Source organism: Triturus cristatus, chromosome 9 (assembly GCF_964204655.1).
Source record: "Triturus cristatus chromosome 9, aTriCri1.1, whole genome shotgun sequence".
Taxonomy (NCBI): Eukaryota; Metazoa; Chordata; class Amphibia; order Caudata; family Salamandridae; genus Triturus; species Triturus cristatus.
Window position 1 is genome coordinate 693,616,874 of NC_140592.1, and position 144,179 is coordinate 693,761,052.

General features: G+C 46.8%; 1 protein-coding gene and 1 non-coding gene across 2 annotated transcripts; both read right to left on the minus strand.

The window, feature by feature from the left end:
* Positions 1-3,024: 3,024 nt before the first annotated feature.
* Positions 3,025-108,720, minus strand: LOC146798514 (NF-kappa-B inhibitor epsilon-like). Its single transcript, XM_085625807.1, has 6 exons — positions 108,199-108,720; positions 72,951-73,053; positions 51,584-51,830; positions 17,204-17,292; positions 10,665-10,913; positions 3,025-7,325 (listed from the first exon to the last, which is right to left on the minus strand). Exons 1-6 carry the CDS (start codon positions 108,453-108,455, stop codon positions 7,254-7,256), a joined length of 1,017 nt encoding a protein of 338 aa, XP_085481933.1. The 5' UTR covers positions 108,456-108,720; the 3' UTR covers positions 3,025-7,253.
* On the minus strand, positions 21,704-21,836 carry LOC146798515 (small nucleolar RNA SNORA84). The gene has a single exon (XR_014969326.1). It is a non-coding gene; the product is annotated as a small nucleolar RNA SNORA84 (small nucleolar RNA).
* Positions 108,721-144,179: the final 35,459 nt, after the last annotated feature.

A 144,179-nucleotide genomic window follows, 5' to 3' on the forward strand; every position in this document is an offset into this window, starting at 1 on the left:
AGATTGTATATAGATTGGTGTCATGGGAGAGACCTGCCGTTCCACATATTGTCTACTACTAGGTCGCTCAATTACAATACCTCATAGAGTGGGGGGGAGAAATGCTGAAACAAAGGGTTTATTAGAAACACTTATAGCAGGCACCTTACTACGGCAAGTCCTCAGGTTAAAAAAGATACACAGACGTTGGGCACTGTACTCTTCACCTATAACTAGAACCACAGAGGCAGTCTGGAATAAGGTACTCTCACGGCCGGGATTCGCCACTATTGTGGCACTCTTCACACCCATCTCATACAACCAAGCCATTGCTTCTGCACTTAGTTCTTCATAGTACAAAGTGGGTGAGAGAAGAAGCTCTTCACAGTACAAAGTGGGCAAGTGAAGAGAAGTCTCTTGGTGGACTCACTTCACGTTAACCAATGAACAATTCCCTTTGATGATCTCAAATGGTAATTTGTTCTTCCGGATTCTGAAAGGTTTGCATAGACTCCAGTTCACTACTCGGTGCTGCACCCAACAATAAAACAGGGAGCATCAAGGCTGTTTAGGGGGTAGAGAATTGGCTGAAAGATGGCACATATATAGATAATATGCTGATCTCTATTTTATATAGATTTCTCATAGATACTGCCCATGAACATAAAATGCCATGGCAAAGATGATGGGAATAAGAACTTGGGCGAGAAAAGAAGTCCAAGGAATGGGGAAGGTTGTTCGACAGAACCCACAATTTTGCTTCGTAAATAAGATATTGACCTGCTTGAATCGCACCTGGGGAAAAAAATGTCAAAAGGAGCCTCTCAACCAGTGACAAATGTTGGAGGGGGAGTGAATCTACAGGCTCTTATATCAATAGCCTGGTCCAAGGATGGAGAGATATTGGGATGAGTTCATAGGAGAATTAAACAGAGGATTCTAAACGAGGTTTCCAAGACACCCCAGTGTTCTATTATTGGATGCATGTATCCTTCAAAAAGATCACCAAAATCACTTAGAGGCAAGCACCTAGTAATCGTGATGGTGTGTGGAATACAATCCATCTCCACTCTTTCCACATGGTAAGCTGCATTATTGGACACTCTGGCAAAGGAGAAGATAGCCATAGCAACAGAGAACAAACTAAAGCAGAATGAGGGGGATTGAAATCTATTTGTACAAATCGTAACCCATGAATTCAAAGTGCTTTCCAGAACTGATACCTTATTCAACCCAGAAGAATTATCCCAGCTATTGCCAAGATAAGCACCATAGTGCCACCACTTCGACTTATAAACAAGCTTACCTCTCATAAACTATATGACAAAAACGCAACCCTCAGCAGCCAATGTATTATTGACAACACAATCATGGGAGAGGCAATGATTGGTAGGCTGGGGTTGGGCACAGTTGAAATGTGCTGTGTTAGATCTGTATCTCTATTACATGATCCTCGCTGACCAGAGGGTTGTAGGCGATAGTGTGTTTTATATACAAAATAAAAAACAGTTAAACATAGAATCAGATGTTGTGTTCTCTTTTCCTGGGCAGCAGGCTGGGACAACCTTATAACTCTGGACAGACTCTCTCCTTCAAAATGTCAGACCTTCTAGTAAGCTGGGCCTTGATCTTCCAGGCACATTCGATCACTTTTCTAAGAAGGTACAGTCGAGCTCCTCTCACAGGCAAGTAAGAGTTCAGCAGCAAGGCGGTTCTGCTCCTAGATTTTGTGTTATCTTTTCCACTGTGTGGGTGCACACATCCTTCTCTGTGACAAATCAAATACTGAGCAAAGTGCTTGCAGAGGAGGCCAGTACTTATTCTTCTCAGGTGGCAAATACTGAACAATCAGGAAGGCTGCACCTTTCAAATGTCTTGTTGGGCCTCCAATCTGAATGGGGCAGGTTCCTAGAGTGACATTCCTCTGGTGTGGGCATGCTGCCCTGAAGTGCTTCTTGGAATGGGTTTGGCTGACACAAGTCACTGTGGAATGGCATCTGCCTGCGAGCCAACTCAAAGATATGTGCTAACTACCTACTGAATGCCTTAGGGGTATCTAGTCCCAGGGCGGCGACATGATATTGTTCACAAAAACAAATGCCAGCCCTGTACAATAGCTATCACCATCTTCAGGAGAACACAAATGTGAAACCAATGGACTCCAGATACACAGAATAGGTAAAAAGAACCCAACTCCCCCTAAATAGTACCACCAATGGATCTGCCTGTTTATAAAGTTCGTTGTCAGGGGCGAATGCAAAGAGCTGTCCAGACATTATACTAGGGCAGGACATCATAGCTGTCCAAAGCCATGCAGAGAACTTCTGTCCGAAAAGCAAGTAGTTCTGCGGTTTATTACTGGACAGACAGAACCTTAATGCCTAAAAAGTTTATACATTTGTGCGGGTCAGTCTAGCCCTGGCAACTTGCAACCAGGACAATTGTTGTGCAGCTCAGGCTTCAATCATTTGAGCACTAGGCTGCAGAGCTATCCAACCTTCTATGCAGAGGGTGTTTTTCTACTCAGTTTAAGCGTTGCACTCTAAATGAAACCTGGTCAGAGATCTCAGAAGGCTGTAATTACTATTGCATCCGACGTTCCTGAACTTCCACTATCCTTATGGCTGGAAATCAGATTATGTAGTCCTCTTTTAAAACATAGCATATTGAACTGAAATTGCTAGGTTTTCTGAGGAACTACAGGACTTTGGCAGGGATCCTCCGCTTCATGTGGCCAGTCTCTTGCTAGGGATTCGAATGGCCTTATGTCATTCAGGGAAACCTTTGTGTTATGTGAGGAACATTGTCAGAATTCCAGCCTGGAAAACACCCCTGAGGGAACACACTCACGTTTTAAGGGTAGATATTAGTATAATTTGCTACCCTACCCACAAAATCCTACTTGAGAAAGTCAGACTCACTGTGAACACAATAGGTTAGACTATAAACACTTTTAACAGGGCTGGTTTTAGCTCAGGCCATCTTTACCAAGACTCATACAAAACCCACAAGTTGTGTATCTGGCAGAAAAGAGAACACAGTATATACCTGAAAAGAAATAGTCTTTATTCTTGGACAGACATGTTTTGCAGAGTTACTGCCAGCCTGTGCGGAGTTGGACTCTGTTGTCTGGAAATAGATAGATTTCCCAATAATCCAGTGTTTCCAGGTAGGTAGAGCTGGGATCGCGTCAAGCACACCTCAGGTGCAGCTGTAAATGTGAATGTCTCAGTTCCAAACTACCAAATGGGCACCCTGCATATAGGGCAGTCCGCCTCAGGCTCCATGGCTGCTGACCGCTCTCTGCTACAGTTTTTCGCAGAGTGTCTTTGTATATCCGTGTGCTACTATCATAAAGGGGTACAGTTGTGTTTCTCAAAGGAGTGTAAGGTGGGGTCAAGGTCAGTGTGTAACTCAACCTATGTATACATCTATAGTCTTATTAGTTTTGGTGGTTCTCCTCTGGTGTTGCTAAGTGGGTTTGTGCCGTTTATGTTTTTACTGTGTGCCAAAAGGGATCTCTGGCAGTTTATTTTGTCATGTTGCACTACACAAACACACTTACACCTAAGTGCACCAGTTGTGCGACTCACCAAGTAATGTCTCTCTCTGTGGAACTGTTTTCTTTTGAATCTGACAAGGTGTGTCTGTGTCCCAGAGTTTGTCATTCCATCAGTGAGTTTATCTGTCTGCATAGCTGCACGCTCTTCTAGGAACCCTATGACACGTCTGTGGTTGGACGACTGGCAAGAACACATGCAGTGCTTGTTTTTATAACTACAACTATGGTTCCATGGATGCCATGTAGCTACTTTTATTTTATTCTGTTCTGCTCTTATCATTATCCATGGACACAGTTTTAATGTGCAAATTGATACTTTATATAGCCATGATTCACTTCTTGCTTTCAGTTGTTGGTGCCTGTGAGAGAAGCCATAGGTGCTGACGGGACACGCGGCGTGAAGGGCTTAGTAGCAGCACATACGCTCACGGTGCAGGCTCAAGTCTTAAAAGTCCTGGCTGAATACAATTTGGTGCCAGTTTTGGGACACTAACTTCGAACCACCATTTTGTACTTTCTGTTATTCAGTCCGAAAACCGGATTGTTGTTAGTGTTTCAACGCTTATGCAAGCTCTGACACAAACATCACCTTAGTTTTCTGATAAATCAACAAACTGGTCTGCAAGGTATCAATGACAATTCATTTCAGTACCTTGCTATATGTTGCACCATATTGTTTGGTAAAAGCAGTTTTATTACCTGGTTTAGAGTGGACCGGTCAGCCGCTTGTGTGAAATTGTGGGTCAGAAAACATCCCATTGAGCTGCAACAAGTATGTCAGAAGATCAGATGCAGTTTAAGAAATGTACCCGATACAGGGTCAAATCAAGTGGTGTAACTCGCTGTGACTCTACATCATAATATCAAGGGTGGGGTCGGAGCAAAGAGTTCCTGAGTCAGGAATTTATTTGAGTGTGTCCCCTATGCTTAATCACTCTATAAAACAAGCTTAGACAAAGCCAGTAGGTCTGGCATTTGCTGCCAGCATTTTGACTTTGCCAATGTTTGTTTAGTCTTTTTTTTTGCAAAATGTTATTGTTGAGGAGTTGCAGGCCCTTGCCAGTATAAAAAAAAAATTAAAAAAAGGAAAACTATTTTTTGATTTCAAAAAGCAGAAAGTAGTTCCTGGCACCAAAGAGGATTTCTTTGTATGTGAATGCGCTACTTTTAAAAGAGCAGAGTGTCGTCACTCACAATGAAGTGAACCAGTGACTGAAGTGGATCGACCCATTACCTGTATAAAGTTGTGGTTGGTAGAAAAATGGAATGCCACAACAGCCGACCAAAGGATGAAGAGGGCTAGCTGAAAGCGCCTATATGTGAGTACATTGTACATATATCATTTTACTAAAATCAAAAAGATATGTTATTCTTTATACCCTGTATTTCAATTTCAATAAAGCATTTTAAACTTTAAAAAGGTATTGGGGATCGCAAGGCCCACAAATTTTTACAGATTCAAAAAACAGAAAAAGACGGCAGTGAGTTATCCCTCAAAGGAGACAGGTAAGGGATGCCCTCACACCCAAGGACCACAGGACGAAGACCAAAGGCTTGTCTCCAGTGCCAATAACGTTGCACAGACTGATCAGTGATCATACAGTTGTCAGGGAAGCCAGTACTCCACTGCTGTGGTTTTGTCTTCTCCAGACCCACAGGTGCTATGTTTTTCCTGCCGTCATATAGGGACTAACTCAGAGCGGGAGCTATGCAACCTATAGATATGTAGTTTAAATGTCATAAGTAATAACTACCTATGGTTCCAAATTGCAATTTTTCTGCTGTCTAGTTCCACGAAACAATTGTGAATAATGCGCTTGGATAGGGAAGTGCTCACACTGCGTTAGAGAAGAAATGAGTGAGTAAATAAAATGGTCGGGAGGCACAATTTCGTTATATATGCATTATCCAAGATTCCATCTAGGAATATTGTGTGGCCTTGTCACTAGGTAACACTGGTCACATTTGCCTGACTGGTTTTGTGTCAGTACACCTATCCACAGCAGTCTTTTCTTTAGAATAGTGTATTTGTGAATGGATAGGTCTATCAACATTTTTTCCAAATGTAATCGGAGTCGGTGTTTTTGAGTTAGTGTCTGCTAGAGGGTGTAACAATATCATTTGTTAAATCTCCTTTTATTTACTATCCGTGTGTGTTTGTGCAATATCTCAGTGAACCTTACTGACAGTTCTTGTGTTCCTATGTTTCGATGTGCTTGGATATGGTTGTGTCTGTGCAATTTCATCTGAAAGTTCCTTTGTGTGAGTATGTTTACCTCCATTGCAGCTATTTGTCTTTGATTATGTATCAGTGTTTCTGACTTCAATGTTGTGAGTGTTCATATGTTTCTGAGTCTTTGTATTAATGTACTTTATTGTAGTTGGGAGTTTGTAAGGCTGTGGTGTTTTTCTGGTGTCTTTGAGAGTGCTTATTATGGCATGTTCAGAGGAAGGAATATAGAGTGGTTTGGCAGAGAGGGCTATTGAGTGTGTGTTGTGAACTTCTGTTGCTTGCAGTGTGTTTTGTTTCTTTGGATGCATTAGTGACTTTGGTCCTGATTTATATCTTGACAGACGGGTTACTCCGTCACAAATGTACCATCCTCCGAAATATAAATCCCATTATATCCTATGGCCCTTTGTCTTAGTATTGAGAATGTCGTACTATTTGTTTCTTCGTATGAGTATTTTGTCTCTGTCAAAACAACTATCTGTGTTTTCCCGTGTATATGCACCGCTATGTCAATGCGCATATGCCCGTCACTCTGAGTTTTTTTAAGATCTGGCTTTACAGCAAAGTGTGTAAGAATATTTCTACCATTTTTTAAAATAAAGTATATAGACATAGACTGGATTTGGCTCTACCCAGATGACCATTAGTCTTACGCTTATGCTACTGGCTGTCTAGAGTGCTGCATTGAGATCAGTGAAGTTTCATTTTACATCTGAACAATACCCTCAACCATTCAATTATTTACCTCAATCCATTTTTTAACTGCAGCAGACTTATTTTAGTGTTTTTGTCAAGTGTGTGACATTACCACCACTACCTTTACTACCACGACCACTATTACCACCACCAGCTTTACCCCACCAACATTACAGTCATCACCATTATTATCACCACTATTATTATTATCGCCACCACTAACACATTATTTGTGTATGCCTGTTTGCATGCTTTACCGCCTTCTTTTGTCTTTGCCAATGCTTGTTGGTGTTTGTGCGCCTTTTATTGGAGAAGTGTTTCTCTGGTTTGCGTTTATGCGTGTGAATGTGTCTAATTTCATTGATGATACTCTATGGGTGTGTTTGTGGGTGCTGGGGAGTTTGAACAGCCAGTAAGTGTTTTTTCTTTTTCTTGGATGTTTGACACCCCACGGTCTTCAGTAGAGCGCACCCAGTCTCATGTCTGGGTTCCGCCACTCCCTTGGTGTTCTATAGACCCCTTTGAGTACAGAGTGCTTTATCAAGTTCCAGGGGGCCCAGCTACAAATCCGCTGGTAAAAAGTCCTGTCTGGAATCCCGCAGAGTCCTCAGCGTCCCATCACCTTTGTGCGACCACTGATTGATGATCCCAGCCCACAGCTTGCGGCTCTCCAACCAGCCACCGTCACTCCTGGGCTGATGCTATCCAGGAGGCCCCTCTGTCTCTCTCTTCCTGGTGGGGGTGATTTCTGGCACAGTACTCGTATGCTCCAGGTGTAGACCCTCAGATCAGCTTCCCGGGCATGTACGGCCGTCCCCAGAGTGTGAGGTCATCAAACTGACAGATGGCAAAGCTCTGCAAGAGAAATGCATACGGCAGGTGAGTGACAGCAATGCAGTAGCTCGGGTACAGATGAAGGGGCAGTGCTGCCCAGGACCTGATAGTAAGGGGCACAGAATGAAGGGGTGACAATCTGAAGGAGGGGCCCAGACAGACCAGACTCTACTCCTAGAGGGCACAGAATGAAGTGGGTGACAGTATGGAAGAGGGGCACTGCCCAGACTCTACTCCTAGAGGGCACAGAATGAAGTGAGTGACTGTCTGAAGGAGGGGGCACTGTCAAGACTCTATTCTATGCCCTCTTGGAGTAAAGTGGGGGACAGTACAAAGGAGGACAAGACTCTACTCCTAGAGGGCATAGAATGAAGTGAGTGACAGTATGAAGAAGGGGCACTGGCCAGACTCTACTCCTAGAGGGTAAAGAATGAAGGGGGCGACAGTCTGAAGTAAGGGGCACTGCCCACACTCTAATTCTACAGGGCACAACATGAAGTGAGTGACAGCATGAAGAAGGGGCACTGGCCAGACTCCATTCCTATAGGGCATAGAATGAAGTGAGTGACAGTATGAAGAAGGGGCACTGGCCAGACTCTACTCCTAGAGGGCAAAGAATGAAGGGGGCAACAGTCTGAAGTAAGGGGCACTGCCCACACTCTAATCCTACAGGGCACAACATGAAGTGAGTGACAGCATGAAGAAGGGGCACTGGCCATACTCCACTCCTATAGGGCATAGAATGAAGTGAGTGACAGTATGAAGAAGGGGCACTGGCCAGACTCTACTCCTAGAGGGCAAAGAATGAAGGGGGCGACAGTCTGAAGTAAGGGGCACTGCCCACACTCTAATCCTACAGGGCACAACATGAAGTGAGTGACAGCATGAAGAAGGGGCACTGGCCAGACTCCACTCCTATAGGGCATAGAATTAAGTGGGTGACAGCATGAAGAAGGGGCACTGGCCATACTCCACTCCTATAGGGCATAGAATGAAGTGAGTGACAGTATGAAGAAGGGGCACTGGCCAGACTCTACTCCTAGAGGGCAAAGAATGAAGGGGGCGACAGTCTGAAGTAAGGGGCACTGCCCACACTCTAATCCTACAGGGCACAACATGAAGTGAGTGACAGCATGAAGAAGGGGCACTGGCCAGACTCCACTCCTACAGGGCATAGAATGAAGTGGGTGACAGCATGAAGAAGGGGCACTGGCCAGACTCCACTCCTATAGGGCATAGAATGAAGTGGGTGACAGCATGAAGAAGGGGCACTGGCCAGACTCCACTCCTATAGGGCATAGAATGAAGTGAGTGACAGTATGAAGGAGGGGCACTGGCCAGACTCTACTCCTAGAGGGCAAAGAATGAAGGGGGCGACAGTATGAAGTAAGGGGCACTGCCCACACTCTAATCCTACAGGGCACAACATGAAGTGAGTGACAGCATGAAGAAGGGGCACTGGCCAGACTCCACTCCTATAGGGCATAGAATGAAGTGAGTGACAGTATGAAGAAGGGGCACTGGCCAGACTCTACTCCTAGAGGGCAAAGAATGAAGGGGGCGACAGTCTGAAGTAAGGGGCACTGCCCACACTCTAATCCTACAGGGCACAACATGAAGTGAGTGACAGCATGAAGAAGGGGCACTGGCCAGACTCCATTCCTATAGGACATAGAATGAAGTGAGTGACAGTATGAAGAAGGGGCACTGGCCAGACTCTACTCCTAGAGGGAAAAGAATGAAGGGGGCAACAGTCTGAAGTAAGGGGCACTGCCCACACTCTAATCCTACAGGGCACAACATGAAGTGAGTGACAGCATGAAGAAGGGGCACTGGCCAGACTCCACTCCTATAAGGCATAGAATGAAGTGAGTGACAGTATGAAGAAGGGGCACTGGCCAGACTCTACTCCTAGAGGGCAAAGAATGAAGGGGGCGACAGTCTGAAGTAAGGGGCACTGCCCACACTCTAATCCTACAGGGCACAACATGAAGTGAGTGACAGCATGAAGAAGGGGCACTGGCCAGACTCCACTCCTATAGGGCATAGAATGAAGTGAGTGACAGTATGAAGAAGGGGCACTGGCCAGACTCTACTCCTAGAGGGCAAAGAATGAAGGGGACGACAGTCTGAAGTAAGGGGCACTGCCCACACTCTAATCCTACAGGGCACAACATGAAGTGAGTGACAGCATGAAGAAGGGGCACTGGCCAGACTCCACTCCTATAGGACATAGAATGAAGTGGGTGACAGCATGAAGAAGGGGCACTGGCCAGACTCCACTCCTATAGGGCATAGAATGAAGTGGGTGACAGCATGAAGAAGGGTCCCTGGCCAGACTCTACTCCTAGAGGGCATAGAATGAAGTTGGTGACAGTATGGAGAACGGGCAGTGGCCAGGCTCCACTGCTAGGGGGATTGGACTGGAGCAGGAATCATGGGTTCGACCCTGATAGTAGGTGGCACCTGATGAAAAGGTTGGCTCTTTCGGTGTGCCTAGGTGCAAGGCCATACAATGAAGGGAAGCATACGACCTGATATCAGAGAACTGACAATTAAGGGCAGGCACTACCATTCTCTGATATAAGGCTAAGATTATTAGGATGTTACTAACAATACTCTGATAACAAGGTGCGGAGATTAAAAGGATTACCATTCCCATGCAAATACGCCTGGTAGCACTGAACAGAAGTGTTGGTATCGCCATGCTGCTCCCAGAAAGCACAGAATGCAGTGGCTGGCAAAGGATATTCTTTGTCAGAGGGCACAGAAAGAAGCCACCAGAAATTCACGTGCACTGAAGCCAGAACACATGGGCCGTAGGGGTGGGCACTTTTGAGACTCACACCACGGGGGATAAGAAATAAGGAACAGATACTGCCAATGAGCAGATCTCAAGGAGCAGAGGATGAAAGGAGTGCTAGTGCGTTGCATGCTGTAGCAGCTGATGACATGCTGCCCATGCCATAAAAGAGCAGCAGGGTTGGTCGTACCATTCTCTAACAGTATAGGGGCGAACGGGTATATAATTAAGGTCTGACCCTGCCCAAAGTCAGATGTGAGGGTGAATGAATGAAAAGGACAGCACTGGCCATCAATGAATAACTCGGGCAAACAATGTTGCTTGCACTGGCCTCACCACGTGGCACAGTAAAAAAGACCAGGCAGTGGCATAGAATTAAGGGTATGACATTATCTGTGGCCTGACGCTATTATTACAAAATTAGGCTCTACCACTCTCCATCTTCAGATAGTAGGGTCCACAGAAAGAAGGATTTGGTACAATTCATAACTCGATGCCAGTGGCTACAAATTGTCTCGTGACAATCTAGATTCTGAGTTTTGCAAAAAGCCTCTCACCAGGCGACTTGAATCAGCGAGGTCCTGTGGGGTCTCGCCCTCCATGTTGGGTAACAGACGGTCTGCCCCAGCCTGGCACAACATGTTCCAGATGCTTATATTAAGCCTGCCTGCTGCCAGATGCAGGGGGGTGCAGCCATTGTACATGATGGGGTCCACCTCGGCCCCGTGATCCAGGAGAACGGCGACCAGGTTGGCATCACCCATTTCTACAGCCAGGTGGAGCGCAGTCCGACCACAGGTTCGGTCCTGGGATGAAGAGAAGAGATGTTAAAGAGAAGACAGGTGGAAAATAGGGGCTCTGTTTCTTCTCATCACCCTAAGGGGCCCATTACATTACCATTAACTTCAAGATTATTTTCTCCTTCTCAATCTCCCGGGAGAGGCCCAGAGGGACTTTACCTCCCCATAACCCATGGACATTTCTCCTTCCCATCATCCTCTTTGAGTACTCCCCTTTCCATCACTCGCAAGATTCCTCTCTGCTTCGTACCCACCCTTGTAAAGTACATAATTTAAATCACTCCGGATATGACTCTTCCAATCGCAATTCGAAAAAATCTCCTTCATCCCCATCTTTTCTGGGTGCACCTTTCTCTTTCCCACCCTCTCCTGAGAAAACTCTCTTTTCCCTAACACACTGAGAGGCCTCATGCATATCCATCTGCTGTGTATGGCATCTATTCCAATCCTCGCATAAAAAGCCCCTCGTGTCTACCCTGCGCCCATATACATCTCCCCACTCTCCACCGATCTCTTAGAGATTTATTCTTAAGAGACTTTTACTGTTTCCATTTTTAGGTCTCGCTGCTGTCTCTTTGAGACATTTTGTAAGTGGGCTTTCAAAAGTGCTACCCTCATGGTTTTGCTGGCCTAGGGCTTGAGTGCACGATGGCGTGCACGTGCACAGCTGCTCCTCTGCTCCCTGCATTCCCCCCTCCCTTCTCACCCAGCCCTTTGATGCTCTGCTCGATTACTTTCACTTTAGCCGCTTTGACCCTTGCATTCCCACCTCCCTTCTCACCCAGCCCTTTGATGCTCTGCTCGATTACTTTCACTTTCGCCGCTTTGATGTTTGATCGCAAACGCGATCACTTCCGCTTGGCATAGCCTGTACTTGTTCTCTTTGTCCTCACATATGCTCTTCCCTCTATGTTTTTCTCTCTGGTCTCACATGTGCTATTCCCTCTGTATTTTCATTCTGCCCTCACATGTGCTTTTCCCTCTTCATTTTTCTCTTTTTTCTCACACATGCTATTCCCTCTGTATTTGTCTCTCTTCCCTCACATGTACTCTCCCTCTGCATTTTTTCTCTATGCTCTCACATGTGCTCTTCGCTCTGTATTTTTTTCGCTGCCCTCGCATGTGTTCTTCTCTCTATATTTTTCTCTCTGCTCTCACATGCTCTCTTCCCTCTATGTTTTTATCTCCGGTCTAACATACGCCCTACCCTCTGTATTTTTCGCTTTGCTCTCACATGAGCTCTTCCCTCTCTATTTTTCTCTCCTCCCTCACATGGACTCTTCCCTCTCTATTTTTCTCTCTGCCCTCACGTGCTTTTCCCTCTGTATTTTTCTCACATACTCTTCCCTGTATGTTTTCCTCTTTGCCCTCAAGTGCACTCTTCCCTCTGATCACATGCATACACAACTATGCACACATACAAACACACACATGCATTTACACACACATATGAACATATACAAACACACACAGACATGCATAAACATATGCATATACATGCACACCAACACACCAACCCCACATACACATATAAACAAGCACGCACACCAACATACTCAAACACATATACATACACACAAACATGCATACACAGACATAGGTATACACACAAACATATGTGTACACATCCATGAAGACAAATGAACACAATGACACACCCATACTTGCACACCAACACACACATTCATACAAAAACATATACACATACAAACACACACACACATGCATACACACACAGATATATACATATAGACACACACACTATGCACACACACGCATCTCCCGTACTGTCTCAGGGGAAGAGTCGGTGTCAGCTGTCTCCTAGAGGGAGATCTTGCATGAGACAGTAAGACTCAGAGACATGTGGCGGTGGGGAGAGACAGACATGCCTCCCTTTAATTGTGTTGTTGCAAGATGGTGACTATCTTCTGCCACTGGTGCATTCAGATAAGCGGCAGGAAGTTCGTCGGACACATGCACTGGTTTCAATTTCGAGAAAGTGGGGGTGAACGTTTCACAGATCGGGAGTGTGTGTCAACACGTGTTTCTCCTTCACGGCAAGGCCAATCAGTACGTTTTGTTTAACCGTGTGGCCATGAATCCTTTAATTGCATAAGTGAGCGGGTATGGATGTAAACAAAAATGTAACACTAATACCACATTTTCTGTCACTCTTGTAAACAGGTTTGCTGTGAATGTATGAATGAGAATGGCGTTTTAGAATACGTTGCATGGAAAAGGGTCAACATGGTGTATACGTGTTTTTGGGTGTTTTTTTTTTGTTAAATTTATTTTTTATTGCATGGTTAACGTCATGATATACCGGATTCGGATGCTTCATTGCAGGTCAGTTGTTTGGCCCGTGGTTATTTACGAGTTTGGAAAATACTTTTGTATTGTTTCGATTCTTTTTGTCTCTGCCCTATCTCTTGGCTGCGTCCTTACTCTCTCCCATCTTCTCTCTCCACCTCTTTGCTACATGTTCTCTCGTAATGTTTTCATTTTTCCCAACTCTCCTCTTTACTCTCTCTAATTATTTTTTTGCTCCTTTTCTGTCTCTGTCCCTTCTCTCCTCTTTCTCTCCCCACCTGTCCCTTCTCTAACCCCACTCCTCTTCCTCTGCCCGCCCCCCCATCCCTCTCTCTCGCAGTACTGCAGCATAGGCAGCACCAGGTCTCTGATGCCTTCTCAGTGTTGGCCCTGGGGGTGGAGGAGGTAAGTCAGCCCCCCAAGTGAATCCCATTATCAACAGATAGTGAACCTCTATTTACCAACAAGTACGGAGCGGTCTCGGGTGACGGCTGATGCGAACAGTGATCTGCTCTCGGCCCCGGCAGGGCCTGTGGGGTGGGGCCGTAACCTTACACTAGGAGAGGAAGTAAAAGTGATATCCTCCCCCCAACTCCACCACTGTCTCTCCTCACCCTCCACCTCTCTCTCTCCTCCACTTCTGATTCCCTTCCAACTCAGTCTCTCCTTACCCTCCACCTCGGTCTCTCCTTACCCTCCACCTCGGTCTCTCCTTACCCTCCACCTCGGTCTCTCCTCACCCTCCGTCTCTCCTCACTCTCCACCTCGGTCTCTCCTCACCCTCCACCTCCGTCTCTCCTCACCCTCCGTCTCTCCTCACCCTCCACCTCCATCTCTCCTCACCCTCCAACTCTGTTTCTCCTCACCCTCCACCTCACCCTCCACGTGTCTCTCCTCACCCTCCACCTCACCCTCCTCACCCTCCACGTGTCTCTCCTCACCCTCCACGTCTCTCCTCACCCTCCACGTGTCTCTCCTCACCCTCCACACGTGTCTCTCCTCACCCTCCACGTGTCTCTCCTCACCCTCCACACGTCTCTCCTCACCCTCCACACATCTCTCCTCACCCTCCACACGTGTCTCTCCTCACCCTCCACACGTGTCTCTCCTCACCCTCCACACGTCTCTCCTCACCCTCCACACGTGTCTCTCCTCACCCTCCACACGTGTTTCTGCTCACCCCCCACACATGTCTCTGCTCACCCTCCACACGTGTCTCTGCTCACCCTCCACGTGTCTCTCCTCACCCTCCACACGTCTCTCCTCACCCTCCACATGTCTCTCCTCGCCCTCCACACGTCTCTCCTCACCCTCCACACGTCTCTCTCCTCACCCTTCACTACACCCTCCACACGTGTCTCTCCTCACCCTCCGTGTCTCTCCTCACCCTCCACGTGTCTCTCCTCACCCTCCACGTGTCTCTCCTCACCCTCCACGTGTCTCTCCTCACCCTCCATGTCTCTCCTCACCCTCCACGTGTCTCTCCTCACCCTCCGTCTCTCCTCACCCTCCACCTCCATCTCTCCTCACCCTCCAACTCTGTTTCTCCTCACCCTCCACCTCACCCTCCACGTGTCTCTCCTCACCCTCCACCTCACCCTCCTCACCCTCCACGTGTCTCTCCTCACCCTCCACGTCTCTCCTCACCCTCCACGTGTCTCTCCTCACCCTCCACACGTGTCTCTCCTCACCCTCCACGTGTCTCTCCTCACCCTCCACACGTCTCTCCTCACCCTCCACACATCTCTCCTCACCCTCCACACGTGTCTCTCCTCACCCTCCACACGTGTCTCTCCTCACCCTCCACACGTCTCTCCTCACCCTCCACACGTGTCTCTCCTCACCCTCCACACGTGTTTCTGCTCACCCCCCACACATGTCTCTGCTCACCCTCCACACGTGTCTCTGCTCACCCTCCACGTGTCTCTCCTCACCCTCCACACGTCTCTCCTCACCCTCCACATGTCTCTCCTCGCCCTCCACACGTCTCTCCTCACCCTCCACACGTCTCTCTCCTCACCCTTCACTACACCCTCCACACGTGTCTCTCCTCACCCTCCGTGTCTCTCCTCACCCTCCACGTGTCTCTCCTCACCCTCCACGTGTCTCTCCTCACCCTCCACGTGTCTCTCCTCACCCTCCACGTGTCTCTCCTCACCCTCCATGTCTCTCCTCACCCTCCACGTGTCTCTCCTCACCCTCCACGTGTCTCTCCTCACCCTCCACACGTCTCTCCTCACCCTCCACACGTGTCTCTCCTCACCCTCCACATGTGTCTCTCCTCACCCTCCACACGTGTCTCTCCTCACCCTCCACGTCTCTCCTCATCCTCCACATGTCTCTCCTCACCCTTCACATGTGTCTCTCCTCACCCTCCACACGTGTCTCCTCACCCTCCGCCTCACCCTCCACTTGTGTCTCCTCCTCACCCGCCACATGTGTCTCCTCCTCACCCTCCACAGGTGTCTCCTCCTCACGCTCCACATGTGTCTCTCCTCACCCTCCACACGTGTCTCTCCTCACCCTCCACACGTGTCTCTACTCACCCTACACGTGTCTCTCCTCACCCTCCACGTGTCTCTCCTCATCCTCCACGTGTCTCTGCTGCACGCCTCACACTGCTGCACGCCACACACTGCTGCACGCCTCACACTGCTGCACGCCTCACACTGCTGCAAGCCTCACACTGCTGCACGCCTCACACTGCTGCACGCCACACACTGCTGCCTGCCGCTGCACGCCACACACTGCTGCACGCCTCACACTGCTGCACGCCACACACTGCCACACACTGCTGCACGCCGCACACTGCTGCACGCCGCACACTGCTGCACGCCACACACTGCTACACGAAACATTGCTGCACACCACACACTGCTGCACGGCACACACTGATGCAACCGACACACTGCTGCACGCCACACACTGCTGCACACTGCTGCATTACTCACTGCTGCATGCTGCATGACACTGCTGCACGCAGCACACTGCTGCACGCAGCACACTGCTGCACGCCGCTGCACGCCACAGTGCTGCATGCCTCACACTGCTGCCCGCCGCACACTGCTGCACGCAGCACACTGCTGCACGCCGCACACTGCTGCACGCCGCTGCACGTCACAGTGCTGCATGCCTCACACTGCTACACGAAACACTGCTGCACGCCACACACTGCTGCACGCCGCACACTGCTGCACGCCGCACACTGCTGCACGACGCACACTGCTGCACGTCGCACACTGCTGCACGCCTCACACTGCTGCACGCCGCACACTGCTGCACGCCGCACACTGCTGCACTCCACACACTGCTTTTATGCGAGTTTAAGCTACTGACATTGTAAATGACAATGCCTTTTATTTGTTTTAAAACCAAAACATAAATAAAAGGCATTGTAATTTTACAATGCCAATAGCTCAAACTCTTATAAATGCGAGACCTATTGCATTGCAAATGCTTGTTCACTTTTCCCACCCTCCTTTTCTCAAAATCACCACGATTTCAGTGGCACTCTTAACTCTTTCAGCCCGGCCAGCAGGTGTCACTGCAAAAGTGTTGACTGCAGCCCTGGTAGCAGGCATAACTGTAACAGCAGCATTACATGCTTTGACCAGCAGGTGTCACTTTACCACCAGTACCCCTAGCTACATCCAGCAAGTGTAATTGTTTAAAGAGTATTCCAGACCCCACAGCATATGTCACTGTGATAACAACATTACTCTACAATAACAGCTGAATTCCCAGTTTGGGCCACTAGTCGTCATTATAATAGCAGCACTCCTAGTTAGGTAATCCGATATCACTGTAACAGCATGTAACAGCAGCACGCCAATCACTGACCAACAGATGTCGCTGCCAGAGCAGCATGTGGCTTGCCATCGTCAGGGCCGTATTATTTCAGAGCCCCTTTCAGCCCTGGGTATCACCTCTGAATACACCATTAGTGTCTCTGCCGCTTTTGTTTAACTATCAAAGTCCTGTCTCACCTGAGCGTTGATGTCAGCCCCAAGGGCGAGCAAGTACTGCAGGATTCCCCAGTGCTGGTGCAGAACTGCCTGGTGCAAGCATGTCAGGCCTGAAAAACAAAATAAGTTCTTTAGTACCTCCTCAGTCACCAATGACCAAAACTTGGCGTAAGGGTTGAGGGGAGGAGTAGAAGAGAAATAGCTCAGTCTGTAACAGTTACCCTTCCGAGATTCACAACCTGGAGCAGCCCTTTCCATCCTGGATGTCACACCCACCACATTTGTAAATGTCTTCACACTGTGGCAAAGATTTGCCCTTTAATAATAATCCGCATTCTAAAGAGTTGGAAGAATACTATGAAGTTGGTCACCGACCAGAGAATCTGAGTCACTATTTAAATAAATATGTAATAGCCTCCGCTATCTGTGAATTGGGGATGTGGGTTGGGCAGCAATAGTGTCCGGGTAGAGAAAAATTGCTATAAGGATGTAATGTCCTCATCTACAGGACAGGATCTTTTTCCTAGCCATATGGTTAGAATTGAATACTAAGCAGTAACCAAACGGAAAGTAGGAAAAATCAGGATCTTAATAGCTAATAAAAAACATTAGATGGTTTCATTCCTTTCCGGAAGATTAGAATTTAAGGGGAAACTATTTTAGAAGGCATGTTTGGATGTCCATGTGGCTGTCGTGCAGATCTAAATGATGTAAATGTTTCCTAAAAACACTGCTACTATAGCCCTAATCCTTGTAGAATGAGGTCACTTGGTAAAGAACTATTTGACATTTTATTACAAAATCAACTCCGATCTTGTATGCTTACCTACTAATTGCCATATATTACGTGCTCTGCGAGGCACAATAAGTCACCTTGGGCCAGATGTATGACCCTTTCATTTAGCACCTCGCAATTTGCGACACATTGCAAGTCGCAAATTGCGAGGCGCTAAATGAAATGTACAACAGTGTGTTTACGCTGTCTTGCGATTCCCAATGGGGTCGCAAGTTGCGAGGCTCATTAATATTAATGAGCCTCTCGCAGTTTGCGAGCCCATTGTGAATGCCAGCCCTCCCAGGGATGGTGGCCTGCTGGGCTCAGCAGACCACAATGTCTGGGACTGCTTTTTAATATGGCAGCTTTTTTTTTTTCTAAATGCAGCCCCTTTTCTTTAAAGGAAAATGTGATGCATTTAAAAAAAAAAACTGCCTGCCCTTAAGAAAATATTTCGCATGCATTTCCAAAGGGGAAGAGGTCCCTTGGGGACCCCTTCTTATTTGCAAATGTATTACCACCTACTTGAAGTAGGTGGTAATTGCAAGTGTTTTGTGACCGCAATTGCGCTCGCAAAACATTAGTACATTGTTTTGAGACTCGCTACTTGGAAGGGAACACCCCTTCCAACTAACGAGTCGCAAAACCTATTTAGCGAGTTGCAAAAAAATTGTGACTCGCTAAATAGGCTATGTTCATGGCCCAATATGTTTTTGCATGCGCAAACGGGTTTGTAAAACCCGTTTGCACATGCAAAAACAACTCGTACATCTGGCCCCTTGAGTCTCTAAGGTTTTACATATTCACGTAAGTGTGGAGCACTAGCGTGACACATAGGGTCAGGAACATGCAAAAACATAACATCTCTCAGCATGCTATCAATTAGCCAAGAAAGTTAATAGTTCATGAACTCCGTTTAGTGAACTGTTGGGGTTAGACATGGTTACGTGAAGGAAACTCAATTCATAATATGTATCCTTTGGCCAAACCCAAGTAGACAGATGAAAGCCATGCATAATTGTATTATTTTGACTTAGACCTTCACCTACTCTATTAGTTGAATACTTTATCATCGGGTCTCATCCTGGTCCCTAGAAACAAGGACGGGCTCAACATCAGTTTAGATAGCCCTTCTTTGGGAGGTAGCTATAAGAAAAAAACAAGCATTGGCATAGCCAATAGGTCTCGCTTTTGGGACCTTATAAGTATTTAGTTATGCAGCAAAATATCCTTGGTGCAACAACATCACCTGTTGCATGGCTAAACACTTATAAGGTCCCAAAGGCGAGACCTATTGGCTATGCCACTGCTTGTTACTTATGTTTCACAATAACGATTATCAGAACGCCGAGGAGCGCTAAAAATCCAAATGCCCTTCGAGGCCTTATACATGAGAAGTAGGCGCTAGGCAACTGCACATAGCAGAACATGTGCACATATTTCAATAGCAATGCATGCCACGCTTGTTGTATCATTACTCTGTAATGTGCATAGGTCTGCATGCATTCATTACCATTAATATGTTTACCAGGCTGGGTGTGTGTGCAATCATTTCAGGAATGTGCACATATATTAAAGATGTATGTCGGCAGCGGGATCGTAGACAGCCGTGTGCAGAGTAATGCAGATTGAGTGAGATGTGTTGCCTTTTGTCTAGATGGATATATGATGTCACCTTAAAGGATGGCGCCCTAATAAACACAGACCGGTGAGTGGTGAGGTCACATGCAGCCAGAACAAAAATCCCTAACCCAGCCATAACAACAGCAACAAAAAAAAAAGTGATGGGGCAGTCACTGTGGTAACTTTTGTTCAATAATTAACTTCTTCTGAAAAAAAGGGCATGGTTTTACCTCGCTAGGCCAGTTGGTAGCACGCCCCAATATACTTGTTAGGTGGGGATGAAAGAAATGTACTGTACGTGTTTAAGCGACGCCCTTAATTACACAGGCCACGGTCCTTTTAGAGACCTAGTGCTGTAACCAAGTCATGTGAAATGTATTAAAGATGTACTTTAACAACTAATGGCGTGAATGTTTACAGCGTGTGCGCTTTATTTACTGATTGGTGATTTTACATTTTAAACAACGCATGTGGGCAAATCGCAAACATGAAGAAACGCCTGCTCTGCTGGACGTCAGATGGCTGAAATTAATAACAACTGCGTGTTAAATGTAAAGTAGTGGTCTATTGGCCCAGTTTAAAGCAAACTCGCTTCAGCCCAGAGTGAAAATAGAGGCCACTGGTGAGGAGACGGTTAAGAATCAGGACTAAATATGAAGTAATATTAACGTTTAGGTTCGAGTTAAAGATTTTAAACCAAACAAAATGCTAACAATACTTAACGGTGTTGGAATTGCACTATGGAATGCGAAATAATTCAGATTTTGTTGCCCACGGTGGTACAAAGAGCCGCAAACTCCGATTCTGCCATTTTATATTTACCATAAGGTGCGATCCTCGCCTCCGTGTCCTTAATAGAATTGAAAATTCTTGGCGCGAATGCTAGCTAATTTTTTAATCAGTTTCATGCGTCTCCCCAAGCTGAGCTTTTAACGGATGTCATTTGTTTATAATGTTAGGGCTTTCGGGTCGCGCATAACTCAATCCCGCAGGAAAACATATTGTCAGAATCTTCTAGGATTGTGTACCGCTGATAATATGTACGGCGCCCTAAGATTGGAGCGCTGGGCCACTCAGCCAGTCGTAGGGCGCCGATGATTGGTTGTGTAGTTCGCACGTGGACAGATCCGCCTTTTTACAAATCGGAGGGTGCAGTGAGTCTGCCCTAGATTAAAGCAGTGGGTTAGTTATACCATGTCTCTGGCTGGGTTATGATGCCGGCTGTTCTATATAAGGGGGGTGCGAAGAGAGTGGGGCTGCGCGCAGTAGGGCTCCAGGTAATGCAAGCAGATGTAATGTTTATTGGCCATGAAGCCTCTCAAGGGAGGCTGCACACTGTTTGGAACCCGCTGTTGGTGTTTATTGTTGAAATTCTTTTTACGCTCTTAATGGGAAATGAGCTGCCGAGAAGAGTCAGGCGCGCTAAAAGTAAAAAAAATAAAGCATTAGCCGCGCGGGACATATGGGGGCCACATGATCAACACTGCACGGAAAAATGTAAAGGGCAGAGAAGCACAGCGAGAGAGCAACATGGACACAGTGAGCAACATGGACACAGTGAGAGCAACATGGACACAGTAAGCACTGCAGACACATGAGAAGACAGGGCACCACGGAGATGGCCAGGAAGCAACACTGATAACCAGTAACACAGCAAGGCAGAGAAACAGATTGGGGGGCACAGACCAGAGGAGGGGTGCAAGAGCTGAGTAGACAGAAAAACAACAAACTCGGGTTAGCATGAAGTATCATTCGAGACCAATTCTAGTCTAATAATGGAGTGGCAGGGGAACCTGGGAGTGACGATCTCAAGAAAAGGGAAAGGATTCAACTTAAAACATGTTGAAATCTCGCCCAAGGAGAGTCATCACGGGAGGTCATTGCCCATGTCCAAGGCTCAACACTGAGGCAGCACTGAGGTAGGTAGCAACCAATGGATGAGGGTCAATTTCCTATAGCTCAGAAAGAATTACTAATGTGACATGGCTTAGTAGCTACAGGAGCTTCATTGAAGGACGAGCAAATGAAAAACTACCGGCGTGTCAGTTTGTGCCCCTACACCAGTGAGAATTCTCCAAGCTACGTCAGCCACAAGTACAATAGCAGTCATTAAGAAATCGGGTTCATGAGAAGAGTGTAACTATGGAGGCTGCAGAATAACGACAGACACCATGCATAAAATCATAGCATTACTGTTGGCCCATTTTTTAAACCTGAAGTGCTGCACAAATAAACAGTCTTCAGAAACCACTGGGCACGAAGTTACCAATAACATTGCTAATTGAAATGATGTGTATATATAATAAAAACAGAAGGTCTTTAAACAAGACAGTAAAAGCAGCACATACTGAAGCGGAGTGACCAGCACAAAGTGCCAGAGTGAAAGAGGGCACACCGTTGGGGGCAAGGTGTACGTACATATTACGAAGGGCAATAGCCAGATTAAAGCTAGAATCTTTGGGTGCACAGCATGAGCATCCGCGCCCTTTGTACATCACTTTTAGTAAGGACATTGGGAAGAGCAGGCGAATGGCAGCATGGAAATCCAAAAGGAGACAAAAAACACCCGATTTGAACCTTTCCATCAGTAAGACAATGGGACAAATTTCTAGACAGTAAGTTCAAAAGTTAAGCTGTGGCACAATACCATTTTTAAATGTCTGGAGGCCAAGACTAAAATGGTACAAAATAACCCATATGCTAAACCACAAATTCCGGCTATTAAATACACCTAACTAATGCGTTCTGAAAAAACAAGCCAGCGGAGGTCTGGTGTAAAAAAACATTGGCGGCGCGGCCGTGAAAGTGACACGGCCGCGAAAGTGAAAGTGATCGCGATGCACTTGATGACCCGTGATGGAGGAAAGACAGATGGCGGCTGCACGCTTGCACTCGCGCGTAACCGCAAGCTTGAGGCCAGCAAAAGCCTGTGGTAACCCTTTCAAAACCCACTTACTAAATGTCTCGCAGAGCAGCGCATGCGCTGGCTCAGGCGAGACCTAAAAACATAAGGGCTACCCTGAGATCCCTTTATTTTGGGTGTCCCTGCTATTGTTAACAAGCATTGAAAATGCAATAGGTCTCGCTTTTGATTAAGTTAAAGCCATTTGCTTTGCTAATGGTATTGTATTCTAGCTTTACATTATTTAGTGTATATTTGTGATATGTGCATATATTTGCTCTCCCCTCGCCCCTTTCGTCTGCCTCATGCTATTGTAATCCTCACTATACGAAATTAACACATACTATTCTTCTTTTCATTCACCTCCCAACTCTGAAACACTGCTCTTTTCCTAACGCTATGCTTTAAACTACTACACATCTAACAAAACAATTCTAACTACATACAGCTACAACATATAAATATACACTAAATATTGCAAAGCTAGAATACAATACCATTAGCAAAGCAAATGGCTTTAACTTAATCAAAGGCGAGACCTACAGCATTTTCAATGCTTGTTAAGTAAGGATACTGCTGAAAGGGCCCCGCCGGCTGAGAGCTTCGATTTCTGCTCCTGATTCCATCTGTCTGTTTCAGAAGGCCTGAAGCATAAGTGAGGCAAAGACGTTCATTAACTCTTGGTCAGGCATTCTCCAAGATGAGGGTACAGGCCAGTCTGCCAATAACTGCCAAGGTTTCAGATGGCTATATGTGACATTTTCACAATTTCATTGTAATTATGGGTCAGTCACCGCAGTTGTTTGCACCAGTTTTAAAATCTTACAGTTTTTCTCGGTCTGATTCATTTCTGACATTTGTATGTTTCCCTTTCTTCATTGTTTGATGTTTTTGCTTGCAAGAAAGTGTCACTCTTACTCGTCGAAATGTCACTCATAATTGCATTTAAATTTTGAAAATGTCACTCATAGCAATCTAAAACCTTGGCAGCTATGGGTGCACTCACACTTGCACAACATCAGACACTCATGGACAGACTACTGGCCACACAGAAATGATTATAAACACGTACACGGAATCTACGTGTGGGGCACAAACATGCAGACATGGCGATTTTAAGCCACCTCGTAACACACGGGGAGAATAAAGGAGTGTCTGACCCACTGTGGGCGAGAGAAGCGCATGTTCCAAGGAGATATGTGTGTTTTTAGACAGACGGTGACAGGCATATGCAGATTTAGAGATAAAGTGAGAGGCACTATACGTTGCCACACAGTGATTGCGAAATGCGCGCGGAGACATGCACCCACGCGCGAACAGGGTGACACACCGAGGGAAGGTGTATGTGGCGGGAAGGACTCTTATTCTGACACTACTTTACTCTTTCCAAATGAGGGTCTGGAAAAACTGAGCAGGCAAGCTTGGCTCCCAAATCACAGCATTCCCACTGACACAAAGCCGGCATAGGAGAGAGAGAGAAAGACAGAAGCAAGAGCGGGGCGAAGAGACCGCGAAGAATGAGGAAACAGAGGCACGGGAAGTGAGTGCGGAAAGAAGAGCAAAGAGAAATCAAAGTATGTGGAGAAAGAGAGAAGGGGAGAGCGAGAGGGGGAGATATGGGAAAGAAAGAGACAGCAGCAAGATGGACCGAGGAGAATGGAGAGAGAAGTGGGGATCGAGAGAAAAGGGAAGACGGGCAGCGAAACAGCAAAGAAAGAGAGGGGGAGGAGAGAGGGAATAGAACAGAGAGCAAAAGAAAGAGAGGGAGGCGGAGGAGCAACACAGACCAAAGGACACATAGGCACACAACGAAACAAATAAAGGAGAAAGAAAGTGCAAGGGAAGACAATGAGCGTTGGAAAGTACCGAGAGACTGCAAAAGAAATAGCGCAATATTCAATGGAGAGAAAAAAGAGGGAAGAGGATGGAGAGGAAAGATGACAAAGAGAGTGTCATAGAAGTGTGGGGCAGAAAGGGTGAAAAGGACACCCAAAAGAAGGAGAGACTGACAGAAAGAGTTAGAAAGAAGAGGACTAGCGAGAAATGAAGAGAACACGTGAGAAGAGAGAAAGAGACGAGGAAGGAGAGTGGAGGGAGACAGCATGATGGGGGAGGGAAAGAAATAGGTGTGAGTAACAGAAAGATGAGAAGAGGAGAGGGACAGAAAGTGAGAGGAACAGAGAGAGAAAAGGAGAATGATAGCAAGCGATGAAAGTAACAGAGAGAGAAAGAATAGGAGACAGGGAGGGGGTTAAGTGTGCAGATGCCTCGCCTGACCCATGCAGGGTAAGCAGCTGCCGAGCTCCTGTTACGAGGCTGCGCTCCCATCTGTGAAGGCAGGCAACAGGTGGGGGAGGGACGGGTGACATTTCATCGGGAGGGGGTGCGCAGTTAGCAGGGGGATTGTGAAAGCAGGCAATGAGCCCCTGTTTGTGTTCACATTCCTGAGCAGTGTAGTCTGTACACAAAAACACAAGTAGAAGCATACTAGGGCACATTTAACACTACAAACACACGTGCGGCAGGCAGCTGCCGAGCGCCCTGTTACGAGGCTGCGCTCCCGGCTGTGAAGGCAGGCGAGAGGTGGGGGAGGGACGGGTGACATTTCCTCGGGAGGGGGTGCGCAGTTAGCAGGGGGATTGTGAAAGCAGGGAATGAGCCCCTGTTTGTGATCACATTCCTGAACAGTGTAGTCTGTATACAAAAACACAAGTAGAAGCATACTAGGGCACATTTAACACTACCAACACACGTGCAGAACATCTCACACGTCATCACTGCTCCTCCACACACAGGCTGGAGGACACTGAACTCTACCAACACGTACGACAGGCACCGACAGATAGAATCAGTCTCTCTTTGTCTCACACACACACGGACAAACACATGAACAGTTAATCACCACTGTGACACACACAGACTGAGGTACGGTCCTCAGACACGCCGAACCCCAAAAGTTCTCTCACACACACACACACACACACACACACACACGTCACGGCAAACCAAGGCCTGTTTTTAAAGTTGAAATGGAAGGCCAGATATTTTGTCGTCGAGCTCTGGACCTTCGCCGCTGACAACAATTTATACCCAGCTAAGGATTTTACAGTAGGAAAAGTCACAGAGACTGTAAACTTCAAGACGGATAGAATCCTATTGCAGCAACACACCCTATAAACAGCAGTGATTAGAGAGGAGCACTTGAAAAGCCTCGTTGTTCCGTCAATGCCTTTACTTGCTGCAGAAAAGCAGCTGTACTCTGCGTAATCAGGCACAAGCGATATTTGATTAAGTAGCGGTATTTAAGTGCTATGGAGAACAGAAACTTAGGCGCGAATATTTAACGGAGCGTGGGCATCCGGTATAAAATAAATAAATAAATGGAGCACGGTGTCCCTAAAGTGGGCGCCGAGTTCCGATATAATGTAAAAAATAATAAATAAAAAGCGTGCGTGCCGCGCTCTGATGTAAAGTAAAAATTAATAAATAACAAGCCGGATTGACACTAAATAAACAGCGTGCGCCGCGCTCCAGCCGGAATGAATAAAAAAAAGTCCTCACCCTCTAATTAAAGGAGATAGTAACACGCCGCAAGTAAAGCATCCAGTCCCGGTGGGCGGGGCTAAAAGTGGACAGGGTGGTAACCAGGAGGGACTAAAAAGCCCCACTTACAATGTGAAGCCAGCGTTTAGCATGGAGGATGATGCAAGCCAATAGAAACAGGGGGCGGAGCCTACACTGAACTTCTGAAACCATATTGATTTCAAGAAGCCCTTGCATGGCGAGAGCAGCGCATGCCAGGCGAGACCTAAAAAGTAAATATGAAGATGCTTTTGGGTATAAATGTCCATCCATCTTTATTGTTGTCAACATGTTTCAGCCGTTTCCCCGAGTCCTCTATGGGTACACAGCTTTAATTAGGACAAAGGTTTACCCCAAACATTTTCTTACTGTCCTATCCAAACTAGTCTAGTGTACTCATAGGAATTAGGAAGAATTTCTATATTTTAAGCATGAATGATTACTTAGCATGGAACACACAGGCACCTGACAGAGTCTGTAAATCACATAAAAACACGCTTAGTCTAAATAACACTCCAAAAATGACCTTCAACACCTTGTTGTGTGTCTTTCAAACAAGGAGGAGTCAGGTAATGCAGTCATTAAAAACAAACAAGAACACCACACAATACCTGTAAAATAACAAAGATGGTGGCACACACATACTTCAAAGAAAAGTTATAAAATAGCTTCATCCTTCGCTCTAAGTATGTCTCACTCTACGTTCATAGAGTCAAAATCGTTCAGGAATGGGCAGTTATATGCCTCAGTTGTCACACACTGTGAAGTAAATAAGATAATAAATACATTTGTCAGGTGTTTTATCAGATGGGAAAGGTGTCTCTGTCTCTCCATACACCACAAAACGCTTCAATTTACTTCATCAGGGGTGCTGTGTCATCTTACCGCCGACAACTCTCGTACCGATTCCCGACTGTATGTTAATCGCGTTTGGCTGGCTCCATCAAATATAGGAGGCACCCAACATTATAACGTGCGTGCATTTGTAGTTACACCTCGTGTTGCTTTGATGCTTGTGTTCTGCTCATGTATTCATAGGAAGTGTAGTCTAGTCATATTGCGCTTCCACTGGTACTATGTTTCTTTCTCACTAAGAGGAAATGCTCTCAAGTTACAACGCATGGAGCTTATTTTATTTCTTCAAAGAGTACATTGACATTACTATGTTAGACCTTATGAAGACCACAATGTCACTAAATGTTTCTATCAGTATATCATTCATTGCTTAGTTAATCAGTGTGACCTAATTTATTCACAGATTTATTGAAAATTTGTATTACAATTTGATGTTTCATTATGCTTGTTCTATTATGATTATACATTTATAAGTGAATAAAGAAATCAATCAATGTATTAACGGGTAAACTGCAGAGTGTACCCTGAATTATGTGCTGGGTCATTGCTGGCAGAGGATATGAACCTATCACATTGTCCCAATAAGCTATACATAGACTTGCTTTGTCAACTTCTCTAATTTTCAGAGCCAATCAATGATAGACTCCTCATCCCTAATTTTTTGAGAAGCGGATCTGCATGCAGAGGTGCATGTGGGAATGGATACATGCAGGCGGCCATCCTAAGCAAAGGTTTCTAATCCAGAGGCCTTGGTAGTAAACTAAATCCACTGATATAACCTCTGCCAAAGATCACCTCTAGAAAAGCTCCAGGAGTTCACGGTACGTTGCTAGAAACTCTGGCGCAAGGCATCAATCCATTCATATGTTAAAGCAACAAGTACATTGATTAGGCAGATGCAGCCCAGATGAGCCTACCATGAAAAAACATGAATGTCTTCATTCCTTACGTCACTCCTCCCACTGGCAGACATGCTGTAAATGATCACCTAATTGTGGTCCAATCGAAGCACTATGAAATTGTCTCGAAAAATGTGAATGATGAAAGTTCCACTGTAAGAGTGTAATGTTTGTGGGCTTCAATATGAACTGAAGACAGTGACTTGGTACCACAGGCTCCAGTTGTTTCTCTTGCCTCTGTACCAAGTGTCTTGGGATGGGCACTGGACTGAATCCTATGGCTGAACTGAGCCACTAACTAGCACTGGGTTCTCTGACGAGTTTGCTGCAGGTATGGTTTGCCATCTTTTACCATGACACTGTCGCTGCCATCTTTCCAGATACTGAAGCTAGTATGATGGTTTGTGGCGAGGCCTCTTGGTAAAGGAACTGTTGTAGTGTGTTGTTGGTTAATTTGTTTGCTTTAAGTTGGTAAAGCTCCAGGAGAGCTAGATTCAAGCTAGGTTTTCAGGATCCTCTCACAAGATACATTTAAATGCAACATATAACAGAAACCATTCACAAAGTGAGTGGTGAATCTGAAATGGAGACATGGATTCGGCCCTCAAGGACCTAAGATGGGCGTAACCCAACCTATTTACTCAACTATTATTTTCTTTTTTCATACAATGAATCAATTTATCTGTCTGTGCTTTGACTGAGAAGTGAAAAAATTACGAATTCAAACTACCTGTCGTACTATATGGGTAAAACAAACAGAGAGTGCGACCCAAGGCACTGGAGGTGCAAAGCTCGCATCTCCGCTAGTCAACTCTGCAGTTTCTGCGGGATATTTGCATTACAGTATTTGCATGAAGTGATAGCCTCTTCCAGTTAAGCTCCATCACCTTATTGGTGTCTTCCTTGACCATCTTTTTCTCGCACTCGAAACAACAGTACAGTTTGCTGCCCTTAATTCGAGGACGCTGAAGACACATATTTTTTGGGCAGCTAGCCAAGCAACCTGATCTCCCCAACAGTTTTAGGTTATGTGTATGTGTATGGGAGGGTAGCTGGTCACAGGAAATGGCCCAGCTTCTGACAGTAGATGCAAAAATTAGATTTTCGTAAGATAATATGAGATGTTCTCCTGGGGGCTTGTGTTCCTTCTCCTGGCATGACTGAGGCAGGAGTCGGAAAAAGAGCCATGAAAGGTCCAGGACAGTTGAAGCCATAGGATAAGTGCCACAGTGTGCGAAGATAAAGACACCAAAGTCTTGAATAGGAATAAAGTGAGGAAAATAAGCAGCCTTAACTAACAACATGTTTGATAAACAGTGGCTCGTTAACACAAAGCCTTTGCTGTTAGTGTAAGCACTCCAAGAAAATAGAGAGTGAGATGCAAGCTCAGCTCACAATAATAACAGCGGTTCTAATATTTAAAATGTAGCAATTTGTGGGTATTTATAATGCACCCAGAATAGTCCTTTATCCTATGCAAATAAATGCAGAACAATGAAAGCAAGATTGGTGATCTTATTTTAGAAGCAAAAATATTTGCAACCTGGATAGAAACGAACAAAGGTTGCAGACAGTTTTGCTACACATATTGTGTAATTTGTTTGCTTCTAAAATGAACTTCACACCACAAGTATTTGCAAATCAAACAAGCATTGGCAAACTCAATAGGTTTCGCTTATGCAAGATCTACTGGCTTCGTAAATGGGTTTTTAAAATTTTAGTTTTACATGTTGCACGGCAGTGCACGTTTTTCTCTACTTAACCCCTTCAGTGCCCATGACGAGCTGGACTCGTCATGGGCTGCGGTGGCGCTGTGCCCATGACGAGTCCAGCTCGTCATGAACTCCGCCCGCTAATGCAAGGCGCGGCACTGGGCGGGGAAAGGGGCGGGCATGCAAGGGGTTAAAGCATATTGTACAGCAGCCCGTTGTGCTGTGCAACACGCACAAAAAACAGACTAGGCAAAGAGGTGTGGGGAGCAGAGGGATAAGAGCAGGAGGCAAGATGTAGGGTAAGGAACAAGAGAGAGAGAGGGTAGGGAGAAGGGACAGATGGTTAGGGAGAAGGGAAGAGACAAAGGGGTAGGGTAGGGAGTAAGAGGTAGAGGAGCAATAAACTAGGGAACAGGAAATAAAGGGGGGTGGAAGAGGCAGAATGATAGAACACAGAAAAAAGAGGGGTATGAAGCGAGACAGTGGGATAAAGGGTAGAGAGAGGGGCAGAGTAATAAGAGACAGAGTGGTAGGTAGCCCGAGAGAGAGAGATGCTGGGAGCAAGAGACAGAGGAGAAGGGAGCTAGGGAACAGTAAATAAAGGTGTAAGAGCATAGAGGAAATGGCAAAGGGGTAAGAGACAGATGGGTGGACAGTAAGAGACAGAGGTCAGGATCAAGACACAGATGGGAATCACAAAAAGTTGATGCATGGGATCAAGAGGCAGAGGTTTAGGGACCAGGGGAGGGGGGCACGGAGTAGGAGGTTGAGGATTACAGATAGAGGGGAAGAGTAGAGAGCAACAGACAGGAGTAGCGAGAGACAGTAGTACGAGCAAATGTCCAATGGGAAGATGCAGAGGGGCAAGGTGGAGTGCAAGAGACAGAGGGGTATGGAGCAGGAGAGGGACATGAGTCAACAGACCGCAGAGTATGGAGTAAGAGATGGTGGGGTAGGGATCAGGAGACTTCAGTCCATCAACAAGATTGGAATTTTGATGGCTCAATACATCCACAGCAGCAGTCTGTGTTTGACCTCATGTTGGAACCCCAACGGGTCCACTCAATCCTTCCAAGGGCGACAAAATGACTACCACCAAATTGAGTAACAATGAATATCTATTATTTCAGCACCAAGATGATAAAAAAATATTTCGCATAAAAATGAATGGATGTCCAAGCACAAGAAAACAGTTTTGTAATCACTAAAATAAGTCAATTTAAATATGTGAATAGTTCACACCCTAGGCAACACCTGCGGCACATGGGTGTGAATAAAAGGCAACTCTCTACACTTTATAACACCATTAAAACACATTTAGCAGACTGTTCTTGCACCGTTCATGTTTTGCTAACAGTAATGAAAAAAGTGATGGAATATTAAACTTGGCCAATATATACATAGCATGTAGGGCATTAGGGGAGAGGAGTTGGCCTAACGGCTAGGGCGGTCGACCTCCAATCTGGGGAACTGGGTTCGAGTTTTGGCAATGACGCTGACCATTCTGTGATTCTGGGCAAATCACTTAATCTCCCTGTGCCTAACGAAAAAAAAATGAATGTGTCCTCATGTAATGCAACTGGTGCTATGTAAAGCGCTCTGAAACCCGATTTGGGTCAAGTTCGAGCTATATAAAAACAAACGAACCACCGTGAACCACCAATGCTCCCTCTGATGGAGCAGATCATCCAAACGCTGTCCCCAACCCAGGCTAAGCATAGACCCAAAATACACTTCTTGCACACTAACTCTTTTCTTCTCTACTTTCTTTCTACACTTCTCTATCCTTATTCTAACCTCGTCGGCAACACAGAGGGCTCCAGATGGATAAGATTAAAGAGGGCAATTTGACCTGTTGTTACCAGCAATTAAGCTACTATGTAATTATTGCTCCTCTATGCTTTTTGGATGTGAAGACATGTAACGACCAACTGGAACTCTCAACTGCAATACGAATGTACCTGTATTTGTTGAAAAATTATAAAAAATAAAAAGAAATAATAATAAAAAAAAAAAAAATTACAAGGTCTCAAATGGCCTACATAACATTTATAAACTAATATGTTAGCTTGGCGCTGGCTGTCAGTGGTGTAGTGCAATAAATATCTAGTTTGAATAATAAAAATCACAGCGGCACTCATCAATAGGCAGCACTAAGTGTAGACATCCTGATTAAGTACTACAGAAAACAGTACCAAAAGTTATTAGGTTGACACAACCTCCAAAGCTGTGCACATCATTATGCAAGCATAATGAACCTCACATACATATTTTGTGCATCCGAGAAATCCACATGTAAGTGGCTAAGATTGGAACTTTCTACAGTGTGGGCCGAGACGTTGCTTTGGAGGTACCAACAGCTATAAAACACATACAATCTGCAAGCACAGCTCATAGCTCTTGCAAAGCTGCATTTCATCGCTGAAGTATAACACTGGTAGATATCAAATGTATCTGAATTATCAATTGTATCTGAATTATCAATTGTTTTGCCCAATAAAACGAGTGTCGTCAAGGAACGTGACCTGCTGTCAAATCCCACTGGATGGCCTCGAGACATCTGGCGTCTGAATAGATGCCCCTCTGTTATACATGTACCAGGGGGCATGCACACAGTATACTCTGTAACTGGGTTCAAATAAAACAAGCATTGGCATAGCCAATAGGTCTCGCCTTTGGGACCTTATAAGTGTTTAGCCATGCAACAGTTGCATAACTAAATACTTATAAGGTCCCAAAAGCGAGACCTATTGGCTATGCCAAGCGGCCGTGCGGCCGCGAAAGTGATCACGATTGATCGCGATGAAACATCAAAGCGGCCGTGCGGCTGCGAAAGTGAAAGTAATCGCGGCAAAGCACGGCGCGCACATGCACTGTAGCTCTAGGCTGGCCTGGTAGCACTTTTTGGAGCCCTCTCAATAAGTCTCGCCAGACCAGCGCATGCGCTGGGTCAGGCGAGACCTAAAAAAGAAAGGTTAAGGCTTCGAAATAACATTTGACTTTTAATAAGAATAGGCAGACAGCGGATGTCCTGAGACAGTGATTGCCGACGAAAGTTTGCCTTACTGTAACGACTTAAATTTTCTATTGGAGGAGCTGACGTTGAGGGAGGGGACTAGGTCGACCTTAAAACGTCATGGGATTAAATCCATCCCTTGATGACGTGAGCCTTGCGGGATAGGTTTCAAGAACCAGAGCGTGTCAGGCGCTCTCAAGTGCACGCAGTGAGAAATAGTGTGGGGGGGGGGTTTAAGCAGGCAGGAGGGGTGGGTGATGAGCAAGCAATAAGGAGGGAGGGAGGAACGAAGCAATAAGGAGGAAACAAGCAAATGGGCGAGGGTGCTAGTAACGGTGTGGGAAGAATGATGGGGAGGAGAGAAGACACCTGTAGATGCAGTCGTATGGAGTGCTAGATGCTATATAAAACAATCATTTTCAATACAATAGGTCTCACATTTATTTACGAGAGTTTCGGAAATGCGATACCTATCGCATTACAAATGCTAGTTTGTAAAAACACCCATGCAGCACTTTAACTTTAATGTCAGACGTGCACCTTTCTTTAGACGAGCCCTGTCTGAAGAAAGGGGCGTGACTGCCATTAAAGTGAAAGCGTGGTATGGAGCGCTTTTACAAAAAAAAAGCATTTGTTTGCCAAGGTGACAAACAAATGTTTTTGTGTTGTAAAAGCACCCCATACCGCGTTTTCACTTTACTGGTGGCCACGCCACTTTCTTTAGACACAACTCATCTTAGGAAAGACCCATGGCCGACATTAAAGTGTAAGTGCGGCATGGGGGAATCCCATCCGCCAAACTCGTAATCAGGCCCATAGTCTTCCTTCACAGTGGTGGACATTTTGGTCAGCTAGTGCTTTCATACAGAGCTCCAAGGTTCAGGCCTATGGGGCCTACTTCTATCACACAGCAGGGTTTCATTGCACAACATGAGCACTGAGGCAAGCCTGTTTTCATCTGTTCATGCCCAGACTGCGGCCAGGCCTTTCTGCTTGTTACCTGTTTAAACAGTGGTGACTCCTCCGCTATGGCGGAGGAGCATGACCCCACTGCTTTTAAGCAGTGCGAAGAAGAAACATAACCAGTCATGCACACTTTCCCCGTTCTCCATGCAGGCTGCATTACAGCCTGCTTGGAGAACAAGCCCAGGCTCCCATTCTCTGGTTGAGTGTCGAACCAGGATGCTCAAAACCAATCACAACGCAGCACTGCTCCATTGTGATTGGTCAGGTGAGCCTGAGTGCTTTCCAATTACAACGCTGCATTGCAGCGTTGTGATTGGTCAGTGGGGCCTGCTTCCTGTTCCTCGAGTTCCACGAGGAGAGCAGGAGCAGAGATGCAGGACCTGGCCCAAAGGGAAGTTTATTTATTTTTTTATGTTTTTTTGAAACATGCGCCACTCTCTCACGTGACCGGGTCGCCCCGCCACCCGCGAACTATGCCAGCGACCACTGTGTTTAACATAGGGTAAAACCATTTCCTTATTATAGCTGTGAGCATGTTTATATTCTATTCTCACCACATATGCTTTGGGGCAAGATACTATGCAACATGTAACCAAGCTAGGACTTTATCTGAAGGAAGACCCTTCCTTATTTCCGAATCCACTCTATTTTAAATCTCATTTACATGTAGGTGTTATTAAAGCCTGCTTGAAGTTGTCTATGCAAAACCATGTCGCCATTCATGATTTAATAGTGGAGTTGGATTTGGACATTTTATGCATCATGGAGACATGGCTTCACAATGGGTTACCTCATATTTTAAATGAAATGGCGCCTTTAAATTGCTCACAGACCACAGAAATTGGGCAGCGATCTGGCATTTATTTACAAAAGCACATTAAATATACTAAATTGTTTCCTAACATCCGCCACTTCAACATACATTGAGGTCTGGAAGCATTAGACCTACTAACACCCGTACTCTTAGACACCGACGTTAAGTCATCAAATGTAATCGTGCTATGAGATTTGAATTCACTTTGAAAATCAATTGCATCCACTCAGGAATATATTCAATGAGCTTTGGGACTCTTTTAACCAGAGTAGGAGTAGCCCCATCTCACGTTCACTGGGGCATGCACTAGATATAATTTGTTTAAGTTCTTGTTTATTTATTTATCTCTCCTGTCCTTCTTCCCATTCTCCAGACGGATCATTTTCTTATCCCTTTTATGCGTAGCCTTAAAGAGAAGCACAAGTGGATTGTTTGTCAGACTCGACAACCAAAGCCACGTACCTGGAGAGTGACTTCAGCAGAAGCTCCAGACCTTCACCTGCCTGCTGAATTTGAGGACACGTCAGCGGATCCTCTGATCAAGCTGGATGTGTATTACCAATAGCTTTGCTTTGTATTCAAGGACTCCTATTAAAGGAGAGCTAAAACGTCTTGTGTATCCCAATCTGGTACTCTAGGGACTTGGTGATCATCATGACCTACGCCCAATGGAACAGGGTTAGCAACATATTTATAATCTCATCATTAAATCAGCACAGCAGAAACTGAACTATATTTACGAGCGGACAATACCCAAAACTAAAACGCATTTGTATTCTTGGTGTATTATTTCTATTCCAAACGTAAAAATCAAGAGACTCGCCGCTGTATCTATTTTACTGAGGCCTAAGATGCTAAATGTCACTTAATAGTTGGTCACTTAATATTGTGTAAATTTATATAATGTGTTCCTCAACCAATTTTTGGGAAGTGGCAGTATATTATGTCACGATGATTTCATGCTTTAGCTGATATGTATCACAGTATTTTTATTATGTGAATTTAATGACTTTTTGTAATGATGTTTATTAATCATATAAATAAAGTGGATTGATTTGAACACTTCATTAACAATAGTTGTGCTATTACAGACTGTATGCCCCTATATGCACCTTCCTATCGGAACCCCTATTCGCTTGGGACAAATTCTGATAATAGTAGCTAAGCACAATTGTTCGTTTATCTGGCAAGCACTTACTTTTTGAAACTTGTGAGTGAGAGTAAACCTACTGACTCAGAGTATTTAAAGATCTGCTATAGGTTGGACTCCGTTACTAATGCTTCTCTAGTTTTTGGAAAGGTACCTGAGCACCTTGTTGTGATGTGCTTTTGTAACACTGCTACTGTAAAAAAAACATCGTTGTATCCTGACAGCCTATCAAATTACTGCCTGATTTCACAGTTGGCTTATATTACAATTTTTTTTGTAAAAACACTTTTCATCAACTATTGTTTTTTTTTTTTAAACCAACAACCTACTACTGCATCCTTTGCTAGAAGGCTTTGTTCCATGTGGTGACACAGAAACAGTGGCCGTCTCCGTCCTTGATAACGTATGCCGGTGTGCCCACAATTACTTTTCTGCAGCACTGATGTTGCTGGCTCTAACAGCAGCCTACAATAATGTAAACTACTTGATCCTTTTAGATCGTTTCAAGGATTTTTTTTGTTTTTGTTGCATATTATATAGCGCGAACTCGATCGTTTCAAGGATTTTTTTTATTTTTGTTGCATATTTATATAGCGCGAACTCGACCTGAAGGTATTGGAGCACTTTACATGAGCACCGTATTTACATTACACATTCAGGCACGGGGAGATTATGTGATTTTCCCAGATTCACAGGATGTGGACTGGACCCGAGGCTCGAACCCTGGTTTCCAGCACCAAAGTCAGCAGTCTAGCCGACGGACCACATCCCCTCCCCAAAGAATCTTGTTGTTGAAGATCATGCATGTGAATGGCTCTGTAACTTTCTTCACAGGTTGTTTCTATAACCCCTCTCAGGCATGCGTGTTCCCCCGTCCTACTTGGACATACAATGCATCGCCCCCTTCCTGTCAATCATTTAGGGGACAAAAGTTTGTGGTGCATAAATGCCGCAGTTTATTACAAAAACTGGATAATACATCTTGCAACTTATTGGTTGGTCATTCGCAACCCATGTTTGCTCATTACATATCACACTTTCCTTGCTACTGACCTTATGGGTGGCCATCAGACCCAGCCCGGGCTGCAAGTGCTGTTCCGCTTCTCTAGACCCTTGCTGGCCTCTCGCCTGCTCCCCATGTCGCTGCCATGTGGCATCCCAAGGACAATGTCTGAGCAGCTCTTCTATTCTGACTGACATTGTATGCTGTCACCTGCTCCCCCGTGTCCCTGCCATGAGGCATCCCAAGGATACTGTCTGAGGAGCTCTTCTACCTAAGTTACTCTTTTCTCTGGGTCCCCTTTCTTTCTGGCTCTGGCATGCTGCCAGTGGTTTACCGATGGGTGGCAGCTCCCCCTTCCGCCTGTTCAGGAGAAACTCAGCTGTTCCAGGACCCCAAATCTGTTAAGTAGGAATATGTACCTGCCCACCACGGTTAAGTGTACCCTCCCTTCTAAGTGGTAACCTAAGGTTGATCAGCCCGTGCCGCACGAAATCCTAGCTGTTTGCCCTACATATCTTTGCTATGGCGATATTCAATTTTACGCCTTAACCTGTCGACTATCACCTGGTCGACTGCCACTCTCCATACCCTGCAGGCTATTAACTCAGACTATATGATTTCTGCTGGCGGATCCGCCTTGCCAGGGCCGCTAGCCCAGCTGTCATTGCCCCTAGCAGCTCTCTCCTACCCAAGCTTGCCCAATCCTTTCTCCCTAAGTGACTAACCTTTGTGTCCAGCACCACTCCAAGTCACAGTGCCTTCTGCACAGCGGGGAGTGGCTGCTTCCCTCTCCAACCCGATTGCCCCAACCACGTCACCACCGTGTTCTGTAGCCAGATCCCCCATAAATCTTTCTGCGCCACCGCCCAATGTCTCGGCTGTGTGCTGTAGGAATGTACCAAGAACAACACCTTGTGACGGCCCCCCGTTGGACATGCTGGGAGAGAGACATAGTTCAGATTCTGGTGAGCAGATGTATCCTTTGAAAGTGCCTGATGCCCACAGGCCAAGTTTTTTAATCTGCTCGGCGTTGAGCCCTAAATGGGCTGCGGTGGTTGTCACCCCTATGCGACATGAGTGTGACCCAAACTCTCCGGGAGGGAGCCCAGCCTTCTGCAAGACCCTCCTCTTTACCACTGTGGATTGAAAGCGGATGAGGTATGACCCATCCCTGTGTGCGAACACTGTCCCAAAGGCTTCTTTATCTCATGTACTCCTACATGATGCTTACCGGGTAGCATGCCCTGTCCTCTATGCAGTCAATCCTTGTGTGCTTCTCTCTGCCCTCCAGGTCTTTGACTGTCTTAGGTGCACTATCATGTACCTGTCCCCCCTGTATATGTCCTCTGTGTACACACATGCTGAACACGGTGTCCTTATTGGCTGGAGCACCCAGCTCGCAGCTCCTCTGAGCCCCGAAGAAAGCTGGGGCAAAAGCTGCTCTGCGCAACACCGCCTTGTGGTGCCCTGCACATATCCCTGGTAGTGTGCCCAGTACTCCTAACTAAGGTCCTGGGTTGCAGCCTACCCCAGCCTTTCATTGCTGTCCAACAGTAAAATGACTGGGTCGGGTCCTTCCCATTTCCCCACGATAATCGATCATATGCGTTTATCAGTGTATAAGTAACGTTACATAGGACTGATGACTACAAGGTAGTAGTCACAAGCCATCCGTGCTGATAAGCAGAATAGTTTCAGAAGACATTAACTTAGAAGTTAAACATAACACCACGGTTAGCGGTTCTCCTACCCTTAAGAATTGATTTCTACCTAACTGAACCCTTTTGCAACATTAGGAGAACAAATGATCTTTTGTGTGGTGATTTCGCTGTTATACAGCTTGCAGTGTTGCTAAATACTTTACACAATGCTCTTCAATTAAGCCTGACTGCCCTGTGCCAAGCTACCAGAGGGTTAACCAAGTTTCATTTCTTACCGAGGAGTCATATCCCCTAGCAAGATCCATGGGCCTTACCAACATATTATGGTTATTGTTTTGGTTGTTACTGGACTGCAGCACAATATTCGCACACACAGCTGTGTTTTGTGCATCAATACAATATGTCATAACATAGCTTATACAAGATCCCTTTAGCATTCTCAGTGACAAGGAACTGGGAAGAAGGAAGCTGAGACAAAAGAAGTAACCAACCAAGGCTGCATAGTGATTTGAGCACTCCCTCAGCCTCTTTTCCGAAGACCATGGGCGTAAATTCTAGCACAGCTAACTGCGCAATCATCTCTGCGGGCATTGCAGTTTGTGAGCGGTACACCATAAGTGGTCAATAGTATTAATTGGATGCAAGGGTTCATGTAGGTGGGCCAATGCACTGTAGTCCGGTATATTTTGGCTGCTACCGGCGAGGCTCCAGTCTGTTTCAGCACCATTTTGCCAACACAGACGAGTGGATGTAGCCTGCAAAGGTACTCCTTAAAGAGTACTTTCCTCGGTTTGGTTTGCCCCTTGTTATCTGGAATAAAAACGGAAGTCATTTTAATGGGAAAGTGATTCAATTAATTTGTGAAGGTTTGCACGTTGAACAGAAATTTCATGTTGCCAATCATCCACAATCACGGGGCTTGGTTGAGAAGAACAATGGTACTCTCAAGCTGAAATTGGCAAAAATTCAGGAGACAGCAGCACTGAAATGGCCAGATGCTCTACCATTAGCTCTTTTGTCAACAAGAACAACAGCTCATTCTAGAAACGGATTGTCACCTTATGAGGTCATGTTTGGACGCCCGGCAAATGTCTGGGGCATCCCGCGTCCTCGTAAGTTTTCAGATATTAAATACCCTGTGTTGCTTGATTATCTTGGCCAGTTAACTAAACGTTTACATTCTATTCACCAAGAGGTGCGGGAGTCACTACCTCTTATACCAGGGGGACCTGGCCACGATAGTCAGCCCGAAGATTACATTCTTCTCCGGAATTTCCAGCAAATGAAAAGTTTGGAGCTGCACTGGAAAGGTCCTGAGCAGGTTCTGTTGGTGACACGGGTGGCTGTAAACATTGCTGGTCGGCGGGGCGTGGCCAGGCTGCTGACCAAGATGGCCGCGGGGTACTAAAGCTCTGCCGGAGCACCCGGACAAACTTCTGTGATCCGACCCAATGGCTCCTGGAGTGTGTATGTAGAAGTGTGCTCTGTACGGAACAACAGATCAGCGTTTCGGAGACCCGAGGATGTGCCATCAGAGACGTGACAAACGCCCCGTTTTAGACTGCGAAGACTAACTGGGCGGAGCCCGCTGCAGAGAAATAAGTAGGCCCCGGATAGAGGCCCAACAACAACCAAGCGAGCCGCGATCACCGAGCAGTGTACTCCGTTCCCCACAGCAGCCGCGGAGACGCACTGCCCTGTGCAAGCAATCGGCGAGGTGAGAGGGATATCATTCCACTCCCCCCCACCAATTGTTGCAACGCTCATCATTGTGGGGCACTCTGCTGTTGCCACAGAGGCCAGCCTGTATCCGAGTCCTGGACGCCCCGCTGCGACAGGGGCTACGGGTGAGCGTGGGATGTGGCCATCTGGCTATTCGGGCGGGCCATAAAGGGGGGGCAGTCACCCACTGAGAATCCTTGCCATAGCGCTGTGGCGGACTGCGAAATCTATCCTGCAGGATGCGCATGCGGAGGGGGCAGTGCCCGCACATCCAGGCCTCACAGCTGTACCGCCCTCCTCTGAATGCGCAGGGGGCATGGTGGTCAGAGTGACACTCTACCTCCAAGCAAGATGCAGCAGCATGCATATTATCGAGCTTGTTACAGCTGGAAAGCAGGCTGTATAAAAAATCTCAGGGCAAGTAGAGTCCTACCGTGATGTTTGGGGGATCTGTTGGACAAGCCTCGGGACGCTCCTGAGTGAATATTAATGTGCGGAGCATGGTGACTGGCGCTACCGACTGCCTCTGCCTTCACCTTCCCAGTCCCCTCATTGGTAACGTTCCAATTCACAGCAAAATAGTAACTTTACAGTTGATGTTGGCTAGACGGCATAGGTCGTAAAGAGCCCAAGCAGCGACTCCTACAGTTTGGCAAAACTAAGGAGAGAGGCCCAGAAACAAATGCAGATTGTGCCGAGGGTAATTCCGATGCAGGTCTTGCAGTGGACCCGCCAGCAAGCTTGAGTTCTCTCCTACAGGAATTGAGAGCGGGTTTCAAGGTCCTCGATAACCGATTCAACACCTTAGACAAGCGATTAGGTGCTAAACTGGATGTACATGACAGGCGCCTAGACACAGTTGAAAGGAGGGTGTTGGACTTGGAAGATGGATCTGCTCAATCAATCTGATGTCTGGATCAAGTTGAAAAACTCCTGAAAGAAGTGGCAATAAAAAATGAGGATTTGGAGGTGCGCAGTAGGCGCAACAACCTCCGCATACTGGGTGTGCCTGACTCATCCAACATCGGTCGCATGGACCAGTTTGTGGAATCTCTGCTAACCAACATATTTGGCAGAGACGCCTTTATCTCTGGTGTTATCATTGAGCGCTCATCGTTCTTTAGGTTCTCGTCCTAATCCAGGTTGTCCTCCCAGACCTATCATTGCGCGCCTCCTAAATTTTCGTGACAGTGACACGGCACTACAACTTGCAAGAGAGAAGGGTACTATAAATTGGCAGGGATCCACGTTGTCCCCTTACCCTGACTTTACTACCACGGTACAAGAGGCGAGACGCAAATACAATGGTGTTAAGGCCACGTTACATAATCTGGGACTGAGATATGGGATGCTATACCCAGCACGGCTTCGAGTAGATTTCCAGGGCACATCTCGGATCTTTGAATCCCCAGCGGCAGTCCAGGAACTCAGCAGGGGCTACAAGGGCAGTGGTAGCTGCCAGCGTGGAATTTGTTTCATCTGAGTGACGAATATGCAATGGTCTGGGTCTCAGTTAAAACTCTCATAATTATGACCTTGCCATGTACGCCTATGGGTGCACTTTGGGCTAGTTAGATATGCATAAAAGTGGGGTATCCGGCGTGGCGTTGCCACCCCCTGTGTGTTTAGCAGATTAAGTGTGTAAGAGGTTCATGGAGTGTCTCACTTTCCAAGTGTATTCAATGTTGAATGTTTTGCTAGGGGTATGTAATTGTATACTCATAGGGGTTGTTCCCTGCATGGGGTTGAGCAGGGATGGACGGGAGCAGGGGGGAGGGGTTTTGACTCAGTATATGGTTCCAATCATTGTGGATATGGTTTCCTCACCTTGCATCGTCCTATACCAACGACACTACACAAGTATTCACTGTCTTATAATTAGGGCTCCCGGTTTTATGGTATTTATTTTTTTGCCATTTCCGTCTGTATTTATCCATATTTATTTTTTGGGCATTTTTTCTGTATTTATCCACATTTATTTTTGCCACAAGCAGAAGGCAACGTTGCAGCTAGTATTTTTCCACATTTATTTAAATTGACAATGCACACATGCATTTGGTTGTTCTTGGTCAACACAATACATTCTGTATTCACAATACATTCACAATACATCTGAAAACTTTGCCATTCGCAGAATGTCCCAAATACGCTTAAAGTGCTATCACAAGCCATTTGTCTCAGAGCCCTGCAGTTTCTGTCATCTGCAGAGAGTGCTGTATCCTCTCCCCCACTGAACACAATACTGTCCCACTGAGATAAACTCACACTCCCTTCAGCTACAACCCAATTGTGCCCTGCTATAAACACCTAGAAGCAACTCTATTCAAACTATGCACTAGACCAGAGTAATTTGCTGCCTGAAAAAAGTAACAACATTCTGGAAAAATCAAACACTCATAGGGAATACAACTTAAAGCTTTTACACTCATTATTCAGAAAGCTAAGGACATGAAAAGAAAAGTAGCGCTAGACTGGCAAACTCTGTAAGGTGGTGCTAATGTGTTTGGGTGTGAATAACACCAATCTGGCCACTTTGCGACGACTCTGTCTTGTTTTATATAGTTATGTGTTTATTGTTCGTATTTTAAAACCTTTTTTCTCCTCCTGAGGCCGCGTTTTGGAATAGAAACATGTCAGGAAAAGACTTTTGTAAGACGTGTCCTCTTTTTTTGGATCCATTTCACTGGGGAACGAATGACGGAAAGGAGAGGAAAGAACAGTCACGGTTTTCTAAAAGTGAGGAGGAGCACGACAAAGAGAGGGAGGAAGAGGAATAAAGAGGGGGGGGCAGCAGAATTGGACACTGTCCTTGTCTTGTCCAGTCAAGAAGGAAGAGACAGCATGGCTATGGGCAATGCTGTCAGGTCACAAACGCTGCAAAGACTCTGTTTCTGAGTCTCACTTACACCCTCTTCCCTGTGTGTGTGTCTGACTGAACCCTGCCTTCCAGCACAGGATCCGGTTTCTTCTCTTCAGGCTGCCTACTACCCCCTGTCCACCCCAGGCATGTCTGCGAGAGTGAGAGCTCAGCCTGAGCCAAGGGAGGGGGCTGAATGCGCTGTGTGTGAGAGTGATTCACTTCGCACAGGTGGGGCGCTGAGAACAATGCAGGCCTCCTGGCGCTAGCAGCCACAGATCATCCAGGAGATCAGGGCGCTGATCTCCTGCCACAACCCCCCCATTGTGCAGGCACTTACTGAGCGTGGCGAGGCAACTCTGCTGGAGCACAGAAGCGCTGCAAAATGTGCTAGTATTTTCCCGTTTTTACATTTAAATACAGACAAAGGAAAACTTGTTTTCCGTCTGTATTTATATGTAAAAATCCGTTTAAACGGAAAACCGGGAGCCCTACTTATAATACAAATGCCTGTTTTGGATAACTTGTCCACTTTTTCCAACATTTCACTTGTCACCTGGAATTTCAGAGGGCTGAATAATGCAAAGAAAGGGAGGAGTGTTTTACACTATTTGCAAAGGCATGGGATTGACATCGCGTTTCTGCAAGAAACCCACTTCCCCAGGGCTGATAATATTTCCTTTGCAGGGCTCGAAAAATCTGAAAAATGGTACTAGTCCTGCAGGTCTAGTACCTTGAAAAATCTCCTCAACCTAACAGTAACCTACTTGACCTCAGTCTCTGAAAGCGGAGCAAATGTGACAAGATAACAAGATTTAAAGGCATCTTTATTGCTCATTTGCTTTGTGAGCAATAAAAAGGCCTTAAAATCTTGTTATCTTGTCACATTTGCTCCGTTTTCAAAGACAGAGGACAAAAGTTAGTATGTTTTCCTACTCGCCAGAAAGGGCGAGTAGGACCTAAAAATAGCTCGACCTCATTAAATTTACCTCGCAAATGCAAGCGGTCGAGTGGATTTGTCGAGCCCTGCTTTGCGACTAGTTGGGTTTCACACAGGTATTTTGATGGGTTCAGCACATACGCAAGAGGTACCGCAATTTTAATACACAAACGTATACCATTTCAGTTGCACGCAGTTCACAATGATAAAGAAGGGTGCTACACAATGGTAACAGGGCAGCTAATGGGACATCGCATTGCGTTGGTAAATGTATACGCTCCGAACACCGATTGCCCAGGGTATTTTCAGGATGTACACTCTCACATTTTACAGTTAGATGCTGAGCTTATTTGCATGGGGGGGGACTTTAACTTGTTAATGGATCCATCACTTGATTGCTCCTCAAAGTACCCTGACACTAAGCCGCGTGTGCTTCGGGCTCTGACAGACCTCTGCGACTCCACTGGGCTGCTGATGTTTGGCGACACCGCCACCCGAATACACCCACCTACTCTCATAATGCAGCCCCCTATGACACCTGGACCAGATTGGACTACTGGCTGGTCACCCCATATCTAGTAACTTGGCACAAAACTATTTACACTCCTTCCCAGAACGTATTCGGATCACTCTCCAGTAGTCTTGCAACTCTGCATTCCTCGACCCAAGGGCGTCGAGAGGCAATGAAGATTCCCTGGACACACCTTGTCAGATAATCTCTTTCATATGGAGCTTAGACAGGACATTGTAGATTACTTTGAAATCAACACGGGGTCCGTTGCCAGTTGGGCTACACTTTGGGAGGCCTTCGAGGCCTACATGCGTGGCGTCTGTATTTATAAACATGCGTGGATATTGAAAGATCACAGAGCCATGATAGCGGGCGTTGAACGGAGATTGGACGCATTAGACAGGGTACAGACTGTGCAACCCGAACCAACACGACTGGCCTTAATGACTGAATTTAGGGAGGCTGCAGAGCGGGAAACTCTTTTTTAACTAAATATAGTGTTGCTCGCCGCTATGGTGAGGGTGACAGGCCGGGGCGCACGTTGGCTCGTCTTTTAAAACCACGATCAGGCAGGGCTTACATAACTGAGATTTGCTCTTCGACAGGCCGACCTTAGGAGCACCGCGGACATACGTGACAAATTTCTGTCATACTACACCAATTCGTACACATCACGGGGAGACTGTAACAGCTCAGACCAAGAGGGATATTTATCAGAGATTGCCTTAGTCTGGCTCGAAATATACATGCAAGAATTCCTTGTGGAACCTTTCTCGTGGAGGAGATTTCTAGTGCAATAGACGCATTGAATGGCTCTACCACCCCTGGACTAGCCGGCTGCATGGGGGACTTCTTTAAGGCATACAAATATCTATTAGCCCCACGCTTGTTGGAGGTCTATAACAAGGCCTTGGAGTGTGGTGAGTTACCCCCTACATTGCCGGAGGCAGTAATCATACTACTTCCTAAACCTGGAAAGGATTCAATGTCTTGTGGGTCGTATAGACCCCTTTCACTGCTGAACCTTGATTATAAAATCTTGGCGAAAATGATAGCGATGCGTTTGGCCCTGCTGTTGGACCGGATAATCTCCCCTGGCCAATTGGGCTTTATCCCTAATAGATCGACGGCCCTCAATTTGAGGTCTATTCGCGGTCCTACACAGAATATCACCGGAGGTGCCGGCAGCTGCAATACTACTGGGCACTGAAAAGGCATTCGATTAGTCGGAGTGGCCTTTATTTTTGGCAGTGATGCGCAGGATGGGCATGCCAAATGGATTTATTGCCCTCACCGCATTACTATATCGTGGCCCCACAGCCCGAATCAGGCTGAATGGTACAATATCGTGGTTCTTTTGCCTTTTTCAAGGGAACCAGGCAAGGGTGTCCGCTCTCCCAGTTGCTTTTCATCTTAGCAATGGATTCACTGGTTAGACACTTTCAAGAGGGCCATTTACATAGGGGACTTCAGTTTAGACAAGCCCTCTACTCATCGGATGATATTATCCTTTATGTGCGCTCACCTGAAGAAAATCTGGAACCTCTTATAAGGGAGATTATTCGCTTTGGAGGGTATTCCGTCCTGGGGATCAATTGGGGCAAATTAGTTATATTTCCCATCACTCCATGCACCAGGAAATGGGATTGCGAGTTCCCTCTCGACAGGTGCATTGACTTGACACGATATTTGGGCATCCACATTCACATGGACACATCAAATTGTCTGATTGAACTATGGTCCCGCAATACATAACCTCGAGTTACAGGTAGACAGATGGCTGCGTCTCCCCCTCTCCTTCGCAGGTCTTGTGGCATTGATAAAAATGATAATTCTCCCGAGATTTTTGTATCTTTTTAACAATATTCCGATCCCACTTCCTAATAGTTTCTTTCTTACGCTGCGCTCTCACTTGATCCGACTAACATGGGGCGGTAAGAGGCCCAGGGTCAGTTGGACGGCATGACACTGCCTTATGAAAGAGGGGGATTTGGGGTGCCTAACCTTCAAATGTATTACTTAGTAGCACAGTGTAGCTTTGCACATGCTTAGCATCATCTGGATGCTCGACTTCCCTATTCTAGACCCGAGGCAGATCTAGTCTTACCTGAGACACAACTCACAATATTACGTAAGGGATTCCCCAGAGACCCCCGTGACATTCAAACCGTATCAAACACCAGTTGGGCATGGCGGAAGCTGGTTCCAGTTACTGCTACGACTGCACTTTACTCACCGGATATTCCGATGTTAAACAACCCATAGATCCCCATCATGCAAGAAAAGCTGGTGCAGCGCACGTTAACTAAATTCTCGATAAGTAAGATCGGACACCTTTTTACTGGTGGCCATGTTTTCTCAGGGTCGGAGGAGGATAGATTCAGCGAGGCCACTTTCATGGACCATTTCATTTTAAACCGGGTCAGGTCCGCACTCAGAGCTACTATTGCTGAATTTCCCCTTGAGCCAGCGGGCTTCGGCCCATTGACCACTTTGATCACCACCCCTAGAGGCGAACAGTTGGTCTCTAAACTGTACTGAGCGTGTATGGCTATAGTTCCCAGCAAAGATGCTAAGATTCCGGAGGCGTGGGAGCGGGATTTGGGACATCCAATATCTGACCCGCATTGGGAATTTTGTTGCGCACAAATCTTAGAGATCTCCTTAAACAGTCGACATAGGTTACTGCATTTTAAATTCCTATGTAGTTTACATGTCTCCAGAAAGAGTACACAACATTGACCCAGACAAACCACACTCCTGCCGCAAATGGGGGGCTTTGCATGCTGATTTTGCTCATCTTTTCTGGAACTGTGTTAAGAATGGGGCTTGCTGGCGTTCAGTTTGCAATGAACTGACTGAGATGATAGACATTGAGGTAACACCTACCCCTGACTCCGCTCTCCTGGAATGTGTGTTGGATTTCCCCAAGAGTGTTCATAAATTCGCCGCCATGGCTTTTTTGCTTGCAAAAAGAGAGATAGCTATTAAATGAGGCTGTAAAACTCTGCCTACATTAAAAGCATGGATCCAGAGTTTGGCCTATTGTAATACAAATAGTGACCTATATGCAGAAACCCAACCGCTGGCATCTCGCCCAAAAGATATATAGGGGCCTTTTAAGGCCTATTTGGCCAAATTGATCACCTCGCCGGCCTCGCAACAGTTAGATGGTATTGTCCCCACCACGGTGGGGTAGTGTGCACCATGGAGGGTGAAGTAATTTGATGTATTTACTGTTACTTACATTACATTGTATTGGAGGGTGGTGAACTTTCCTAACCTTAAGTGAGTACAGGAGGGGAAGACCCGAAGCTTGCAGAATTACAACATAAGGTACCTCATTGTCGGAGACAAACCGGATGGTAGGTGAACAAGGATTAAAATTTATGTATTTTACTGTTCTTTGTAGTGCACTAAAGAAGGCATATGTATGTTTATGTATGCAGTGAGCAACGCATATGGAATGTACTGTATTATGGAAATGGAAAAATAAAGTTTAAAAAAAAAAAAAGGTTGCTGTTCGGCCCCTGGCGCCTTTTGACCTTCTTGGTCGCCCTACGAATAACTCGGCAAGGTTATGGCGTACTATTAATGGCATTGGCGGGAAGGCCACAAAAGTGGCAGCTTCAAACATCTTGAAGTCGGAGTGGAGCTCTTTTCTGCATAGTCATTTTTGTGCCCAATCAGCAGTCCCCAATGATCAGCGACGAGGAAATATGGTGGGCGCATCTAGAAAGGAAGTACTCTTGTCCCTTGGGCTGGCCAACAACAACATTACAGTCGCTCCTCTTACCGATCCAGATCCCGCTCAACCAACAAACAGGACAACATCAAGACTCAGCCATCTAATCAGCACTGAAACACTAACAATCCAGGAGGAGGACATAGTAAAACTGATTAAAAAGGGCAGGCAAGACGGTGCCCCCGGCCCAGGAGGCATTCCCCCGGCTTTGTACAAAGAGGATCCAGTTTTTTGGGCATCAAAGCTAGCTCCCTTGTTCTCTTTCATTTTACAAAAGAACATTATTCCACCCCTTTGGAATGGATCGATCCTGGTGCCAATCTTTACAGGAGGAAATAAGCAAGCCCCTGAAAACTACAGACTGGTCGCACTCATTGACAATGAAGCAAAGTATTTCGCTGGGATATTGTTGAATTCACTACGGGCTTGGGCGGAGGAAAACCAAGTAATTCCGCCAAACCAAACTGGCTTTATGAAAGATACAGGAACATCAGTCAACCTCATGTCACTGTCCTGTCTGATAGATCAGGCAGAATCAAGCAAAGGATCTCTTTACATGGGATTTATTGATTATAAAGCCACATTCGACAATGTCAACAGGGCAAAGCTCTGGCAGAAACTCTACAGTCTGGGCATACCAAACGACCTATTAAGAGCCATACAGATGCTGCACCATGACACCTGGGTCAGGATTAAAATTGGGGACGGATCAAGACTATCACGTCGAACAACAACATCTAGAGGCCTAAAACAAGGATGTGTCTTGGCCCTCTTTTTCTATCAGACCTTCCGGAGGCACTAAATAAAATAAATTCCCATGCTCCCAAACTTGCCAGTTTTCGGTTGTCAAGCCTCTTATATGCAGACGACCTGGTCCTTTTAAGCAACACAAAAATAGGTCTGCAAAGATTAATGGATGCAACTGCTGAGTATTCTATACGGAACGAGCTTCAGATAAATAACAAAAAAACAAAAATCTTGGCGGTGCGTCCTGGTAAGCCCCGGAAGATGGCTTGGTTTTTAAATATGGAGAGAATTGAAGAAGCATCTTGTCAAAAATATTTAGGTGTCTTTTTTAACAACAACCTAAAAGTTTAAGGCCATAATTTTCAAGCCTTTTTCTCCTTCTTAGGGTCCTGTCTAGGAAATGATTGTTTTAAAATTGCTGTGCCTTGTACACAAAGTTGTTTATTCTAAAAACTGGTTTAAGTGATACCATCCTTCATGGTTATTGGTACCCAGCGATGACTCCCTGTTAGTGGTTCCATGGCTCAACGGTCCGAGGCAGAGCTTTCTATATCGCTGCAGCTCAAAAACGGAAAAAATTACCTAAATATCCATGAAGAAAATTAATTTGTTCCAATTTAGGAATGGCTTATAGATGTGGCTATTAACTCAGTCTTTCTAATGATGGACCATTGGTAGCTTGTGGAGCTATCTTACTGTTTGAGTCAAGTAGGTTTTTGAGTGTCAGCATACATCCCCTTTGGGTGACAGTCTGCACTTTATACATACCATAATCTACAAACAAAAGTACATGAGGATGTTCTCTTTTCTCTCTGCTGTGGTCACTCTCCAGCCAAAGGGATCCATCCCTACCCCTAGTGCAGGCCTGTGCCCACATGCTGCCAGAGGAGCTCAAAACGTGCAGCTGTAGAAGTGGTTGAAAACAACCACATTATTAGAACCCGGACTGTCTGCATACATGTGAATAATAGTACCCAGTGTTAGTGGGAAGGGTACTCCAAGTGCCTAAAGTCTCATGCTACAAGCAAGGGGCACCATTGGCTCCCTTTCACTGGCAGCTTGAACACAAAGATTACCAGTAAATGTTGCACAAGTATGTTGTCTGTATGGCACAAACTGCAAATTATGCATAGCAGAATTTTCGAGGTGAAGCAAAATCCCATCACAGCCTCTTTCTCTGTTCTCCCCCAATCCATCTCCTCACTAGAGCATGAAATGCTGACATCCCACTTATGTGCTTGATTCTCTGTTCAGTCAAATCACACTATGAATGCTGGTAGAGGATAATATAAGATGACTTCACTGGGCATAATATTGTGAGGGACATTAATCTGTGTTAAGCCATTTTAGGGACATGGGGGGGAAGCGCACTCCTATTTGATCCAATGAACAAGGTGTTCAAATTTTATAATAAGGTGCTACAGTGTTGTGCTTGCTGTCTGGTCAAGCGTCTAGGAATAAAGAAAGGAAATACTAGCCAGTGGGGTACTATACACTGTGCACTGTGCTGGAGGTTGCTAAAGAACCCAATTATTATGTGCTTAAAATGTTTTTAGAAAAAGTAATGAACTGATTGAACCAATAAAGTGTTTATAAGAACGTCTTCATTTTTTATCCAATTGTATATACACATAAAGTATGTTCAAACCAACTTAGAGAAACAAAATTGTATCGCCAGTGTACAACATATGGCTAAATAAACAAGTCAAACGCTAAGTTTCGATCACTGCAGCAACTTGTCCCGTATTATCGCTCAGCCTGAACACTTCTAAGATCGACCTCTATCACTGCTACGAGCTACTTACGAGCATACTTCTACCAAGTTACCTTGGTTCACTCTTCCATACGCCCTCAGGGCTTGTGTCGTATTTCCTAGTCCATCTTTGGGAAACTACTGTTTCCCTCATTTGAGGTTTCCCCTGAAGAAGGGACGTGCCAGTCCCGAAATGCATCGGGCTTTCTTTAAAAATGTTTATGTACATCATCTACATGTCACCGTTATGATGTAGCGTTTATTTGACATGTTTATTTAGCTATAAGTTGTACACTGGCGATACAATTTTGTTTCTCTAAGTTGGTTTGAACATACCTTATGTGTATATACAATTGGATAAAAAATGAAGACATTCTTATAAACACTTTATTGGTTCAATCAAGCCATTTTAGGAGCATATGGTGTGAGGACAAGTACTTTTGTGGCTGAGTTCACACTGTGAGTGAGAGTATCTTATACCATAGTCGAGTGTGTGAGCATCTATTTTTAAGACTGTTCCAACTTTTGGGTAGGCGGGATCAAGCCTGTTCTGCCGCCTTGACCTTTGCGAAAGAGGATCTACGTAAATTTGGCCTTGCATTACCGCTCTGATGGCTAGGTCATCTCCTGAGATATAGCTGCTCATAAACGATCTGTGGAATTTAAAGTGTGTGATTAGGATGCACTGTAAATCTCATTTCATTTGTAAACTGTAGATCAGTAATACTTTGTGTTTTTTTAAATTAAATAGTTATATCTTTGATAAATACCTTTTGAATTCTGCCTAGATACTTCATATTTCCCGAATGAGGGAAAGTTTTTCTCAGAGTTCAGATGCACATCGAAGTGTTTCAGAGCAGTTGTTCAAGGTAGTGCTACTTAGATATCAGAGGGTGTGGCATGTAATTCCACTGTGGCTGCCTAAGCTAGGCACATAAAGCATATAGTATCAAATACACTCTTTAAAATGTAAACTGTAATGGTAAAAACAGGATCACTCATTATGTGGCCATGCAGCCCAAAAGGCAGAAACCTATCTCAAACTGAAAAGGATGGCAAGCAACTTAACCCATCCTCTAGCTAAAAGCCAACCCTTACTATTAATTCTAAAACATCTTTGTGCAATGCCCTCTGTGTAATGCCTGGCAATAGGAGTGCGTTCCTATACCTTTCCAGTTCCAGAGACCCAGTGCAAGTAGAGTCGGAGGCACAGAGCTGGCCGATGGAAAGACGGAGGTCTCAGGCAGGGTGGGCGCCAGTGTTAATGCTTGTAAGCAGTCCAGGAAGCCATGCTGGCAGGCCAAGTGAAACGGAGTGTTGCCATGCCGGTCCTGCTGCGCCGTGTCGGCTCCCTTCAATACTAGCGCCCGGACAACAGTCACTTGGTGTAGATACACGGCAAGGTGCAATGGGGTCTGTAGGGGAGAAAGGGAGATATTCAAGTCAAATCGTAATTTATGTATGACAGAACTAGTCTCACTAAGGCTGTCTGAAAATGATGGATTTACACCGGCACACAAAAACATGGACCATATGGTTCAGATTAATCTTATTGGAGGTTATTGGATGCGGGTGGGGATGTACCACTGTCTTAAGTACATCCCAACACAGTTTGCAATTGTATGAAGTAATGTTAACTGCACAGAGGACCACATGGCAGAAATATTCATAGAGATATTGGTTCCAGCTTTGTGAGACTGCCAATGTGATGCACTGCCAGAGATTAAGGCTGGAGACTTGCCTTCAGCTAAGCCATGTAAGGTACTTTTACTCACTGCATCGGTCATCATCTATCTGTACAGGAACTGGCATCATTTCCTGCCTTCCCCCAACTTCACAGCATCCCATAGCCCTGGCATTCCCATTTAAGGGTGGACACAGACAAGCTTAACAGCTGTTTGGGCATGTTAGGGCCAGTAAGGGCCATTGGCAAGACCCCTGTTTCACCAAAACTTAAGAGTTAAGATAAAAACATGTGAAACGTTTTTGAAAAATAAAAATTATTGTTGTCAGTGTATAAGTTATTGTTTTAATTCGTCGTTTATAAATTAACTGATTGTTATATTATTTGCAGATTTTTTTTTTTTTTTTTTTTGAAACCGTTTATTGCAGTTCGTAAAAGTTACAAGTATGGGCCTACAACCATCCGGCCGGCCGCTAGAATGACAAAAAGCATATTGCACACATACAGTAAAAGTCTCTAGGCAGTGTAGAGCAGTGAAAACAGGAGTAATCAATGGTGCAGGCCACACAGCTCCAAGCCCACAGTACGGTTCCCTTTTCTTGAAACAAAACAACACCAAAAAACCACACCCGCAAGGCAACCCGCGATCCAAAATAACAGCACGTGCTCCATAAGTGGGGGATCCAAACCAGCAGCAGAACTCTGGAGAGGGGAATGGGAATAGATCAGGGACTGGGGGACCGCGCGCCCGCGGCTGAGGGAGGGGGGCCGTCTAGGGAGACGGAGCAGGCGAGGCAGCCGGTAGCAGTGGTGGCTCACAAATACCCCCGCGGTAGGCGTTCCAGGGGCCCCAGATTTTCACCCACGCCCCAGGCTTACCTCTCGCCACATACACCACCTTTTCACGAAACATACACCAATCCATATGCTCTTTCCAGTCCGACACCGCCGGGGGCCTCTGGGATCCCCACAATTGAGCAATGTCGCGCTTGGCTATCATGTATCCCAGAGTCACCCACCGCGTCTGCGGGACCGAATAGTCATTCGGTTCCCATACATTCAGCAAGCATCTCCTCGCTTCAGGCAGCAGCGCCACACGCGTCACCACACGCAGGACCTCATGCACACCACGCCAGAATCGCTCCACCTTCGGGCACTCCCACAGTATATGCATGAAAGTCGCCAACGCACCACAGCCACGCTTACACATTCCGTCACCAGCAAAGCCCATACGCAGAAGCCTTGGCCCCGTCACGTAAACCCGGTGAAGGATCTTGAGCTGGACGAAACGAAGGCGAGCCGGGATGGCCACCTCTTTCGGAGAGGCCACCGCGGAAATCCAATCCTCATCGTCCAGCTCCAGCCCGTCGGCAACCCAAGCCTCGCGGAGACTAGTCAGCAGGCACGATCTATCGTTGATCAGTTTTTTGTATATGAGGGAGATCGTGCTGTCCGGGACATGGCCATCTAGGACTCTGTCCTCCAGGGGGGAAGACTCCGGAATGGATGCGACATCCGGGAAGACGGAGCCCAGCGCATGGCGAACCTGTAGGTACCGAAAGTACTCACTGCCCTGCAGCTGGAACTCCGCCTGCAGCGTCTCAAAAGTTTTGAATCCCCCCCTCGTCCAGAGATCTCCCACCGTGCTGATTCCGATCGTGTCCCACTTCTCGAAGCCCTTCGACGTCCACAGGGAACCCAACCTCTCAGACGCATACAGCGGTGACGCCCGGGTCAAACGGTCCTTCCACCCCATAGCTGCATTAGCCGCGTGCCAGACACGCAACATGACACGCGTCGGTCCCGTCAAACGGGAGTCGGGCGCGCCAGCGTAGAGCGCTCGATTGTAATCGCCACCGGGCAGGAGCATCTTATCCATCTCGAATGCCGGGTTCAAGGCGGGCCCGTAAAGGCCATGATTAATTGCAGCTAGTTGGGAGGCCCAGTAATACCGTTTAATGTCAGGGAGGGCGACCCCCCCCATCGTACCACGGGAGCGTCAATTTAGCCAGAGCAATGCGCGGCCTCCCGTCCCAGAACAGGCGCCGCTGGAGGCCCTCCACCTCACGGAAATAGCGTGCCGGGACCAAGTCCATAGTATTCTGGAGGGCGTAGAGGAAGCGTGGCAGGGACATCATTTTAAACAAGGCCGCTCGGCCGAGCGGCGAGAGCGGCAGACGCCGCCAGCGCACCACGTCCTCCCTCAAACGCCGGAGGGGGGGTAACAAATTCCGCTCGTAGCGGGCCTCCGGGTCAAGAGTGATATAGATACCCAGGTACCGAAAACCTTGGGAGGCAATCTGGATCGGACAGTCCCGTGGTAGGGCCGGAGCCTCCCCGGAAAGCACATAGACACAGGATTTCGCCCAGTTGATGACCAGGCCTGAGTTGCGACCGAATGAACGCAAAACATCAACCAGGACGATCAGTGATTTACGCGGGGAGGCGAGATACAGAAGGATGTCGTCAGCATAGAGGGACACACGGTCCTCATGCTCGGGGGTCCAGCGGAGACCACGGATAGAAGGGTGCCACCGCAGCCACTCCGCCAGGGGCTCCAGGGCCAGGGCAAACAGGAGAGGCGACAGGGGGCAGCCCTGTCGCGTACCCCTCCCCAGCGCGAATGGGGCCGAGACTCGCCCATTCACTACCACCTGCGCCAATGGGCCCGAATATAGCAATTTGACCCAGCTAATGAAACCCGGGCCAAACCCGAATTTTGCCAGCATCGCCCAGATGTATGGCCATTCAAGCGTATCAAACGCCATGGTGGCGTCCAAGGACGCCAAGATGGCCGGCTCCCGCACAAATGGGACACGCGCGAGCACCCCGTGCAAGCGCCGCAGATTGAGCGCCGTGTTGCGGTGCGGTATAAAGCCAGATTGGTCTTGGTGGACCAAATCGCCCACCACGCCAACCAACCTGTTGGCCAACACCTTGGCGAGGATTTTGGGCTCCGCGTTCAAAAGCGAAATCGGCCTATAGGATGTGACCCGTTCACGGGGCCTCCCCTCCTTGTGGATCACCACAATTGTGGCTAGACGCTGGTCCGGCGGGAGGGAACCCCGCGAGTGGGCCGCCAGGAACATCGCGCGCAGGTGGGGCGCCAACACATCCGGGCGTAGCTTGTAGAGCTCGATGGGAATACCATTGGGGCCCATGGCCTTGCCGGATGCAACCGAGCGAATAGCCAAGGCAATTTCGTCCGAGGTGGGAGGGGCGTCCAGCGAATCCCTGTCCTCCACCGTTAGGGAGGGCAGTGCGATGTCCCGAAGCAGGGCATGGGAGTCTGCCTCCGAGCAGGGGGAAACCGGGGAGTAGACTTCGCGGAAATAATCCGCGAAGCAGGAGACAATGGCTTCCGGCTCAGTGACACACGCACCATCAACACTCTCAATCAAAGGCACCACACGGCTCGCTCTCTCCCTCTTATCCAACCACGCAATCAATTTGCCAGCCTTATCACCCACATCATACAATCGCCCCTGCTGCTCTCTACTGAGGCCCCTGGCCGCCTCCGTGACGAGGGCCCGATAGGCCGCCTGCTTTAGGTGTAGAACATGCAACTTGTCGTCTGTTACCCCGCTTCCCAGGTCACCCTCCAGGTCTGCAATCTCGGCCTCTACCCGGGTCACCTCCTCCCGCTCGCGCCGCCGGGCATGGGAGATAAAGGAGAGGGCCTCCCCTCTAAGGACTACCTTGAAAGCCTCCCACAGGGAGATGGCCGAAGAGACCGACCCCACATTCTCATCGAAATATCGCTGTAGGGATTTGATCAAATCAGCACGAATGGTGGGGTCGCGCAAATACCATGCATTGATTGGGGCCACCCTGCCATCCCCCCTCGGGAAGACATCGAGATGCAACAACAATGGGGAGTGGTCTGAGATACCCCGCGCTAGATGGCGCACCTCCCCCACCCTCCCTGCGTAGGCCGCCGGGACAAGGATGTAATCAAGCCGCGAGAGGCTACCATGGGCACCCGAGTGGAAGGTGTACTGTCGCAATGCAGGATGCTTTAATCGCCAGCAATCCACCAGGCCCAGCGTGTCCAGAAGGCCGGGCAGCCACGCCTGTGCCCGGGGGAGGTCCCTAGGGGGATGGCGATCCATAGACCCAGAGGCTACCGCATTAAAATCCCCTCCAACCACCAGCAGGCCACTCGGAAGGTCCAGAAGGAGGCGCCCCAGGTCCGCAAATGTGGTGGCTTGTAACCCAGGCGGGACGTACACTGATATAAAGATAAACACTCTACCCTCCATTCTTCCCACCAGAACAGTGAAACGTCCCCTCTCATCATGGCGCACCTCATCAATCTCCAACGGGAGCGAGTTCTTGATCATAATACCCACCCCCCGCGAGCCCGAGGTGAAGCCAGAATGGGCCGCCAAACGATATCCCCGCCGGTTCATTGCATGAAAGGAGTTACCTATAAGGTGCGTCTCCTGCAGGAAGACAACATCTGGTGAAATACGTTTTAAGTACTGCAGGACCACACCACGCTTAATCCTATCCCCCAGGCCGTTAACATTCCATGACAACACAGCCAAATCCCTACCCCCCATCATACGTCGAAACAATCGGTCGTCCCCCATCGAGCATCCTAAAAACAACAACATAGTAGCGGGTTTGCCCTGCGGTGCTAACAAACAACACACCCCCCCCACCCCCCGGTCCCAACAAAACTCCCCCCTCCCTGCACCCCTGCATGAGCCCAGACAGCCCCCCAAAGTGCAGTGTGCCTGTCGCCCCATAGCTAAAATACTAACTAGTCCCCCAGAGGAGGAGGGAAGCCCCCAACAGACCCCGCACGACCTCCATAGGAGGGGAAAATACGCAATCAATAAATGGTGAAGGAACAACGTCCAGAGCACGGCCTATGCAGTCACCCCTCAATTCTGCTCCGGCGGGCCCTCCTCGCCAGCCGCGTCCCCCCCGCCCCCCCGGCCCCGATCTCCAGGCAGAGTGTCCAGCCAGTCCCCAGCCGCCTCGGGCCGGTCGAAGAAGTGCGTGCGACCATCCACCTCTACCCTCAGCTTAGCTGGAAAGAGCATTGAGTACTTGAGGTTCAGGTCCCTAAGGCGACGTTTAACACCAAGAAAGCTCTGCCACTGCTTCTGGACCGCCGGGGTAAAGTCTGGGTAGAAATGTACCTCCATGTTGTCAAGCTTGACCGGTCCCTGTTGTCTGGAGGTCTGGAGGATAGCATCTCTGTCCCGGAAATTAAAAATCCGGGCAATGAGAGGCCGCGGCGGGGCACCAGTCTTAGGTCTGCCCCCGGGGACCCGGTGAGCACGCTCCACCGCAAATAGCTTACTCAGCCCCCGGGGCTGGAGATGGGTCAGGATCAACTCTTCCACGAAGAGATCCGCCGCCTCCGCCTCTCGTCCCTCCGGCACCCCCACAATACGGACATTATTCCTCCGGGCCCGACCCTCGGAGTCCTCCAGTCGCCGGTCCATCAGGGCGCTCGCCTGGCCAAGCCGGCGCACCTCCTTCTGGAGGGCCACCACGTCTGTCGTGAGGCTCGTTGTGGTGTGGGCCAGGGAGTCGACTCGGTCGTTTGTTTTGGACAAGTCTGCCCTCACAAGGCTCACATCCACCAGGACCGAGTCTATTTTTTGCGCTAAGGTGTCGAAACGCTGGTCCACCGAGGCCTTCATCTCTGCGATGGCGCCCATGACGTCCCGGAGGGTCAGATCCACCGGATGAGCGGATGCCTCCGTCGGGCCCACCGGGGATGTACGCGATGTCTCCGGAGAACCCTTCTGGAGCGTGTAGCGGTCCATACTGTTGGCCTGGTGCGCCGTGCCACGGCGGGTCGTCTTCACCTTCGCCCGGTCGCCATCTTGTTTGGTGGACATGCTGGCTCCTCCACCGTCGTGCCAAGCACCCCAAACGGGCCGCTATACCAAGTCACGGGTGCCAGGGGGGGGGCAGGGGCGACCACCGAACCGCGGGTCAACCCACCGCCGGCGGGTCAGCCGGGCTCCTGGACAAGGCCACACCACCACACCCCGCTCCGCAGTCCTACCCCGCTTGAGAGCTAGGAGGGCGCAAAAGCGAAAGCGAAAGTGTGGGGTACGCCAGTCGCCCAGCCCCGTTCGCCGCTGTTATTCACTTTGTCCCCGGATCGCCCCACTACTCCAATCCGGGGGGCCGGCGAGGAGAAGGCCACAACCCTCGATCGATGCTCCCACCGGCGTCCGGGGTCCGATTCGAGCCCAAAAAACGGGTGGCGCCTCAGCTCCGGTTCCCCAACACAGTCCCCTTAACAAGGACAGGATATCGCCAGGATTAATTCAGGAGGTCGCGGAGGTCCTCGGGAGCCTCGCACCTACGCGGCCATCTTGGTTGCGCGCTAGGCTCCTCCCTTTATTTGCTGATTTTTAATTGGTTAGTCCATTTATTTTATTACATTATGTTAATTCATTTTTTACTCAATTGTAATTTTGATTGTTTGATCTCTGTCTGCGCCCCGTTCTTGCTGACGTACCTGACTTTCCTATGCCTGCTGCCTGCTGTGGTCCCCTTTTGGCGTCGCAGCAACTGCTCGGGTGGGACGTGGTTCCAGGGCTCTGAAGGTCGCTTTTAATCTGCTGCCACCGGCGCTGACACCCTGGGAGAGGACTGAACCTCCCAGAGTGCACCCTGATAGACCCAGCTGACGCGAGTGAGGGGAAGGCGTGACCACCGCGCTTAAAGCGCTGCCTCTCCCACCGTGGCGCGGGACGCAGCCCGGACGAAGCCCGGACCAAGGGCGGGCCCGTCAGATGCCGAAGGAGGCTGGGCTGGGCCACCCCCTTTCGCTGTGTAAAGACTCTCTGAGCCCTGGACTCTGATCAAACTTTGAGGTTATTTTTGTTTTTATGTTATATTTTTTCCCACCTACCTGCCGGGGGTTGAGGGTGGTGTTATATATTGAGACACTGGCCATGGCCACTAAACGTAAGGTCACAGGTTTGAGGGTGGGGGGTGTAGCGGGAACGCTGGATCCGTTTTTATCATGGGCGGAATCAGTTTTAACGCACAAAATACAGATCACAGAAAAAAGGCTTTCTTTGGGGACATATGCAGGGCAAAAAAGATCATCCCTGGGGGCTATAACTTCGCCCAAATCTCCCTTGGGTGCCCCGCAAGCCATGGACTGCCCAAGTTTGGATGCACTAGTTGTCAGTTCGGCTGGGGTGCCAGGTGATGGCCTAACCTTTGAACCAGGGGCTTTGGAGGCAGACCACCTAGGTATCTCGGAACTCACCCAAAGTCCAAGGTCGAGTTTACCTAGGGATCCGGTGGTGACCGCTTCTGAGGAGAAATTAGACTTGCCCGCATCCCCTGTCTTAGCCCAAGCTCACACTCCAACCATGTCCTGTGTAGCCCAAGGTAACCCCGCCACCAGACCCAAAAGAACCGTCAGGGAAAGGGAAAGTGTGGCATGCTCCTCTAAATCTAGGCTGGGAGTTAATGGTGAGGGAGGGAACGGGGAACCGCCTGCAAAACGTACAAGGGGAGGTGTAGCAATGAGGAACAAGGCCAAAGCTAAGCTCAAACACCAAGCTTTAGGGACGTGCGAGAATCACTCCCCAAAACCCAAAGGTGGCACATCTTTTATTCTAAACTCTGACCCCCCCCTATGGTGGACCACGGAGGCGACCCCGATCACTGGAAACGCTTGGAGACTTTAATATCTGTCCTCCTAGCACCTTTCTTAAGCAAACTAGGGGCGATTGAAGAAGAATTGTCTTATCTTCTAAAATCAAGCAATGCCCCAGACAATCCGGAGGCATGTGTGTGTCACTGTGCAACGCGGGGGGGGGGGAGTCAAAGCTCCCGCTGTGTTGTCGCTGCCAGAGGCCATTGGCCTTGTGGGGGATCATAACAGGGATGTGGCCCATGGGGTAGGAAAAAAGCTTACTGGTAATGCGTGCCCTGTCATGTCTCGATCACTATTCTTGCCATCTGGTTCGGGGGGGGAACTCCGCACATCTGACCCCGGGAGGCAAAGGGGCAGGTGGCTTGGCGAATTTCTCTCGCCCAGATGAACAGATCCTTTCCCCTTTCTCCCCTGAGACCATTTTCTGTTGATCAGGCCAAGTCCACCACGAAACCTAGTAATCACCATAGAGATGCTCCCATTGTGTTGAATGTTGTGACCACAAAGCCCTCTGGGGATGTCTTAGATCTGCCCCCGGCCGCATGTCCTTATGTCTTGGTTCTGGCTGGTGTTCCCCCGCTTAGACCAGACCAAACTGAATCTTGGACCCAACTGCGTAATAAAACCGTAGATTGATTATCCAGACAATAACATCATTATGGTGCGTAGAATCGGGTGGGTGGGACAGTCTCTAAAGAATATCGGGGGGATTGTGTGGGTGTTAACTTCCGAAATCCCTCGATTGTCCAGATGATTTTAAGGGCGTAGGATCTGTGCCCTATGTCTGCCACCTCCATCTGGGCACTGCCATCTGGATATTTTTACAAGCCCTTATCGAGTACATTGATAGAGATAGGTCCCTCCATCTCTGTTTCAAATAGGTTCCAGGCACTCTCTGGACTAGACACCCAAGACTGACTACCCCTTAGTAACACAGCATCAGCGGTTCTAGACAATCTGGTTGAAACGATGCATGATGAAACACATGCCCCCTCGATCAGTCCACCGATTTCAATTACATCTCCCCCTTTGAACGGCCAGACCCCTCCTCCTGGTATAGCAAACACTAGCTCTACCCTGACATTAACTGATGGAGGCAGTATTAAAGTTTTATCGTGGAATATTGCTTGTCTAAGGGCTAAAAGGGGTGACGCCAGTTGGGAACTCTTCCTTGCTATTTACCATATTATAGCACTTCAGGAAACATGGGAGGCTAATGAAACCTATTACCTGGATGGGTTTATATCTTTTTGTAAATGCGCTATACCATCCAGTATGGGGAGAGCAAGGGGGGGGGGGGGTTACTGTTGCTGATTAACCTTAAATTGTTATACAAAGCAAAGTTGATAGATTCATGTTCCCCTAATATTTTGGCAGTAGAACTGATAGGGAAGAATCTGCCAACTCTTCTAGTGGTACATTTCTATAACTCGTTCACTAGAAGTGATGAGCTAGAACACCTAAAAGCCCTTACTGCCTTTCTGGACAATTATGCTGACAGCTCTGAAACTCGTTATAATATTTTAGTCCTGGGTGATTTTAATATTCATGTTTGCCCTACCAATTGTTTATTAAGACTGGAAGAGGAGTACGGCCCCCAGAGGTTAACTCATTTTGAACATACTCCCTCTGGGACCTTTTTAGAAAGTTTTTTATCAACCCATAATTTGATCTGCCCTGCACAGTCGGATAGGATACCTCATGTACCTACATATGTTGGTCTAGGACGGCAAAGCATAATTGATTATATTTTAGTCTCCTCTTCATTGCTGTCGTCACTAGGCACATTAAGTGCAACAAATAATTGTTTTAGCGATCACAACCCGTTGACACTGGTCCTTAATATTTGCGTTGTTAACTCCTTCAGTGCCCATGACGAGATGGTCTCGTCATGGAGCGCGGTTGCACTGTGCCCATGACGAGACTATCTCGTCATGAACCCCGCCCGCTAATGAAAGGCCCGGCACAGGGCGGGGAAAGGGCGGGGCACTGAAGGGGTTAATAAAGGAAGGTCTATGGTTCAACTTACCAATGCTAATATCGCACCCATAGAACAAGCGCGTAGAATAAGGTGGGAAATGATCACCCCTGACAGCTTTATTGACAATCTAATTACTGATTGTGCACAGGAGTTTGGGATCTGCTCAGATCAGGACTCACATCCACTATTAGTACTTGGTGCCTTTGCCCGAATCACAAAGCAGGTTGCCTCAAACTTAACTGTATCCCAGAGACTAAGGCCCCTGAAACATAAAAAATGGTTTGATGAAACCTGTATAAGTACCCCTAAGGAACTCATGCAGGAACTTAAGCCAAAACCTAGGGTAGCCTTAGGGGTTAAGAATTCAAGGAGGGCATACAAACTTGCAGTGGAAAGGCAGAAAAGGCAACTAATGGAGATGGCGTGGGAGGAGCTTAGTCAGGCCAGTGTTCTGGCAAAGAGTACTAGGTTGTGGTCCGTTGTAAATAGCCCAATGTTTGATGAATCACCAAACTCTAGTAAAGACTGTTTAGTTCCTGCTGAGAGGTGGGTTCGACACTTTGGGAAAGTGTATAGTGATGTGATTACCGGAACCCCCGTAGGGACAGTAGGTAGTGATCGTGTTTCACATCCCTTAGTTTTTACCATGGATGAAGTCATTAAGGCGATTACATCAACGTCAGGGAAAAAAGCCCCAGGTCCCGACGGAGTACTGGCTGATTTTTATAAAGCAGATTTTAAGCTATGGGCCAAGATTTTAACTCATGTTTTTAACGCAGCCACCCTGTTTGGTTTTACGCTGTCTTGGGCCAAGGCGGTTATTACACCAATCTTCAAGAAGGGAGCCAGAGGCGATCTGGCCTGTTATAGGCCTATTTCGCTTCTCAACTCCGCGGCCAAAATTATGGGGAAAGTTGATCTTGCACACCCAACAGAGTGGCTTGATCAAGCAAGCATAGTTTCTGACCTCCAATATGGTTTCAGGCAAGGGAAAGGTATGCTGGGCCAATGCCTTAATCTCTATTTGGTGATAGGGAAGTATACAGTTGTTAAGCACGGGGATCTCCATCTGGCCTTCATGGACCTAACCTCGGCTTTCGACCTTGTTAACAGATCAAAACTCTGGGCGACCCTCCAAGACATAGGGTTAGACGCTGACCTGATCTCTTTTTTGGCTGCCATCCATAAATATACAACAGCGGCAGTGCGCTTTAACGAAGATGGTAGCCTAACTGATTCTTGGGCAGTTAAAAGAGGAGTCTGGCAGGGGTGCATTTTGGCCCCCTTGCTGTTTACACTCTATATTAATAAGTTAGGGGACGCCCTGATTTCCTGCTGTAAAGATATCCCTAAAGCTGGCACTAAAATGATTCCCACACTACTGTATGCCGACGATGCGGTGTTGGTGGCAAGGACTGCAAGGGGGCTGCAAACACTTTTAAAGTGTTTTATAGATTTTATGGAGTCCCTGGACTTAATCACTAATTTTAAAAAGTCACATGCTATGTCCATAGGTTCAAGGAGGGCAATGAAGGTCAAATTCTATTGCAAGGATCTAGAATTAGTAAAAGTCCCCGCTTTTCCATACTTAGGGGTTCTTTTTGATGACCGGCGTTCATGGTCCACGCAGCATACACACAAAAAGAACGTATTAGCTAGAGCTTCGGGGGCTATCCTATACTTTGCAAAAAGAATCGGATCCAAACTACTCCCGGCGCTTATAAAGATCTATAACGCCAAGTCTCGCCCCATCGCGACTTATGGGAGCGACATCTGGGGATACATAGATGTCAGAGAAATCCAGGGGGCTGAAAATACTTTATTGCGTAGATTGCTGTCGGTCCCGACTTCCATGCCAGTCTTTAATATACATGAGGAGTTAGGAGTTGGTTTTATTTCCGACCAGATTGCGGTTGCCCCTTTATTGTGTTGGCTGAAAATTTGGGCACAACCCATACCAAATCTTAACCAACTGATCATCCAAGATTGCTTCTCCCTAGACAAGGTGTTAGATATCCCATGGATCCAATATATTAAGGTCCAGATGGAAACCCTTGGCTGCCCTGACTTATTTTCGAGCCCTATAGCATTGGGCAAATGAGCCATAAGGGACTTTAAGCAGCAGTTTTTGGACAGACTTATGTCATTAAGGGAGGAGAACGAATTGGAAAAACCCATGGTGAGAAGTTTTGTCACCCTGAGTCTCGGTAGACAGCAGTTTCCATACTTTTGCTTACATTGGAGTGGGAATAGTAAATCTTTTTATACTGTTTATTTTCATGTTTTCTATCAAAAAACAAATAAAAGAAATATGATGCATATATAGGACCAAATGTAGCATTCCTCACATTATATTTTATTAGGACTATCACAATAAAGATATAGAAAGGGTATCAAAATACATGGGGCATATCACAGCTCTGACGATTCAAATGGAGAGTCCATTATCACTAGCAGCTAGCAGATGAATTCAAGTTTTTACAACTCACGCTGAGATATATAGACTGTTCCACTACACTGATTTATTCACGTTGAGCTATGTTCAAACCGGGAAATAGCAAGTCAGAGCATGAAAGCAATTTTACAACATAACTGGACTGTTAATCAGATACCATCAATTAATAGGTGGAGCTTTACATTCTAGATATACCCACAGAGGGCCCCAAATGTCTCCAGGTTTACTTTGTATGGGTTGCAGCGGACGAAAGCAATCAGCTGCGTCCTTGCAGTATTCTATGTCGCGTACCCAGGCTTCTGTCTTAGGCAAGAGAACCTTTAGCCAAGTCATTGCTACCCAACACTCTGCTAATAGTATAGCAGTTAGCCCCCCAAAATGGGGAAATCTGCAACATACCCTCGAGCAGTCGTCCTAAACTGTGGGTTGCGAGTTACTTACTGGTGGGTCAAGAACTGATTTTTGGTGGGTTGCAAAAAGTCCAATCAATAAATAACATGCCTTTAAATTCTGTCTCTATACTCGAAAAGAAGCACTTTTTTTTGTAATTCTGAGGTGTGAGGGAAACAAAGATTCTAATAGGGTCAAAACAAATCAAGACACTTTACTTGATAATGCACAAATTATAAATATTCACTGAAACTGAATTTCTGCACATTGTGCACACAAATTATAAGAGTTATATCACAGTAAAACTGTACGTATGTGCAAATGTAGTGATCATTTCAATGGAAAATGTGCTGTATGTAAATGACAGTGTGCTACCACACAATGTTACATAAAAAAAATTGACGGCGTCATGTCCATTAAAACTAGGTAGGTCGTGAACGTTTGTCATTTAAAAAATGTGTTCCTAGTTCTAAAATGTTTGGGAAGCACTGCTCTAGAGTGCAGTCAATGGGGTCCAACCCTGGTGGAATTCTGTGATGCGTTCAATGGTTACTCTTACCTCACTCCAAAAGGAGGCTATGTGTGGGGAGGGGGTATTACCAGGCCAGATGCATACATCATGCCCCATCCGAGGTGCATTGCCAAAAGCTGGTACTGTATGCATAATAAAGAGACTGAGGTTTGATACATTACGTTTCCAAATTTAAAGTGCAAAAGATTAAGCCATTGATTCACTGAAGTCAATTGGATTTGTGAGCAGCAATATTTCCAGACCTTATCCTCTAAGGGTATGCCTAGATGCAATTCCCAGGGTCAAATTCATCAGAATCAGAACAGAGTTTGTATAGTTTAGAAACCCTTCTCTGCTGCTTTCAGGCAATCTCACATGTGTTAATGGGTTGTATTCTGGTGGCTCTGAAGGGAATGTGTGAATACCACCCGTGCTGCATGCCGGATCCTAAAGCATATAAAAACTAAGTAATGGGTTGAACATTGCATGTGATCTGAACTCGTCTAACATTAAAAACTCACCACTGGTTATTACTAAATGTTCCATTTGGCTAATGTCTCTTTTAGCGAGGGAGGTCCCCATGGAGGGCTCTAGCGAGGCGGAAGCTGTGTGTTATTTGCCTTTGAAGTGAAAGGGGAGTATAGCTTAGCATGACCTGATTTATGAGTAAATGACTACCATGTGTAATGGGTACAGAGGACTCTGGGGATTTCAGATGTGGGCCTTGGCTCTGCAACACTCAAAACAGTTTTAAAGGAATCTAGGGTTGTAGCTGATAATTCTCTATTTTTAAATGTGGCAAATGAGAATCCGTCATAAACCAGAATACAACAATAATGGGCTTGAGCAGCTAGGTGGTACAGTTTAAAATCATGTGCACACACTGGGTGGCCTAGTGAAACTGTTCCATTTGATTCTTGGTTGTTTCTTGGCCCATATTAGTCCATTCAGGAGGGACTGAAGACTACTAAAGAACTCCAATTTCACAGGGATTGGAATATTTATAAACAAACATACAAAAATTAGGAAGGGCAACCTTTTTTATAATCACTATCCTTCTAGCCATAGGCAATGGTAGTTTAATCCATTTTTCCACTTGGGATTGCAGTTTGGGAAGGCAACATGACACTGTAGGAAATCACTCCACAAACAACCAATACTGGGTCAGATATGATGGCTTCAGCAAGACAGATGTCATGTTCCTCTGGTGGGCTATACACATAAATATAATGAACAAGGTTTCTAATATTCCTAGTTTCTGGAACCCCTCACTGATTCCTTGCCAAGCATGGCATACAGAGTTCTGCATACATTGCAAACTAGAAATGAAATCCCTGCTTAAGAAAGCTTTAATCTGCATCCAATAAAACAAGTCTTAGACGACTTGCAGAAAGGATGTGAAATACTGTAAATGCAAAAGCAGTACAAAACCGTGCAATCTAAGGATTCAAAAAATGTCCTTTCCAGTGCAAAACATCAATGAATGTGTGCCTGGATGTCTTTTAGGGGTCACAGTAGGAACCCCTGGCTTGATCTCTGCAACCCCTGTCAGTGCCTCTGGTACCTCTGGCTTCACATAAGCAGCCAAAAAGATTTCAGTGAGCAATATTAGTTTTCCAAAAAGAACACGTGCAGTACAGCTTATCTTTAAATTACTTAATAACGACTTTGGGGTACATGCATCAAACCATTTTGCAATCGCAAATAGTGCGAATCGCAAAATTCGGCCGTTTGCAATCGCAAAATGGCCTTCTGAGATGCATGTACCTTTTTTGCAATTCGCAATTAAGGAAATCGTAATTTTTTGTGATTCCCTTAATTGCGAATGCAGTTCCCTAAATGCGATGCATTATGCAATTGCAAATTGCGTTTTCGCAATTTAGAATCGCAAATTCCCATCAACTTCAAGTTGATGGTAATTTGCAATTCCTTTGAAAAATGCAAATAAATACATTTTTCAAAGTGCATTGAGGTGCACACACATGCCCTTAGGGCATGTGTGTGCACCACCAGTGCATACCTACCTTTTTTAGGGGTTGCATCAGGGTGGCCTTTTGGCCCCCTTCAACCCTTCAAATTGCATTTGCAATTTGCCAGTACATATTTGGTACTCGCAAATTGCACATGCAATCCCATTCATTCCTATGGGCCTCTAGGCCCATAGGAATGAATGGGAAGCCATTCCTTAATTGTGAATCTCAATGTGCGAGTCGCAATTAAGGAATGTGTTTGAATTGCAGTTTTTTTTAGATTCCTACATGCATAGGGAATTGCAATTCCTAAATTACGATTCTTTAAAAATCGTACTTTAGGAATCGCAATTCCTTACTTCGATGCATATGGCCCTTAATGTTTTTTCCACTGCCCCTCAGTTATATGAAGGGATATATTTATGGCTTTCCTTTGCATGCATTTAGGACTGGCTTTGCTTACATGTTTGCCAGCTTTAGGGCAGTGCAGCATGTTGCCACCGACTGACTGGCAAGCTCAAGGGGTGGCCTTCATATGAAAGGCTTATAGAGATAAGAGAAGCCTGTAGTTTTCAGGGTATAATAACAATGGCCTGATAGCTCAGGTGCTCAATGCAATTGAGGGACAGATTTGTGATTTGTCTAGTCCCAGTGACACGAGATAAAGTAGCCGCAAGGGTTAATGTTCCCACTACAAAGCAGAAGTGTAACAGGCAGATTTCTAATCTGTATTTAACGTAGCTAGCTCAGTGGGCTATGAACTGCATCAAAGCACTTCATGCAAACTGCCTGCAAGGCATAGATTTAGAACCTTATTGATTGTTTCCTCAATCTTTCATTATTCCAAGGTTCTTAAAAAGGGCTTATTTAGGGGTAGTAATACAAATTTATAATTGTGATACCCCCAGTCATTGCATTGTGTTACGTTTCACATCCAAGGTTTATGGGGCAGAACTACTAACACTCTACGACTGGTATGCATCAAAAAAGTATAGCAAACTTGTGTTGTTTGGGCTTCACTTTCCAGCACAAATCCTGGATTGCGTTGGTGAGTAGCCCTGAAGTAACACTATGCACTGCTTTGTCTAAAAGAGGCATACCATGGGTGGTACATGGATTTTCCCATGTACCTATCCATGGATTTTGACACTAATTTCTACCTACTGACTATTGTTGAGAGGGATTTGCCTCCATAATGCTCCTCGAGGCAGGTGCAAAGCTGAGGAAAAGATTCATTTTCTCCAAACCCTTCCAACTTTGCATATGTTCTGCACCGTGCACCACACATGCAAAGTGGCAAAGTGTTAAATTTGATCAAAGCACAGAAGTTGGTGCTGGAAAGGTACCCTTCCAGTATAAAACCTATGTTTGCCATCACATATACATCCTTTAACTATGGTGCAAGAGTGTGTGCATTGGTGCAAGGTAGCCTAAGGTACACCAGCACTAGAGAACAGCACAACTGCACCATATGATCTAAGTAGATATGGTGCTGTTGTGCTCTCCCCCTTTTCACGCAACACTGCACACAACTTTGGTTACTGTGTGGCCTGAAAACCTGGGAAATATACCTCTTGATTTTTTAAGAACAGGCGCTCTTAACATATTATGTCTATCAGCATGGATGACATTTTTTAAGGGCCAGCTTGGGCATTTGGCAATATTCAAATAGATACAGTTGCACAGTTCTAAGTATATTTTTATTTTGTGTACACAACGCGGCTTGTCATTCTTGCATGTTTCTTTGTACACCTTTCGAATTCTCTATTCACAAGGTTTCAAGAGCATTAAATACCCACTTCTCATGATGTTTTAACCAACTGTCTTTGCAGGAATGTTCTTCACTCCACACCTGTCTGGTGAACATACTTGCTTATAGTAAACAGCCACAATCACCAACAGCATGAGATGCACAAAAGGCTTTGATGCGTCATTTTTCTAAAAGTGATCTATGTGCCATAATTTGTTAATCTAAAATTCATTGTTTGCACACTGGCTGCTCGTCATGCAATGCAATGCACTGCAACTACACTTTGCCCGTGCTTCATGGCTCTAAAGTGGCCGGTTACATGAGAAGCCCTGCAGTGCAGAACTTTAGGAAATCACTGCGATTACTCTATTTGTATCCTGACCCTTTCTGTCATATTTTGCCAACATTTCTGGAGCTTTGTTGGTGGAAGAATAGCTCAGCGGGCTGAATTCTGTCTGTGTAAAATGAATGTAGTCGCAATTGCAAACTCTCTACGTCTCACGCATCATACTACTATAATCAAATCCACAGACTGCAATTTGGTTTGTGGTGTGTGATGTGTACATGATGTACATGTTTAGAGCATATCAAACTACACAGGTGGTGTGTGTTACATACATTCCAATAGTATTTAGTGTATATCAAACCACTTTATCATAATTATCAGACCAATGTTTATGTCTATTCCACACAAATCAGTGATCATACCACCGATTTCCTGAGCACATACATAGTTGTTAGGGGCAGAACCCACTGGATTTAACATGCTGTGAGACCTGTGGGCCCTTTTAACCCATGAGAGGGAGGAGATCCTCCACACATGCGCCTATGTGGATGCAATTGGGCATGTGATGTTATGATAACTGTTCCTGGGCAAATGATGATTCTGTAAGGCCATTTGTGGTTGTTATTGAGAATGAGGCAGCAGTACTGCTGGACAAAGGTTGCCTTGCACTTCTTCTATCATATGTGGGCCTTTGCCGTACCATGGCAGCACTCTATTGGTAGTAGCGCATGGGTAGATCATTTTTCAGCCCTTTATGACTGTGTATGCTTTAAGCCCACGTCCCATTGTTTTCAATGGGATGATCGACTCTCAATCACATGGGAAAAAGTAAGAGATGCAATTTTATCCCTGTTCTCGGACGGACAGGGCCACTGGTACGAGTGGGGTTCCAGGTGACCTACTGAAATCTTTAGTTGAACTTTGGGCTCCTATTCTTACTATACACATTAATGCAGCTATCTAGGGACCTTTGCCAGAAGCCTGGCGACAGTCAGTAATATTCCTAGTATACAAAAAAAGGAGACAGAAGTGTTCCGGCCTGTTACAGGCCAATTTATCTTGTAGAAGTGGAGGTTAAAAGAAGAGGGAGCATAATCCTGGAGACACTGATGAGTTGGGACAGTGGGAATATTATTTTGTCCGACCTTCAATATGAGTTTAGACCCAGAAGGGGTACAGTGGAGCAAAACATGAATGTTTATTTATTGATCCCCAAATACAGAGTGGCTAGGAAGGGATCGGTACACCTGGCCTTCATGGACCTCAGCTCAGCCTTTGATAAGGTTAATCGTGATAGACTTTGGGCAGAGCTGGGGTCCTTGGGGTCGAACCGGTTCTTGTTAATTTTATGAGAGACATCCATGCAGACCTGACAGGGGTAGTCAAATATTGAATTAACAGAGAGTGCACCCAGCCTTTTAACTTAAAAAGAGGTGTGCGACAGGGATGTATCCTTGCTCCGTTTTCATTCACCATGTATATTAATTGTTTAGAGGAGGTGTTTTCCAATGGCAGTCTAGATGTCCCCTGAGTTAATGGCAGGCCAATCCCCATGCCTTTATATGTCGACAATGCAGTTTTAATTGCTCGTACAGCTAGAAGTCGTCAGCAGCTTTTAGATTTATTTATCTCTTTTGTGGCCATTTTGGACCTATCCACACATTTTTAAAAAATCTCATTTTATGATGATTGGTCCTAAGAATATGAAACATGCCAGACTTTTAGCCCAGGGTTGGACCCTGGGCGGCGTTGAAAACTTCTCCTATTTGGGGATTTTATTAAACTGAAGTCTTAGTTGGCAATCTGAGATAAAAAAAAAATGAAGGCTGCCTCAAAAGAGCTATTTCTGGCCTGAATACCTTTGCCAGTTGCCTTGAGAATAAGCCTATAAAAGTAATGTTGGATGTATATAAGGCCAAATGTATCCCCATGGCAACATTTGGAAGTGAGATTTGGGGGTTTGTCTCCATTGAAAATATTCAGGTTATGGAAAATAGGTTCTTGAGAGGTCTTTTAGCGGTTGGACATAGTACTCCGGCCGAAATTGTACATGATGAATTAGGCAATGAAATGTTTTTCTGATTTTATTCGTTCACGCCCGCGGTTACTCTGGCGTTCGGTTTGGTGCAAGGAGTGGGAACTAAATAGATCAATCCTTCGGGACTGTTTATCCCTGGACTGCGCACTTCAGATTCCATGGCTTCAGTATATTAAGTTGACTTTCAACAATTTAGGAAGACCAGGCCTTTTATCAGAGTCTGATGGAATTAGTAAAAATATATATTGCATGGGTTAAACAGGCTTTTTCCCTTAGACCGAATGCAGATCGGGAGGCTTTAAACAAACTATGAGATCATATGTTATGGTCAAATCTGTACAAGGAATGAGCCTTGCTTACTTTGGGGAAATGTCCCATCTTCAGAAGCGTCTTCTAACTTATTTTAGACTTAGCACTTTCCATCAGCTTCTGTTCCCAAGTGGGGGTTGGTATAAACCATCTCATTTGCCTTTATGTACATGTGATAATATATCTATTTGTGATACCATGCATGTCGTGCTTATCTGCCGCAGATTTGTTTCTCTCCGCCATGAGTATATTAGGCCCCTGCTGTTGCCAATGGATTTTAGACAGATTAGACCTGCGTTTTTATATTTATAGCTTTTATGCACACCCAAACTGTGTTTGTATGCATCCTGCTTTTTGATTGGAGTCTTTAGGGACAGTTCTTAGTATTTTATCCTAGGTATACTTGACTCACTGATTTTTCTTATTTTAAGCTATTTTAAAATGTGTTTTGTTTTTACTATGTGTATCTTTTAAAGTATTTTGGTTCACTCATTTATTGTATACTTATATGATTTTCGCAAAAAATCCGATAACGTTTTGATAATGATGGTATAATTGTCAAGGTATTCACATGAAATATTACAATGCCCAGTATTGGGCTTCTCGAAATAGCCTTGTCTGTCGAAACCCCACAAAACAAGCGCTAGAGGATTGGGACATGATGCACCCGTTGGCCTGAATGACATCATGGGTTGACACCCAGTTCCACCCTCAATATTTACCTTCTGCCTGTTGTGGGGCTAGAAGAAGGGTAAGGACCAGAAAATATAGAAAGTTAATTGGATTCTTAAAACCCTGTACATACTGTTTACACTATTGACTTCATGACCACAGAGACTACTGGTAGCCATGGCAGTGCCAGTGGTACCAAAGAGAAACCTAAAGGTAGCATTGCTAATCTAGCTGCCCCTAATTGTTTTGTCATCAGTGATGTTGTAACATTTCAGGTGCTTTCCATGTGTTTGACATGTCTGAACTTTCATGTGAATGTTGCTAAATTCCAAATGGCCCCTATTTACACTTGCCTTCTGATACATCAGACCTGGTCTGCATTCTGACATACTCCCAGTTAACAATCAGGCTTCCCATGGTTATGAAGATCATCACAGTGGTACATCAGTAATCCCCCCCCCCCATCCACTAAAACTAATTTGAAAAGCTCCTTTGAATGCCCACCATTACACAAGTACCTGGCCAACTGTGAGCACTCAATAGGGCTGCCGTGTCTGTATATGAAGGCCTGATTAAATCCCCAGGCTTCAGTTGTGCTGCACTTATACACAGAATGCTCTCCAGATAGAGGTGCTTAATAGCATAGAGTTACCCTACACAAATGCACGTTGATAAATGTATTTCCAATAATGGTTATCGCTCCCTACATCTTTATGTTATCATTCTCCTTTGGAGGTTTTGTTACTGTCCCCTCAGACCTATGCTTTTTTTTTAAAGTCCCACAAATGATTTTTCATTAGCTTTCAGGATTTTACAATGGCAGCAATACCTTTACCTGTAGGAGGGTGTTGTGGAAGTTCAGAAACTCCGGCGGGGATTGTAGGATGAGATCCAGGGCCACACGCTGCTGCTCGTGGATGATACAGAGGCTCAGATACCTGTGTGGAGAGAGACATGACAGGCTGAGAGAGCTGTGGTGGTGGAGCGCAATCTGGATAGTTGCGGGATGGGATTTGGAATGGGATGGGAGCTCTTAAACCATTGTGAATGGGGGTCGCAGGAGTAAGGAAACTACTAATGTCCCCACCTAAGCAATTTTGTGGTTCCAGCCAAAAACAAGTGGCCCCAGGGAGATTCTGAGCTGCTGCACTGCGCAGCATGGACCCTTCTGAATGTCTTGGTAGCCGAGCTAAAGAATAAGCAAAAATACAATAAGAAAATGGTAAACATAACCTTGCTGCTGCAGGCTCCATTAATATTGATAAGGGATGAGGGGAGGGTCCAAGTGATCTAAGGTAACCCTGGGCGTAGTTTGCGAAGTAGCGCTATGCGTAACTACGCGAGGTGCACTTCGCACTACGCGAGCTACGCGTAGCTTCGCAAACTGCGTAGTGCACTGTGCAAGATGCTGTTCGCACTGATTGCACAGTGCCGGATGCTTGTCCACACTGTGCAATCAGTGCAAACTGCATCTTGCACAGTGCAAGCGGTCATTTTCTGCCGCTCGAGTAGATTTCTACTCGAGTGGCAGCTTTCTCAACGCGGACTGGTAGTTTCTCATCGCGAGCATACACGACCACTTGCAATGAGAAACCTGACCTCCCCGCGTTGAGAAGCTCGCCGGGAGGTTTATTTTCCGCGATCGGCAACTTGATATTGCTGATCACGAACGAGGAAAAAGTCTCGCCGGGATGTCATTTTGCTTGCTCGCAGTCGCCAACTTGAAGACCGCGAGCAAGCAAAACATGACCGCTGCACTACGCTACGCGTGTTTGCACTGTGCTACGTGCAATTCACGTAGTTTAAAGTAGCGCAAACTACGCGAGCGTAGCGTAGTGCTTTGCCCAAGCTTAATCTAAGGTGATGAGATGAGAAAATTGAATTGTAGCTGCTTTGGAAGTAACAGTAGAGTACACGTTCATGTGGGAACAGGAAATAGAAAATGGTTAGGAAGGAGGACAAGCATACTGCTGGCAGACAATTTGTTAGCTGGTATGCAGCAAGCAGGAGCACAGCTGGACATGGCACAAGAGATTATGAACATCTTCCCTACAGGCAACAGTGCAGACATGATAGTGGGGGCAACCAGCACTAAGTTCAACAAACAAGTCTGAAGGGAGGGTGGAGGCCTGAGGCTGTAGACAAACCCTATTGAGACATACAGGCTAGGCCAGAAGACAAAAGAACATGAAAAACAAGCATTTGCAATGCAATAGGTCTCGCATTTACGCAAGTTTAAGCTATTGGCATTGTAAATGACAATGCTTTTATTTATGTTTTGTCATGGCCCAGCAGTCAAACATGTGTGATTGTACTGCTTATCTCCTTACTGTTATTCTTCCTACCCGAAAGACAACTCCAAACAGTTTTGAAAGATAAACCATTTTGTCAAACAGTTACATTTTGATTACTCAAAATGCTGTAATTTATCATTTCCTCACTCGCCCTGTGAACAAGTATTTCATGACAGCATTATCTTTGTATTATTCATACATGAATATATTCCTTGATGTTATCCCTCAAGCTTTTTCAAGGCTAAAAATAAATTGCCAGAACAAATTAGTTTTTATACAAAAAACAATGGTAAAAAGAAAAATGATAAACAGAAATCATTACTAATTGCAAAGCTAACAAAACGTAATTCTTGTACACTTGATTCCTGTGCACTTAAGGTTAGTTTATCACTAGTATTAAACTCCATCAAGTCAGAAAAACAATTTTATTAGTGATTATGGATAAACTTGAGTGGTGTCACTCATTGCTTCTTTTGATAAGTTGTTTGAGTTAGGTTATTCTGTTGAATACTTCTATCTGCAAATGTCTCACCTTTAGAATGTTTCCCAGACACCAGACTGAATTTAGCCTTTATGCAGCAGTGCTCCTGCTAAGTGAAGTCCTGCAGCTCCACGTTGACCTGGTTTCTCCCCAGAAATGATGGAGTGAAGTCACATAAAGAAAAGGGGTTTTAATTTTCATTTAATTTAATTATTAGTTTAAACGATTTGTAGAGCGCGTGGCTACCAGGGGGCTTTGTAGAAAGGTGTATGCATATTTTGTTACCGGTAATTACCTGATGAGGAGGACACTGCTAATTGTATTTTATGCCCAAACAGCTTTGGAAACTGCGTGGATGAGAATAAGGGAATACCGTAGGAAAAAGTGTGTATAAATATTGTGAGGAATGAACGAAGAAATAACTCCTTAAAAATCACCACAGGAGCCCTGGTAGGACCAACAAATGGTTGACAGCTGCATTTCCCTGCCAAAAACTAATAAAAGAAAGAGCGAGCCAAGCAATTGGATTCCTAGTCAAACCCCAAAGTAAACATTAACACTGTGTGTTTAGCAAGTAATTATTTCTTTCCCATGAGAGTTCGTTAAAGAAATTCGAAGAGGACACAATATTTGTTGTGCACCGAGGTAAATATGCATAGTACCCCCAGGGGCACCCCGCTTACCCCCCTCCCCCAAATTAGGTTACCCAAAGAAGACACAAGAAACAGTTGTAGATGGGTAACAAATGCTGCAGGATTTATTACATAATTTCCAGGATATGTAATAGGTGGGTTATCTTACGGGCGATCCAAGGGCAGGCGGCCATCTACTTCACCTGCCCCGCCTGATGAGCCGGGCAGCACGGGAACGACCCGCAGGTGCTGCCCCCCAAGTGATTCTTTTTTGATCACGTGCCGTTGAGATTCTACTCACACCCCCCCTCTCGGGGCGGAGCGTCGCATAGCAAACCCCCGGTTGTTCAGGCCCACAACCGCCCACAGGCCTAGCGGGGCGCCGACCGGCTTCCGGGACCTCTCTGGAGGCTCCTCGTTTTGGCTCAGGCACCACGTGGTGCCGCGCAGAGGTACCCTTTGTACCGGCCTGCTTCCAGATCGCCCTGTAACTCCGCCTGCAACGAAAAGAAAACATTAAAACGTTCAGCCAAAAACCCCACCCCACCACACCACGCCGGGTAAGCGGTAGGGAGGGTAAAAGGGCGAGGTGGGCGACAAAGAGGTCGCCAGTGAGGGTGGGGGAAGGCTAAATAGCCTTCCCCTCACACCTGGGCCCGGAAGTGACGCGCCTTTCGCGTCACTTCCGGCCCCCTACACGGAGGGGGGCACGATCAAGAACCCTGCCCCCGCCCCCCCCGAAGTATGGAGTGGGGAGGGGTGACCGGGGCCCCGGGGCCACTAAGGCGCCGACCGCCGAGTGGCCCCCTGCGGGGGCCGCGGTCAGCGGCATAGTACCCCCAGGGGCACCCCGCTTACCCCCCTCCCCCAAATTAGGTTACCCAAAGAAGACACAAGAAACAGTTGTAGATGGGTAACAAATGCTGCAGGATTTATTACATAATTTCCAGGATATGTAATAGGTGGGTTATCTTACGGGCGATCCAAGGGCAGGCGGCCATCTACTTCACCTGCCCCGCCTGATGAGCCGGGCAGCACGGGAACGACCCGCAGGTGCTGCCCCCCAAGTGATTCTTTTTTGATCACGTGCCGTTGAGATTCTACTCACACCCCCCCTCTCGGGGCGGAGCGTCGCATAGCAAACCCCCGGTTGTTCAGGCCCACAACCGCCCACAGGCCTAGCGGGGCGCCGACCGGCTTCCGGGACCTCTCTGGAGGCTCCTCGTTTTGGCTCAGGCACCACGTGGTGCCGCGCAGAGGTACCCTTTGTACCGGCCTGCTTCCAGATCGCCCTGTAACTCCGCCACAGCCCTGGAGGCGGCTAACCGTCGCAGCCAGGGCCCCCCACCAACCCGCTATAGTCTTACCTGCCACCTCTCCTATCTAGGGCTTCCTGCGACTAGCTGGAAGGGAACCGTCCTAGCAGAAGGGAGAGTTTGAAATTCTGCCACTTCATGACAGTGTGACAGCGCTAGCGGGGCTCAAACCTTGTGAGATCCCTTATATCCACAGGCCAAAAAGATGATTCTGAAGTTTTGCCACCTTATGACATTTTGACAGCGTTTCCTGGACTCGAACCCTTGTCCTGTGAGACCATTACAACCGTAGGCACAAGACCTACCATTGAGCTATGGCTCCAGGTTGTTGAAGAGTTTGAAATTTGCCAACTTCTGACACTTTGACAGCGTTTACGGGACTCGAACCCAAGACTTACCAGTGAGCTATAGCTCCTGGTGTTGTAGATGGCCCCATCAAGGCCCCCAAGGCCCGAGACGCTATCCTAATCGGAATAGGGTCTGCTGAAATAAAGGACCCATTGGGCCTGGGGAGATGTGCCAAGAACTATTCGCCCCCCATGCGGGCAGGTTACCCTCTTCACAATTATGGGCCTGCCCTCTTAGGCTATGAAGGCGAGAAGGGGTTTACTTAACCTTTGGCCAGCCCCTCTGATTGCTAAACCCGGGGCACAGGAGAGCTCCTCGCTGCCAGCGCCTGACCATGGGCACCATCCCCTAATCCTTATGGGAATTATGCCCCTACAGATCCCTCAGTGATGTAACCCCCTAGGCGTACCAGCTTCGGGAATCTATCCAGCTTAAACATTGCGCGCTGACAGTAAAGTTCACGCGTTGAGGATTGACTAAGTCCTGCTACGCCCTTCCCATCATGCTCCTCAGAAGGAGGGTGGCGGGGGGTGCCCCCCACCACAACCCAGAGCATCCCCAGCGGTGCCAAATTCCTGCTCCGTTGAAGTAGAGATTCAGTGCACCCTGGGCGTGACCAATGTTCTATTGCCATAATGTCCCCTTGTGTTTGCCCCGCTGACACCCCAGTTATTGGGACAGCAGCCCCCATATGCTGGCTGGCGGCGCCCCCTGAGAACGGTAAAAGTGTCCGTAACCAGGATCCCAGTCTCCGCAGCTGCAGTACGCGACCAGTGATTCCGGTGGAGAATGCCACCAGCCGCAATGGTCCTCTAGGCATTATGAAAAGCACTATTTAACCTGGGCCTATCTCCAAATGATGGTGATTTCACCCAGCTGACGGCCGGAGGCCCGCCTCTGGAGCCTATTCACCTGTTTTGCTACTCGGGCCCCCTTCTGGGTGGGCCTCCGAGTTAGGGCAACGCGCGTGCTCCCCGGGCACGGTGCTGCTGACCCAGTGCGCACGCTGGTACCTTATCTGTTGCTAAATGCCCTACCGCTGGAAGCTTCCCAGGAAAAGTAGACTTCGAGGTCCCACCTAAATTGATCCCATCGCCTGGGGGGAACCCAGTGGTGGCAGGACCTGTATGGTAACTCCATCCCGGTGTAGCTATCGCTTATTTGTGCCGCCGAAGCAGGCAATGCCCCCTTAGTCTCAAGTTCTACCCCTAGAGAATAACCTTGGGGGCAGACAAGTCTGTGGGAACCAACCGGAAACTTTGGTGCAAATACCGGCCCTTATTCTGAACGTTGCGAATGCTGCACGGTCAATAAAGCCCTGACGCCCTGGGGCTCTACGTGGTCTTTACCAAACTTTGAACGACCGCACACTTGCTATATAACAACTATACCACCCACAAACCGGGTGGAAGGTCTTCATCGAAGCAACCCGAAATCTGTCTTTGGTTGCATGGGAATGCCCCCCAAAGTACATCTGGACCTATTCCTATATGGTTCCTTCAGCTACTCCTCCTGCATGCCTAACTCTTGGTTATGGTGCCCCGCTCAGTGGTCTGCAGGCTAATCGGCTTAACCATGAACTATCGGTTGATTTGAGACAGAGGTAAACCCCGGGTTGCCATCCGCTCGCGAGCGGCGCACCCGCAACCACTTGGACAATCACGCTGGTAACCTTGTGCCGTGATTTAAGCCCTAGTGATGCGCTATGTGGTGACCACTTATTCTTTGCCGCTAAGTCAGTGCGTCCCCGTATTCAATGCGATTGGGGCACTGAGCTGCACCCATATCTAACCCATCTAGTGGCTCAAACCAGACTTCCTTTAGCATTAGATAATAGCTACCATTCTATCTTGGTTGCGTAGCCCTGCCCGACTAGGCACCCACCCGGGTGTCTAGGTTACAGTTAGATATGTGTGAGTTCCCCCATATCAGTGACCGTTGAAGGCTGCCCACATAAGCATGTTGGCGGGGCCGAGTTGTGGGCGACAAAGAGGTCGCCAGTGAGGGTGGGGGAAGGCTAAATAGCCTTCCCCTCACACCTGGGCCCGGAAGTGACGCGCCTTTCGCGTCACTTCCGGCCCCCTACACGGAGGGGGGCACGATCAAGAACCCTGCCCCCGCCCCCCCCGAAGTATGGAGTGGGGAGGGGTGACCGGGGCCCCGGGGCCACTAAGGCGCCGACCGCCGAGTGGCCCCCTGCGGGGGCCGCGGTCAGCGGCATTGTAATGAAATAGGAAGACCAGGGAGGCCTAGGAAAGAGAGCAAAACATATAGGGGCGGTTTAATCCGGGCAACTCGTACAGAGAGAAACAAAAGCCTGTTCACCTTGGAAGAGACGATAAAGTCCAAAGCTGGGGCATGTGTGTATAGGTTGCACGAAACAAGCGCCTTGAGAAGTTGGTAAATGTGTGTTCGGCAGTGGTTGGAGTTATTCACTGCAGTGGCGTAATGAAAGTTGAAGGGGACCCCCTGCAAGGTGCACAGAGGGGCCCCGCTCCGGATTTAATCCTGAGCTATCAGGCCTGAGTACTGTGCTGAGGGGGCCCCCTTCAGCTCGAGGCCCCCCGCGCCGCAGGGGCTGCGGGGGATCTGTGTTACGCCCCTGACTCTCGAGGGCCTGGGAGAGGGCTGCTGTCTGGCTGTGAGGGTAGAGGTCACATGAGGAGAGCCAGAGACACAAAGGGCCGTCCAAGAATCCAATGAGGGAGGGAGAGGGTCTGGCAAAGGTGCAGGTAGAGGGCACGCTTCTTTCTGCCGCTTGCTTCTGAGTTATGAATACCGCAGCACGTGACCAACTCGATATTTGAATTTATCTCCAGCACCAGACAGGTGTCTGTGAGAATTCACTTGCAGAAATCAAACGTGGGGGAACGCTCCTCCCGGGCGAGATGGCAGTGAAATGGCTGAGAACTTAGTGCGTTTGTTAATTGACTTCCGTTGCACTGAGGGGTATTTCGTGTTGCAGAAGCGAAAAGTTGTAAGTGTTCACCGAAGTGTGGACATTTCACGTTTAAGTAGGAAGACTGCATTTATAAACATGGAGGGGAGTTGTTAGCAAACTCAAAGATGCGTACTTACCTCCATCCGAAACAATAGACGAGGCAAAGAGAACTAGAGCAGTGACCACCCAATTCAGTGCAGTGTGAGTAAATAGAGGGTAAAGGGAGATATTTTATTAAGAGGCAGTCCCCACAATAATTTCAATCTAACACTGCACAAAGTCGGTCTCTCTTACGTAGGATGTGCAGTCCCTTCCTCCCCCTCACTGACAGAGTCCAGCACCGTGTCCCTCAAGCACCAATCCCAGTGATCACCCCCTTCCCAGCCCCGAACCTTCCTTACCTTTAGCCTTCATCGGATAACCTGCTTCCCATGTGCTGGCTAAACAAAACTCCAAGCTGGCGAATGAGTGTTTAAAGGTGTCTGCAATGACAATAGCTTGATCGCGCGTAAATGCGAGTCTGCGCATCATTGCAAATGTTATAACGTTTGCCCCTCGCCCCCCTTGCTCGGCCTTAACAAAAGCGGCCTGCACTTTTAATAAAATAAATAAGCATGTCCGCTCTAGTTAAAGCAGATGTGCTATAATTTTAATAAATACATTAGGAAAGTGGTCAGCGTTAAGTAAATAATAAATTTGGCGTGCCGCTGTAGTAAAGCGGACGCGATATAATTTAAATATATACATTAATAAAACCAGAGGGCCTGCTGAGATGTTGTGGGTGGAATAGGGAGATCATTAAAGAAAAAAGTGTTTACCGACTTATGAAGGAGACCATGTAATGCCACAAGTAGAAGATCCAGTCCTCATGGGCGGTACCAAATGGAGACAGGGCGGTAACAAGGATGGACTAACAAGCCTCATAATGAATCGGAAGCCAGCATTTACCAAGGACAATGACACCAGCCAATGAAAAGAATGGGCGGAGTGGACGAGGCTTACACATCATACTCAACTACTGCATGCCTCGCAGAGCGAGGAGCGCATGTGCGCTGCCGCTAGGCTTGACCTAAAAAAAATTAATGGATATGGGAATGAGGGCTGAGCAAGTGGTACAGGAGAGTGCAAAATACTGCAAGAAGGAAAACATGGGAATCGTCACATCCTTAAGGGCTCACTAAAGGGCCACAACTAAGGAAAATTTGGGAAATCAAACTCATTGTACATTTTAAATTGCTAGGCTACTGAAAGAAGGGTGGGGAGGGTTCAGAGGAGCAGGAAAAGGAAGCTAGTACGAAGCATGAGAACAGCAATGACAAGAGAGAACTGAACTGTGGTGTTTTGGTATATGACAGGGTGCACTGGAAACACTTCCCAGAAGGCTTTGCTCTGAATGTTTATATATTTGGATGTCGTCCGAAAAGGACAGGTTACCTTCCATCTGCCAGCACAATTACACTAAGATTACATGTTTTGGACTAGATAGAGTAATGACCGTGGTGCTATTAGAGAGCTCAGATTGAACCTTTTGCAGGAATGAATGGCATTCAAAGACCCACAGCCACCCTGTACAGCACCATTCCTTTCCCTGGTCCTCACCAAGATGGAAATAAGTCCTTCATCTGCTTGAGAGAGAAGAGTATGTCAATTCAAGTAAGAATGTAGTAAACGTGAAAGTAGCCATCCGGTCATCCAGTGCTTTAAGAAGGGGCCAAGAGCGGAGGCAGTGCTTCTAGATCTGCCAGGGCTGAATACAAAACCCACACAAAGCAAAAGATGCACTGTACTGGAGGCTTCACTCCTATTTCAAATACAAACATATTTGGGTAAAGCCAGGAATAGGTCTGAAGGGTACCACATCTATTGGTGCGCGTGATGCGGTCTGCCCTCCCACCTCAGTGAACTGCCCGCTTTTGAAAGTCTAGTTTTTTTGTAAAGCGTTCACTCCATAAATGAAGGCTGTTTCTAAGCAGTCCAAATGCTTGAAGATGAGAGACTAAAGGCAAAGGTCTCTTCCCAGGGTCCTGTGTCAGTACACTGTTAAAATACTCATTTCCGGTGGATCTTCTGTTTACTTTTGGAGTCACAGTGCTGAAGGTAATCAAGTTATTCCCTGTGTACACCCCACCAGCCAAGAGTATAGAAAGCAAACGTCCTGGTGCTGCTTGCTTTTAAATGTACATTTGTTGGGTGCTTTATTGCTCATGGCTCGGCATAATGGTGCAATATTATTATTTAGATTCACATTTTGGTTATTCTTTGTCCAATAGTACTATATTGCAAGTAAAGCATTCTATCACACTTGTATAAGGCCCACTTCTTCATTTGTAAAAAACATAAGTGCCAGGGTCCTCGTCAGGGCACCACCGTAGCCTGCACCACCCAGTGACCCTGCCAGCGCTGCCAATAATAGTACTTACAGGACTACTAGCCATCACACTTCTACAAGTGTGGCCATCCAGACTGTTCGAGGTCCCCAAAACTATACGAATGGCTTCGGCAGCAGGTTTTAGTTGTTTTTAATGTATATTGAATTAATAAACAACTGTAGTTCTGCGTATCTCTATATTACATAAACATCGCCACCATGTGGCAGCTGTCATAAGTGCCGGTGTTGACAATTAAGTGTGGGTGCCGAGCACTGGAAACCACCAGCTCAAATTAAGCACTGATTGGCCATATCTTTAAGTACGCCACAACTGTTCTAGAGGATTCTTTCTTATACCTCTTAGGATACGCAACTTATTATAACCCCATCCCACCTATTTCATCCCACTTAAGGCACTGAGGGCAGGGAGACTTATCTAGCAGAAATGCATGGGAACACAAGCCTGAAAAATTTATGAGGGCTGCTACGTTTATAGTGAGTAATTTCACAGTACGGTAAAAGAGCCAAAAAATTGGAGAAGTGCTTCAAGAGGGGTTTCCACATTAACTTTAAGGCTCACAGAAAAAGGCAATAAATGGAGAACTCGAAAGAGACGAATGAACAATCGGAAGGGGTAATAAAAAAGGATGGCCTATTTACAAATTGAAAATTTCATTACCAGGGCAGTGTCTGAAAAGGGAGACGATGAATTTTGACCATGATGTCCTTTCCTGGTTGGTGGACCAACCAATATGATGAACTTTGTAGTTTAAGATGGACTGTGCAGCAGTTTGTTTGATTATTAATGCAGACATTGATTTGGTGGGTGTTGAAGTGATTGGGCTAAGGGAGCCAAATGTGATATTAAGAAGGAAATCCAGCTGTTCTGTCTCCCATAATTAGCTATAGGTCCAGTAGACAGTTCGCCGTTCTTGGGGACATAACTACACTCAGTGGCGAAATAAAGTTACTAAAGAAAAGCCAAGCATCTTCTAGGACATTTTGGATGCCAGCAGTCACGCCTAGCTGCACCTGTCAATCACATAGGCAGGTCAATGCGATGGGCTAATAATCCCTACCTTATTGTCTTAGACAAGACAGCAGCTAATTGGAGTTTGGTAGGAGTTTCTGAATAGCGGTGCCAACCCCCCATTAGGGCAGAGGAGCGTCGCCCCCCTGTTGTCAGTGCAGTGCACCAAAAATGGAAATAAATTGGGTAATAACATGAATTACTGCTTTATTTTTCATAGCTTCAATCCTGAGCAGTATTTGGGGGAGGGGCTGCTACTGACTGACAGAAGGAGAGCAGTGCTCACTCCACCATGTTACACTGCGCAAGTCACCTTGACTTGCGCAGTGCAAACCTCTTCACCTAGCTGTCTCAGACAGCTGGTTGGAGAGCAGGCACAGGCCTCCTGTTTCTTCTGGAACGTCAAGGCAAACTGCTCCAGCCAATCCTGGTGCTGCTGTCATGCTGCTCCTCTGCAGTATGAGAGCAGTGTTGGGATTTGCAGAAGGGGGTTGCCTGAGGCTCCATGAGGTGTGCCTTCAAGCTGACTGCAGAAGAAAGAAGACAATTCGGAGCGAAACGTGGGTAAGTTAATTTTTAGGTCTCGCCTGACCCAGCGTATGCGCTGATCTGGTGAGACTTTTAGTAAGGGCTTCAAATAATGCTACCATGGCCGGCCTACAGCTTGTGTGCATGTGCGCGGGCGCACTTACGAGCAGAGGCGCCATATGGCTTTCCTCGTCATGCTCATTAAGCGCATCGCTCGCCGCGCTTGATCGGGACACCTCATTCCACAAATACACACTTCACTTCAGGATTGCACACTTCACTCCTGGCCTTGTACCCCATCCCAGGATTGACCACTTAAGCCAAGTATTGCGCACTTCACCCCAAAACTTGCACATCGAAGGCAAGGACTGCACACTCCACCGAAGGACGACGGCCCCGGCTGCGCGCTTCAACCAGGTCTGCACACTCCGTTGAAACACAGCGCACGTCGGACCCGGGCTGTGCGCTTTGATCTAGAACAGCGCACTCCATCGAAGGGCAACTCGCTTCTCCCCCGGACTGTGCACTTCAACCCAGGCCCGCTCACTCCATTTAAAGACATCTCACTTCGGCCCCGAAGTTTGAGCTTCATCCCAGAACTGTACACTCAACCCAAAGCCGTGCATTTCATCACAGGGCTGTGCATTTCACACAAGGGCAGCTCACTTTGCTGTAAAATGATGCATTTTCCCTCAGCACTGGACACTCTGCCCCAGGGCCACGCCTTTCAGCATAGGGCTGTGCACTTAACACAAGGACAGTTCACTATATTGTAAAACGACACATTTTTCCTCAGCACTGCAGACTCCACCCCAGGGCCACGCATTTCAGGATAGGACTGTGCAGGGCCGCGGAGTCTGTTCTACAAGTCCTGTTCATTCAGGACTGAACGCTTCCCCTCAGGGCTGACTGCTCATTGCACCCCAGCCTGCGTGCTCCACCCGTGTGAGAAGCACTGCGCCTGGACCGCTGGCCTCTTTGCCCAGCACTTGAAAGACAGAATACTGGACAGGTGAGTGTAACACACCTTTATATCATTATATGCCTGTGTCTATTTTTTCTGTTTTACTTTCTCATCGTATTTTAGTTTCGGGTTTGTGCGAACTTGGCACAAAAGCTTGGTAGGTTGGCAACCCACATTTCACAGGTTCAAATAAGGATAGGGCTGACTCAGCCTTTCATCCATCATAGGTTTATAAGACCAAGTAGGGTAATCATAATACCTGTGTTTACAGAGCTAGGAAGCCGCCCGACCGTTGAAGGAAGCGTGTAGAGCTATCCAGAAAGTACGTTATGATTGTAAAACTAGTGTGTGTGCGCGCGCGTGTGTAGTGGGGGGAGGGGTCGATCTCTGGTTATGTAACTCAGTCATCTGGTGTAGAAGAAGAAACATAGACTTGCATGTTTACATTGATCCCTAGGAGGTACTTCACAATTCCTAACACAGCCCCTACAGTGAGCCTCAGAGCGCGGGGTTTGTGGGCTGAGCCTCTGCCCAGGTGTAGCCTCACTCGCAGGGACTAGACCTCATTTGGGTCACAGACTACAGAGAAGGAGCGGCGGGTATCTGCTCATCCCTCTTACAATGCCTCAGGTCACCCCAAACCCAACCAATAACTGATGGGCGTGTCGATTCAATCACACACACAGGGGGTGACTAATTTGCCCCTTTAGACACATCTTCCATCACTCGGTAGTTCCCTGAGTATGATGTTATAGCTTAGCTTAGCGCTTTTAATCATTTTTATGGCAGCAGTGCGCTGTCTTCATGTTGGCATTTTTTGTGCTTAACAGCCAGAGCCAACCTTTTACAGTGATTGTTTATTGGCTCGTGGTTGTGTGATTTTGTTTGGGAGTGTGTTCAGGGTTTAGATGCGATTCTGGAGAGTTAGTGTGGTGGGTTGTGGAAGTACGCGTGGAAGTAAAATGAGTTTGACTTAAAATGACGCCTGTTCTATAAAAAGACAAAACAACACACTTCATACCTGAGCGCATAATAGCTTCACACCAGGCTCAAACACTGGATTTCTGGGACTCTGGAGTTTTTTAGATATATATATTTTTTCATATGTAATGATGGTTGCCCGCCACTTCATGCTGTCACGATCGCACACATCAAATAGATGACTACGGAGGCCATAATACTGCCCCAATCGTGCAACATTGACAACTGATTTCGTAGTGTGCGCAACACCCGAGCATCTCCGTCAAGCACTATATTTTATTAAAACTCCTTTGAGGCGGGCATAGTAAAGACCCTCGAATAGGGCCGGAGATTGTGGGTCCCAGCAGAGGCCTCTGAAATACAACACCACAACTGTTTACAGCAGGACACAGCTTGCTTCCAGTGCTTGCGGGATACATGCAAATGACTATGCAAATACGGGTGCCCGATCCCAAGCCTGGATGCCAAGAACTGCTGCCGTGAGAGAGGAACTCCCTGATCCGCCTGAGTGTCTAAGTGTGCAAGTGTGAGCAGTCTCCGTGTAGTGATGCCGGGGTCCTTGAAGAGGTGGGGGCCACATGCCAGGGCACTAGAGCCCAGACTGTTAACCTGATGTCTGTGACTGTGTCGCTTTCTCCAGCAGGTAGAGTTGGTGGCATTCTGTATTGGATTGTTCTGCTATAACCAGGGCCACGGAATTATGTGATCGAATGTGCCGCTACATAATTATAGATCTGCCACTTTTGCCACATAAACCATAATCTGCTGCATAATCTGCAGATTTTAACAAAAAGAAAAAAATGTCTCATCTCAAACTGTTTAAAAAGTTAATAACAATGCAGCAACAGGTGTTGCAGTGCAGTGGAGGGCGTTTTGCAAAGGTTGACTGGTCACCTTTCCTTTGCTTATTGCTATATGTGGGTATTAAACTGGTACTAATGAGGTGCACCCAATGCCCAGACAGTGTTAACATGTATAACAAGCATTGGCATAGCCAATGAGTCTCGCCGTTGGGACCTTATAAGTGTTTGGTTATCCAGCACAATATCCTTGGTGCAACAACTTCAACTGTTGCATGACTAAACACTTATAAGGTCCCAAAGGCGAGACCTATTGGCTATGCCAATGCTTGTTTTTAATTATCCCTCCCCCCCCCCTCTCCCCTGCCCCTCCCGGGTTTGTCTGTCCCCCCTCCAGTGTTGTGGGTCACGAACCACCATTGTTTCCGAAAAAGGCTGATGGACTATCCATGTACCTGCAAGGTGACGGCACACAATGGTCAATACAGGTATATCTGAATGCCTTAAGGTGCACATGCTTTGGTTTGCAGTGAGTGGGCTCCAGGTACTCTGAAGGGCCATCAGAAGAAAGAAAATGATTAAAACTATTGTCTTCATAAACATTTTCATAATTGTGGTGCCCTTCCGCCACCCCTTATCAACGGAAAGATAATCTTCCTAACCAGTCAAGCATATATTATGCTTAGTAAACAGGCAATATGCTGGGGATGAAAAGTGCTCTGAATATCAAGGGTGCTTTTATTATCGTACTTGTTGAATGATATAATTTTTGGAGCGAATCGCATTAACACAGTAACAGAGGCTGCGTTGTCCGTTGCCCGCAGCATAGTTTCCATGGACTGGAATGACGGAAAATGTTGTGACTAGAATGAAAGAAGCACTGTATACAAAAAGTAATGGATGAAATGCTTGAATCAATCTCAGTCACTGGTAATTACTCTGGCCATATCCCAGTCCATCATTATTTTGCACACCATGCCACCTCAGTTTGGACCCATCTTTGTGGAAATTCAGTCTTGTCCCTGCTCCAATGGGGACAGTCCAGGCCGAATTGCTAGGTTAGATTCTTCATAAACCAGAACACAAGCAACCTAGGACCTATTTCGCCCTGATTAGGGCTCATCAGCCAGGTACAGCTTGGTTGCAGTAATACAGTGTGCATTGGACCCATGCCTAGACATACCCATTCCACTTAGGGGCGACACAGTGAAGTGTACAAAAAGTGATAGAGAGAATTTCTGAATTAATATCAGCCACTGGTAATTACTATTATTTTGCACAGCATGCCACCTCAGTTTGGACCCAGCCAAATGCAGAAAGGCAAAGCACAGTGCTTAAAACATCAGTATTCTCAGGAATACATTTTATACTTACATTGTGTGAGTGATAAGTAAGTCTGAGATTGGCGTGAACCTCCCAGCTTGCATTATGAATTGAAGGATTCCTCCAAAGCATTCCTGATGACCTTTGAAATGAAGCAAACACAAGGAGATGATGGACGGGGCGCTGAAATATTTCAGACACTCACCCCCAGTCACAGATCTGGGTTGAATCCATCATCGTTCTTTAGCTCACTTCGCCACCCCAGTTTAGACACAGCTATAGGTAAATCAGTCTTTGCTCTGTGCCTCATAAGAACAGTCCAGCCTGAACTGCCAAGCCATGTCTTCCCTAGTCCGGAAACAAGCATCCTGGGACCAGTTTTGGGCTAACAGCCCTCATCAGCTAGGCTAATGTGAATCCAGTGGCAAAGTGAGCAAGGGACCCACGTCTGGGCATACCCTGCCAACTTAGGGTGAACAAAGCAAACACAAGGAGATGATGGACGGAGATCTGATGCTCATGCATGAACCTAGGATTCTTAAAAACTTCAGGAATGTCATCCTCATGACATAGGACAAGGGACAGCAATAAGATGCGAAGTGTCTTATGTTATGAGCCTTTATATTGTACCAAACCCTTCATACACTAACTGGGTTAGTCTGTTCTCAGCTATCACAGGTTCATGTCAAGCACCTGCATAGAGGAGACTCCTACCTTTCCTAACATCTTTAGAAATCAGGCAGTAATCTGGTGGAATAACTCTAAAAAAACAATGTTTCCACAGTTCATTACCACATGCCTTCTCTGGAACCAAAAAAGTTGCAAGAGACATAAACAATAATCAATGGGAGGTTTGCTTATTACTGGGGCACCTACCATAACTTGCAATTACCAGAGACTTAGTAACTGTTCGGAGCAGACAAAATCTCTAGTAAGCCAATAGACATTTTTTCCATTGCACACAATTACTGTTCAGGCTCTAATAGGGATTAGGACAGGTGAACCATTTCTTTGCCAGGGCCACAAATCATAGACGAGACCTGGACATACCATAATAAAAAACCCTAAAGTCTCATGAAAGGGGCTTGAGAGCAGCACTGAGTTAACAGCACTCTGCGGGGTGGGGTTTGCTCAGTACGGGTAAGGACACACAAGTGCCAACCTCAAAATTCGATGCTTTTAAGTGGGAAGAGAATAGTGGTGGGGCCCTAAACGGGTGTGGCTTGGGAGGTCTTTACACGAGGTGTGACCTATGTAATTAACAAGTGAAACAGCATATTGTGTTTGACAAATTCACAAAAGGGGTCTTATTGGACAGAGCATAATCACAATCAGCAGGGTATTTTATTTAAAAGTATATAAAATCTTTGTCCAGGGTCAGAGGCTATAAAACAAACTTGACACAGTACGTTTAAAAGTCAGTGGCAATACACTGTCACTTAGTCCCTGTACCACAAAAGGGATTTCCGGTGACATTGAGTTGCAACACTAGCATGTGACAGGCGGGAAAGTGTTTTTTTTTCTTCAGCCAATAAAGGACAGAAATAGAGGGACAATGCAACCCTGGTTAAATTTAATTTTTTAGGTCTCGCCTGACCCAGCGCATGTGCTGGTCTGGTGAGACTTATTAAGAGGGCTCCAAAAAGTGCTACCGGGCCAGCCTAGAGCTACAGTGCATGTGCGCGGGCGCGCGCGCAGCGCTTTACCGCGATTACTTTCACTTTCTTTGATGTTTGATCGCGATCACTTTCACTTTCGCGGCCACAGGTCTCGCTTTTGGGACCTTATAAGTATTTAGTTATGCAACTGTTGCATGGCTAAACTCTTATAAGGTCCCAAAGGCGAGACCTATCGGCTATGCCAATGCTTGTTTCATTTGCCCCAGCCCTGTCTTGGTAGGCCCAGGCCCACACAGAGAACTACTATAACATAAAATTTAGGCCTGTGCATTGTTTTAATGCTACGAAATGTGTGAATTTCGCAGTATGTGAATATTGCGAGATTTGGCAGGCATAACATTTCACATTCTGTTTGAGTGTAAGAGACTGGTTCACATAGAGATTCTTTCTCTGCAAACTAGTTTCCTACTGGTATGTCTTCTTGTGACTTTAGCAAGCGAGGTACAACCTTCCATACAATTATAGCGCTGGATACAGGCAACTGCATTTCACAAATATTTGCATACATTTGAAAGCTTTTAGCGAAAAAAATTACTATATTGCCCATTACTAGTAAAGTGATGGGACTGACTGAAGGTGTCACGCATGATGTGGTAGCACTGTTGCGGCTATTACACTATTGTGTGGAGATGGTGTGTGGTGTCAAGATGTGATCCTCATAGAAGTTGCAAGGTTTCTCGTTTCCCTGAGAGTTCAGGCTTATGGAAGACCAAAGATATCAGTTTCAGAAAGACTTATCTGCTGAGGTGTTAGGAGACACCACTGCACTCTATGATCCCAGGGTGGCATGTCTCCGACGCTATTAATAATGCTCACAAGCAGTAGATGCAAGAGAGTTTATTGTACCTGAGGAGTACATCATTACGACAGCCAGCACAGTCTGTGTCCTCCAGGCATCTCTCCACCCTTGGATGGAACCTAAAGTCAACGTACTCAGGATTCCATTCCAACTATTCTAACCCATGACATAGGCCCACAACAAATCTCCCTCTTTATAGACGAAAAAAATCATAATTACAATTTGAAAATTAAAAGGATCTGCAAATTACAAAGTATGACAAAGAATTCATCTTGAAAAACCATCGGTATTCTATTTATTATGAACAATATAATCACCTAACCCCGCGTGTGGTATCTTGCTAGTCATAGAACAACTAGTTCCAAGCCCATTATCCCCTTCCCAATTCAAGGAATCTGCAACAGCATTAGTTACATCCTCTGTAGCACCCTGCGTATGCCAATTGATATCAACCAGTTCACACCTGTCTCCTACTCCCCAGCATCAACCGTTTCATCATTTAACCATCTGAAATTATCTCAGTTGCCCTTCTTACTGCAGTTCATCCAAGTATCATTTGGTCCAACAGCTACCCTGTTGAGGTTTCAAACCATACTATCTCTCAATCTCACAGAATTTTCTAAAATGATCACTACTTCATCAGGGTCAGAAAATTGACGCTCATGCAAACCCAGCCATGATCCATGGTTTTCGTAGGCTTGACACTGTGTTTTGAATCGGATAAAACTTTACTCTCATCACAAGTACTTATCATTTTAGTGTGTACCTCTTCCAAGGACCACTGTTCCACACATTTGCAGAACAGATAACCAGGACTTTACTTTGAACTTGGTTTACTCCCTCTGATAGTCATAAGCAGAGTTAGACCCGTAGCCTCATTAATTGTGACACAACAAACTGATTTGCCTAGTTGGGTAATCCAGTCCTCATTGTACTATTGGCAGATTGAATGGTTTTTTACACAGTTGAACCTTTCCACCATGCCATTGCCACTGGGATTATATCATGAAATAGTTCTTTGCTATATTCATAGTTTTTTTAAATAATACTTTGCTTTATTAGACATGAATTGTACCCCATTATCACTCAAAATAGTCACGGAAATACATTTAGAAGCAAAGGTTTCATTTGAAAATTCCAAAATGTAATCCTTATCTTTAGTTATCGGCCATCTTGATAACAAATCAATCAGCACAATAATATATTTTTGTGGGAAATCTACTGGACCCGTGATATCAACGGTAACACACTCCCATGGATACTTTGCAATGGGAGGTCCTAAAGTGTGCTATGACTTGTTCGCCATAGAAGAATTCTTGCACTCTCTTACAAACCTTTCAACTGTCAGATCAACCCCAGACCAAAACATTTTTTACTGCAGCTTTTGTTCTAACTATGGCAACATGGCCCTCATGACATAATACTATGGCCATGGTACTTAATCCTTCTGGTGGAATAAGTCTGCCCCCTCTGAGAACCATACAATTATCTAGGGTTAGTTCCGATCTTACCTCCCAAAGGGTCCATCCAATAACCGCAGTAAATGCCTCCTTATCAGGTCAGTTATCAATAATATACAACATAACCTCCTGTTACACTGTATCTTTCTTGTATTCTACTTCCAACTCATCCTTCTTGATAGATGAAATACCACGGTTGTGTGCTAAGGCCACTGGAAACTCATTCTACATTTCATCTTCACATTACTCCACGATGACTGGCATCCTAGATCAAAAAAAAATCAACTACCAAATTATCCTTTGCTGGTGTGTAAATTATTTTGTAGACAAAACTGTATTTATGCATATAAATTATTTCAATTCTGGATAAGGTGTTAACTGTACCTACAGTTGATAAAATTTTGACCAGTGGTTTATGGATGGTAACTGGTTTAACCAATATAAATGACCTGAAATTATCCACAGCCCATGTATAAACTAAGGCCTCAGGCTCAATTACCGGGTATTTCTCCTCAGAAGAGGACGGTGGTCTTGATGCATAAGCTATACCGTTCTTTCCCATTTTTAACCATCTGAGTTGAAACTGCCCTTGGATCTTTGCTGCTTGCAAGACTGTTAATGATGCCATCAACACCAGGATCAAAACTTTTTAAAGCAGAAGCATAATGAATCACAGTTTTAAATAGTTTGAAAATCCTTCTAGCAATCAGCTGACCAATTTAAAATGCATTCTTATTTTTAAGTAACTGTCTGATAATGTATGTTCTCTCTGCTAAATTTGGAATATAATGTACACAACATCCTGCCAGTTCCAAAAATGACCAAATGTCAGCCTTGTTCATGGGTCTGGTTGCATCATCAATCACACTTACCAGGGTGGGTTTAGGTCTAGCCCCATGTTGATCAACAACATGAACAAGGTAAGCAACATTATTCTCTACAAATGTACATTTAGAAAATTCCCCTGTTAGTCCTATCTCCTTTAGTATATTTAAGCTTTCATCAATCTGTAATCACCCTCAGTTCTATCTCTCCCAAAGAGTCACCTTGTAAAAAAATGTTACACCGATTTCTTTGAAAACATAGGATGCTGGGAAACAGCAGCTGCCGAAACTATTCCGGATGGCATTTGTTTAAACTGAAAACAGCTGAAAGGGGTAATAAACAATGTAAGTTTCATAAACTCTGGGGACAGGGAGACCTAGTGGTATGCAGATGACAGTTTAATGGTTGAAAAACACCTTGCACCATTGAAACATGTTATCACCTTATTTATTTATATATTTTAAATGGAGTAAATCTACACACAATCTTTTTTTGCCTTTGCTGCATCGAGCTACAGCCAATGGATAAATCTAATTTATAGTCTCAGTTGATTCTATTACATCCAATGGTGCTAATTTCTCTAGTTCCTTTGAAACCTTATCTCTAATCATAATAGGAACTTTTCGGACTTTGTGTAGTTTTTTAAATTGCATTATCCATAAGAATTATTTTGTGTTCAAATGTTTTAAGGTTACCCAGTGTGCTGCTAAACACTGTGGGAAATCTTTTTAACATTTGGTTTCTAATTGCTACCCCATTCAACATTCAACACCTGCTCCTTACAACTGGTATCCAAAACAATATGTAACTACTTTTGATCGAACCACGCAATACAGGTGGTCCTTTTTTTGCAACACATAACTTCCCACACGAATGTCCGTTCTTTAACTTGAATGCGAACCATCTGAATCCCAACAGGTCTATTCTTTCACCACTGTATCCTCAGGATGTGTGTCTAATTTTATCAATGATTCCCCTAAACTTTTCCACAAAAGGAGACCTACACACAGATCTCTTCATTAATAATAGTATTTGGAGAACCAGTTTGCAAAAATCTTCAATTGTACACCATTGATAGCCATCCAAAACTCCGGTTTGTTTGTAGTTCAGAAAACACAATTTGCTCTCCACTTATCATAATATGGGCTCTGTACCAGATGGCCAAAATGCATGCAGTGGACTGATGCTTAAACAATGCGTATCCATAGTGTGTCTTGATGGAATTGTTCAGTGTCCACTCTTCACCACAAAGCCAGGCTAATTCACTACCTACATGCACTTCACTAGATGTTTATGATAAATTGTAATGACAATGTTAAAGAAGATTATTATGCCACTAGAAACAGTGATTCAAAACATGAGTCAACTCGCAATGAGTAATCAAAATAGCATTGCCAAACCAGTTTTAAAAAGCATTGGCATAGCCAATAGGTCTCGCCTTTGGGACCTTATAAGTGTTTAGCCATGCAACAGTTGCATAACTAAATACTTATAAGGTCCCAAAAGCGAGACCTATTGGCTATGCCAAGCGGCCGTGCGGCCGCGAAAGTGATCGTCATCGCGATCAAACATCAAAGCGGCCGCGAAAGTGAGGCGCGCACGCCCGCGCACATGCACTATAACTCTAGGCTGGCCTGGTAGCACTTTTTGGAGCCCTCTCAATAAGTCTCGCCAGACCAACGCATGCGCTGAGTCAGGCGAGACCTAAAAATGGGATATTCAGCTCCCCTCAACAGCAGAGAGCAGTTATGAGGAATACTCTTGTTGACTGGATCACTCTAGGCCACTAGCAGTTTATCAGCAAGCACTGTAAACTAGCAAGCATCCGTGGGCTTAGTCTTGGGAAGCACGACTCACTCCTGCGCCATGTCCTGTGTCTGCACGTGTGGCTCCACAGGTTGCTGCACTCTTCCACTACGTTTTATTGAAGTTATTCGGCAGAGAGTGTTTTCCATTGTCGGTTTGGTAGAATATACTGATTTGCTGGGTGTTCAGGCTTCACAGATCTGTTTTAAAATGGTAGGCTTGCATTTACATCAACTTTGAAAATAAATACATTTTGATACCACTATTTTCCTGCTGAAAGATGTGGTCACTATTAACTATAGGCCTTTTAGTCCATGTCAAGTTTCCATCGTCTTTACTTGTGCTTGTAGATCCAATAACAGATTTTTAACAACGACTCCAGGGGAAATAATTTACAACTTCAGTGAAGAATATATATTTCTTTTTTTATGATACAGCACATGTTCATGTAGTCTGCGTCACTTGTTCCAGTCTTTCAATCCTCAGATTCATGATGACAGAGCTGTAGCAGCAGGACAGTAGATAACGGGCATGGGTTGCTCTTTCTAGATAATTTCCTATTTAGATCATGTGACCAAAAATATTGGTCAATGTTTTGAGATAATTCTTTGCATAACCTGCACGGCCATTTCCGACATCTTTTTATCCGGCCAGCAGTCCGCTCCGTGTTCTGTTCTTCCGTACAGCGGCGTCGGGCAGGCGCAAAGCTCCCTGGGGTAAGTGGGGGGTGTGCACCTGGACACGCAGAGTCTGCATCAGGCTCTCACGCCTGCCCCAGGTGCCCCCTGCACTTCACTACTTTGAAATATGAGAGAATTATAAGGTAGACGAAAATATACAATATTTCTTTTGAGTAAAACTGTAGGCATTCAACAATTCAAACTGAGAGTGATACACCAAGGTAATGACAAGTATTAAATAGAATCCCACGTTATCCAAAAGGAACTCGCATCTTTTGACTACTGTAACTATAATCCAAAATTGCCACACCAATACAATCCTGTAATGGCCAAAGGCAAGAATTATGCTGATGCAGTTGCCAATGATCTTGCCCACAAAGTATGCCAATACTGTGATCTTTTCCTAGTCATCTGATCACTTTGCCCAAATCTAAGATGGTTGACATGCAAGGCCATGTTATGTGACCTCACGTGATGCTGTCAACAATGTTTCCTGTGCCAAGGGGCGAACGCGCACGCAGGTCTCGCAGAAGAAGGGTCCTGCATCCTGAATGCTATGCAGCGCATTGAGGTTTGCAAGGTAAGCTACATAGTTCCACCTGCAGCAAAGAGGGCGCGCTTTGATTGAAAGCTTACCAATCAGTTGACCATACAGTCATGGTCTGCATAGCAGTGATTGACAGGTATCTTCTACTGACCCCAGGAAATAACCCAATAATGCCCCGTATCCTCTTCCTCAGTGCGATTCAGCAGATTATAATCCAATGCCAGTTAATTGAATTTAGTGCTCCTTGCACCAAGCCCATTTAATAAAAAAATGCCTGGACAAATCTTCCCTGTGCAACCATAGGTTCCTCCTCAAGTGTGCTTGTCGCCACTTGTTATTTTATTAAGCATACTAACACTTAGAAGATTCAAGTGAGTGTATTGTATCTGAGGAGTACGTCTTTACTGCAATCAGCGCAGCCCGTGTCCTCCCGGCATCTGTCCACCCTTGGATGGAATCTACAGTCAACATACTAAGAATTCCATTCAAACTATTCCAACTCATGACATAAGCCCACAACAATGTCCCAGAATGAAGCTGCACTGCGCCTGACTCAGTGACTGAAACAGTAGTCTCAGTTTTCTGCTAGGCAATGGCTTTACTGTGAGACTTGGGTATTCTGGGGGAGCATAGAAGGTGGGTCCAAGGGCGTATGATGCGTAACTCTATCAATTGCACTTCAGGATTTCCATACGAATAGAACCCGGTGTCAGCAAGCGTTCAGTCTCAAGAGCTCAGGATACACGCAAACACAGGATCTCACTTTACCTTCCTAGAGTATTCAAGAATCGTATCTAGGGAACCCTTGTCTATGGGTTACATGACAAGGTAAGAGCAGAACCTGCCGAGATGGCCAGCATTCATAATGTGGTTGCTTAGGAAAGAATGCCAGCAGCATACATACAGGTACGAAGCAGTCAACAGCCCAATGTCATGAGGATGGATTTCACAGACGTTGTGTGTTTTTTCAGCCTGCGACAGTAAACATATTGGAACATGTAGACCAATTGGTGGTACAAATCAAATTATAATTCCCATCTGAGTGAAACATACCCTAGGGACGTAGTTAACATTTGACAGAGCTCTCAAGTTTCCTGGGGGCATATGTATCATCATCTCCATTTGCGATTCTCAAATAGCGATTTTTTGAGAATCACTATTTGAGAATTGCAAAACGGGATGTATTTAAAAAATCGCACAAATTTTGCGATTTCTTAAAATTCCTTAATTGCGATTAGCAAATTGCGAAATCGCAATTAAGGAATACCTTCCCATTCATTCCTGTGGGCCAGGAGGCCCATAGCAATGAATGGGAAGTCCTTCTCAATTTGTGAATCGCTATTTGCTAATCGCAAATTGAGAATATTTTCAAAGGTGCAAGGGTGTCATGATGACACCCTGATGCACCCCTGAAATCAGCATGTGTGCACATATAGCGCACATACATGCCCTAAGGGCATGTATGTGCACCACATGGCACTTTGAAATATGCATTAAAGTGCATATTTCAAAGAGATCGCAACTTACCACCAACTTGAAGTTGGTGGTAATTTGCGATTTCTTAAGGAGAAATCGCACAACTTGGGTGCGTGTTACATTGCAATTAAGAAATCGCAATTTGCGATTTCTTAAATGCTTACGCAAACTTAAGAAATCGCTAATTTAGCGATTCCTTAAGATTGCGAGGCTGAAATGCCTCATACATCTCCTTTTGCGATTTTGTATTCGCAAACGCTGTTTTTTTGCGATTCGCAGCGTTTGCGAATACAAAATCCTTTGATACATATGCCCCTAGGTTCCATATGTTAGTGGTACATACAGCCCAGGTGTTCTTTGTAGTAGTACTTGTACTCCTCTTTAATCAGTTATAAATTCAGGACTTCAAATACCAGAATGCAAAGAGAATCCCTTCAGTGAAGACGCTACTGACGCAGCAGGAAAACAACACCTCTGGGTGCATTGTGGGTGGCAGCAAATGCTGAAGTGACGAATACAACAGCGGAGTGGGAGCGCTGCAGGTTTCACAGGCTCACACTTTGCCAACCTCTATGGACCTACTCACTTTAAAAGAGAACACAGCTGCAGAGTGGTCCAATGTCATGTGCACCTGTCAGTCAACCTTGGCTTACTAGACGAAAACACTGTGCGTGCTTTGATTTTTAGGCCATTCTAAAGTAAAACTACAAAACTGGGAATGCACAGAGACGTTTTAAGGCATGGGCAAAGTGGGCTCTGGCCCAGGGCCCCCAGTCTTTCAGGGGGCCCCCAGACAGAGCCAGCTCTGTTGTGCAGAGAGTCTTGCCCTTTTGACGTGTACTAATTCTTAAAAAATTTATTTTAAGTACCATGTTTCCATTAATTTATTTTTATAGTGGGCGATATGTGAGAGACTAGTACAGATATTTTGCAGAGAAATGTTGTTCGTTTCATGCAACATCCATACAAAAAACTTTCTTTTAGGTCAAAACAAGACCTCACATATGAAAATGGAAGGGTGTCACAGAGATTATATGCAGCATAATTAGTGAGCTAATGCTGTGTTACCATGTGGAAAACACACATCACTATCCCTGAATATTTGATGTAAAGACATTTAGAATTTGGTAATATACCTGTTAGTGAGCTGGCCAAAGACTGCATGAACGAGCTGACGTTGAATGAGGAATTCAAAACTGTTCCTAACAGGGGCCCCAAAAATACGTTTGGCCCAGGGCCTCCAAAATCCTTAAGATGTCCCTGGGAATGCAATGTGTTTTTGGTTTTTAAAAGCAAAACTAACTGAAGGTGCCATATGATGTTAGGATTGCTGGCAGATCTTTATCACACCTTCATGGCGGGAACACCCGCATAGGCTGTAAGGTTGGACAAGGGGAAATGACGTGATTTGCCTAGAATCACTGGATGTTGAGCCGACGCTAGGACTGGGAAGACTACAGTTCTGACAGTCAGGCTACATCTCGTCCTGACATGTTGGCATGAGCGAAGGAGCTGTGGGGGGGAATACAACCCCCACCCACGCACATTTTGAGGTGGAGTGGATGGAGGGGACACTATCCGTCCTAGATTTTAAATGGAAAGTTATGGGACACTTCCTCTTTGAAGCCATGCTGCATTTCAGCTAGGTCTCCTTGAAGCACTGTAACCTGAGGAGGAATATCCGGGGAGGGGGAGGAGGGGGGGGGGGGGAGGAGCATGGATGGAGGGAGGATCCGAGACCTCTGTTTTGCTAATTATTTAATTGCAGTCATTAAGCTCTCCTTTATTTTTTTGGTCATGCCAGACAGCTAAAGGGTAGGCTGGAGCTGATATTTTATGTTACTGTTATTTCTGCATCGACTGACTGGATAAAAACGGATTTTAACGGAGGCTTAACACCACAATTACATTATTAGCAAATCAAAGAGGTCCGGGTGCCCCCACTGAGTCTGCTCTTGCAGAATGATTTCAGACAGGCATGTTCTGTCACTATGTTTGAGCTTTAGTGTCTGTGAAATGAGGCCACACAAAAAAGCACACCTTTAAAAAAAAAAAATCTTTATTGATAATATGCAGAACAATGCAACAGTGTTACATAAACATGAGATAGAGCTATGTTCTAGCAAATGAAAACAGCCCATGTATTTAACCCCTTGGCTGCGGCAGGAATTCCGCCGCAGCGCTGGGGGGGGTTTGGGGGCAGCGCGGTGGCGCTGTGCGTCACAGTTGAGCTGTGCTCATGACGGAGTGGTTCCGTCACGACTCCGCCCACTGCGCTAATCGCCCGCACAGGCGGGGAATTAGCGCCGCATGGGAGGAGCGGCCGCCAACGGCCGCGGCATGACGGAACCACTCCGTCATGAGCACACGGCACCCGTGGCTCATGACGGAGTGGTTCCGTCATGAGAAGGGAAGGGGTTAATATTGGACCAGGCACACAACACCACGACTCCTCTCTCCCCAAAGCAATCCCCAGACACCATACGTTCTCTCTCACACTGCTAGGCATCCAGGCCCAGAGCTCCTCCAGAGCAGCTGCTCAGTGGTCCCTGCATTGGGTCTACATCTGATTCGGTCTCCGTGACTGGGACCAACAGTTCCTGTAACATTGCTGCCCATTCAAAACAGTTTTCCTCCAATTTGTAGTCAGTTCTGACCTCTTGCATCCAGAGTTCTTCGGCCAGTGCCCATTACCCCATATCCCTGCTCCACTGCTGGTAAGTAGGTCCCCAAGAGGACATCCATCAGATTGTGATGCGTCTATTAGCTAATACTAGCCCCAACAGTGCAAACTTATAGTAAACCATGCTCCCCTTCAGGCTTGGTATCAGATGAAGCAAAAAATGCTGCACTAGCTTGTCTATCTGTATGTCGGTCATCTCCCTGAGTCGGCGGACAACCATGCTCCAGTAATCCAACAGGTCTGGATACCCCCACGCCATGTGCATGAAGTCTGCCCCAGCCCCTGCACACCGGGGGCAATCGCCTCATCTCGTTTTATATGTCCCACTCAAAATATTATGCAAAAGGTAAGCTCAGTGTAGGACGTACATATGCGTCAGCTTGAATTGCTTATTACTATAAATTCCCCTCACTGGGGCACGCACCTTCATCCAGTCGCTATCTGTGAGGACGAGTCCCCCTAGATCTTCCTGCCAACCACTCCTAGCCACCAGCTGGGCTACAGGTCGATCTAGCCACAGCACTCCATATAATCGTGTGATTAGCCCCCAGGTAACCTCCAGTGTGAGAATGGGCTGCGGGGTCTCCAGGTAAGCCAGGCTAGATTTCACTGGCTGTTTTTGTAAGTCAAACAAAATGTGGAAATTGGCCAGGTCCTTTCCCAAACACCTCTCTTGCCTCCCCAAACGCCATACACTGCTCCCCTGAGTAGAGGTCCCCCGCGTTTCATAACCACCATTGATCCACGCCGTTATGGACATGACCTGCTTAATTTAAAAAAGGGCCTCAACCACCACAGCGGTAGGCTCATAGAAAACGCCCCGGCTCCTGCCATGAGGCGGAGGGGCAGCTTAGCTTCTACCACTGTACCTGTCAGTAGTCTTTGCTCCCCATTAGGGCCTTCAGTGCACCAGTGTGTGGCATGTTGTAACTGACACACCATGTAGTATAATTCTATTTCCGGCAGTCCAAGCCCCCTTTTTTTCATATCTAATTTAAGGACCCGGAGAACTACCCTGCTGCTTTTGCCAGCCCAAACCAGAGCCCCCAGAGGGCTGTCCAATGTCTTAAATGTTGAGCGCTCAATAGGAAACTGCGTGTTCTGCAGCACAAAGAGACAGCAGGGCAGAAATACCATTTTGGCAAGCTCCACCCTACCAGCGACCGATAATGGTAATTTACTCCAGAAAGCTACTGAGGTCGCTAGGCCGGCCAGGACTCTGCCCATATTGTATCTATACTGCTACTTGGCAGTATGTGCCACCTGTATATCCAGGTAATGGAATCTTTCGGTTTCCCAGCGCAGGCCCAAATCAGGGAGGGGGCCCCTAGCATCCAGAGTCCACCTCACAAAAGGGAAAACCAGGGACTTACCCATGTTCACGCTAAGTCTGGCTTTGAAAGGTACATAAACGTGTCATCTGCGTATATGGACACTATATGCTCGGTATCTCCCACCAGTATCCCCTAACCCCTAAGCTCAGCCCGCAGATGTTGCGCCAATGGCTCAATAGCCAGAACGAACAGCAGAGGGGACAGGGGGCATCCTTGTCTAGTTCTCAGCTGTATCTCAATCTTTTCGGAGACCATTTGTCCAGATTGGACCCTTGCTGATGGCGCAGATTACAGCAGAGCTATCCACATGAGCATTTGCACCCTCAACCCGGCATGAGAAAGCACCATTCTCAGGTATTCCCAATCAACTGTGTTGAAGGCCTTCTCTAGGTCTAATGCTACCTCCGCCATCTAAGTCCGTGAGTGACATGCGTAAGCTTACGGATGTTCATAAGGGTGCTTTTCTGGGGGATAAACCCACATTGATATCTTCATGTACAAGCTGACATATGATTCCTCGCAATCTATTGGCGAGAATCTTAGAGAGGACCTTCGCATCTACATTCATCATTGACAGCTGGCAGTATGAGCTTGCGTTCTCCAGCTGACGTCCGGGCTTGGGGAGCATAAAAGCGCACCTTTAACTCTTACGACTATGTATACGTATGTAGTATCAGTTTTAATTAAGGTGCGCTAAGTGTATTTATTAAACTATATTCTAATACCAATTCAATAACATAAATTGAATACTTGAACATAAAGCACTGACCGTTCACATTAAAAGAAAGAAGAATGTGACCCTACAGTCTCTTGCTGTACAGTATGCAGTCCTGGACTCAAAACCCAGCTTCCCCTGTTGACCAAAATGTGTGATCCACTGCCCATTGATTTACTTGACTATGTATCATTTTCCTTAATCATCCAGTTTGAGAGTACATTGAAGTAATTCAGTACAGTGATCTGTTCTCTACAAAAATCTCACTTATATATGGTTAATATAAAATAATCTTGCTTAACATTTAATAACAATAAATAGAAAACATGACGAACTGACATTTTGGGTAACTTGTAGCAAAGTCGGCAGTGCACGTGGGTATGTTTGAATGTTTCATTTTTATTTTAAGGACTAAAAATTACTAAAAATGGCTTATTGGGTGATCAGCCGCGCTTCATAAATCCTGATTGATTGATTGACTGATTGGCTGATACATGCCACTCAATTCAGTGATATGCACCTAATCGCCACACAGACAAATGTAGAAAAATATATTTTTTTGCATTTTATAGTCTTTATCATAGTTTTTCATGACATCTGTTGCCTGATTCACATCAGTTGGTGGCTTGGTTTGTGATGTGTCTCTTGGCGACAAACCGTAGCTCTGGAGCTTCCCCTGCTGTTCGTGTCCCTCCCAGAAATGTAGTGTCTCCTACGCCCTGGCATGCAGGGTCATAATTGGGTTCAAGTTTGTGTAGGAGGGTTGAAATGTAGTGCATCCATAGTAGAAATCTGAATTGGAAATGTTTATGCCTATAGTTTAAAGAGACGGTCGCAATTTGAGCACAGCAGAAGCGCCAACATTTATCACTCAAAGTTGTGTCTAAGTTCCTTTCTCATGCGGTATGACTTAGTCTTAAGTCTACAAATTCGCCATAGCCTGACCCGATTTATAGTGACCCGGGTTAGAAATGTGCTGTCCAGGAAAAGGTGGCCCAGTTGAGTGAAGGCCCTGTCTTCTAGTAGCTTCCTACCTAACCAGCCCTTGCCCCGTCACTGGAGGTTCAGGGCTGTCTATGAGTGGTATAACAGGAGAGTAAGTAAATCACCTCCAGCCCGCCTTTATACATGTCTCATGAGAGGACCACGCCATACATCCGGCCTGCCAGGCGTGGTTTGCCCAGTACCTGCGTGAGTTTGGACTTCCTCTCTGATAACATGCTGTAACAGTAGGTGGGTAGGATACCAAAATACTTCAAATTGTGGTTGTGAAGCAAAGTAGTGTTTTTCAAGGTTTGGGACTACAGAGCCACTGCTGTGTATGGGAGCCAGTCGAAAGGCGTTGCCCTTGTCGGTAGGCACGCCAGCTGACCAGAGGACACTACGATCACGGACAGGAAACACACAGGGGCGAAGTTGAATGTGGGGTGGAGCCAGAGAGGAACAAGAGATGGGAAGTGGAAACGGGGTGTGGGGTAGATGGAGGTCCGCGAAGGAGAGGCCACTGGGCTAACATCAATGCTGTACCCTTGGGACCTAACGAGAGATGACCCGCATACAGGGTCTGCCTGCTGCCCTTTATTAAGCCACTGCATGACAGACTCTGCATGGGAGAGTGCGGCTGCACCATGTCCAAACCAGTCTGGGCATCGGCAACAGCAGGTTCAAAAGGAAGTTTCTACTGATGGGACCTGGGATGTTATTAAATAGGTATCAGAATCTGGGGACCACCACCATTTAAACACTGGCGATTCTGCCCGCCATAGACGGAAGCAGAGCAACCCGGGGTCAGGCAGTTTTTTCCATGATGGCGCCATAGTTATCTTGCAATATCTGCCTTTGTCATGATGAGTGTGAATGCCATGGTAGTAAACGCAGTTTGTGTGCTACTGTATTGGGTGCTCCAGCTGGGGTTGCTGTGTGTTGAGGGCAAGTAGGATCATTTCTGATATAGCACAGATGATTTGAAGGCCAGAGAATGAACCCAATCTAAAGGGTCCCACGTAGGTTTGAGTTTTTTTTAAAGAGCATAATATTATCTGCATAGAGGGAAATCAGGGGTTTTCTGGATAGAAATGCAAGGACTCTGTAGGGACTGGGCTCCCTCAGGCAACAGACAAGGCGGTCCATTGCTATGGTAAATAACATGGCAACAGGACAGCCCTGATGTGCCCCTCTGCTGAACGCAAAGTGGTCCGGTCTGTTCGACAGATGACCCAGATCATACCTGATGGGGCAGAATATATTTCAATGATGGGGCAGAGATAAGGGAAAACACCTTTCTCTTAGGTATTAATCGAAAGGGCCCTTGTAATTAATTGAAGGCCTACTTTGCATGTGAATTGTCCCACCTGTGTTAATTATTTTGCAGCATTTGACAATTATTTTGCCACAGATTTTTTTTGTCCGTATTTATAGGGATAACGGTCTTCAGAAGGTGCAAGCTGTCAGAGTTTTTACCAGGTTTGAACAGAATTGTTAAGATTGCCTCCCCTGCGAGTACACCCCATGTATAGGGCTGCCCCAAAGACAACCAAAAAATTCTGGGTCAGAGTGTCCTTATATTCTTTACTGAATCAGCTGTTAGGCCTTTGAGGCCTTGGGTTTGCACTGGTCGGTCAGTCTCTACATGCTATTTCTTCTTTGCTGAGAGGTTCAAGCAAGGTAGGATGACCAGGCGTCCCAGGTTTGTCAGGACACTCCCGATGTTTCGCCATCTGTCTGGGCAGATTTTGACAAATTCGGCTCATGTTCCAGTCTTTAGAGAGGGTTCACTGAAAACAGTGGGAGGCATATTTTTTGCTTGTTCCAAGCAGGGGTGTAGATTATGTTATGTTATGTTAAAGGACTTTTATATAGCGCAGATTCACCAACTGGTCTCTTCGCGCTTTGGAGAAGAAGATGGCGTCCTAGTACCGTGCAATAACATAAGAAAAAGTGAGGTGTTATTCTAATGACTCTCTAAACAGGGTAGTTTTAAGAAGTTTCCTAAATTTTAAGATTAAGCAGTGAGATTCGGGGATGTGAATCCCAAATTTCCCCAACAAAAAAAAAGTGGACTACAGAGTGAAAGGGTGAGAGGACCAAGGTTCAGGATGGACCGTTGCCATAGGGAGCTGGTCGACTACTGATTCTCATTAGATGGACCGCTTGGGCTGATTTTGAGTTTGGAAGACAGGTTTTCCATTGCAACAGTGATGGAGTGGGAAACAGCGTTTACAACGCTATCATTACATCGCAGTACAATTACAACACGGTCGTTACAATGACCGCTTTGTTAGTACGCGATGCATTTACATCGCAAGTCATTACAAGGACTTGCTGTAGGGGGGCGCTGAGGTATTGGAAATTAATTCTAACACCTTCCCTACTGTTGTGCAAACTGGAGTAGGAATAGTAAATAATACTATTCCTAAGTCCAGCGTGCCCCCACTGCAAGTTTTTGTAATGACTTGCAATGTAAATGCATTGCGTACTTACAACGCGGTCGTTGTAACAACCGTGTTGTAAAAGCATGCGATCTAATATATCACATTGCAATGTGCTATATTCTGAGGGAGTACCCTGCCTTCCAAACTAAAAGTCGGCCTGCCCAATTTTGAGTCAGACGGACAGCAGGTTTTATGCTGACAGAGTAAAATGTACTCTGTTGGTGTAAAACTTCCTTTGATGGCCTGATAGAGTAGGTCAGGGCTTTAAGTGGGCCGGGTCTCATCGGGTCTGAACACCAGCAGCTTTTTAAATATGGGCGCGAAACGGGTCTCTATCGGGCTCTGTTTTGTGCCCTGGCACAGGCGGTCCGTTTTTTTCCGGACTGCAGTGACAGCGGCACATCGATGTGCGCGTGCTCACACTGCTCACTTCTCACTAGTGGAGAAGTGATGTCATGACGTCATGCCAGGTGCGCGTTGGAGGGGAAGGGAAATCCTTGCTTCTTACATCTCCCATGTGCCTGCTTTTTAAAACACAAGACTCCGAGTGCTGTTGCGAGTGAGGGGGCCCTATTGAGTAGCGCTCACTGCAAAATTGCCACTTTTCTTTTTGAAAGTCAGGAGTAGCAACATTGTCGTGGTGTCACCAGGGCTTTAAGTGGAAGCTTTTTCAATATTATATACAAATCATAGTTGGTCCTTAGTTATCTTATGCAACTAACAACTATTGACAAAGTCAATAGTCCTGACTTGTTTTAGGTATGATGTTACTTGTATCATATATCTGAATGCAATGACAGAAACAGCAAAATACAAGTCGGGTGGCACACTATGCTAAGCACAGATTTTTAGCTTATTTGTTTTTAAGCCACGCCCTTGATTACATTGGCCACGCCCCTTTGAGAGACCTCCCAGTTTTTTTATCCCACTTAAAGCCCTGGAGTAGGTCAAGTCAGAGGTAAGCCATTCAACTATCTGAACTATTTAGACTGGACAGTTAGATGGCTTTTTTTTTTAACTCTGTCCATCAAGGGACAGAAAAAATGAAAAATGACCTCAACACCATGGGACAAAACTCCAATGGTGTGTGGCTCCCTAGTTTTTTTCATTTTTCAAAAACAAACTCCTGCTTTGAGAGGGTTTTTTTTTGACAGAGCAGTCTGTCGAACTTTTCCTCCACTGACAGGACATGCCATGATGGCGGTTCCTGCCAATGTATAGCGATACTCGCAGAACATCCCTAAATTTGGCAGTCAGACTAAGGGCGGCATACGTAAAGTCTTCCGCTACCCTGTCTACCTTTACTCCCTCTGCCCGACCCTTAATCGGGCCTTCAGTCTACAGAAGCACAGTGGGCGAGAAACAATGGTTTTGAATTCTACCCAGAGTGACTGCCAGTGGTAAGCCAATTTGCAATTATTCAGGTGTCGTATTGCCAGTAGTATGCCTGGAAACCTGAGACTCGGGCAGCTTTCCAAGATTACTACTGCCAATGTTTGTGAATTCTAAAAAAGTAATACATTTTTTATCCATTCAAGGAGTACTTCTATTGGTGCAGATTTTCTACCACCTTGATACACTGGTTGCTTAATATAGCTCTATATGCTTTTAATAAGCATGCACTTGCGTGGTGCGGTTTATTACCGGTAAGGCAGGGGCATAACGAACCTTTCTGCAGTGCAGGGCGCGGAAGCCCTTCTGGGCCTCTACAAACCTTCAGGGGACCCCATTCAGCCAGCCCAAGGCCAAATAATATCTGTGAGATATGGACACTAGGGGCCCAGCATCACATTCTGTCGGGGAGGGAAGGGGGGTCATTTTGAATTAAGCCACTGCTGTGAGCAGTACTAACCAGTGCAAGAGCACATGATAAATGCACGTATTAGGTCTCTGGTGGTTGCAACCAGGCTAACATCAGACTTAAATGTGACAGCGCAATGGTGTGACTGTATCTAGTGTCCTGCCTCAGAACACAGGCCAAAGTTTCTCTTGGTCTCTACCCTTTCCCATAGCGCCACATCTGAACCTGTTTCCCTGGCATTGTACGGCCTTAATGTCTAACTGTAAAAGGTCTGGACACCTGCACAAAGTTTATGGTCTGATGATCACCTTTTACCGTCATCTTATCAACGGCCACAGCCCAGACTTGGCTTCTACAAGGCACAACAGAGCACGGTTATTCTGCACAAATGCATTTGGAAAGCTCCCATTTTCACTACTATAAAAAACACATTTTTCTTATCTATCTTTTGGCACCGCCAGCCTTGCGGTCCGAAATCTTGAAAGGGGTAGATAAAAGAGGACTAGTAACCCCAGAATGCAAAGCAGAAACCTTTAGGCTGGGTGAGGTATTCATGCACGGACGGACCCCAGGGCGCGAGGACTCTGCTGGGGCCTCTACAGTCCTTTGTAATCAACAGCTGATCGTGTGCTGTGACGTTCTTATCGGATCAGGGTTACCTCGGGATTTTGCACTGGACTATCAGTACCTGGGAGCATAATGTAATTAATACCCGAGTAGCGCGTCACTCAGGGCTTTGTGGCTTTGGCGACTGAGGCGTCGGGAGCTAGTATATTTGTTTTTAGAATACAGGAGCTCTATTAACTGTTAAGCGCTATATGCAAAGCAGATGTTTCCTTACGTGTCGCCTTCGTCGGTGAGGAAAGTCCAGGGGTTGGCTCCGGGATCCCGCAGCGGGGTGGCCGACGTCTCCCCGCTCCTCTTCTCGCCGTCCAGCGAGCAGTCGGAGCGGAAGCTGTCCAGGAAGCCCGAGTCCACTCGCTCCTCGTCCGGAGCCTCCTCCCAGGACTTGCAGCCTGGAGCCTTCCCCTGGGCCGGCGCCGCGACGCACTGTCCCCCCTCGCTGCAGGTGCAGGGGCCGCCCTGACGGAAGGCCATGGCACCGATTGCCTCGGCCGAGTGCAGTGCACTACCCTTACGGGTGGCAGCGCCGGGTGCCCACTGACGCTTTGACTGGACAGGCACGCGTTTCGAGGGAAATTCCCGCCGCCTGAGGGATGTTTTCCGGCTGAGTCGACAACAAGAGAATTTGCCCGCAGGTGACAGCTTGGTGACGGGGAATGCCTGTCGCGCTCGCCCTACTGGTTCTGCCAGCGACGCAGATCGCCGAATGTTGTTGAGGTTCGGTTTGTTTTTGGCGTGAGCGAGGGGGCGTGTTTTATCCGAGTCGCTCGCTCGTTCTCCTTGACAACAGCGCTGCAGCAGTCAGCGACAGCCTTTGTCTGATGTGAATGTCGCTGTCTTGCGTGCGGCTCTAATGCTCATAGTAAGAACAACCTCCTCTGTGACACGCCTCTGCCCACACCAGGCAGTTTAACCAAGGCTGACAAAAGCACCATAACGCAGCTCAGATTTTCACAATTCCATAAGTGAGTAGCGCATCCACTCTAGATGTTTTATTTTTGCATTGAATGTTATGTTATATTCTCTATTCATTATAAAATCAGGACTGCCCGTCCCAAAATGCAAAACGTATCCAGACTTCTTGAGCTTATCACTCACACAGCTGGAAAATTTGAGAAGCCTGCACATGAAGGAGAATCACCCTAGAAGGCTTTCGGCCACATCTGTTTCATCAAGCCCCATGATGGGGGGTGAAGTGACGGTCATCGGGAGCAAGAGTTGCACCTCTTTTTCACCTCTTAACTGTGAGATGTGCCTGTTTTGTGTGCGTGTGTGAAGCTTGCACTATTGCTGTACGTGTGTCTGTGAGTTTTTGCACTTTTGCTGTCTGCGCTGTACTTGTTCTGTGCGTCTGAGGGGAGTTAGTGCCGTTGCTGCCAGTGTTGTATTTGCTCTGTGTGTATGTGCGCGAGGAAGAATGCACTTAGTTGTTACCGCTACTTGTTCCATGTGTAAGAAGCTTGCAGTTCTCTTACAGGCTGTGCCGGTGAAGAATTTCTCTCTGCTGCCATCCTACACTTATGACTGTGTGTGTCTTTTGGCAAATTTATATAGCGCGAACTCGAACCGAAGGTATTGGAGCCCTTTACATGAGCACCAGTTACGTTACACAAGATCACATTCATTTATTTGTGTGTGTGGTTGAAGCAGGCGCTGCTGCTTCCCTTGTTAGGTCACGCCTGAGCTAGCGCATCTGCTGTCCTGCAAGACATTTAGTATACGGGTTTTCTAAGTGCTACCAGACCACGCTGGCCTAACGCTTGCGTTCACGCGAGCGTGCACGCGCGCAGCCGCCATCTGCCTCCCTTCCAGCGCGATCACTGCTGCACGCGCACCACTCACACCGATCGCGATCACTTTGACCACTTTCGCGGCCGCGCGGCCATTACTTTTACGGCCGCGCGGCCAATGCTTGTTTAAAATGCACTTTGGCTCCTTTGTGCCCACAGGCGTCGCTGCACTGAGCCTTGAATTTGGCAAACTTTATAAAGCAACGAAGCTTGCAACCTTTTTAGTCACAGAAATAAATGTGGAGTAAGTAGAGGCCGTGCGTGTGTGCCTCTCACACAAGGGTGCTAAAGACATCGCTCTGCCGCCAGACTTTGACTTGCGCCTCTTCTCTTTGAACTTGCCACTTCTGTCTGGAGCCGGATTTCGGAAACTGCCCACATCGCCAAACAACACCTCTGTACTGTTGCTCTATTGCAGGTAGTGCCAAACAACACCTCTGTGCTGTTGCTCCAATGCACGTAGCACCAAACAACACCCCTGTGCTGCCTAGCTCTACTGGTTCCTTCCAGGGATCAGAGCTGCTTTCTGACAGCGAATATCAGCGTTCCTAATTTCGTCTATATAGAAAAAACGAACTGTAATAGTTCTACCTTGAAATATAACTGTCTATCCGAAACACAATGCCGCATGCAGTGTTTTCTTTTGCAATGACTAACGTGGTGCTAAATTATTAGCAGAAACCAAATCGTTTATTTAATCCGGCCGTTTAATCGTTCACCTCTTTAACGTGGATGCTTTCTCCTTATTTCCTCTTTGTTTCTTTACATTGGTCTCTGAGGCGAAATGTGGGGCAGGCGGGGAGCCGTCAGTGCTTTGAAGAGGCGCCTGAGGGTGTTGTTGCCCCTTTAACCTAGAGGTGACCTCTCAGATTGTTAACATAACTTTTGCAGCTTGCTTCCCTTCATGCACAGCGTGTCTGTAGGATCGACCCCTGCCCTGCACATGACAGTCACAACCAGACATGCCAGCATTCTAGAGTAGATCTTACTGCACACCTTCTGAAGCTGCCATCTTTGCAGGTGACATCAAGAGGGGCAAAGTCTTCTGTATTTCTTGGCTCTAAGGCATGGACTCACCTTCCTAGTACTGTGTGTTCCATCGAATCCGAAGTATCTTTTGAACAAGCATTTGCAATGCAATAGGTCTCGCATTTCCGAGAGTTTAAGCTATTAACATTGTAAATGATAATGCCTTTTATTTATGTTTTGGTTTTTAAAACATACATGAAAGGCATTGTCATTTAGAGTGCTAATAGCTTAAACTCTCGGAAATGCGAGACCTATTGCATTTCAAATGCTTGTTTTTACTGTACCTACTGTGCATGTTAGTGACGCATGCATTGCACTTGCCAGTGTTGCCTGTGTATGTGTGGTGTAAGCATGCCTCGAAATGTCCATGCTGCCCGTCTTCTATATCCGTGACGGATATTTGTGCTGCTGCTGCTGCCTGCGCTGCACCATATCTGTTTATGGGAGAAACTTTAGACAAATCCGATTTGTGTGAGCTTGAAACTTACATTGCTAATTTCCATGTTGTACCTTTCCCCTGATGTGTGAGGGAAGCTTGCACTGCTGTTCTGTTTTTAAATGTTGTTCGAATGTATAAAAGGAAGCTTGCACTCTTGCCCCATTTGCTCTGCCTGTTCTATGTGTGAGTCTTACATAACTGTTGCCTCTGCAGTACCTATTGGTTGTGGAAGTGAAGCATGCACTGTTTCTGGCTGTGCTGTACAGTTTTTGTTAGCTAGGACAGTTTGTATTGCTGACACCCACGTTGAACCTGTTCGGTGAATAAAGTATGTTTCTAGGGATGCTGCCTGTGCTTTAACTTAACTATGTGAAAGGTTCACTGCTCTTTGCAGTACATTTTGTGTATGTGCTGGGATATTGCACTGCCTCTATCAGAGCAATTCATGGTTTTTATGTGAGCGAATCTTGCACTGCTGCTTCCTGTGCTTCACCCAATGCTGTGTGCATAATGAAACATGCTTGGCTGCTGCCCTTGTTGCACATGTGTAAGATTGCACTGCTGCTGCCCAGGCTGCACCTGTTCTGCGTGTGAGGGACGCTTGGACTACCTGTGTTTCCCCAGTTCCATGCAATCTACACTGCTGCTAACCCTTTTACATGTTCTGTGTATGAGGAACATGTGCACTGCTGCTGCTTATGCTGTACTATTTTTGTAAATGAGGGAAGCTTGCACTATCTGTGCTGCCACTTTCTCTGTGTGATGAACTATGCACTGCTGTTGCCCCCTTTACATGTTCTGTATATGAGGAACATGTGCACTGCTGCTGATTATGCTGCACCAGTTCTGTAAGTGAAAGAAGCTTGCACTACCAGTGCTGCCACTTTCTGTGCGCGATGAACTGTGCACTGCTGCTGCCCCATTTACATGATCTGTTTGTGAGGAATGTTTGCTCTTATGCTGCACTTGCCTGTGAGTGAGGGAATCTTGTAGTACCTGTGTTGCCACTTTTCACTGTGTGATGAGCCAAGCACCCCTGCTGCACCCTTTACATGTTCTGTGTGTATGAGGAATGTTTGCTCTGCTGCTGCCCATGCTGCACATCTTCTGCGCATGACTGAACTGTTTCCCAGGTGCTTCACTTTCTGCGAGGAGGGGACTCCTGCACTGATGCTGCTTGTGTTGCACCCATTCTGTGCGTGTGTTTGAGTGTGTGTGTGAAGCTTGCTGGGCTGCTATTCATGTTACACTTTTTAAAAACTTCATTTTATTGATAATCAGAAGTTAAAAAAATCCATTATCAAAGAAGTTTCTGTTTACTTCGTAGGGCATATCAATGCCAATATATAGAAATAGTATTCACGCTACACCTGCTCTGGGTTTGAAGGATGCTTGGTTTCATTGCCTTTTGTGTTCTGGGCACGATGGACGTTGCACTGCCCTTGCCTGCACTCTTCCTTTTGTGAGTTTGAGGCATGCTTGCACTGGAGCTGACCATGATGCACTTGTTCTTTGTATCTTTGTGTGAAGCTTGCTCTTCTGCTTTTCACGTTGTTCTGGGTGTGAGGGATTATTTGTTTTATTGCCATTTCTATCCTGCATGTGATGGGAGTTGCACTACTCCTGCCTGTGCTCTTGTGTGTGTGAGGAAAGCTTGCACCGCTGTTGAATATAATTCACTTGTTCTGAGTATGAGGGAAGTCTTTCCTGCTGCTGTTCATGCTGCACCTCTCCTGTTTGTGAATTCTTTGTTTACCTGGTGCTGCCCGCGCTTCCCCTGTGAGCAGTGCTTAATTTATAACAAAAAAAAAGGTGTCAGGGCCCTCGTGAGGAGGCCAATGCAGCTTGCATCACACCCTGCCCCTGCTATGCTGCCAATGATAGTAACAACACAGCTACTAACCATTACACTCTAGCAAGTGTGACAGTTCAAATTCATACTATTACAGGCCTCCAAAGGTATACGAATGGCTTGGGTGTCATGTATTAAGTAATTGTTAATGTATATTCAGCTAATAAACAGATGTGCTGATCCCTAATTAGGCAGACAGCTCCACCATGTGGCAGACTGTCATAAGTGCTGATGCTGACATTTGAGTGCCGGTACCGAGCACCAGAAACCACCGGCTCAAATTAAGAGCTGCCTGTGAGGGAGAGAATGTTACTGCTGCTGCCCTTGCCGCTCTAATTTTGTGTGTGTGTGAGGAGAGCGTTCCCTGCCTCGCTCTATGCCGGACTCATTCATCGTGTGAGAGGTATATGAGGGAAGCCTGCTATGTTTTTAATGGGTTGTTCTGCTTGTTATGGAAATGGCACTGCTTGTGTTCTTCCTGCTCTGTGTGTGAGGAATGCTTGAACCGCTGCTAGGCATGATTCACTTGTTCTGTGCACAAGAGAAGCTTGCACTGTTGCTGTCCATCCTACGACTTTTAGTGTGTGTATGCACTTATTCTAGTGCTGCCTATGCTTCTCCTGTGAGGGAGAAAACATTCTGAGCTGCTGCCCATGCTCCACAAGGTCTCTTCTGTAGAGAGCCAGCCGGGCTCTCCACTACATTGTTGCAATGCACATACTTTCATACACCCCTCGGGGCGGGCTCGACCCAAGGGGATAAATAAACGGTGAGAGACCGCTCGGGGACTTTCCGCCAGATAAGAAGTGCGGTGTGTGTCTGCCATTATTTTACAGCGACCATGCGGCCCTTAGACCCTTGGACCCGCCGCGCTACATCTTCGGGTGAGGACCGCCTCCTACGCTTCAGTCTATGCTGTACCTGTTCACGTGTGAGACAAGTGTGCCAAGGAAGCTTGCTTTGCTTTTTTGCTATTTCTCTTCTTCAATGACGGAAGTTTTACTACTACTCACTTTTTTATCTTGTTCTTTTACTGAAGAATGCTTACTCTGCTGCTCCACACGACCTACTGGAGCATTCTTTGAAGTACATTTGAGCTGTTGCTAAATGGACTTTTCCCACTGTATGGCTATGTTTTTTCAGCGCAACAATGTAGTTTTATTTTTCTGGTCTCCTGCAGTAGTGCAGATTGTGTGTTGTTTAAACAAACTGAAGGCTAGATACACCAGCAAACACGAACCTCCCAACCTGGATACAACCGAAAATACACCAAATACTGGCCAACCCATAGTATCCCTTCTGATGCTGTGATGTAGCCCTCCACCTGAGGTGCAACTTGGCCGTAATATTGTTAGAGGTAACCAAATTCATCCTGGTCTCACAGGGGTAGATGGAGTTTGAGGTGGGGAAGGTGATTTGGTGAGCAGAACTCTGGGCATTTAGTCTGGAGTTTGTCTTCATATCGTGTCTCTAGTTGAAATGTGATGCATTTTAATTTTGGCTATCCTGACCTGCAATATGCACTCATATCCCATTCCTGGTCCAGACTCATTCACAGGGCTCCCATGATGCAACTCTAAATTAATTTTCAATGTGCACAACCACCCACCGAGACCTTCATGGAGCTCCAACTTTCTAGTTCAGGATTCTCCAACGAGTAGCTTGTGATCCACTGATAGCTCTCTGCTACCTATAAGTAGCTCTCCTGTGATCAACCAAGCCTACCAAATTCAAACCTTTTGTTTGGTTGCACTAATGTATGTACGCAAAAATTCCACATTTATTTTCTAGACGAAGGTGTATGTATTTTCAGACCTTCTAAGCAGAGGTTTAGAGAGTAGTTGCTGAATTATAAAAATATACTCAAAGCTGATATTTGAGCAGGTGCGGCTCCTCCGTAATGGCGTAGGAGCGTCACCCCACAGCTGCGCCAGCAGATGATAAATAAAATGAAAATAACACAGTTATTGTAATTTTATTTATGCTGTCTGTCTGAGCCCTGCAATAACTATAGGGCGGGGCAGGGAATGTCAGGAAGGAGTAGTAGAGTACACTCATAAGTGCGCATGTGTACTTGGCCGGCCATCCTAGGCTGGACAAACACACATGCCCACTTATGTTTCTCCAACCCAGCTGTGTTACACAGCAGGCTTGGAGAAAAGGCACAGGCTTCAATGCACCGTCCGAGCGGCAAACAGGCCACCCAGACAAATCCTGGTGCTGCTCTCATGTGAGCAGGGTCTGGATTGGGTGTGGAGCCTGTGCCCTCAGGGCACATCTCCTTCCGGCCTGACGTCGACAAGAGGAGCAGCGAGGCGGCCCTCGGCAAGAGAGGAGGGCAGGCAGGTCTTTTCTTTTTTTCTTTTATATTATTTCAAACACCCCGTGCCCATCCTACCACATAAGATAGGCGTTGGCTGCCACTGTATTTGAGTGATAACTCATACAGCACTGTGGAGATCTATTACTAATAGTATTATCATGGTTCCAGGGGCTTTGCAGTGATAGCTGCTATGTATTACCCATGTAGAGGCCATTCCACATTGAAAAGTCAATTTTTGCATTACTACAAGCAACCATGCCTGATGATTTGCAGTGCTAACTGTTCGTATCTTGCAAACAGTGGCCTCTAATGTACTCTTATCTGATGTGGTCACTACCACAAGATTAATAAAACCAGTAGGTCCAGGTGATTTTTACTGAGCATAAGTAGTGCTTATTAAAGAAAAGGTTGGAGACCTCTGCTTTAGTTTTACCAGTGGTTAATTTGAGCCGGATGGTTTCCTTGTGCTCATCGCCGGCGCTTAATTGTCAACACCGGGGCTTACTCCAGTCTGCCACTTGGAGGCGCTGGTAAAAATGATTATTGACTGCTGCGCATGCCTTTCTTATAACTTTGGGGGCCTAGAGTAGGCTTCATTGTCACACTTTAAAGAGTGTGATGATTCCCTGTCGGAAGAGCAGTGGACCTTCTGCTGTGGACAGCTAGCTGAGCTCTCCCCAAACTATAAACTGAGGCTTATACATTTCAAGTATTTGCATAGATTCTATAGAACACCGATTGCTTTACATAGAATGGGCTTGAGGGAGTATGTCGGCTGTTGGAGGTGCGGGGGTGAACCTGCCTCTTTCTTGTATATGGCGTGGTCCTGCCCCAAACTTACGGAATTTTGGTCCCAGGTGTTCGCGTTAGTCAATCAGATGTTGGGTCGCACTGATGCTCCTTCCCCTGAGGTGGGGATACTGGGATATGTCAAGAACACGCCACCTAAAGAACGTAAACTGCATGCCATGCTTCTTCTGTTTGCTAAACGACAGGTGGCAATACACTGGGGTAGAAGCCGGGTTCCCTCGGTGAAGGGATGGCGGGCAGACGTATCTTATGGTCATGTGCAGCTGAGCGTATTCTGGGACTTGATGCCATCCACCTCTCGTCCGCGGGACATCTGGGAACCATTTGTGCGGTGGGCTCAGGAGCAACGAGAGATAGAGGCTGCACTGGATGAGTGAGTGTGGGGGGTTCGGTGTGTGCCCCGTGGGGCGTGGGGAGGGGGGGGGGTGGTTCGCCTGGGAATGAGGGGAGAGACTCTGGGCGATCACTTTGATTAGCCGTCACCCAATTGGCAATGGAGAGGCCCGGGCCCGATGATATGTATTACTAGGTGGGGGCATTGACAGGTCTGGTCTGGCCCTGCGCGGATGGGTTCTTTAAGTGAAGGTCGACCATATTGCTGGCTTGTGTTGTTGGTTACTATTTGTAACGTTATGTCAACTTCAATAAAGTTTTCAAAAACAAAAAAAAAAAAAAAAACTCATGGATCATATATTGGTGACCTGCTTATTGACTTGAGAGCGCACATTATTGGTGCTGTTTGGAATATTATGTAAATATACGTATACAATTTTATGTTTGTGTTTATATTTTTTTAAATTAAGTTTATTTGTAATACTTAGTTAAAATATATATTAAATGTAATTTCTTTTGTTGACAATATTAATAAGACTTAATGTATTTTATTTAAGTTATATATATTTTTAAGTCGATACTTTTTACATCTATATTTTTTGCTTCAATATTTTTGATTCAATATTATTGTACTTACCTGTTTAAGTATAGGGATTTGATTTTTTTTATTCTATATTTTTGAGTCGATATTTTTGTATGTCTATATTTATTACATCGATATTTAATCAGGGAACCGTCACTGTGCTCTCCTACCACTGGTGGGTTGAGGACTGTTTTGTTCTGCTATTTCGCTTGAATGGCAATAGTAATTATCTTGATCGGCCATTAATCAATGATGTTGTTATTATTTGCCGATATATATACATTCCCATTATGAACATTAATGTTGCACACGAATTAAGCACATTTCATTACCCCTGCAGGTTTATTTCTAAAATAAAAACATCACCAGCATTTAAAAATAAATAAATAAATAAATAAAAAGAGTGTGATGATTAGTAATTGTGTTGGTGCTTTCTTTGGCAGCACTGGTGGGGCAATGTGTGGTGCAAGCTGCAGGGGCTCCTAACAAGTGCTCTGGCACTTCTTTCTTTTACAAATTAAGCACTGATGTTTGACTCCCACAAGGCACTGATTTTACCAGTATCATAACTTTTGCGTAGCAGTTACAATGCACATATAGCCTGCCCCAGGGCCGGCTTTAGCGCAATGCGACCGGTGCGGCTGTTGACCTGTGGAGGGGTGCTGACCTCAGTGGGGGGGCACTGTGTTTAGCAATGATTGGAGAGACGAGGGGCACTTTTGCTCAGTGGTAGTGAGAGAATCTGAGGAGGCGGTCATGGGTGTGAGGGCACCAAAAATGATTGTCGCACCAGGCGCCACCTGCGCTAAAGCCGGCCCTGGCCTGCCCTACAACAAGCGCCGCTATCCCACTCCTGAGGTCCATAAGGGTCTCCACACAACTGAACATTTTTAGTGACTGACACCATGCACTGGTAGCCCAGTACCAAGAGCATAAAAGAGAATAACTAAGGAAGATGAGAGACTGGCATAACGATCTGTATGTGTGACATGCACAAAAAGATAGTTTCACAAAAATATTGTGTCTCAGAAATGTCGGCTCTTGCTTGTTAACCCCTTGTATGCCAATGACGAGCTGGACTCGTCATGGAGCACAGTCGCGCTGTGCCCATGACGCGTCCAGCTCGTCATGAGGCATACCCTAGGGAATCCCTCTGGTGCGGGCACCAGAGGGATTCCCTTTCGTGCAAAATAGCCTCGGGAGCTGGGGAAGAGCTTCCCCAGCACGCGAGGCCCCCCCCCTTTCACTGCAATGACGATCGGCGCGCACGTCGCGCCGACGTCATTACAGTGAAAGTGAAACTGAAATGAGCCAAGAGGGTCATTTCAGGTTTCACTTTGTACGTGCTCAGGGGGCTATCTCAGCCCCCTGAGCACGTACAAACACGGGAGAGGTATCGTTGGAAAGGGGAGAATCTCCCCTTTCCAATGGTACCCCTCCCCAGTGGATCCCTGCTTGGGGATCGCCACAGGAGGGCGATCCCCAAGCAGGGATCCACCCACTAGACACCAGGGAGGGGGGAGCGGCCCCTTGGGCAAGGGCCTTTGCTCCCCCCTGTATATTTTGGCCATTTTAGTCTTTTTGCCCCCCCTGGGGGGCAGATGGGGGCATTTGCCCCCAATCTGCCCCCCCGGGGGGGGTAAAAAGCCCACTAGACACCAGGGAAGTTACATAAATAAATAAATAGGGGTGGGGGCTGCCCAAAACGGGCAGGCCCATGCCCCCACCCCCCCTCCCCAATTACTACAGTCTTTCTGCCCCCCCGGGGGGCAGATGGGGCATTGGCCCCTAATCTGCCCCTCCGGGGGGGGGGGCAGAAAGCCCACTAAACACCAGGGATTAGTTTGTAGTTTTATTTTTAGGGTGGGGACTGCCCGCAACGGGCAAGCCAATGCCCCCACCCACCACCATTAAAGCCTGCTTATTGACTTGAGAGCGCACATTATTGGTGCTGTTTGGAATATTATGTAAATATACGTATACAATTTTATGTTTGTGTTTATATTTTTTTAAATTAAGTTTATTTGTAATACTTAGTTAAAATATATATTAAATGTAATTTCTTTTGTTGACAATATTAATAAGACTTAATGTATTTTATTTAAGTTATATATATTTTTAAGTCGATACTTTTTACATCTATATTTTTTGCTTCAATATTTTTGATTCAATATTATTGTACTTACCTGTTTAAGTATAGGGATTTGATTTTTTTTATTCTATATTTTTGAGTCGATATTTTTGTATGTCTATATTTATTACATCGATATTTAATCAGGGAACCGTCACTGTGCTCTCCTACCACTGGTGGGTTGAGGACTGTTTTGTTCTGCTATTTCGCTTGAATGGCAATAGTAATTATCTTGATCGGCCATTAATCAATGATGTTGTTATTATTTGCCGATATATATACATTCCCATTATGAACATTAATGTTGCACACGAATTAAGCACATTTCATTACCCCTGCAGGTTTATTTCTAAAATAAAAACATCACCAGCATTTAAAAATAAATAAATAAATAAATAAAAAGAGTGTGATGATTAGTAATTGTGTTGGTGCTTTCTTTGGCAGCACTGGTGGGGCAATGTGTGGTGCAAGCTGCAGGGGCTCCTAACAAGTGCTCTGACACTTCTTTCTTTTACAAATTAAGCACTGATGTTTGACTCCCACAAGGCACTGATTTTACCAGTATCATAACTTTTGCGTAGCAGTTACAATGCACATATAGCCTGCCCCAGGGCCGGCTTTAGCGCAATGCGACCGGTGCGGCTGTTGACCTGTGGAGGGGTGCTGACCTCAGTGGGGGGGCACTGTGTTTAGCAATGATTGGAGAGACGAGGGGCACTTTTGCTCAGTGGTAGTGAGAGAATCTGAGGAGGCGGTCATGGGTGTGAGGGCACCAAAAATGATTGTCGCACCAGGCGCCACCTGCGCTAAAGCCGGCCCTGGCCTGCCCTACAACAAGCGCCGCTATCCCACTCCTGAGGTCCATAAGGGTCTCCACACAACTGAACATTTTTAGTGACTGACACCATGCACTGGTAGCCCAGTACCAAGAGCATAAAAGAGAATAACTAAGGAAGATGAGAGACTGGCATAACGATCTGTATGTGTGACATGCACAAAAAGATAGTTTCACAAAAATATTGTGTCTCAGAAATGTCGGCTCTTGCTTGTTAACCCCTTGTATGCCAATGACGAGCTGGACTCGTCATGGAGCACAGTCGCGCTGTGCCCATGACGAGTCCAGCTCGTCATGAGGCATACCCTAGGGAATCCCTCTGGTGCGGGTACCAGAGGGATTCCCTTTCGTGCAAAATAGCCTCGGGAGCTGGGGAAGAGCTTCCCCAGCACGCGAGGCCCCCCCCCTTTCACTGCAATGACGATCGGCGCGCACGTCGCGCCGACGTCATTACAGTGAAAGTGAAACTGAAATGAGCCAAGAGGGTCATTTCAGGTTTCACTTTGTACGTGCTCAGGGGGCTATCTCAGCCCCCTGAGCACGTACAAACACGGGAGAGGTATCGTTGGAAAGGGGGTACCCCAGTGGATCCCTGCTTGGGGATCGCCACAGGAGGGCGATCCCCAAGCAGGGATCCACCCACTAGACACCAGGGAGGGGGGAGCGGCCCCTTGGGCAAGGGCCTTTGCTCCCCCCTGTATATTTTGGCCATTTTAGTCTTTTTGCCCCCCCTGGGGGGCAGATGGGGGCATTTGCCCCCAATCTGCCCCCCCGGGGGGGGTAAAAAGCCCACTAGACACCAGGGAAGTTACATAAATAAATAAATAGGGGTGGGGGCTGCCCAAAACGGGCAGGCCCATGCCCCCACCCCCCCTCCCCAATTACTACAGTCTTTCTGCCCCCCCGGGGGGCAGATGGGGCATTGGCCCCTAATCTGCCCCTCCGGGGGAGGGGCAGAAAGCCCACTAAACACCAGGGATTAGTTTGTAGTTTTATTTTTAGGGTGGGGACTGCCCGCAACGGGCAAGCCAATGCCCCCACCCACCACCATTAAAGCCTTTCTGCCCCCCCTGGGGGGCAGATGGGGCATCGGCCCCCAATCTGCCCCCCCGGGGGGCAAAAAGCCCACTAGACACCAGAGAATTGTAAAAAGAAAAAATAGGGGTGGGGGCTGCCCAAAACGGGCAGGCCCATGCCCCCACCCCCCCTCCCCAATTACTACAGTCTTTCTGCCCCCCCTGGGGGGCAGATGGGGCATTGGCCCCTAATCTGCCCCTCCGGGGGGGGGGGGGGCAGAAAGCCCACTAAACAACAGGGATTAGTTTGTAGTTTTATTTTTAGGGTGGAGACTGCCCGCAACGGGCAAGCCAATGCCCCCACCCACCACCATTAAAGCCTTTCTGCCCCCCCTGGGGGGCAGATGGGGCATCGGCCCCCAATCTGCCCCCCCGGGGGGCAAAAAGCCCACTAGACACCAGAGAATTGTAAAAAGAAAAAATAGGGGTGGGGGCTGCCCAAAACGGGCAGGCCCATGCCCCCACCCCACCCCCCCCAATTACTACAGTCTTTTGGCCCCCCCGGGGGGCAGATGGGGCATTGGCCCCTAATCTGCCCCTTCGGGGGGGCAGAAAGCCCACTAAACACCAGGGATTCGTTTTTAGTTTTATTTTTAGGGTGGGGGCTGCCCGCAACGGGCACGCCAATGCCCCCACCCACCCGCCACCATTACAGCCTTTCTGCCCCCCCCTGGGGGCAGATGGGGCATCGGCCCCCAATCTGCCCCCCCGGGGGGGGCAAAAAGCCCACTAGACACCAGGGAATTGTTAAAAAAAAATAGGGGTGGGGGCTGCCCAAAACGGGCAGGCCCATACCCCCACCCCACCCCACTTATTACAGTCTTTCTGCCCCCCCTGGGTGGCAGATGGGGCATTGGCCCCTAATCTGCCCCTTCGGGGGGGGCAGAAAGCCCAGTAAACACCAGGGATTTTTTTGGCGCAATTGGAGGCAGATGGGAGCTGTAGCCCCCAGTCTGGCCCCCCCTGGGGGCGCAGAATGCCGACTAGAAAACATGGATTTTTTTGTTTTATTAGTGTAGGGGTAGGGGCTCCCCAAAATGGGCATGACAATACCCCACCCCACCCCCAGAGAAATTCCAGTCTTTCTGCCACCCCGGTAGGGCAGATGGTGGCAGTGGCCCTGATCTGCCCCCTGGGGGGGCAGAAAGCCCAGTAGGCGCCAGCGAGTATGCAGGCTTTTTTTATGCGTGGGGGTGGGGGCTACCCAAAATGGTCATACCAATGCCCCCACCCCCACAAAAAATAGCCACAGTCTTTCTGCCCCTTTAGGGGCATATCAGGATGAAACCCCCTTCCCCGATTCCCCCCCAGGGCGGCAGAAAGCCCACTGGGCTCCGATTTTTTTTTTAGCAATGTGCATACCTGTGGATTTTGGGCCCTAGCGCAGTTGGCACGTAGGCAAACCTAGCAAAACTGTACATTCTTTAAAACTAGACACCAAGGGGAATCCTGGATGGGGTGACTTCACTGGCTCTCACCAGGTTCTGTTACCCAGAATCCATTGCAAACCTAAAAATGTGTTCAAAATAACACTTTTTCCTCACATTTCTTTGTCGGAAAGTTCTGGAATCTGCGTGGGTCCACAAAATTCCACTCACCCTGCGTTCCCCAAAGTCTTCAAAGAAAAATGGTACCTCACTTGCGTGGGTAGGCATAGTGCCCGCGTCAGGCAAGGGCCCAAAACCTAATGAGGAGACATCAAAATTACCTATCACAAAACAACCTGGATTTGCAAAGGGGGTCCTATGAGTTTTTGGCCCCGGGCTTGGCGGCCACCTAGGGAAACCTACCAAACCCACACATTTCTGAAAACTAGACACCCGGGGGATTCCAGGGAGGTATGGTTTGCGTGGATCCCCCCACGTTTCCTTACCCAGAATGCCCTGCAAACCTCAAATTTGGCTAAAAAAATCACCTTTTTCACACATTTTTGTGTGGGAAAGTTGTGGCATCACCGGGCTGACACAAATTTCCTACCACCCAGCGTTCCCCCGGGTCTCCCGATTAAAACGGTGCCTCACTCGTGTGGGAGGCCCAAGTACCCGCGACAGGCAAGGCCCCAAAACGTATTGAGGCGACATGAAAATTGCCTACCTCAAAACGACCTGGTTTTGCAAGGGGGGTCACCTGGGTTTTTGGCCCGGTGCTCAGCGACCACCTAGGGGAACCTACCAAACCCACACATTTCTGAAAACTAGACACCCGGGGGATTCCAGGGAGGTATGGCTTGCATGGATCCCCCCACGTTTCCTTACCCAGAATGCCCTGCAAACCTCAAATTTAGCTGAAAAAATCACCTTTTTCACACATTTTTGTGTGGGAAAGTTGAGGCATAACCGGGCTGACACAAATTCCCTACCACCCAGCGTTCCCCCGGGTCTCCCGATAAAAACGGTGCTACACTCGTGTGGGAGACCCAAGTACCCGCGACAGACAAGGCCCCAAAACGTATTGAGGCGACATGAAAATTGCCTACCTCAAAACGACCTGGTTTTGCAAGCGGGGTCACCTGGGTTTTTGGCCCGGTGCTCGGCGGCCACCTAGGGGAACCTACCAAACCCACACATGTCTGAAAACTAGACACCCAGGGGATTCCAGGGAGGTATGGCTTGCGTGGATCCCCCAACGTTTCCTTACCCAGAATGCCCTGCAAACCTCAAATTTAGCTGAAAACATCACCTTTTTCACATATTTTTGTGTGGGAAAGTTGAGGCATCACCGGGCTGACACAAATTTCCTACCACCCAGCGTTCCCCCGGGTCTCCCGATAAAAACGGTGCCTCACTCGTGTGGGAGGCCCAAGTACCCGCGACAGGCAAGGGCCCAAAACGTATTGAGGCAACATGAAAATTGCCTACCTCAAAACGACCTGGTTTTGCAAGGGGGGTCACCTGGGTTTTTGGCCCGGTGCTCAGCGGCCATCTAGGGGAACCTACCAAACCCACACATTTCTGAAAACTAGAAACCCAGGGGATTCCAGGGAGGTATGGCTTGCGTGGATCCCCCCTCGTTTCCTTACCCAGAATGCCCTGCACACCTAAAATTTAGCTGAAAAAATCACCTTTTTCACATATTTTGTGTGGGAAAGTTGAGGCATCACCGGGCTGACACAAATTTCCTACCACCCAGCGTTCCCCCGGGTCTCCCGATAAAAACGGTGCCTCACTCGTGTGGGAGGCCCAAGTACCTGTGACAGGCAAGGCCCCAAAACGTATTGAGGCGACATGAAAATTGCCTACCTCAAAACAACCTGGTTTTGCAAGGGGGTTCACCTGGGTTTTTGGCCCAGTGCTCAGCGGCCACCTAGGGGAGCCTACCAAAGCCACACATTTCTGAAAACTAGACACCCAGGGGATTCCAGGGAGGTATGGCTTGCGTGGATCCCCCAACGTTTCCTTACCCAGAATGCCCTGCAAACCTCAAATTTAGCTGAAAACATCACCTTTTTCACACATTTTTGTGAGGGAAAGTTGAGGCATCACCGGGCTGACACAAATTTCCTACCACCCAGCGTTCCCCCGGGTCTCCCGATAAAAACGGTGCCTCACTCGTGTGGGAGGCCCAAGTACCCGCGACAGGCAAGGGCCCAAAATGTATTGAGGCAACATGAAAATTGCCTACCTCAAAACGACCTGGTTTTGCAAGGGGGGTCACCTGGGTTTTTGGCCCGGTGCTCAGCGGCCACCTAGGGGAACCTACCAAACCCACACATTTCTGAAAACTAGACACCCGGGGGATTCCAGGGAGGTATGGCTTGCGTGGATCCCCCCACGTTTCCTTACCCAGAATGCCCTGCAAACCTCAAATTTAGCTGAAAAAATCACCTTTTTCACACATTTTTGTGTGGGAAAGTTGAGGCATCACCGGGCTGACACAAATTTCCTACCACCCAGCATTCCCCCGGGTCTCCCGATAAAAACGGTGCCTCACTCGTGTGGGAGGCCCAAGTACCCGCGACAGGCAAGGGCCCAAAACGTATTGAGGCGACCTGAAAATTGCCTACCTCAAAACGACCTGGTTTTGCAAGGGGGTCACCTGGGTTTTTGGCCCGGTGCTCAGCGGCCACCTAGGGGAACCTACCAAACCCACACATTTCTGAAAACTAGACACCCGGGGGATTCCAGGGAGGTATGGCTTGCGTGGATCCCCCCACGTTTCCTTACCCAGAATGCCCTGCTAACCTCAAATGTTGCTGAAAAAATCACCTTTTTCACACATTTTTGTGTGGGAAAGTTGAGGCATCACTGGGCTGACAAAAATTTCCTACCACCCAGCGATCCCCCGGGTCTCCCGATAAAAACGCTGCCTCACTCGTGTGGGAGGCCCAAGTACCCGCGACAGGCAAGGCCCCAAAACGTATTGAGGCGACATGAAAATTGCCTACCTCAAAACGACCTGGTTTTGCAAGGGGGGTCACCTGGGTTTTTGGCCCGGTGCTCGGCGGCCACCTAAGGGATTCTACCAAACCCACACATTTCTGAAAGCTAGACACCGAGGGGATTCCAGGGAGGTATGGCTTGCGTGGATCCCCCAACGTTTCCTTACCCAGAATGCCCTGCAAACCTCAAATTTAGCTGAAAAAATCACCTTTTTCACACATTTTTGTGTGGGAAAGTTGAGGCATCACTGGGCTGACAAAAATTTCCTACCACCCAGCGATCCCCCGGGTCTCCCGATAAAAACGCTGCCTCACTCGTGTGGGAGGCCCAAGTACCCGCGACAGGCAAGGCCCCAAAACGTATTGAGGCGACATGAAAATTGCCTACCTCAAAACGACCTGGTTTTGCAAGGGGGGTCACCTGGGTTTTTGGCCCGGTGCTCGGCGGCCACCTAAGGGATTCTACCAAACCCACACATTTCTGAAAGCTAGACACCGAGGGGATTCCAGGGAGGTATGGCTTGCGTGGATCCCCCAACGTTTCCTTACCCAGAATGCCCTGCAAACCTCAAATTTAGCTGAAAAAATCACCTTTTTCACACATTTTTGTGTGGGAATGTTGAGGCATCACCGGGCTGACACAAATTTCCTACCACCCACCGTTCCCCCGGGTCTCCCGATAAAAACGGTGCCTCACTCGTGTGGGAGGCCCAAGTACCCGCGACAGGCAAGGCCCCAAAACGTATTGAGGCGACATGAAAATTGCCTACCTCAAAACGACCTGGTTTTGCAAGGGGGTCACCTGGGTTTTTGGCCCGGTGCTCGGCGGCCACCTAAGGGAACCTACCAAACCCACACATTTCTGAAAACTAGACACGCAGGGGATTCCAGGGAGGTATGGCTTGCGTGGATCCCCCAACGTTTCCTTACCCAAAATGCCCTGCAACCCTCAAACTTAGCTGAAAACATCACCTTTTTCACACATTTTTGTGTGGGAAAGTTGAGGCATCACCGGGCTGACACAAATTTCCTACCACCCAGCATTCCCCCGGGTCTCCCGATAAAAACGGTGCCTCACTCGTGTGGGAGGCCCAAGTACCCGCGACAGGCAAGGGCCCAAAACGTATTGAGGCGACATGAAAATTGCCTACCTCAAAACGACCTGGTTTTGCAAGGGGGTTCACCTGGGTTTTTGGCCCGGTGCTCAGCGGCCACCTAGGGGAACCTACCAAACCCACACATTTCTGAAAACTAGACACCCGGGGGATTCCAGGGAGGTATGGCTTGCGTGGATCCCCCCACGTTTCCTTACCCAGAATGCCCTGCTAACCTCAAATTTTGCTGAAAAAATCACCTTTTTCACACATTTTTGTGTGGGAAAGTTGAGGCATCACTGGGCTGACACAAATTTCCTACCACCCAGCGTTCCCCCGGGTCTCCCGATAAAAACGGTGCCTCACTCGTGTGGGAGGCCCAAGTACCCGCGACAGGCAAGGCCCCAAAACGTATTGAGGCGACATGAAAATTGCCTACCTCAAAACGACCTGGTTTTGCAAGGGGGGTCACCTGGGTTTTTGGCCCGGTGCTCGGCGGCCACCTAAGGGAACCTACCAAACCCACACATTTCTGAAAACTAGACACCCAGGGGATTCCAGGGAGGTATGGCTTGCGTGGATCCCTCAACGTTTCCTAACCCAGAATGCCCTGCAAACCTCAAATTTAGCTGAAAACATCACCTTTTTCACACATTTTTGTGTGGGAAAGTTGAGGCATCACCGGGCTGACACAAATTTCCTACCACCCAGCGTTCCCCCGGGTCTCCCGATAAAAACGGTGCCTCACTCGTGTGGGAGGCCCAAGTACCCGCGACAGGCAAGGCCCCAAAACGTATTGAGGCAACATGAAAATTGCCTACCTCAAAACGACCTGGTTTTGCAAGGGGGTTCACCTGGGTTTTTGGCCCGGTGCTCAGCGGCCACCTAGGGGAACCTACCAAACCCACACATTTCTGAAAACTAGACACCCGGGGGATTCCAGGGAGGTATGGCTTGCGTGGATCCCCCCACGTTTCCTTACCCAGAATGCCCTGCTAACCTCAAATTTTGCTGAAAAAATCACCTTTTTCACACATTTTTGTGTGGGAAAGTTGAGGCATCACTGGGCTGACACAAATTTCCTACCACCCAGCGTTCCCCCGGGTCTCCCGATAAAAACGGTGCCTCACTCGTGTGGGAGGCCCAAGTACCCGCAACAGGCAAGGCCCCAAAACGTATTGAGGCGACATGAAAATTGCCTACCTCAAAACGACCTGGTTTTGCAAGGGGGGTCACCTGGGTTTTTGGCCCGGTGCTCGGCGGCCACCTAAGGGAACCTACCAAACCCACACATTTCTGAAAACTAGACACCCAGGGGATTCCAGGGAGGTATGGCTTGCGTGGATCCCTCAACGTTTCCTAACCCAGAATGCCCTGCAAACCTCAAATTTAGCTGAAACCATCACCTTTTTCACACATTTTTGTGTGGGAAAGTTGAGGCATCACCGGGCTGACACAAATTTCCTACCACCCAGCGTTCCCCCGGGTCTCCCGATAAAAACGGTGCCTCACTCGTGTGGGAGGCCCAAGTACCCGCGACAGGCAAGGCCCCAAAACGTATTGAGGCAACATGAAAATTGCCTACCTCAAAACGACCTGGTTTTGCAAGGGGGGTCACCTGGGTTTTTGGCCCGGTGCTCAGCGGCCACCAAGAGGAACCTACCAAACCCACACATTTCTGAAAACTAGACACCCGGGGGATTCCAGGGAGGTATGGCTTGCGTGGATCCCCCCACGTTTTCTTACCCAGAATGCCCTGCAAACCTCAAATTTAGCTGAAAAAATCACCTTTTTCACACATTTTTGTGTGGGAAAGTTGAGGCATCACCGGGCTGACACAAATTTCCTACCACGCAGCGTTCCCCTGGGTCTCCCGATAAAAACGGTGCCTCACTCGTGTGGGAGGCCCAAGTACCCGCGACAGGCAAGGCCCCAAAACGTATTGAGGCGACATGAAAATTGCCTACCTCAAAACGACCTGGTTTTGCAAGGGGGGTCACCTGGGTTTTTGGCCCCGTGCTCGGCGGCCACCTAAGGGAACCTACCAAACCCACACATTTCTGAAAGCTAGACACCCAGGGGATTCCAGGGAGGTATGGCTTGCGTGGATCCCCCAACGTTTCCTTACCCAGAATGCCCTGCAAACCTCAAATGTAGCTGAAAATATCACCTTTTTCACACATTTTTGTGTGGGAAAGTTGAGGCATCACCGGGCTGACACAAATTTCCTACCACCCAGCGTTCCCCCGGGTCTCCCGATAAAAACGGTGCCTCACTCGTGTGGGAGGCCCAAGTACCCGCGACAGGCAAGGGCCCAAAACGTATTGAGGTGACATGAAAATTGCCTACCTCAAAACGACCTGGTTTTGCAAGGGGGGTCACCTGGGTTTTGGCCCGGTGCTCAGCGGCCACCAAGGGGAACCTACCAAACCCACACATTTCTGAAAACTAGACACCCAGGGGATTCCAGGGAGGTATGGCTTGCGTGGATCCAAAAAATGTGTGAAAAATGTGATTTTTTCAGCTAAAATTGAGGTTTGCAGGGGATTCTGGGTAAGGAAACGTTGGGGGATCCACGCAAGCCATGCCTCCCTGGAAGCACACGGGTGTCTAGTTTTCAAAAATGTATAGGTTTGCTAGGTTTCCCAAGGTACCCGCAGATCTAGGGTTCAAAAACTACAGCTAGACATTTTGCCAAAAACTTTCCACCACAGAAATGTGTGGAAAATGTGTTTTTTTTGTCAATTTTTTAGGTTTGCAAGGGATTCTGGGTATCAGACCCTGGTGTGAGGCCATCAAGTCACCCCATCCTGGATTCCCCTGGGTGTCTAGTTTTCAAAAATGTATAGGTTTGCTAGGTTTCCCAAGGTGCCCGCAGAGCTAGGGTTCAAAAACTAGAGCTAGGCACTTTGCCAAAAAAGGGTACATTTTCACTGCGATATTGAGTTGTGACCACGTTGCGTTTTGCGCCGTTTCCTGTCGCGGGCACTATGCCTACCCACACAAGTGAGGTACCATTTTTATCGGGAGACTTAGGGTAATTCAGTTTTGTAAAGGAACTGTTATTATCTATTGACTTTCGATGCATTTCTGCCTTCCAAATGAAAGATATTGTGTAAAAAAGAAGGCATTCTAAAAAATGACTGATAATTCTCATGCTAGTATGAGTATCCCCAATTTCAGAAATGTGCAAATATCTACTGTTTCTAAACTCTATATTTTGTTCCCATTTCAGAAATACATAGGTGTCTTTCATACCGATTTTTCCATGTACACATTTTTACAGAATAATTACTATATACCCGGTACATAATAAAAAACCATTGCAAGTTGCTGCTCAGTTTTTGGCTCTGGGTTCGTCGGGTTCTTGGTGAACCTACAAGTCCTATATATCCCCACAACCAGTAATGTCTAGCGGATGTAATGGTATATTGCTTTCAAAGAACTGTCATAATTAGAAGAAGTTACAGGTGAAAACGTTGACACAAAAGGCTTTTTTTTCAACTAATTTTTAATTTATCCTATATTTAACTGTTAGTTTCTATAAAAACGCCTTCATGGATCTACACAAATGACCCCTTGCTGAATTCAGAAGTTTGTCTTCTCCTCGAAAATGTATAGCTTTACAGGATCCATTATTGCTTTTGTACCCATTTCTGCCATTAACTGGAAGGAGGTCAAAAGCACAAAAAATGGCAAAATTAGGCTATGTCCCAGAAAAATGCCAAAACTGTGTAAAAAATGTTGGGTTTCTGACAAAAGTCTGGTATCCCCGAAAAGCTGGGAAAATGGTGATTCCAACCCCACAAACCCTTTTGTGATAACATTTGCAGGGAAAAACCCAGATGCTTTCATTTGCAGCCCGTTTTTCCAATTTTTCCGAAAAAAACCAAAATTTTGCTGTATTTTGGCTAATTTCTGTGACCCCTCTGGGAGAATCCACAAACCCCGAGTACCTTTAGAATCCCCATGATGTTGGAAGAAAAGGACGCAAGTTTGGCGTGGATACCTTATGTGGTCAAAAAGCTACAGGGGTCTAAGCGCGCACTACCCCAAATAGCCAAAAAAGGGCGTGGCACAGGAGGGGAAAAGGCCTGGCAGCGAAGGGGTTAATAATAGAATATACATGAAAAAATCAACAATATTTTTGTGAACAATGTTGTGATGCAATATTTATGTTAGACAATGTTTCTCTGGATGATATTGTTGAAAGAGACCTCAGCTAGGCCTACCAGTGCAAGGGGTTCGCCCTTCTCTGCACAGAGTCCTCAGACTATTGGGAAGAAGTTGGCACAGAAACTGGAATAGAAAATACAAAGTTTAATAAACCTTCATGAAGTGGAACCACATTCACCCAGCACCCTGTGGTGCTGAATGAAGGTAGCACACAGAGTAGAAGAACCATGGGTCTTTTATACCCACACAGGGGCTCAGAAAGAGGGCGGTACAAGCATACATGAGAAGAGTTACATACATAGATGGTCATACAGAAATGCACAGTCGACAGTAAAGGAGGAGCTAGCAGTTGCTGACTCTGGTAGAAATAACCTGATAGTTACAGACTAAAAACAGATGTATGGACAGTTAGATATTCCTGCGCATGTGCAGGGTAGCAGAGTCTAAGTATAGCCAGTCCTTTATACAGAGCACAAGGGTAAACAAAATGGCTGCCAGAAATACAAAATGGATTCCATAAAATGTACAGGATAGCCTATATATACCAGATGGATTCCGCTAACGCTATTTTAATCGCAGCCAATTTACGACAGACGACCCTTTTAGCGTTAGCTGAAGACATCTCCCATAATCCAGTAGGAAAACGAAAAATATACATATTAATTTTTAAATAAATTTCTCAATCTAAATATTGTTAAGCGGGTATGTATAAGGTATAAGCAGGAGTACAAAGGGAACAGAGAATTGGGTCATACAGATAGCAGGAGAGAGTAATTACTATTATCAGAAACAGAACTATTAGCTTTCTAGTCCTAAGCAAATCCTAGAACCATCCAGTAAAAACATTTTCAAGGCTCCTATGCATTTCAGTTACCATCAATTTCAAAAAATGTCCAATAGTACATATCTAATAAAAACATTTTCGCTAGACTTTTCCAGTGTTTCCTTTATGAGGGCTAGAGTATCTATCATTATACCCAATACAAACATTAAAGCAGTCAGACATATTATTACAAAAATGATCCTGGATCCAGAGGACCAGGAGGAGTACACAGGACCATGAGAATTAGGACAAAGAGCTGCAAAGGGTTGCTCCTCCTCAAAAAAAAATGGGACGACCAATGGGGTACATTTTCAACAAAAAAGAAAAAGAAGTCCTTGGGAAATTAAAGCCGCTGTACAACCAACCAGAGGGGAGTCTTCTCCCTGTGTCCGTTTGAGCCTCACAGGCAGACTCTTGTTGTTCCCACGGTGGAGCTGCACAACTCGCAACTCAGGAATCATGGCCTAGTTTCAAGGGAAAAGTTTCTTCTTTCAGGATAGGGCAATCACCCACCAGGGCAAATGCGCTCAGCGATCCTGTCCAGTGTCTCAGGCAGTGCACCAGTGTTCTTCATCTCAATGTAACAGGCGCCAGAGACACAGCACCTGTACCCTGAACTCAAGTCCTTCCCTAACAGCCACTTTAGGACCATGATTCAGAGGCCTGATGCTAGGATCTCTGAAGCAACCCTTGTTTCAAAGGGGGTTACCTCAAGCAAAAACTTTCTCGCCTTCCTGGTCGGTCTGTGACTCTCGGCTGGGCATCAAAAGCTTGATCCACGATTTCTCCTTTCTGATTTGTGACCCCGTCTTTCGCCCAAGATAGTGGCAGGGGTACACTCATCCCAGTGCTTCCGGCCTTCTACCTTCACTGATGTCCTGGTTGCCAGCAATGCCTGTGCTGGTTACCTTCACTTTGACTTCAAGCTAGACTGGTGCTGACTCCTCAAGCTGGATCTGATGTCCGCGCCCCTCTGGCAATGGTTGTAAAGCAGCAAATATCTATTGGTGGACAGAACACAAAGGTCTTTAGACAAGGCACAGAAATAATCTATCAACAGAGAGGATAGTCTCAGAATACTTCCTAGTCTAGGGACGCCCCATATATTAACAAGGCACCCTGGAACCACTTTCATCTATGTGAGAGTAAATAAAACAACAGCCTGGACCTATTGGCAAGTATTAAAGGAACTCTTTGGTGAACTGACAAGAATAATACGTCACCCAATCCCAAGCAGTCAAGGAAGTCTGTGTTCATTTACCAAATTCTGAGGAAAAGAGAAAAACAATACAGACATACTCCAAATCCTTACATCTGTAAATTCCTATATTAATCATCTAAAGACCCTCAAGAAAAAGGAAATGTTATACACTTTTACTCATAGACTTTGCATTACTTGTACAGGACTGCAGACACTTCTAAAATGATGTCTCTTAATAAAAGCACCTACATTGTATACTTAGGACCATGCTCTCATGTTATAGGAACAACAGGAAAATCTAACACTGCTAATTTAACAAGGATTCCTATTACATAAAGAATTAAAAACTTCAACATAATGGGTACATGTTCTCCAGCGGAACATCTTGTGACTAACAGACTCCTATAAAACAATATTTTCCTCAAAAATGTTTGCTAAGGATCACATGGGCATCTTCCCTGCATTCTACTTTTTCACAATCCAAACTATGCAACATCAGTTCTAGTAAGCACTGTCAGTTTTTTTTACACAGACTAGCTAATAAAAACTAGCAATGCCCTTGCAAAACTGTATGTAGCATGAGAATAACAAACAATAGTGGTGTTGTCACCTGAGAATTTTAGAACAAAAACTACCCATAGCTAGTTCCCCTTAAAGATCAAATAAGGAAGCAGCAATCTAGACTACTCATCCTCTCATGATTCCCTCAGACAGGATGGGTAGTAACATAGCAAAATATATTTATTCATTTTATTAATGTAATAATGTTTAAAACAGTATTACTGAATAGCCAATTAAATGTCTCATGACTATTTCACAGACAGTTTAGACAAGCCCAAAAGAAATTGAAAAAAAAAGAGAGAGAACACATACATTTGCCTACCCTTAATTCGTAGAGGAGCTAGCCTCCTCCCCCATTTTTGACAGTAGGAAACCTATAATAGGTTTCATTCTGTCAACACTATCAACCCCAATGTATAGCAACTGGGCATAAACAAACTCTGAGGAGCTAAATAGCACATTGAGCTTAGCTAAATAACATATTCCCTTAGCAAATGTAGTAGTGTGACATGAGGCCGTGTGAATTCAAACCAAATCCCATTGCTTCCTGAATTCAGCCCTAAAAGCATTAGTGCTATATATATATGGCTGAGACATTGTCTTTTAAGGAGAGGTCACATATACCATTATACTATGTTCATTGAGTGCACAAAAACTTGCTTTTGCCAAAAAAAAAGGTAAGCAAAAACCTCTTTCTTTCCCTGCCCTGCCATTTCGTCTTTCAAATGTCGAAATGTCAAAACACATATTGCGCTGAGCCCTACCAGGCTTCTAAATGTAGGAGTTCGGCCTTTAACCTATGCAGCTGTTCCATCTTGTATGCAAGATTGTCATGCGGTGCTCCCAAGTCAAAGTGACCCTAGAGACCGAAGGCAACCCACTCCAATCGTGTCTCCCAGCAATTCAGAGGTAAGCTTAATAACTTCTGCCAGTTTTGTATATAGGTATATGTGTAAGCAGTGTGCCAAGTGCTTGTCTAGCAATATAGATGTTAGCTATTAAGTCTATGCTTACATATGTGCATTTACTAGAGCCTAAGGCAGTTTATAAGGTGTTCTGACTGAAAAAACCTCATTTAAATAGTGAATTTTACTCAATTTCGACTTTGATGTGTAGGGCACTTAAAAATTAATATCCTACAATGTTTTTGCATAATAGTCATCCCCAGAATGTCCTCTACATATCCCAGAGATGTGGCATCAGAAATGTATAATGTATACCCTTATAAAAATAAGTTTTGTACGCCTGGGTAAAGTGACATTTCACATGTAAGCGACCCCCTATTGCTGTATAGTACGGCTTAAATTCAATTTGGATGCTAGGAGGTCACAGCATCATGATTAGGCATTATGAGTAGTAAAAAACGAATTTAATGCACCTGTAGTAAATAACATTTTTAATATAATCATCCCAAGTCTGCGCCACATTTATTATTGAACATTAAAACCCACTCTAATCCTTATTTAAAAGGCATTTAACAAAAGAAATCCCTACTGTCAATCTGTCCTCTGTTTATCGAAAATAATGAAACTACATTTCTAACCTTTAAAACAGTAGTCTGAAATGCAGGATGTTTACTCCGTGTTTTTAAGGGGTAGTAATTTCAGCTGTTTTCTGTGGCCGGAGTCAGAAATAGAAAAATTCTTGCTAACACAGCTGCTTGACACGTAAAGGCGTCGAATTCACACGCCTTTCAAGTCAACCTTTCAAGCCAACACAAATCTGTCGTTCTGTATAATGTGAATGCCTTTTAATACCTAATACAGAAGGATAAATGCTGTGACATTTAGTATCTGAATTTAATCTATTGTAAAACACACAATTTCATTTTTTGTTTTGTTTGAGGCCTTTTATCCCCATACAAAGAATATGAAAAAGGAAACCTGATTTCCTTTAAGGAATCAAAGGCATACTTATATACTTCCAAGGAAACAAAACAGGATTTAGCTAGTGCGATATTTAGAAAAATTCAGGTCACCTTTTTGCAGGGGCTACAAATCATAATGGTTCCATAATATCCAATCTGGAAACATATGACTGACGGCTGCCTGTCTATAAGAGAAGGGCAGTCATGGCTTAACCACAGGTGACACATTTTTTAGTCTTGCATAACTTTTTTTTTTTATTCATCTCCAATACCAATTAGACATACACTGATAATGTGTTGTCTGCCATTTTGACAGCATGATAATGATAATATCATATCTGTGGAATTTATCATTTTTAACAAGTTCCAGCCAACTGCTGCGCAAAGATAGACGTCGTCACGAACATCTCCTTACCGCACAGGATAACTTGTACTAGTATTAAAAGAGAATTGTCAATACGACACAAAAACAAAACATATATAAAATAAAAATATATATGCCAAGCCATCAGTATACCAAGCACAGAAAGCATAGACAAATTACAATAACATATATAAATAAGCAGTGATGCGCAATTACTGAACCTACAGCTCAGAGTCGAATATTCTGGCCTGCTTAATTTGTCAGGCTTAAAATCAATAACTGATTTCCTTGCTTTACTCACCCCCATCTGACAGTAGGTCATCTTTATGATGACCAGCTGTCAGCTGAACTGACTGTGTCGCTTCTGACACACAGGTCATCTTAATTTTAACTTTCTAAAAGTAAAATTACTTAACTGATATTCCATGTTAGCTTTGGGCCACAATTTCCACTGTGAAAATTAGTTCTTAATTGGAAAATCGTTTTTATATAGGCATATAGCCCTTAAAATTTCAAGCAAGAGCATCATTTTACTTTTTGTCTAGGATTAATGCAACAGTTTTAAAAAGAAATAAAAACAGTTTTCCCTGGAAATTCTAACTGGTCTTGCACAAAATAGGAACAAGGAAGGCTCCTTGAGTTTCGTTTCTCAGTTGCCCTGTCTTATCAGAGAAGCTAAAAATAGCCCCTCAGCGCAGAACCAGCCACCACGAGCATTCCTGGCCCCCACCTCTTTCCAAGGCTCTCCTGCTGCAAGCATTACACATTTTCATGTCAGAGAAGCTTTCTAAGCAGTGATTTCACCTCCTGGTTCACTCGCTCCTATTTCTAGCTCCCACCTTACATGCTGCAAGGTCAAAATCTGCCTCGCACAGCCCTGAAGCTGTCAAAGACAAAAAGCCTTCCTAATTCTATCTAAACTGCAATAATTTGCCCTATGGAAAAATTAATTTTGATATACAATTTATTGTCAGGGGGTCATAATTTTATTTTCAATTCTCAGATTAGCAGGTTCAGCTTGAATCAGAACCTACAACCATCTGGACCCAGCACATTGGCTCACTGAACCACCAAGAACACAAAGCTGCATAGGAACAATTTGCAAATTCGAAATACCCACAATTTTTCTCAAGCTAAACTTTTAACCGGTCCCTAATTACTCTTCATTAATACTTTTGTACATTAAGGGTGTCATCAAATCACAGAGGTTGCTCTTTCTCTAGCTACACCCCTCTCAATTTCCTTTTGCGACTCATTGATGGTGAGGAGACCAAATTAAACTTACTCCTTAACAATTTCACTTCTCAGAATTCTTTCACATATTCACAGTCATTCAATCACACGCTTTTTCCAGTGCTAGCAACATCCAAAACACAATTTACCACACCACAACATTTAAACACACATTTAACCCACAGATCAACACTTAAGACAGAAACAAAAGACAGCCCACAGACTGTACTTAAACCAAATTGTGAGAAGTTGGCCTGATATGTAGTGCTCACTATTCTAGTGATCACTGTGTATCATTCCAAACGACCCTTATTGATGATTGGTTGTAAGTCAACCTTTTAGACCAGCTATCCTAGTAGCGTGGATACGAGCAGTCTTAGGCTAAACTCTAGAGGGCGTGTTAAGCCAGCTGTTTACCATCACATATACCCCTTGAACACCAAGTGAAAGGACACCACACAAGTTGTTATAAAAATAAAAGGATATTTATTTATGACAAGACTACCCTGGCTCTTTATGAGTCAGGGAGCTAAGCACACTACAAAACTCTTAGGAAAATACTTCAGTTGCACAATTTACACAAATGCCCGAGGGGCACGAGAAACCATCTACACTACAGTAAAATGCGAATGGTTAGAGTCTGGAGATACTGATTCCGGAGTGATCCGATCAGTGGACTAAACGAAAAAGGAACTGGACACTTGTAGAGCGAACCTGCGATGGAGCACCGAGATGCTCGAGTTACCTAGCCCGGAGGCTGCGGCTGCGTGAAGTTCGTCAAGATGTCGGGAGTCCTCGTGTAGTCTCAGGAGCCTGAAAGAAGAAGTTGCTGGCAGGCGACCAGTGACGATGTTCAGAGCGATCCAAGCCTGGATCGGTGGTGAAGGAAAACCTGAAAGCAGAGGGGACTCAGTTCTCAACCGCTAGCCAGCGATCGTGTGGGTACCAGGAGGGTACCGGCTGAAGTCACCTCGACCAGGTGAGTGGGTGACGTCGGACTCGGCTGTTCCTCGGACCAGGAGGCGCGGCGGCGACCAGGATGGAGGGCGAGCTGTCCCACGAAGGTGTCTGCTGTCGATGAGGCTGGGCCCAGGAAGGGGCAGCGGATCTTGGCAGTGGCCACCCAGGCGGGGGAGTCAAGATGGCGTCGGGAGTGGACCAGGAGGGTCCGTGGTACTCCTCTGTTGAAGGGGAGCAAGAGCCAGTCTGGAGCAACCAGACTCGTGATGAAACAATCGTGGTGCGTCGTGAAGAGGGCCACAAGCCGGTCGGCAAGTGGTCGAGCAACGCGGTGAACAGCAAGGAGCGGAAGGGCCCCCACGCAGATCTCGTGGATGCTGGGGAGACAGACTTCGATGCTGGAGCTGCTCAGGGTTAGGGCTTCTCAAACCCTAGGTGCACTCACTCGAGGGTCCCTCGGTGGGCGTGCTAGATAAGCGTCGTGCAGGTTCTGAAGATAACCGGTCCCGCAGGTCTCGTCACACCTACGACTCTCAGCTGGGCTGATGAGGCAGGTAAAAGGTCAGAGATGGCAGGGACTCGGGTCTCGTCGAGCTGGGCAGTCTTGATCCGTAGGAGAGACTTACAGCAAACCGCAAGCGCTTAGGTGGTGCCTGCTGGTGCAGGGTGGCTACTCCTTAGCCACAAGGGAGAGTCTTCAGAAATAGTCAAGAGTTCCTTTCGTGGAAAGTGGTTCGTGATCCGGAGTTATCCGATTATCTGATTATCCAATTTGGGAAGGGGACTCGCTCCTACCTTTATTCTAAGAGAAAGGGGCTGGCCCGTGACTAGGTTCTACCTATGGGTGGAGCCAGGAGGGGGGTGGTTACACCCCCATCCTTTGTCCGGCTTCGCGCCAGCTCAGGGGCTGGTGCGCCCCCGAAACTGGTTTGAGCCGGGCTATGCACAGTGAGCACCGGGGTGCCACTTGCAGTCACCTTCCTTTCAGCCCTGCCTACCTGGGATACACAAACCCTGTCTGGGACGGTGCTAACACCGCCCTCGACAGGAAACCCTTTGTCCAAGCTCCCCTTGCTGGAAGGTCCCCCAGCAGCAGGAGGTCAGACTTGTGTCTGGTGGCAGCATCCATTTTGTGATGCTGAGGCTTGAGTCAACTTTAACCGGGGTTCGAGGTTACTTCCATGTCGTGTCCCTCTAAAAGGGGGGAATGCTAACCCCGTCACCAGGACTGGCGAGGGGTTCGTATTCCCATTCGTATGACACCTTACTCGACATGTATAGGTGATGCGATGCCAAAGTTAGCAGATAACCGCAAGGATTATAATGCCTTAAAAGTAGTTGGCCCGCGTCACCATGGAACGGCTATTAGGGTTTGGTTCCGCAAGCCGTCGACGGGCTCAGCTCGCGCCAGAGCACCGTCCCACATGATTCCCTGCACTCTGCCTTCAGGATTGATAAGGCCTGCTATAGGAGTGACTGATAGGAATCCATGTGTCCATTTTTAGGGTTTAGGTGTAGGAATACTACACCTACAGCAACGGGTGATTACACCACGTGTCCCCAGCTGTCGTGCAGCCAGTTGTGTCAGATTTGGGCGGCCATTCCAGGGGGGGCATAATACATGCTTCAGCCCCTGGTAGGCCCTGGGTACACCGATGCCCTGGATACCTGTGGTATGCTGAGACAGGGACTGACAAGGTTGCCCAGTTCCAATTAGTGGATGCACCTAACGTACATGTGTGTTAATTTCGAGAGAGAACAGCTAGGCTGTGGGTCTGATTGGCAGGCCCACAGCCGGAGAAAGTCGTAAACCAATGAAGCAAAAGCAAAAAATCTGGGTGATCATAGGATTGCAGACCCTACTCTCCTACATGACCCCCCCCCCAAACTTTGGGACAATAAGCTAACCTTGACCAGGTGAGTCTTCTTGCTCTAAGTGGAAATACCTGGAGAGCCCATCTGCATTGCCATGATCAGTGCCAGGTCTATGCTCCACTGTGAAGTCCATCCCCTGTAGGGAAATGGACCACCTAAGTAGTTTGGGGTTTTCACCCTTCATTTGATTTAGCCACAAGAGGGGCTTATGGTCGGTCTGAATCTTGAAGTGAGTGCCAAACAAGTATGGCCTCAACTTCTTCAGGGCCCAAACCACAGCAAAGGCCTCCCTCTCAATAGCTGACCAATTCTTCTCTCTGGGGGTCAGCCTCCTGCTAATAAAAGCTATGGGCTGGTCATGACCATCAAAATTCAGTTGCGATAGAACAGCTCCCACACCCAGCTCCGAAGCGTCTGTTTGGACAATGAATGGTTTGGAGTAGTCTGGACTCTTTAGGATAGGTGCTGTGCACATGGCCCGCTTTAGGTCATCGAACGCCTTCTGACAGCTTGCTGTCCACTGAACTTTTTTTGGCATCTTTTTACTTGTCAGGTCGTTTAGCGGGGTCACAATGGATCCATAATTTCTGACAAATTTCCGGTAATAACCAGTCAGGCCCAAGAAAGCTCGAACCTGAGTCTGGGTGGTTGGAGGAGCCCAGTCCTGGATGGCCTGTATTTTGCTCTCCAATGGTTGAACCTGGCCTCCACCTACAAGGTGGCCCAGGTATACAACCTGTGTCTGCCCTATCTGGCACTTGGTGGCCTTGATAGTGAGGCCTGCCTTCTGCAGGGCCTCTAACACTTTCCTCAGGTGGACCAGGTGATCCTCCCAGGTGGAGCTAAAGACAGCGATATCGTCCAGATACGCCGCACAGAAGTCGTCCAACCCAGTGAGAACTCGATTCACCAGCCTTTGGAAGGTGGCAGGTGCATTTTTCAAACCAAAGGGCATTACCACGAACTGATAGTGCCCACCCGGGGTAGAAAATGCTGTTTTGGGCTTGGCCTCCTCAGCTAACCTGATTTGCCAATACCCAGCTGTCAGGTCAAACGTACTTAAGTAGTTGGCCGAGGCCAACCGGTCGATAAGTTCGTCTGCTCTTGGTATCGGGTGGGCGTCGGTCTTAGTGACCGCATTGAGACCTCTGTAGTCCACGCAAAACCTCATCTCTTTCTTACCGCCCTGGGTGTGAGGTTTCGGCACGAGCACTACGGGACTAGCCCAGGGGCTATCCGAGGGTTCAATGACTCCCAGCTCCAACATTTTCTGCACCTCTGTCTTGATGCAGTCTCTGACCTGATCAGGTTGCCGATAGATTTTACTCTTTACGGGCAGACTGTCCCCAGTGTCGACCTCGTGGGTACACCACTTGGTCTGACTGGGTGTCAGAGAGAACATATGTCGAAAGGATTGAAGAACCTGTTTACAATCCTCTTGTTGATGTCCAGAGAGGCTGCCACAAAAGACAACACCATCTACTGATCCATCGTCAGGGTTCTGAGAGAGCAGGTCCGGGAGAGGGTCACTCTCCTCCTCCTGTCCCTCATCTGTGGCCATGAGCAAGCCCATGCCCTCCCTGTCGACATATGCCTTGAGCCTGTTTACGTGGAGCACCCTGTGGGGGCTCCGGGGAGTTCCCAGGTCTACCAGGTAGGTGACCTCTCCCTTTTGCTCAATGATCGTGTGGGGCCCAGACCATTTGTCTTTGAGTGCTGCTGGGGCCACTGGCTCCAGCACCCACACCTTCTGTCCAGGCTGATACACAGTCAGGACAGCCTTTTGGTCGTGCCAAGCTTTCTGTAATTCTTGGCTCGCCTCAAGGTTTTTAGACGCCTTTTCCATGTACTCCGCCATCCGCGAGCGGAGACCAAGCACATAGTCCACAATGTTTGATGCCGGCTTTCTGAGAGGTCTCTCCCATCCTTCCTTCACCAAACAAAGGGGTCCCCTTACAGGATGTCCGAACAGAAGCTCAAAAGGGCTGTAGCCAACCCCCTTCTGCGGGACCTCTCTGTAGGCGAACAAGAGGCAGGGTATCAGGACATCCCATCTCCGCCGAAGCTTTTCAGGTAGTCCGTGAATCATCCCTTTTAGGGTCCGGTTGAATCTCTCAACCAGCCCATTGCATTGTGGGTGATAGGGTGTGGTGAACTTGTAGTTGACACCGCATTCCTTCCACATAGCAGTCAGATATCCCGACATGAAGTTGGCACCTCTGTCTGAGACGACCTCCTTAGGGAAGCCCACTCTGGAGAACACTCCAAGTAGGGCCCGTGCCACCACAGGTGCCGTAGTGGTCCTAAGGGGAATAGCTTCAGGATACCTGGTGGCGTGGTCCACCACCACCAGTATAAACTTGTGCCCTGATGCTGTCTGGGGTTCCATTGGTCCGACAATGTCGATCCCCACTCGTTCAAAGGGTACCCCCACCACTGGTAGTGGTATGAGGGGGGCCTTTGTCGTGCCACCTGACTTACCACTGGCTTGGCAAGTGACACAGGAGCGGCAAAACTCCTTCGTATCTTCGGACATGTGGGGCCAGTGAAAGTGTGGAACAATTCTGTCCCAAGTCTTATTCTGGCCTAAGTGACCTGCAAGGGGAATCTCGTGGGCCAAGGTGAGAAGGAAACCTCTCAGAGACAAGGGGATGACCAGCCTCCTGGTCGCACCAGGTTTGGGGTCTCTTGCCTCAGAGTACAGGAGTCCATCGTCCCAGTACACTTTGTGGGTACCCGTGGCGTTCCCTGCAGCCTCAGCAGCGGCCTGCTGTCTGAGGGGTTCAAGTGAGGGGCAGTCTAACTGTGCCTTCCCCAGGTCTTCCCTGGAGGGTCCCCCTGAGCCCAGAAACTCAACCTGACCAGGTTCAAGCTCTTGCGGCTCAGTTTCCCTCAGTTCTTTAAGGTCAGCCTCCTCGGAGACTTGATCCACGACCTGGGGCAAGGGGAAAGGCGAAGCCTTACCCTTACTGCTCCTTTTCTTGGAAGGTGTCTGGTCCGTTCTTCCAGGATCCAGCACCTGTTCAGTGGGGCATCTTTTGGCCTGTGACCTGGTCACAGCAAGGACATGTGCTGGCAAACCTAACATTTCCATGTGAGTCCTCTGCTCCACTTCTGACCATTGTGACGTTTCCAAATCATTGCCCAACAGACATTCTACGGGGAGGTCTGAACTAACCACAACCTTTTTCGGGCCACTTACCCCTCCCCAGGAAAAATCAACAACTGCCATACTGTGATTGGTAGTGACGTTGCTGGCATTGGTCACTAGGTAACTGGTACCTAGCATGATCTGTCCAGGGTCCACGAAGTTAGGCGTCACCATGGTGACACTGGCACACGTGTCCCTGTAGGCCTGGGCCACTCTTCCATTTATCAAAGGTGTCTGCCTGTATTTGCCCAAAGTATTGGGACTGGCATCAGGGGACATATCCATATCCCCTGTACAGACAAGGACGGCCTGAGTGAGCGTGCCGACTAAGTCGTCACTCCCCTCGGTTCCCAAGGTTAACCCAACTAATGCCTTGGGAGGCGCACTACCACTGCTGACTGTACTAGGGGGCGCAGGTGCCTTAGGGGCTGCAGTGGTAGGAGTTTGCCCTCCTTTCTTGGTGCACTCACTAAACCAGTGAGTCTTACTTTTACAGTATTGGCACCACCTTTTTGACTGGCCTTCTTGAGTCTTCTTCTTCTGTGAAGCCTGACCCCCACCCTCTTTGGTTTGTTGGGGACCTGTCGAAGACTTCTGGTCATTTTGTTCGTTCTTGTTACCCTTTTGGTCTGCTTTCTTCTGACCATCCTGGTTCTGATTCTGGTTCTGCTTGACCCTTGTTCTGACCCATCTGTCTGCCTTCTTTCCCAATTCTTGGGGAGAGGTCAGATCCGAGTCGACAAGGTGCTGATGCAACAATTGGTTCTGACAGTTGTTTAAAATCTGTTCTCGCATGATAAGATTGTACAATCCTGTGTAATCAGTAACCTTGCTACCCAGCAACCAGCCTTCCAAAGCCTTAGTGGCACAATCGACAAAGTCAGCCCAATCCTGAGACTGAATTTTCTGGGTGTCCCGGAACAGCACCCGGTACTGTTCCGTGGTTAAGCCGAACCCATCAATCAGTGTGTTCTTCAGGACTTGGTAGTTGTTAGCATCCTCAGCTCTTGTAGTGAGGAGCTTGTCCCTTCCTTTACCTTCAAAGGAAAGCCACAGTATAGCTGCCCACTGACTTGGGGGGACGCACTGGACAGTGCAGGCCCTCTCCAAGGCAGTTATCCACTTGTGGATGTCGTCCCCTTGTTTAAAGGGGGGCACTATTTTACTCAGGTGTCTAGTGTCTATACCCCTGTCTTTCTCTCTATTGAGAATGCTGCCACCAGTGGGATCTAACCCACTTAATTTCTGCTCTCGGGCTAAGGCAAGTCTTTCTTTGGCGAGGGCAAGTTCTTCCCGCTCGATCCTCAGATTGAC

Bases quoted from the DNA above. Each gene is read 5' to 3' on its own strand.
- LOC146798514 (XM_085625807.1), bottom strand. From the start codon at position 108,455: ATGGCCTTCCGTCAGGGCGGCCCCTGCACCTGCAGCGAGGGGGGACAG. The intron at 17,293-51,583 runs GTATAGGAACGC...TTTGTTTTTCAG, and splicing joins GGGTCTCTGGAACTGGAAAG to GCCTGACATGCTTGCACCAG. The intron at 7,326-10,664 runs GTGAGAGGCTTT...TTTCTCTTGCAG, and splicing joins TCGCTGATTCAAGTCGCCTG to AGCTTTGCCATCTGTCAGTT.